Genomic DNA, 144,179 nt, shown 5'->3' with positions numbered 1-144,179 from the left:
TCCACAAGACGTCTTTGGTGTCTCAGGTCTGAGGACCCCTTACACAACCGTGACGTGAATCAACCTGATTGACCAGTTCGGTATAATACCATTCAGGGATTCGTACGGATCAATTCAGTGAACTCTTTCCACTAAAGATCAACCATTATCTATCCTTAGTGTCGCCACACTAATGGCTACGGGACCAGCCATACTCATCATATGAGTGAGGCTAGATAATGCTATTCTATCCGGATAAATCGATGTCCTTCTCGCGTATCCTTTGAATAGGAATGTTTAGAACACATGCTTAAAGACTAGTGATCTCCACATTACGATCTCATCATAATTCACTAAGTCCGATCATGTATTCATGGACTTCATTATACGCATCACATGTGCACTATAATGAATATGTTCTATTAATGAATATGGAACGAGATGTGGAATGTGTGATTGGCTTACCGGCCACATATATTTCCATCATTTTCTTCGATGGTTGGAGTATCATTCTCACTAGTAAGTAAGTGAGATATTTCTCTATGCTCCTCAGTACCTCTGGGTTTATAATAAAATGTTTTTTCATCAAATACTACATCCTTTGTAACCATACATGTGAGTAATAGGATGATATACTTTGTATCCCTTTTGAGTAACAGAATATCCAATAAAGACACACTTCAATCCTTTTGTAGACCATTTGTTCTGTTTATATGCATGGTTGTATACATATCCAACACATCCAAATGTCTTGACAGGTAAACCGATTTTCAGTTTCACATTTTGGTAGTGTGTTTCTAGTAATTCTAAAGGGCTTCTGAACTCTAAAACTCTAGAAGGAAGTCGATTTATGAGATGTGTGGCTATCATTACTGCAAAACCCCATAGGTTTTCAGGAACATTTCCATGTATAAGGAGAGTTCTCCCCTTATCAACAATATCTCCAAGTTTTCTCTCAAGCAGGCCATTTTGTTGTTGTGTGTAAGGACATGAAGTTTCATATCTTATTCCCTCAGATCTAAAAAATCCATTAGCTCATTGTTAAGGAAATCCTTGGCATTTTCAGTTATTAATCCTTGGAATGGATCGCCAAATTGTCTCTTGATAAGATTACACAGTCCTTTCAGATTCTGAGTGACTTCAGTTTTATGTTTGAGTAGAAATACCCAGCTATATCGACTATAATCATCTATACATACTAGGAAATACCTATGTCCTAGTATGTCTGGTTGAGGGGATGGTCCCCATACATCACGATGTATGTTTTGAAAAGGTTTGGTCATTCTGGTATCACTTGGAGGATAAGAAACCCTTTTGAACTTTCACAACTGACAAGATTCACAAATGATATGTTCCACCAAAATGTCCTTAAACAGGTGTGGATACATATGTTTCATAAGGTAAAAGGAAGGATGACCCATTCTTTGATGGATCTCCATAATAGAGGCTTGAGATGATATTGCTGCAACCTTGGATTCATCGCTTGTCAGGGTGCTAGGCGACTTCCAAGGTAGATAGAAGAGGCCTTGTTGCACCTTAGCTAGTCCAACCTTTCACCTGAGGTCTTTATGACATAGATAGGCATCCAAATTATCAAATAGTATAGTATATTCCCTCATTTTTGCAAGTTGTTGTACTGAAACTAGGCTTACAAATTATTTTGGGACATGTAGCACATTAGTTATTTTCCCAATGGGCTGAATGTTCATACTACCAATGCCAACTACTGGAAGTAGTGTGCCATCAGCAGTTTGAACATGCTTTCCAGGAGCAATCTTCTCATATGTTATAAAGATCTCTCTTCTATATTACATATGGTTTGTTGCTCCTGAGTCTAGGATCCAAGCCTTTTCTGGATTCCTAGTAAACAAAGTAATATGAGTAATATTTCCCTTTTACCAGTGTTGGCTATGGATGTTGACCCGATGACAGCACCACCAGAGATGATTGACTTCAAGGTCCGGAATTCTTGGATCATCTTCTGGAAGTCCTGGGTTGAAGGAAAATTTTCTGAATTGGTTGCTCCTTGTTGTGCTAGGTGGGCTCTGGCAATGTGTGGAGGCTTTCCATGAAGCTTCCAGCACTTATCTTTGGTATGGTCCTTCTTCTTGCAGTTGTTGCAGGCCAATCTTCCTTGTTTATTCTTTCAATTCCAGCAGGATTCTGAATTTTTGTAGCATATGCAGTATTCTCAACGGTGCTACGGGCTGCATTTAAGCAGCTTTCTTCCTGCATGACCTTGGACACTGCTTGGTCGAAAGTGGGCTCTTCCTCCCTGTTGTATAATTGACTCCTGATCATTTCAAACTCAAGTCTGAGCCCTTATAAAAACTGACACAGCCGATTTGTAGCTTCATGAGCTCTGGCAACTGGGTCTATAGACGATGGTCGACAGTGATCTAGCTCATTATGGATATCCCGTAGCTTGTTTGAGTAGGTCATGACATCCATATATCCTTGCTTGAGAGTGTATGCTTTTACAATAAGATCAATAATCTTCGTCTTATCCTCCTTTTTAGAATGAATTTGATGAATTGCTTCCCACAATGATTTTGCTGTTCCACACGTAGAGAATCTTGTTAATTGCTCAGATGCAATAGAATCTAACATCCATGCGAACAGAAAATCCTTTGTTATCCACTTTGGAAATTTTGGATGAGTTTCGCATGGAGGATCTTCTGAGAGATGATGAGTAAGCTTCCTGGGCTTCAAAACTGCCTGGATATTCCTCTCCCATAGTAGGAGATTATTTCCGTTGAAGATATTTCACTTGGCAATCACTGGAAATTGGGTAAGCCATCTATCAGCAAATAGAATTTGATGGCTTGAAGGTACCACTTGAGAAGAGACTTTTGCAGCTTCGTCTGCCATAAGCTAAAAATTTTCTGATGATATGAATTTCAGCTCCAACGATTTAGAAGAAGATCCTCCCGTGGGATGAACTTCTCCTTAGCAGCAATTTCGGAGCTTCAGCTTTCAACAGGCGATCACAAAGCCTGCTCTGGTACCATGTAGAATCTTCTAGTAGCTTGCAATGATGATAGAATGAGGAGAAGACAAGGAGAAGAACAATAAAACATGTATATCATTGACTTAAACTCCAAGTACATCTCATGATCCCTTTTATAGGGTAGTAACTAGCCCCTAATAACGGCTAATTATAATGGCTAGAAAACTAGCCGTTATAACTTACCCGATTTGATATTTCAAATCGGGTGATGGGCCATATGGACCCGATACTGATAATTAGGCTTTTATTTTAATCCCGATAGGTAATGCATTGTTTTATTGGGCTTTATTATGCCCGTACATTCAACAAAAACCAATGATAAAATCTCCTTGGTACAGATCAGATCCACACTTTCATGCTTCCCAGGTGAGGTGTGTTGAATTGTACATTGTTCAGCCTTAAGACATATCTACATGATCCCTCCACGTGGAATCTCCTCCATTTTGATTAGTCGCATTATCACTCCACTATCATCATTATGTTGTTCCAATCAGATAGGGAGTGAAGGGGACCCAAGGGGAGATGGGAGAAGAAGGTTGGGCACCTAAAGAGCTCTGTCCTAGGCAAATTTTGGTCAAGATATTCTCCTATTATACTTGACGGGAATTTTTCATAAAAATCCATAAAAATTTAAGCAAATCTTCAGACATATAAAAAACCATTGGTGTGTAACCATCTAGGCCTAGGTAGATAATCAATTACCTTTATTTCCATCCTAAATAATTATTTTTATCATAATATAGATTAATTAATCACATATTTATTTAATTGAATCAATCAGTTGAGTTTCCAATGATGGATATTATGTGGTCATCAAGTCAAATCACACCACCCTGTTTTATTTAAGTTCATTGAATAAAATATTATGTTCATTATAATAGCGTAATGTTTATAATGAAGTCTATGATATGTGTAATGACATAGTGAATTATGATGAGATCATGATATAGTGATCACTAGTCTTCAAGCATGTATTCTAAATATTCATACTCGACGGATAGTCGAGATAGACATCAAATTATCCGAATAGAATAGCACTAACTGATCTTATTTATACGATAAGTCTAGCCGATTTTATGACTATTATTTTGGCGACACTAAGGACATAAAGTGGGTGCTCTTTGGAGAAAGAGTTAAATGAATTGATCCGAATAATCCCTTAATGGTATTATACCTAAACGTCAATCAAGTTGATTCATGACATGGTTGTATAAGTGATACATTGACCTGAGACACCAAGGACATCTTGTGGATGGACGATTACATTTTTACTACAACTTACGAGCCTCTAATCATGGGATTTAAATAATCCATAGCTCCGATGTAGTAAGACTCTCACGTAGGTGATTGCGTGGTCAAGAAGGGGATCATCCGCCCTTAGTATAAGAGGAGATTGACTCAAGGAAGACGATGCAGCAAATTCCTGGCCAGGGTGGTGAGGATATTGTAGAAGGCATTCTCTAACGATCGATGTCACACATCAATACTAATCGAATGACCGTTTAGGGTTTGACGATCAACCATACCATTAGTCATTCGAGAGTCTCACGCGAATGATGTACTATACATATACAGTAAACGATGAAGGTAAAGGTTCAATGAGAGAGTTCAAACACTACTCAATATCTTCTAGAGTGCGAGGTGTAGCTTGGCACCCCATAAGCTTGAAACTTAACCTATCAATTGGGTTAAATTGATCCTTAGTTAGTTAATCTATATACTGATTTTGTTAATTAACAAGGTTGGTCAATAATTATTATTGGGCCACTAAAGTTTTTTAATTAACTATAATGATACATGGGACTAGAGGGTCACACGCATAACATCATAGGGGCATTGGTGAATATATTTTACTTTATGAAAATTTTGAGAAAAACTTAAGTAAAATATAAATAGGGGAAGGGGAACCCATTTTAAGCACCTTGGCCACACAGAATTGAGAGCCCCCAGCCACCTTTCTCCACTCTTATATATTCTCCACTCAACCAAGGACAGTGTCTTCATGGATAGAAGATCTTCAAGATTTTGAGGGAGAAATGAAGAAGAAGTGGAGATCCAAGAGCAACGTGATCGCGTGGATACTTCTCGGGAATAGGCATGTGAATGGCTACGGAACGGTCTCAGATTGAGGAAGTCAAGGGTAAAACAAGTTCTCCATTCTTGTTGTAAAAATCCATTTAGATTCGATAACATGTTTCCATATTCCTGGAAACCATGTTTTTCATGCCTGAACCAAGTCCTAAAACCCAACACTTACTTCATGAGTAAATGATTCAATGGTTTCTATTTTTGGTTTCTTACTTGTCTATACTTTTTTCTTAGCACCTACATATTTTCTTCAAAAATCATCAACATATGTCTCCAGATTTTCATAATCTATTAAGTGAAATTTGTAAGTTGATTCATAACTAGAGTCATCTGATGTTGATTTTCCCATATAGAACTCATTAGCATCTTCGGCTTCACTTCCTGAATCCTACACACTTAGTACAGGTTCTATGTCATCTTCACCCCATGTTGCTTGAAATGATTTTATATTCTTATCTCCAAACCTTCTCTGATGCAGTGCTTCAATCTTCCTCTTGTCCTTTCGTATTTCTTTCTTCTCCATTTCAGGACATTCAGATGCAAAGTTTTGTGCAACAAAATTCCTCAGACTGATTGAGAAAAAAAGTCACAAAAAGGGGATAAAATTCACCAAATTATTGTCTACACTTTTTTTGTATGACATGATATTTGAGGAATTTAATTGTTGTAGTATGATTTTATCTGCTACCCTCAGTCAAAATGTGACATTGAATAGAAGGAAGACTAAGTGGAGACATAGAAAAGGGTAGATGGGAAGGTATGCTGAAACATCAAAATAGATATAGAAAGATTAAATAGAGATTTTTTATAATACTTTTGATAATATGTAGGTATGTATTTTATGAAAATATTTTCAATTAATTTATCTCAACTTGACCTGTTAGGATTTACTTGATAATTCAAACTGCATGATAAAAATTATTATGGTTTCTATATACGCCATTTTCACTTATCACGTGTTTAGTTTTTTGAACATAACATTAGTTTTTTTAAAAGGATAGGTGGTGGACTTGGATGAGGTGACACATTATATAGCGTTGGGGGTTCAAGACGATAGAGCTGATCTACAAGTATTTTTTACTTTGTCGATGCATGTTGAAGTGCCCTATTACAAAGTGGTTTTACCTTTTGGGTAACAAATCCATTGTTAGGGGTTTTTAACATATCCAGGTTAGAATACCCTAAAATCAGGACTAAGGTACTAATCCTGTGTAAAAGGAAACAAATCATCCCTCTCATTTGTCTCATTAATTAGATTGGGTTAAACTTACAAATCATAGAAACATCTACTTAAATTCAATAAAAATCAAGAATACCTAAATCTACCACTGTTCATACTCTACAGAAAATAAAATATTATGAATCAGAACCTTCAAAATGTCTCTATTCAAAAGATTTTATTTGACCAGTTTAGAAACTCTATGAGATAAAAAAACCTTGACGACTAAAAACCTCTGAAAACATTTGGGATCACAGTTCCATACATATACAATGCATTGATCCCTTGTGAGCCAAGTTATAACTGGGAATGAGTTATTTATTTTATTTTTATACATTTAAATATAATTAGCACCATTTTGGTTTTTGTTACATTGTATGATATTATTTGACATGTTGGATTTTAATACAATTCGTTGATTGGAGTTTGAAGTGTTGGAATCCAAAAGAGAAAGATCATGAATTTGATCATACAACTGAATTGACGTCTATGTCTCAGGAGGTTTGGAATGCCAAATATTCTGATTCTTTAGCTTTTTTATATAATTACTGTTATTTGATGCCTCATTTATGAATTATCATATATGGTTAATATTAAGTCCAGACCAGAACAGGTCCCATGGTATTTAGACACTGCAACTTTGGTCTTAATCTCAGTCTGAACCTGTAGTGCCAAACAAGATTTGTATATGGAAAATTTTTAACCTCTTTCACTCTATACTTCTTCTCCTTTATTTTTCATTGGCATTCTCTCCTTGTTTCTCTCTCTTATGGCTTCCATTCGTTTCCCTCGCTCACCATCAAAAAACATTGTTGTCTTCAAGAAATTTTGAACAAGTCTCCATCTACTTTGTCTATTAGAAATTAAGAAGTAACCCTTGGCTCTGGATCTTGAATATAAACGACTTAATTTACTGGATGTCAAATCAGATACCTAGTGATTTATATTTAAAGAATATCAAGTGATTCTAAGATTTCACACTTAATGCCATCTACCATTGGAAATTCCAAAATTTTCAAACACTTTTCTAGAAATATCAACTTTAATGGAGACTCAAAACAATAAAAAATAAACTTTAATGCTAATAATGTTTTAACTAAAACCTAGTGATTCCAAGAAACCTGACACAAGAAGTTTTAATATCTTCTTCCATATTTCTAAAGACAACTCAAATTTAAGATTGTATGATATTTTTTATGGATGAAAAACTAAAATTTTCACCATATCATTTGAAAAACTCAATTTGTGATATGTTACTGGCTCTTCAGATAATACGCTTGCATTTCCCAACAAAAGGTAGTACTATATGTTTCACATGATATTTGTATTTTTTTGCTCTCAAAATTCTTCTTAATCCTATTCATTTATTTAAGATCACAAAATAATTAAGATAACTTATATTAATAAAAAATAAAAATTTTCTAATGTTCTGATTCATGGCGTCTTCACTGATTGATATTCAAAATTATATTTTTCATTATAGAGCACAGATAGCCTATTCTGTTGATAAAGTTGGCATATCTATTTGATAAAATTCTGCAAATTTAAACAATTTTTTTATGTATAGTAATAAATTGTAAAATAAATTCGATAAAATATGGTCAGGTTTCCTATAATTATACACCTGAATAAGAGTCATTTTATATACGATTTTTTCATGACTTAAATTCATTCAAACCTTTTCTAATTTAAAAAATTGAATATTAAATCCCCAACCACTTATTTTTATAATTATCATTTATCGGTTTTGGTTATGATATATTTTATATGTTTCAGAACTCATCTTAAATAATTTATCAAATTCATTATTTATTCATTTTATTATTAGTGGAGAACAGGATATTAATTTTTTATTATGCAAGGTATGAAAAATAAAATCACTAGTGACATTCAACGTGAGCACCAGGAAGGGCAAGAATGCCATCATCTTCTTGGAGGATTAAAACAAACAAGTTAGTCTTCATAAGAAATCCATGAGAATGTGAACTTAGAGAATTAACCTTTTATGGGGTTTTGGGAACCCCTGGATTCACTTTGACACATAGTTCTTAATAGTGCATTACAAATGCTTATTTTATAGGATTTACACTTAGACTTAGATGTGGACTTTGGCATTGGTACTGCCTACAATAGTATGGACTGCACAACAATTTTTTCTGGTACTGGATGAAACTAAAAAAACAGGTCAAAGTGAAATACCATTAATAAATTAGTTAATGGTAACATGAATAATCAGAAGAAGCATTATTCAATCCATTAAACATATGTATAAAGGAGTTAACTTGAAACATAATGAAACACCATTAATAAATTTTCCATTGTGATCGATAAGCTTATATGGAAACGACTTTATCATTAATGTACTGAAATAAAAAAATTGTGATTCAAATTGGGATTCTTTTTACTGAAATTTCTTGGGCATTAAGTTAGCCAGAGTTGAAAGTGATTCTTGTATTTCATGTTGTCTTTTGCAATATAGAACTTAAAGTGATTCATCAAGGCTGTTGGATAGTTTAAAAGAATATGGATGATGAATTTCATCAATGGTTTAGTTAATCCTACAGAATGTAATAAAAAAAATTGTTATAATATTAAGATTTTATTTAGAATACAATATAGTTATTCCAGTTATCTCATAATTTAACACTACATGATAATAAAATGATATAAAAATACAGAAATGAATGAAAATAAAATTTTGGGATCAATAAACAAACGATGCAAACTATTGAGGATACCTGGGGTTTATTCAGACTATATACATTTTTCTCAATCCCACTGATTTTTACGATGAGATTTATTTTTAAATTGGTGTCCTGATTAGATTTAATGATTATAAGATAACCGGACAGAAAAATACTAACAGTGATTTATTTTTTTTGAATTTGGAAAAAAAATATGGATACAATTAACCATTTTCCTTAAAATGAGAATCTTATTTTTTCGATAATTTATTTTTCCAAATCCAGTAAAAAAATATGATCGAAACATGAGAGTTTAAAGATCTCTTTTTAGGAACATATTCTTAATTGAAAATAGGCAACGGCAAATGTTATCCGTCGCGTCACTCGTCACGGTGACAGAACTGTGACACATTACGTGACAGTGACGGGGACGAAATATCTGTGACGGGTGACGTGACGGTGACGAAGGTCCTCCGATGGGTGACATGACAGGACAGACGTCACGTATGACGTTGGTGATGGATTTTTTAAAGCATTTGGAAAGGATAAAAAAAATTAAAAATTTTTCGTTAGAATAAAAGTACTTTTAAATACTGGAAAGATCATTAAGGTGTGATATTTCAATTACATAATTGAGATCTAATATTATTGGTTTTATTAAGTATATATTTTTCCCATGATATACAGTAGTGTTCGCCCAACCGATATCCGTCCGTCATCCGGTATCGGACAGCCGATATCTGATATCTGGGAAAAAATGGGACGGTGCCGGATATTGGATTCGGATATCGGTCGATATCTGTCTATAAGGGGTCAGACGGATATCGGTATCGGATACCGAAGGTGGAGGGACGAGGCAGATACCGGATGCCGGATATCGGTTTTCGATATCCGGATATCGGTACCGATATTGATAAGCTATCTATCTCACTCATTTACAATAAATGAAATATATTTTTATAAAAATATCGGTGTTGGATATTGAAAACTGATATCCACACCCGATATCCGATATCGTCATCCTTCCCCCTCAGACAGAGACGGATCTCGACATCGAGACGGATATCGGTATTGGATATCGGCACTATAGCAACCGATATCTGATACCGATATCCGATATCTGGATATTGGAATGAGCGGATACCTGAAAATTGCCTTTCCGGTATCGGGACGGGCGAACACTTATATATAGGGAGTATTATATAAGAGCCTATGTTGTATAAAAATTCCAAATTATGGAGAACGCTAAGTAAAGGGAATTTTTTTCTCTCCCTAGAATAATATGATTCATAGTGTGAAACATCTTTAATAAATTTAGTACTTTTAGATATTGAAAAGTTCATTAAGGTGTATTATTTTAATTACATAATTGAGAGGAAATATTATTGGTCATATTAGGTACAATTTTTTCTCGTGATATATAGGGAGTATTATATAAGAGCCTATGTTGTATAAAAATTCCAAATTATGGAGAAAGCTAATTGAAGCTCAATTTTCCCCCCCCTAGAATAATATGATTAGTAGTGTGCCACATCTTAATAAATTTAATACTTTTAAATACTCAGAAGTTCATTAAGGTGTATTATTTTTCATTACATAATTGAGAGGAATTATTAATGGTCATAGTAAGTAGAATTTTTTCCAGGATAAAAAATTTATAATATGGAAAAATTAACTTGAAGGGAATTGTTTTTCTTCTTAGAGAAATAGGATAAAAAGTGTGCCACATCCATACATTAAATTTCTATGTCTAACTATGTAGTTAAAAAATGAAAATTTACATCTAGAGAAATGGGACAATGAATTATTCAACAAAATATATTTTGAAAAAAAGATTGTAAAGTAATAAAGAAAGCATAATGTTGTCTACTGAAATAAGACCGATGTAGTATTATGAATGTTACAATTCTTTCTCCGTGGATGCCTCCGAGAATCATACAGTCCACACGTCTTATGCTTCTACTTGGGCACCTTCGAGAAGCTCCTGAAAAATCCCTTCTAACTGAAAGCCTTGATAATTCTGCAAAGGAATGAACTCGATGGGTAAATATCAAAAATATTATTTAACATAAAGCGTTGTGATATTTAGGGTTAGAATTATTACCTCATACTAGTCCTCATCTTTAGAAAAGCCCTTGTCATTATCACCATCACAAAGTTGAGCATTCTCGGGATGTAATCAACACTTCACAGTGACAAGGAGCTCAATGCCTTCAACAGTAAGGCGTTCCCTTTTGAATGTGATGACTGCACGTCCTACAGAGAACAAATGCTCTACTGGGACACTAGTCGCTCATACAGAAATAAACTGTTGAGCAAGGGTAGCTAGATGAGGGTAAGTCTCTTTGCCTATGCGAGCCCGCCATCCTAGCTCTGTCTCTGTGTCCTTCCTCTTTGTTGCTTGGAGATAAGTTTCCAATTCCTCTGTAGGAATGGGTACATGTCTCTCCTTTTCTCTAAGGGAGGGTACCCCATCGATGAGTTCAGTGGGCCAATCATCATCCTCATGGTCATTAGATGCTAGATCTTGGTCCCCATGACGATGGTCCATGGGGTGTCTGTAGGAAAAAAATTGTGCTATAATCTCCTTTGTCTTCTCTAGAGTCTTCATCACTACACCGCCTTGCCTGTACGCCTCAAGAATCAAGAGTTGATCAGTAGGAATGCCCATTTTCTTATCATAAATTCTAACGTGATTGAACTGCATATGCCTCCCGTATGTGTTTGTAGATCCATCTTTATGCATCTTCAACCCATTCCGTAATGGGTCAACTTTTTAGTTGCGATATAGTATGCACGCCCATATGCCCGACCCAACCTCCATAAAATATTTCACTGTGTCTGCATTCCCTTTACATCTGCTACAAGATGTCCCAACCAAAGGCAGAGGGGTTTCCTGAACATTGTTTGTCGATGGCTCTCCTCCCGAGTCAATGCGCAAGTCGCCACATGGGAATTACATTCAAGACTAGTTCATTGAGAAGAGATAAAATCTGCTCCGCTCATTCAGCTAAATTTGAAAATAATGCATTGAGCTAAATTCAGAAAAGAGATAAATTGAGCGAAAAAAATGCATTCATTCAAAGATATAACTAACAAAAGATAGAGAGAGTTTGAAATAAAACCAAGAGCAAGAACGGATGAAAGCGAGATATAATATAACTCACAAAGGTATTCAGGGATAGAGAGATAAACCAATATGGACTGGAGATGATGAGGACAGATAGAACCATTAGAAGAAAAAACAATGTTAGAACAAGTGCACGAGTAAAAGCCATTTAAAGATAGAACTAACTAGAGATTGAGAATGCCGAAACAGGATCCTAGAGCGAGAACAAAATAGATGAATATATAATATAAAGTTGAGAAGATGGCATTAGACAGAACAATAAAACAAACCAACATTCCGAAAATGAAATACATGATTAAAAATGTATTTTGAGAGCATCGAGAGTTAGAACTAACTACAGATATAGAAAACTCAAAGCAAAACTTAGAACGAGAAAGGATGAGAGAGGAAGAATCAAACTCATGGGATGCAAGGATGGAGAGATGAATGATATGGATTGGAGACGATGAAGAAAGATAGAACTTTCAGATTAAAAAAAAGAGATTAAACAATATTGCTGCAACATATGCATAAATTAACTGTGTCTAGATAGCATGCGAAGTTAGAGGTAACAAGAGATAAAGAGTTCTCAAAACAAAACTCAGAGTGACAGAAGAATGAGAGAGAAAGAGGAAGAGAGATGAAATGGTTATCGAGTGTAGGTAATGTGGACAGAGAGAACTTTCAGATTCAACAAAATTTCTAGAATAAACTCTTGAATAAAATGCATTAGAGGTATAACTAAGACCAGTCAGAGAAACTAGAAGGTGATGCCAAATACAAAGAGTGTAAAAATTAATCAGTTTTGGATTTTGAGGGCGAACGTACCACAATATTCATCCGAGAGCATATCACTACATTCATGTTAATTCAAAAGAAATAAGGAAATGTTTCACTATTTAATGCTTGAAAGAACATTTCTATCACATAGAAACAAAGATGAAATAGGAACCTGAAAAATGACAACCTAGAAACAAATATCCCACTTGATCTTTGACACGAACTTAACTCCTTGAAATCCTGCTATTTCTTCCTCAAATCCTTGCCTTTGACCGCTCTTTCTTTGCCAAATCCTTGACCTGAAAATTGTCTTGATTCGTTGAAATGACAGAAATGGCAAGGAACAGAAAGCAGAGAAAATTACCAACAGTTTACGTCATGTATTTTAGTCACCAGTGATAGTGACACTGTTCGGTGACGGGACGACGCGTGTGGTGACGCGTGACCAGAATGTGATGGAAATATTCAAATGGCTAGGATGTGTGACAGGACGGGGATGTGACGAACTACTCGTCACGTCCCCATCTGTCATCACTCGTCATCTGTCCCATCATGTCTGGGGCGTCACGCCCCGGATATGCCGTTCCCTAATTTAAAAGAATTCTAGCGTCTTTAGCGTTCTCAAATTTATCTCATTGAACATACTTATATGACATTTAATATCATGAATGCTAAGAAGAAACATTAATCTCATCTGAAAAATAAACCATATGAAAAATGTGCATGAGAGGTAAACAGTACATTATGTGCCCAATTAATTGATGATGAGACATGAATGAAGATGCACAACAGCTAATTTGACTGAATCAATCCGTAGCTAAAAATTAACATGAAATTTTATAATGCAAACCATGATATCATCCCTACACTACCTAAGAATTTTGATGACACTCAAAAGCTATTGTTCTTTCAAGGGAGTAATTTATTGAAGGTTATGTAATTTATTTCATTCATTTAAGCCAATATTTCATTAATATCATCGATTTAACGTCTATATTATAGCAAGGTCAAAAAACTGCACTTTTGACGGCTACTCGGCCTTCTTTTACAAAGTTTCAAAAACAAAGTGGCATTTTTAAGAATACCCGAAAGTGTTCTAGAAAAAAAATGATTGTATTATCTGATTTCAAACATCCGAGGATTGATACTAACAGTTCGTGGATTGGTCTAATCATTCATGGTGCTTTATATGTAGATCGTAGCTTTAAAAGTCGTCAAGAAAAGTGTTTCTGGAAGTTTATACTTCTTTGGAGTCAATCGCACTACGCATGACCTCGTCCGCCTCCGCTGGAATATACGGCACCATGCCTTACAGCTTCTTATCTGAGATACGGCAGTTTACTACACTCATTTGCACCGCTGCGTTAGAGATATACTTAATGAAGGACTGGTTACTGCTCAAGGAGAAATACTTGACCAGATCCTAAAAGAATGAATGTAAAAAATCAAACAAAAAAGATACCTGAAGCCATCATCGAATATTTGAGGCTTGAGGAAAGATGGAACGCAAGAACTTTGAAGAGAAACCTTGTGGTTGAATAGAAGTGAGCTCGACATCTCGAGCCACTAGATGCTCCAAGATAGAGTCTAACCATCATATCCGACCCGAGAACTTTTTTCGTATTTATAGGTAAGAGGTAAATTAATCCATTCGAGTCTAATTCGAAATAATCCCAGCATTTAATCGGAATTAACTTGGTCACTACCCACATATATCCCAACGCTCGTTTAATGGTTTTAATCACCGACTTAACCGAGCTACTTATCGGGATGAATGATCGAGATATGACTGACAAAAACTAATGAACGATGGGTTCAATCATCATATCCGACCCGATAACTTTCCATCTAGTTATGGGCAAGAGGATAATTAATCCATTCGAGTCTAATTCCAGATAATCCCATCATTTAACTTAATCAGTGCATAAATAAATCCCAAGACTCGTTTCATGGTTTTAATGAAGACTTAACCGAGTCACTAGGCGGGACGAATGATCGAGATATGATTTACAAAAACAAATGTATGTCCACTTTAGAAATGAAACCAAAAAAATACAGTCGAGGTGGCAGACAAGAGAAACCGGAATAATTCTCCCTCCTCCCAAGTTTTCTCCAACTACGAGTGGCCAAAGTCCCAGAGATGGAGGCCCGTAGCCCGACACCAAACGGCAACCCGCCTTTCATCTGCGGCGACAGCGGCAGCGGCGCCGCCCGTTCTCTCCCTGAAAGCATACAAAAACTCCCCCGTGACAGCGTCCCACACGCCCACCGCGCCATCGCTGCCGCAAACAACAGCGTATCCCCAGTTCATGGCCCCGGGCTGCGCGACCCGCCTCCTGCCCGTGTTAAACCGGCAGACCTCCTCCTGCGAGCGAGCCACGATCACCTTCCCCAGCCCCTCCTCATCAACGACCATGACTCGGCCTTCGCAAGCATCCACCGCCTCCACGGCGGCCCCCCGGCGGAACCCAATCTCCGCCACCGGCGCCTCCGGCCGGTCCAGCGCCACGACAAACATCCGCGACGCGGTGCACCCCACGACCGTGCCCGGGTCCGAGAACCGCACCCGCCCCACCGCGCCGGCCCTGTCCGTGAACATGTGCCAGCCCACGACCGCGTCCGGGTCCGTCAGCGAGCCGCCCACGTAAGCCAGCTCCCCCTCGCCGCCGCTCCAGACGCGGAGAGACCGCCCGGGAACGCCGGCGAAGAGCCCGACCCACCATCCCCCGCGCCCGGCGAAGTCCACCAGCGTGCCGTCCTCGACCGCGTTGCCTGTCCGCACCCGGCGCGCCGGCTCGTCGCGCAGGGCGGCTACGTGGATGTCCCCGTCCTGGGACGCGTACACGAGCCGGCCGGGGCGGTCGAAGAGAAGGCCGGAGATGGCGCGCGAGAAGCTGCCCAGAACGTCGCGGCTCGGGTTGGGGACGAAGGTGGCCGCTAGCTCGCGGGAGGCGAGGTCGAAGACGCGGACGGAGCCGTCGAGGAAGCCGGCCGCGAGGTGGCGGTCTGAGAGAGATAGTCTTCGGCAGGCTAGACTTTCGTCGAGGAGGAGGAGCGAGTGGGTGCAGAGCCGCCGGCGGAAGTTGCCGGCGAGGCGGTGGCAGTGCGCGAACTCCGCGCGCCACGTCGGGCGGCGCTGCCGCTCCCTCGACCAGACTCCCCGCGTTAGGTTTTGCCATAGGAGCTCCGACTGCGATATCGCCCTCCACGAGCTGCACACCTGCATGGCCGAATATCAGAATTATCGTTAAGAATTTTGCGGGAGTGAATAGGGGTGTTCTTGGGAAGCAAATAAATGAACCGTGACTTGCGATCTAAGTCTGCCACTGAACCGGAAGAACATCTAGAAGAAAGAGAAGGAAGAGATTGCGAATTTGCCGTTCGCGAGCATCGAGAAAGAGTGAATCTCTTAACCTTAGTTACAGTCAACTGCGTGTGTGGATCCCGTATCGTCTTTACGATTTTGCTGGGTCACCGTTATGTTAGCGGTCATGTTTTTTCAAGAAAGAGAAACAGAGAGAGGAGACGGAAATGCAGAGAAAGAGGGTAATTACGGAGAGTGGGAGAAAGAGAGAGAAAAAGATAATGAGAGAGAGAGATAGAAGTGAGCGAGAGACAGAGAGACACTGAGTGTGTGAGAAAGAGACAGAAAGAGGAAAAGAGAGAGGGGGAGGGAGCAAGAAAAAGACAGAGTGAAAAAGAGGGAGAGAGGGTGATAAAGAGACATAGACAGGGTGGCTGAGAAAAAAACTGAGAAAGAGGAGACAGAGCGAGAGTGAGTGGGAAAGAGACAGAAAGAGCGAGCAAGAGAGAGATAAGACTGTGTATGTGACAAAGAGCGCGTGTCTGCGTGTGTGTGAGAAAGAGAGAGAGAAATAATGATACAGAAGCGGGAAAGAGAAGGAGAGAGAGAGAGAAGAGAGAGTGAATGAGAGTGACAAAGAGAGAGTGAGATTCTGTGAGAGAAAGAGAGAGTGCGTGAGATCATGTGTAAAAGAGAGGGGGGAGAAAGTGTGTGAGAAGGAGATAGAGAGAGGGAAGGATAAATCGCGTGAGAGAGAGAGAGAGAGGAGAATAGATCGCGTGAGAGTGAGAGAGAGAGAGAGAGAGAAAGGGAGAGGCAATGAGCTAGCTGGAGGGGCCGAGGGGCCAGGCCCGCCCTCCACCTGCGTACCAAATGGTCTACATGACCAAGACAAAGAGAACGGCACGAGCATAAAAAATAAAAGACCATCGCAATCACGTGAGCAAATCGAATTATGTATAGTACCCATCTCTTGGAAGATCCCTAGAATAAGAGAGCAACGGCGGAATTTCCACAAACTCTTCTCGCCCGCAATCAGCAGGAAATGCCAACCCCTCGGGCTTCTGTTTCTTCCCAAGAACCCGCGTTACTGAAGCAGAGATTTTGGAAAACGACTTTGAACCGGCCGAAAATGTTGACGACGGAGAAGGGATTTTGGCAGACGGACCTGCAGCTAAGCTAGTCTATAACTCCATTACACCAACGAGCATTAAGAAAATATAAAACAAGATACCTGCTACTTGCAGCCTAGGCCTGGCGCAGCGCAGCCCGGAATTCAATTAAAAATATAGGAATGTGGGAGGGACAGCCACGATGAGATGGGAATTTGAAGAAAAGAGACAAAGACCCTTGGTGAGTAGTGGTCAGACGCAGTCCGAACTTTGCAGAATCCAACGGAAAGGATGGCCTATTCCGTGATAGGGTCGCCCTCTGCCAGCCCCCTAGAGATTAATAGATAGATAGAGAAAGGCAGATAAGCCCACCGCAGATCTGCTAAGAATGAGTCGAGTGGAGAGATGACCGAAAGAAGAGCGCAGGGCAGGGATGATAATGCCGGCAAGCCAGCAATTCAAGAGATTATCGGCAGAAGAGAAGAGATAAGTAACCGACTAAGGAACAGGGTCAAAAAGCTCTCGTTTTGCACCATCGGTTACTCGCGTATCATCATCAAATATTATCGTCATCACTACTACTATCATCGTTAGCGTTGGTCGGAGAACGAAGGGTTTGAGCGGAAGAAGGTAAGTTGTACCTGGAAAAGAGCGACGACGGCGGGCGCCGCGGAGAGCTTGCCGGAAGTTGTGGCGGCGGCCATGGCGACTTGCACCGCCAACGCCTCGAGGAAGGGTTCGGGCCAGGCGTCGTCGGCGGACCTCCGGCGCGACGAAGACGGCTCGCCGGCTCGGGCCGGGCCCGGACCCGCCGTCGACATGGGTTGCAGCCGTCTGGCGCAGTAAGGACGAGCCCGCCCGCGGCTTGGGAAGATCAAATCGGACGAGAATATAACCGAAGCGGAATGTTTTGGCGACGAGGGAGGCGTCATAAAGGCCCACTCTTCCGGCGCGCCTTAATTTTTTCTCCAGTTAATTTAATGAGGAAATACATTAGAATATTACCTCCTTCCTTGGGCTTCTTTAATCGAGTCCCATCTCTGTTCATCCTCCTTGCCAAGGCGCCTTCTTTACTGCTCCGTCCTCCTATTTTCCCTAATCGAGCTTCCACTCTTCCCCTTGTTAGAATCGAATGATAATAGGTCTAGAGAGAGATATGGATAGATGGATAGATGGATGGATGTTTGCATGCGGAGCAGGGGAGTTGCATGGATGAATGCTTCGATGGGCCATGCGCCGCAGCTCAAATATAATCTATCTACCCGCTGCGCTGCACGTGCCTGCGAATCCCCTTCCTTTATGGAAATCCCAGCGCTTATCTGCCTCATTCTCTCCCTCCATCATTGACCAACTCCCCTGCTGTGGGTAATATACATAAAAGAGCGAGAGAGAGAGAGAGAGAGAGAGAGAGAGAGAGAGAGAGAGAGAGAAAGTTAGCGCGTGCTGGGGAAACGGGGAAGACAAGAAGAGGCAAGAACAGGAAGGGGGGGGGGGAAGAGAAGAGTAAGTGGAGAGTACGGAATGCGTTGGGCAGGAACCAAAGGTAGTAACTTTTCTGGGTCTTCTTGGCCCTTATGAGGAGAATCCGAAGAGCAGGGCCAGATGAGAGCGGAGAATGAGCGGGGACAAGAAGAGGAAGAGAGAAGATGGCCCGCTGAGGAGCAGAGGGCGTAAGTCTCTGTGGCGGGTGGAAGCTCTGGCAGCTTTGGCATGTTCTCTCGACCAGTCCACTAGAGATCAAAAGAGCAAGTCCGCCAACAATGTGGTCTCTCTGTGTCTGTCTCCCTGTCTCTCTTTCTCTCCATTATGGCGCCTGACAAAGCCCCGCTTTGGACCTTCCTCTTACGGCTGGCAAATTGACCCGCCGGGAGTAAATGGAAACTCGCCACCCATTAAATTGCATTCCACTGCCCTCGTTTTCTAAACCATTTCTCTCACCATTTTATCTCATTCTCTATCCTCGAGCTCACAGAGTTCAGCTCCGCGGTCAAGAACGGTGCCTCAGTGAAAGTCTGATAACTGATTGACAGGAAGCTCCGGGATCCAAGCTCGAGAGGGAGATAGAGCCTGAGCTAGAGATTGTGATAGAGAGAAGAATTAGAGATAGTCATAGAGGTCGAGGATAGACAAAGAGATAGTCATAGAGGTAGAAGATAAACGTAGAGGTGGAGGATTGACAAGAGATAGAGATATGCAGAGTTAAAGGATGGACAAGAGATAGAGATAGGCCTAGAGGTATAGGATAGGCAAGAGATAAAGATAGGCGTAGAGTTAGAGGATAGACAAGAGATAGAGATAGGCATAGAGGTACAGGATAGGCAAGAGATATAGATAGGCGTAGAGTTAGAGGATAGACAAGAGATAGAGATAGGCATAGAGGTAGAGGATAGGCAAGAGATAGAGTTAGGTATAGAGTTAGAGGATAGACAAGAGATAGGCATAGAGGTATAAGATAGGCAAGAGATAGAGATAGAGTTAGAGGTATAGGATAGACAAGAGATAGAAATATGTAGAGAGGTAGAGAATAGACAAGAGATAGAGAAAGTGAAAGGAATGGAAGCATGCGGTCTTCGAGGGCCTGCAAGTGCGCAGAAGTTAATGGTAGGAGTGAGAGTCGCTTTGGAGAATACAATTTCCAGCTCACAATTTCTCTTCCAGCAGTCTGTAAATCTCGAAGGAACATAAATTCCGCGAAACTTACCGGATGACTATCAGCATATCGCCTCTAAGAAAAGCTAAGATTTCAGTACATAATTTTTCCGCAATATTTTGTCTATTTCCTCTTCATGAATGGGTAAATCTACTCTTGTCCGACTTTTTTCGTGTCAGGCTCGCAGACAAGAAGTTGATATGGATGAATTTAAGTTTCTGCGTTTATTAATGCATTTGCATTAGTGAAATCAACGCCATCGCAGCAGCAGACTACGTTCTAAGCAATCGTAACTTTCTTCATAGATTTCTTATCACCAAGTCTCTCCACATAAACTGTGGATCATTCGACTTCGGTCATCAAAGAGTGCCGATTAGTCAATTCGAACCTGCAGTCCTAGACCAAGAGCTTCTTAAGTTTTTATTTTTCCATAAGAACACAAACATGTTCTAGGAGTCAGAATGTTTGGAGTTAAATATGTCACCTGCTGCATGAGTCAACACATCTTTTAGACATAAGATTACAAATCGAAGATGAATAATACCCACTTCACTTATTCCTACGTGATCTTTGACGTTGAGATCACTCAACTCAATTGACTACCAAGTGAAAGCGGTCATATGGATTTTGGATGCATCATAGATGGCGTACTGACATGTTTTTATTACATAGTTTCATGATTTGAGTTAAAGAACCCTATTATCACAGAGTTTGTATTACCCAGTTTCATAATTTGAGTTAAATATCCCAATTATAATGTACTCTTTTATCTTTCACACGAAAAAAATTCCAATAGACAATAGTTTGGAACATTAGTAAGAAGGTCATACTGATTTTTTAGAATCTCTAATTGATAAATTTGTTATGAATTTTAAATTTTAAATACTCTTCTGAATTGAGTTAGGTTAAAAATATAAATGACCTCAATCTGCAGTAATATAAATTGAAGATATGCTGCAAAACTTGATGGTATGTGTGTGTGTGTGTACTGATGTTATACCATGATATTCCGTGAATGAATATTCCCTAGTATATGAACTTTCAAGCTAACCACCCTGTCATGTGAATTCCCTTTCACACAAGTCAAAATGCCTCAGATATTCGTAGCAATTGTATTTGATATGAGCATGATAACTATCTTCAATAGAGTAGTGATATATTTTTAAACATACAAGACTTGACATGATTCATGGTATCAGATGTGCATTTTGATGGGATTAATCCACGGATAAATAAAATACATGAAAAGGTAAATTTTCTTAAACTATAATAAGTGAATGTCTTTAAAATATTTTCAAGTCAATTGGTACACTAAAATTTATCTCATTACTGTGTGACATCTAATTCCATGAGGATTAGACCCTTACATTAACTATTTTGATTGAAAATAAAAATTTTGATAAATATAATGACAAGATCAGGGAATGAAACGGGGAGATGAGGTTTAAAGAATATATTATATGTGGGGAAAATATGGGTAGGAAAATATAGCATTGAGGAGAGAACGTAGGTAAAAATAATATAAGAATAACTACTTAAATAACATCAAGGAATGGAGTAAAATAAATAATATCAATAATAACTAAGGGATGAATAAGGTAACTAAATATTTATAGTTAATTAGGTAAAATACTAAAGATGTAAAACTTTGAATGAGAAATCAACCTAAGTTTATAAAATGGGAGAGACTCGAGAAAATTAATGTTTTTTCAAAGATGTCTGGAACTTCAAGAAATTGAAGGGTTTAAATTTAATGTTTTAGATGGTGAGAATTAATCAAACGCAGAAAGGAAAAATATTTAAATTATATCTAAATATTTGAGGTATATATTATGACTTTCAAGATTGAAGAAATATAAGCCTCTGTAAATATTTTTCAATGTCACGCATCTTTCAGCAGAACGGGGTTTGTCTTATTTCATGAAATCGTCTTGATAAATTCAGCCTTTAAATGCATATATGAATCTACATCTTGTGATATATCTTTACTCTGTCTAGAAAATTCTCTATACATAAATTATATACAAAATTAGTGAGAAAGATCAATTCATTGGGGAAAAAATCCCTCCATTTCTCTCTCTAAAATCACAAGAATATCATTGTTCATTTCTTGAGGTAAACTAGGAACCACCTCCATCACATGTTGGAAAATAGAATTACGTGAACTTAATTAGGCAATTGGTGACCAATGACATTCGCCCTAAATTAACTCCAACAATTTAAATAAAGATTAAGGCTCAGTGTATTTTATTAAAATGTCTATGTGTTTTGATGAATTTTTAAATTAGATTACACAAAGTCAACCCTTATTCATTTCTTTACATTAGTTCAGACATGTTGATCCCTAAAAGGAATTTTGCATATGAAGATAATGATAGACTCAAATTTATGGTTAAAATTATATCTTTATTTATTTGAATTTAATCAATAAAATTTATAAATCGAGAGATAATTCTAGATAGTGGATGAGTAAGGGTCGTCTCCTCAGGGAACGGATTTTAGGAGTTTGACTATCTCTACATAATGACTTGGATATGATGAGGAGTATGTATAGGGTAGGAGGTATGATGTGATGAAGACAAAGGGACGAGAGGGATGGTACTAGTTATTTAATAAATACACGACGGTGAATAGGAGAAGTAGGCGGGATGATGTAAATCGAATGAATGGAAATGAGGATGTAAGATAGGCAAAGACATAATGGGCAGATGAGAGGTGTAAAAGATGAGTAAGAAGGAAATGTGAGTGAATATGTGATTTAGGGTTTTGTGTAGTTTATAGATGATAGGGAAATGGGCATGATTGTGGCGATGTAGAGGATGTGTGATACTGATGATGGATGATGATAGATTGGAAAGGAGGTAATGTGATGTCCTAACGCAAGAACATAATGGTGAATTACAGTGTAATGCAAGAGACTAACCTTCTATCCCACAATTTGCTGTGATCAAGGCAACTTTCTGATGCAGATCAGCCTCCCCACTTTTACATTGATCTTCTCCAAGTTCTCAATACACCAAGAAAACATTGATGGATCAGCCTCAATCTCTTTCGATCAGCCTCTCTAGGAAGAACCAAGTTCAAAGATATTTTATTACAAATATCAAGGGTCATTTTATACATCCAACCATACATATGGATAGAGTAGAGATAGACACAGCTGCCCTCAAATTTCAGCTCAATTGGCCTTTCATACCGTTAGATTTTACAATTGGCCTTTCATACTGTCAGATTTTATTACAAGGATATTTCAGAATATAATATCAGAAAGATCTCTAAAAATACTTAAAATTCAAAACATCGTTATAAATCTTTCAGCACCGAGTTTATTGATAACAACATCATATATCCATAGGATTTTGAATCCTATTTGAAGAATTTACGCTGACAAAAACAATGTGCCCTAAAATTTTCATCGGTAATGAGCTTGCTCTGGAGATCATCATTTGACGATTTTTGCTGACCATTTTTGACTTTTTTAACATAAAAGTTATTGATAAAGAATATACAAGTAGTAAAAGATTATTCCTATAACTCACGTCAACAGTGAACTTACTCTGTACACCATCATTTAAAAAATTTTGAAAATCATTTTTGATCTGTTATCAAAATTTTAATTTGGTAATAGCTTTCAAAAAATACATATCATCTAGGAATTTTTTCCATTTAATACAAAATGGAAGAAGTTACTGGGGGAAAAGTAGAGAATTAAAAAATGGTAGAGAAAAGGAAAAAATCAAACAATCATCACAAAGTTAATTCCTGATCATTCTTCATGTTCTCCTGAATGTGTATATCTTATTCATGATTTTTTGTGCATTATTTTGAATGTTATAGACACGATGAGGAGTTAACATCCAGAAAGGAGGACTAAGATTCTAGATCTCTGCAAACCTTCAACTGGCTTTTAGTTTGATCATTAGAAGGCTTAAATATATATCAACATACAAGAGGAGATAGAAATAATAAGAAGAGAATATGGGAATCAGGAGAGAGGTAAAAGCAAGGTATATTGAACCATATTGTTATAAATATTCTTGGTTGAATGTGAGTATTTTGATTAATTAAATATAAAATATTAAGTGTATCTAGGTAGACTTTGGGGCTCCACTGGTTAAAGGCTTTCAGGGATGAAGACGATAAGGCTTTCCCATTATTTACTAACCGTAAGGGAATACCAAAACTATGAACTGTATCAACCTAACCACTGCCCATGCATTGAATCTACAACACAGGTTGTTCTTCTGATGGAATCTTAATGCACATTGAATCTTACTTTTAGATACAACATACTTTCTAAAGAAATTATTTAACAATATTTTTCCTCCTCTTCCTAACATCAATGATGCATCATCTCAAATCAATGAAGAGCATTTCCTCCCTACATAAAATTTGCATGGTACATAATGCATGCCAGATATGAGAAAGTAGAAGATAATTGTATTTTAATATCCCTTCAAAGTTCCATATCTCCACGTGTGGTCTGGTTAACTTGTCTTTGGCCTGTTAAAATAATGCCAAAAAAATACATTGATAGTGATATTTTGAAGTATAATTATACAAGATAAATAAAAATACAAGAAGAACAGAACGTAGATAGAATATAAGTTTCTCCTTAGAGAGTGGTGGCTTAATGTCATTATCCAGATCTTTTTAATGTTTAATAGGAGACTCCCAGTGCCAATATGACCATAGTTGCACAAGAAGTTTTAAAAATAGAGAAGTAAACTCAAGACAAACCAATTCAATCCTTCTAGAATCATGTTCATCTGGTAGAGAATAATTTCACAATATATGCCATTTTATTAAATATTTATTCTGATGCTTGAAGAGTCTACCTCAAGGTTTTCTCCTATAACTGCAACCTCATACATATTTGCCTTTGGTTGACATCAGAGCTCATCTATGGGGTGTATACCATCTCCTCCTATTTTGTTCTCACATTCCTTCATAAGATCATTCATAATCCTCTAAAAAAAATGTGTAATAAGAATAATATCACTGGCCTGAGTTTTATCACATGGATGAAATAATTATCCAATTTTCTTGGGAAATTTTCTTGATTACCAAGGGGTGATTGTGTGAGTGATTATTTATATCATACAAGGATTTATTACATTCATTCGCATCATCTCCACGACCATCCTTCTATAGTGGTTTTCCTCATATAGATTCAGGCCAAAATTTTTATCTTGCCTCATTCCCTTGGAGCTCATATTGCGACCTATGATATTGATTTAGCTTAATTTAATGTTAAATTCCATCTGCATGTATTAATAAAATAAATGACTCAATATTCCAAAAATGGTGAAACTCACGATGATTTAGGGAAATGTAGTAAATATCAAACTTCACTTCATGGAAAATAACTTTGATTAATCATATTAAAAGTAAATAAAAAATAGGAAATTGTACTTTCATGTGGTAAAAATAGAAATAGTATCATAAATAATGCATAAATGTGTGATATGAATGCATTGATTTCAATCAGTTATATAAAATTACGCACTTATTTATAAACTTGATTAGATAATGTAATTATCGGTAGATTTTTGTAGTGAAATAAATACTTTCGGTATTTCAGCAACATCTTATGATGATTTGATATTTTTATGACAGTAGTGATGTTCATAATTTAAAAGAAGAGTTGTGGCATGATGGGCAGCTTGTGTCATTTGACTTGTAGGTAGAAATTTTGATTTTATATATAAGAAAAAGGATGTTGGTTTTTATTTATAGGAAAAAATTAAGAGTGTGAAATGAAGTATTCTAGATTTCAAATTAAATCCTAAGTAGATGACTACATAATAATATAAATATATTTACGGAAGGAATTTGAAAAATAAGAAATGGCATAGTGTTTTTATAGAAGTTCACAATAATTTGTAATCATATCTTCATTACGCCATCCCTGAAACCAAATATCAATATATCAACCTATCACAAGTCAAGATTCTACAAGCCTAAGTCCATGGAATAAGGGAAACAAAACAAAACAATGATCAGATACAACCATTAACCTCAGATAATTTCGTTTTATTTTTTCCATGAATGCTTCCACAGATCATGGTGCATGTTCTACCTACTACAGTCGCCTAAATACATCCAGGATAGATCTCATTCAATATAAAAGTATGCTAAAAGGTTATCAGGACACGATTACACACATATTATCTAATTCTCTCCTTCTATTCAATATGAATTAAATTCAGTAAATAAATAAATTCAACATAAATAAATTAATTTCAATTTAAATCAGTTAATTTTAAAACTCATATCTCTTAGTTTTTAATAAAATTTTAATAATTCAATTCAGGATCAAATTCACCTTTTTATGGATGAAATTGAGAATACCTCCATCCAACCAAATAAATCAGTTGAAGATTAAGGTTTAGTGCATTTTAGTAAAATTTCTAAGCATGTGCTTTGATGAATTATACATATGAAGATAATTTATTTCATATGGTTAAGACTATGCTGCTCACACATGCCTTGGATGACTAACTTCATATATGTGATTTTTGTAACCCTCTGATCAACATGCCAAATCATCGTGTAAGGATGTGAGCTTTCTATGGTATGTTAATAACAAGGTCCTATAGTGGTGGTCAAATATTTATGTTTATCAGACACCATTTGGCCAGTAAAACATGATGCTCACACATACTTATCTACCTACATTAGATTCATATAATAGATTCAAGTATATTCAAGTTAAATTCATGTAGGAAATGCAAGGAATAGTTTTATATTTATAGTTCCAAAGTGAGTGGGAGAGTTATAACTGTACAAATTTTAAATTAAAGCAGTTATTCTGCCATATGTTTCTTTTTAATATTAATTGCATTTTGGTAAATGAAAATTAAAGACTTGGCCCTTTATTTTTCAGAGGCCATATTACAGATTTAGCCATAATATCAGATCAACCATCGTGAATAAGCAAGCATCATATTGCACCATTTAAATAAATTCTCAAGATGTTTTTCCAAAAATTTTACCACGATGTTGTTTTAAACATCGTCCCATATCCATACGATTACTTTACTGATTGTTTTTAAGCTTTTGTGAAAATAAAATTTATTTTAACATTTCTAAGTTTCTATGTCATCTAGAATCACCCTATTTGATGTGAGACCGAAGAAGTTGCATATGAATAAAGGATTACATGGTGAAATCATATAGAATCTTGTGGGATGATTTATGAGAGATTCATTCAAAGACTTCACCAAATCAACTTTGGTTTATAATGCAGGTTATCCCAAGTCCATGGATAGCTTATGCACATTTTGTGCATTATTTTGATATAAATTTACTGCTCCTAAAATGCTTATTGAACAATCTTATTAATTAATTGATGATCACTTTAACCCAATCGATACGTTAAGTTTCCATCCTCTTGGATTCCAAGCTACACCTCATGCTCTACGAGATACAAAGCAGTGTTTAAACTCAGTAATGGAACATTTTCAATCATCGGGTACAGTATATGCATAATCCTTTGTACACAGGAGACTCATGAATGACTTATGGTATGGTTAACCATCAAACCCTAATATGTCATTCATGTAGTACTGATGCGTAAATGGGGTTTTAAAGAAAATCTTCTCCACTATCTCCATTGAACTGGACAGGGAGTTAGTGCATCTTGTTCATCGAGTTAATATTCTCCTATACCATGGGAGAATGACCACATCTTCACCATTTAATCATCTTCGTTTACTTCTTCGCCACATGCTAGCATTTTTATTTTTTGACAGCTCCAAAGGTAATACACAAATTCTACTTGAAAAAAAATGATATTTAAAATTTTGAAAGGTTAACTGTTTCGATGGACATTTAAACCATAGACACTAATCATTCAAATAACATAGCTTGTGGTGGAGTACTAGGTTAACGACGAACTGAGTCATGAAAAATGGACTCAATAACCATGTCACCCATTATATATCATGTAAATGTTTAACTGTAACATTATTACTAAAGTATACATTTCTTCTACTTTGCCACACAATCCTCAACATCCATAGACCTATTAAATCTTCTTATATTCCCTAGAACATGAGAAATAGATGAATTCCTTTGAGATTTTTCAAGAAGTCAAAATAAAAACTTGATGAGTTAAAAAATATGGAATTGATAAGGTTAAGAAGATTGGAAAACATGAGGAATTGGGTCCAATGTTTTCTTTCCAGACATCAAGGACCCGTAATATTGGTGTGATAATTTTCTATAGAAAAAAATAATGTCTAGGTCATCTGGTCACCCTGTTGTCATGTCATGAATAAATATGTCAATGATGACATGTCATGACAAAAATGATGTCTAGGAATATCACCCGCAAGCAAACAAAGGTCATAATATAAAATTATTTATGTCTTGCACATGTTTTCCTAAACTTTATAGTACTAAATAAAGAAAATCTCCGCTTATGGACAGGGTCTGATCCTCTTATTTACTCCCCATCCCCTCTCTATTTCTCTCTCTTCTTCTCTCTCGCCGTGTGCCCTGTTGCTCGTCCCAAGACCCCCGCTCGTCAGTGTCTTCGTCGTTCATCTGGTATTTTTCGCGTAATCCATTTCGTATTTGTTGTTTCATCGTTCGGCAGATTCAACGAATTAATCTCTTCGCACAGTAGGGAAAAAGGGGGCATCTTGGGCTATTCTGCCCTGAGGAAATTGAAACCCATGTTCTTCTGTGTCCCATGGAACCTACCCTGAACCATACCACGGCCCCAGTTGAAGAGGAGGACGCGTGGGGTATGTGAACGTTACGCTTACTGCTTTGCTATACTCCGAGGTTGTGATTCATCATCGTGTATGGTAATGCATATTATGAAGTAATACTTCGTGTTTCGTCGGGTTTTTTTTTTTTTTTGGCTGAAACTCATCTGGCAATATTCGTAGAAGTTCAGTTAAATTTCTCTTTTCTGGTTTGCGTTTTCTTTCAGAAATCCTCCATTGAGTCATTAGTCGCGCTTAATCCCACCGGATTCGGTTGATTTATAAGTGGCGAGTCTTCATTTAGGCTACAATTGATGCTCTGCGACGCCCGGGAGCGGAGAATCTACAATGGATCATACACTTCTCCGTGATTTGCCAAATCATGTCACATTTTCCGTAATGAGATAGAAAATGATTAAGCGCGAGGTTGAGAATAGTGAAGAAAAATCAGATTCTTATGTCTCCGCTGTGGAAAGTTATTTTCCCAAGCGTCTCAGGGAAGGGGATAGAGAAGAAAAGGTCGTCCAAAACATACATATCGTGTTTAATATTGGAGCAGAAGAGTGAACAATCAAACCCATGAGCTTCCGATCTACGTTTTGTGATCTGATCTATTCAGAAGGTCGAGTCCGATCGATTGATCAATTTGACCAAAATTCAATCCGATTTTGATTGAAGTTCCTCAGCTGGTCCTTCACTCGACTCAGTCTTAAGTCCACTGACTGGGTTGATCTCAGAACCTTACTGCATCTTTATTTTAATGAGCTAAATGGCTCGATGGGAAAAAAAATCAGCTGGCTAAATGGGCTTATCAGATCTAGCAGGAAAACTCAATATATTAACTCAGCTGATCCAAGTTTTGATCTGTGGCCATCTTGGCTGATGAGATCAAATAACTCGGTTCAACTGATCTCAAAATAAGCCCGTCTGTCAACTGTTTTACTCTGCGATTCAGACCAGTTGTCGTGCGCTGTTCTGTTCTCTGTAATTTTTTTAAACATCTCATTGTATTTCACTTGCTTTCTACCTAATCATTTTCCCCTTCGTTGTCTATGAATATTGAATAGTTTGTTTTCTTTAAGGTATCACTTATGTAACTGCTGGTGATCTAATGAATGGTAGCCTTTTAAGTCTTCTGGAAAACAGATATGCGACGCATGTGTCGCCTAAGCAAGCCTGGCGTGTGTTGCGGTAAAACCTGAATCCTAATTGAATGTGACACGACACCATGGTAGGGGAAATAAAACCAGGGGTAGTTACGCGATTTTGGGGCTAAGTAGCTTATAGAAATTATTCTGTGGACGAATCGCAGCATTGGTTTGTGAATATCTCAGTGTTGAAATATTCATAATTTGATCCAATGTCCTGATAGTTCTTGGTAATCTCCTAGATGCATGTTTAGTGAAACTATGACTCGTTGGAATTCCAATGGGGATACTCAGATCAACTATAAACGTCAGGACAAACACTCAAGACATGGGGCAATACAAAAGAAAACTACTGACTACGTGCAATTGCTTTTATCGAGGAACATAGATATCAATGTTTTTTTACGACTTAGCTCCACTTAAACAGATGAAACCGTTGTACGAACATCAGTATCTGTCCATATTCTTTTTCTTCTTTAATTCTCCATGAAAGCTCGGAAGAGTGGAAGGAGGTTAGAGAAAGAATGATCGTGGACCAAAATAGACAATTATTTTTTTCATTCTTACAAAGTAAGTTATATTGGCTTTTATAGCCTCTTAAACAAAGGAAAATGACCGTTGGAGTCCAACGGTCATCTCATGACCGTGGGAGTCCAACGGTTACATTAGTGGTTGCTTATGGGCCCAATGGGCCTGTTGAACTAACACCCCCCCTCAAATTGGGTATAAATGTTGAACATGCCCAACTTGGACACCAATGCTTGAAAGTGCGGGCCAGGGAGGCCCCTGGTGAAGATGACAGCAACTTGCTCCAGAGTGGGGATGTAGTGGGGAACAATAAACCCATCATCGATGCTTTGCTTAATGTAGTGTCGTGCTACTCGGGCATGCTTGGTCCGTTCATGCTGGACTGGGTTCTTGGCCATGGCAATGGCCGATTTACTGTCGGAATAAAGATGTATCCCCGTCCCAGGGAATAGATGTAAGTCTTGTAAAATGTCTTTGAGCCACATGCCCTCACAAACTCCCTTCTTCAAGGCACGAAGTTCAGCCTCAGCACTTGAGAGGGAAACTTCTTTCTGTTTCTTACTGCGCCAGGTAACCAGGTTACCTCCAATAAAGCTGCAATAACCCGAGGTGGACCGACTGTCCTCAAACGAGCCAGCATAATCAGAATCGGTGTAGAGAACTACACTAGGTTCTCCTCCCTGCCGAAATAATAGGCCTTGCCCAATCGAGCCTTTAAGATAAGCAAGAATTCGATCTGCTGCTCCTTGATGTGACTCCCGGGGGTCACTCATAAACTGACTCAGTGAGTTAACAGAAAATGCGATATCCGGACGAGTATGGTTGAGATATAACAATCTTCCAATAAGTCTCTTAAAAGACGTCTTGTTCACCGGGGCATCTTTGTCATGCTGTTCAGCTTTCAGCTTGACGTTGATGTCGACATGAGTAGCAGCTGGACGACAGTCCAATTTACCTGTTTCCCGGTTGTGACAATATAATCCCAGTCTTAGAATATGCCACCTCGATTCCCAAGAAATAAGTAAGGAGGCCGAGTGCTTTAATATCAAATGAGCTAGTGAGATATGCTTCAAGACTTTGAATTGCACCCACATCATTTCCCATGATTATAATATCGTCGACGTATACAATAAGAATGACTACTTTCCCTTGAGAACTATGCTTGATGAATAAGGTATGGTCTCCTTCACTCTGAAAGAATCCGGCAGAAAGCATGGTTTTGGAAAATTTTCCAAATCAGGCACGAGGGGACTGCTTGAGACCATATAAGGACTTCTTGAGGTGACATACATCGCCCAAATTTTTACTTAAATAATACCCAGGAGGTGGTGACATATACACCTCTTCCAACTCCCCATGTAGGAAAGCATTCTTGACATCATATTGATACAACTTCCAATCAAATAAAGCTGCTAAAGCAATTAAGACTCGAATTGTATTTAACTTGGCAACATGGGCAAAAGTTTCATTATAATCAATACCATATGACTGAGTATATCCTCGGGCAACTAGGCGAGCCTTATATCTTGTAATGATATTTAATAGTAAAAACCCATCTGCTACCGACCAGCTTTGTTCCAGCTGGGAGGGGTCCCATTTCCCATGTACCATTTCTCTCAAGTGCTTCCATTTCCTCATCCATAACCTTCTTCCATTCGGTGGAAGACATGGCTTCTTTGACTGATTTTGGAACCGACACGGTCATTAGTGCTTGAATTATTCTATTATACTCAGGAGAAATCTGAGTATATGAAACATAGTTGCCAACTGGATACCGCTTTGTCTGTGTGCATGCCCGAACACCCTTGCTAACGGCAATAGACCAGCCATTGTTGCTGGGAATATCTTCATAAACTGTTTTGTCATTTCTTAGAATACTCTCTGAGACATCTGGCTGTTCCTCCTCCTGAATAGGGCTGAAAAACTGATCTGCAGTATGCTGTTGACCCATGTTGGATGGTACAGGGATTTCTTGACTCCCATTGTCGCCAAGCTCCTGAACCACGGAGTCAAGATTTCCATCCACCCTGCTCTCGGAATCATAAAACATCCTTGCCTCATCAAAGGAAGCGTCTGTTGTAATGTAGAGTCGCTTTGAGCTGGGATGATAACATCAGTATCCCTTTTGAGTAGACGAAGAACCCAGGAATAAACACTTTAGAGCCCTGGGATCCAACTTTCCTGCATGGTGAGCATGTACATATACAATACAACCAAATATCTTGGTTGGCAGATTAGTCCTTAGACATAAATGAGGAAATTCAGAAGACATAAGATCAATCGGGGCAGAAAAGTTCAAGGTTCTAGATGCAATGCGATTTATAAGATGTGTGGCCGTGGCGACTGCTTCACTCCAATATTGTTTGGGACAGTTTCCTTGAAATAGAAGGGCTCTGGTCGCAGACATGATATGGCCAATTTTCCTCTCAGCGAGACCATTCTGCTGAGGGGTGTTGTTGAACCGAGGCTCTCTCTCTCTCTCTCTCTTTCTCTCTCTCTCTCTCTCTTTCTCTTCTTTCACTTTATTTCTTTCTCCATTGTGAGTGGGCCACGTTCTATAAGTGGCCCACGTGGGAGTTCTTCTTTTTTATTCGAATTTCACTTAAGTAAAATCCCACGTGTGAGCCTTTAAGTGACTCACACGTGGGACCTTGTAATGGGGCCTCTTAAAAGGCCCCAAGCCCTAGCCGTCAAGAGAACACTTCTTTGTTTTTTGTTCTTTTTGTCTACAAGACTTTGTCTCAGGCGCCGCCCTTGGCTGGAGCTTCTCCTCTCCTCAACATCTCTCTATTTCTCCCAAACTAACAGGTGTTCACACACGAGGACTGATGCACAATTCCCTTATCTTCTAGATACGTTTTTACTTCTCCGGAAAAGTATTCTTTAGCATTATTGGTCCTCAGCATTCTGACCTTTTTGCCAAACTGAGTATTAATCATTTCGTAAAAGAGGGTAATGATTGATGAAACCTCAGATTTGAATTTCAGTAGATATACCCATGTATATCTAGTGAAATCATCCACAAACAGAATAAACCACCTGTGCTGGAAGAGCCCAGTGGTGGAACAAGGCCCCCATACATCACTATGAGCACAATCAAATGCAGTGGAAGATCGATGATTTGAGGCAGGAAAACTGGATCTTTTGTGTTTAGCAAATTGGCAAGACTCACAAATCAGATTGTCAATAATGATCCCCTTAAACAGATTGGGGTATACATGTTTCAAAAGAGGAAATGAAGGATGTCCTAGTCTCCGATGGAGGAGGATGACCCGTTCTTCACTCTGGGTGTTGTAGACCACCTTTTGGCTATCATCCTCCTCCAGGCCGTCTAGTAGAAGAAGTCCCCCTTCCCGTCTAACAGACGAAATCTTCTTCCCGGTGTCCTTTATGCACAAAAAACAGGAATCGGAGTCGAGGGTAAATCTCCATCCAGTATCAACAACTAACTGTGTTAGGGAAAGTAAATTTGCTTTTAATTCCGGTACGTGTAAAACATCCTTTAGTAGTACTCCTTTGATAAAAATGGTCCTTCAACTTTTAAAATCCCACCATTAGCAGTGAAAACCTTATGATCACTGGAAACTAAGTCATATGATTTAAAGAGGGATCTTTGGGGTGACATGTGATCTGTCGCTCCTGAATCCAAAATCCAAGACGATGCTATAGTGCTAATATTATTGGTAGTGAAGGCAAAGTGCTCACCTGATCTGGCAAATGATGTGGAGCTCATCTTTTGCAGTATTTTATTCATCTCAGATTGAATGAGCTTTTGAATTTCGCCCCCATCATTGCTCTTCTTGGTTGAGGGATCTCCCCCTTCACTTGCAACGCAGGCCTTTTTCTGGTCTCTGGGCACCCAGAGACCTTTCCGGATCTGCTCCTCCTTCCAGGCCAATTTCCTGCAGTCTTTTTTCAAGTGGCCTTCCTTCCTGCAATAGCCACAAACGAGTGGTTCTGGTGGATTACCTTCCTTTGGAGTTGCTTTAGAAGTCTGTGGAGGAGGCGCTGCAGGGCTTGGATTATTCCAAGGCTCGCCCCTTTTAGCTAGGTGAGCTACAGAGGCAGGAGTAGTGGATTCTTCATCCTTAAGTGTCAATTTTCTCCGACGTTCTGCTCCTTGCAGTTCGGAGATAGCTTCTGCTAGTGTTGGAAATCTTTCTCGATGTAGCAGTTGACTCCGTAAATTTTCATATTCTGAATTTAAACCCATCAGAAAGGTGAGTGTTCTGAACTTAACTTCTCGAAGATAGGATGGTAAATTCTTATCTCCAGTGGGCCAGAGGAGATCTAGTTCCCTCCAGATAGCCTTGAGCTTTGCTGAATATGAGGATATGGACATACTGCCTTGCTTCAGTGTCCTTTCTTGTTCCCGGAGGTCGAAAACGCGGAAGTCGCTGTGGGTTTCTGCACAGGATTTATTAATCTCTTCCCACAGATCCCGAACACAGTCTATAAGAAGGTAGTCGTCTCTTTGTTCTTCTTCCATATTTCGTATCATCCAGTTTACAATAAATGCCTCTTCCGACTCCCAAATATATAGTTTTCGATCATCTTCTGAAGGGGCATCCTCTGTTAGATGTTTGCCCAAATATGCAGCTTTGAGGGACCTTTGAGCAAGAGTAACCCATTTTTGCCCATGAATCCCATTATATTTCATGTCCAGATCGGGTAATATCACCCTGTTCTGGATTGTAGTATCCGCCTCTTTGGTAGTAGATATTGAGGTTTCTAATTCCCTTTCCAACATCTTGGATCGGGATTTACCTCCCTTAGAGTCATTAACAACTGGTGAACGAAGCTGGACGAAGAGAGAATTACCGGCTAGAGCAGTTGATGATTACTGCTAGAAGAAAACACATGCGCCGAATGGATACGGCCCGCAGAAAAGAAAAACCCGCCGAATGAATATGGCACTTAGCTGAAACAACAGTTTCTGTTGAATCTCTTCTTGAAGAAAGGAATGGTCGCCGAATGGATACAGCCCGCCAATAAGATACTTCCGTCGAGAAGAGGAATTCGCGAAATCGCAGAACTCGCGATCACGCGTTTCTTCAATACTTGCGATCGAGATCGCAGAAAGCCACCGAAGACAGTTCCACGGCCGGAATCGGAATGATTTCCGTTGAAGCCAAAAGAAATGATTGGGCAATCTTTAAATACTGACCGGAGTCAAAGTGATTTCCGCCGAAGAGCAGTTCCCGCCAGAGAATCGATTTCCGTAGGAAAAACGTCGGAGAAATTTCCGCGGAAGGACGATTTCCGCTGGAGAGCTTCCGAGTGATTTTTCGCGGCCCTTTAATCCTTCGAAACAACGATGTCTAGGATCTGCTCTGATACCATGAAAGCTCGGAAGAGTGGGAGGAGGTTAGAGAAAGAATGATCGTGGACCAAGATAGACAATTATTTTTTTCATTCTTACAAAGTAAGTTATATTGGCTTTTATAGCCTCTTAAACAAAGGAAAATGACCGTTGGAGTCCAACGGTCATCTCATGACCGTGGGAGTTCAACAGTCACATTAGTGGTTGCTTATGGGCCCAATGGGCCTGTTGAACTAACACTCCATTCTGCCATTCTCGCCTGTGGTTTGGTTTTTCCCTGTTCTTAGTGACTTAAAGTTAACCTGGCGAACCATTAATTTTCTTGCCATTCTTCAGATACCGATGGATTCGTGATCCCAAGTTTATCCATCGAAGATTACAAACCCGAGAGTAACAATGCTTCAGGAGTAGTGAACCCAAATCCTGCACACAAGGTATATTTTCTATATCTATGATGTTTCTAAGGCTGAAGCAGTTTCTCTCTCTCTCCTCCCTCTCTCTCTCTCTCTCTTCATATATATATCTCCCGCGCTCACCCTTTATACATCTGTCTATCTAAAATAGTGCTTGTCCAACCGATATCCAGTATTGGACAACCAACATCTGATATCCGTAAAAAGCTGGGACGGTGTCTGATGTTGGATATCGGATATCAGACGATATCAGTCCTTTAGGTGTAGACGGATATCGAAGACGGATATCGGAGGGGTAAGGACGATCCGGATATCGGATTTTGATATCCGGATATCGAAAACCAGTATCCGGATATCGATATCTTTATCGACAGAAAAAATAATACTCGTAGTCTCTGAAGGATGAGAACCAACTATGTAGCATCTACATCGAAAATTCAAGTCCTGTATACGTCATAAGTCCGATCCTTTGTAGTAACTACCCGTAATAACGAACTTGCAAAATGGATCTGTTTATCATAAAGAGATTCGTTGTTCCTGACCCTGCTTCATGATTTATGTACATCCAACGCCATATACTTTTGATACATTTTCAACCTTGTTTAATATATACAGCGCATGATTTCTACTTTCTTCCATATGGGATAACAGGATTCAGAGTTTACATTAAACTTCAAATCCTGTTATCCCATATGGAAGAAGGTAGAAATCGTGCGCTGTATATATTAAACAAGGTATAATATTTATTAAACTATATAATAACATATTAATAAAAATTCAGTATATTTTAAGCCGGTTAAATATGTAATATATTTAAGATGTTAATAACTCGTCCAATAAATAGAGCCCGAAATTTCTATTTTCTTCCATAAAGGATTCGTAGTTTCATGTTAAACTCAGAATCCTGCTGTTATCCCATCTGGGAGAAAAAAAAAGTTTGAGCTCTATACATTAAATGTGCCACTTAATAAATAAAAAGCTCCCAACTACCCTCTTCGGCATGATGATTCGTCTAACTGCTGCTTAACAATGATTAAATTATATTTTTATACAACCCTTCTAAGTTGGATATCGGAATCCGATATCCAACACCGACATCCGATATCGTCATCCTCCTCGTGAGACAGACGCGGATGATGACATTGAGACAGATATTGATATCAGATATCGGCGCTGTAGCAACCGATATCTGATATCGTTATCCGATATTTGGATATCGGGAAAAAATGGATACCAAAAATTTGATTTTTGGTATCAAGTACAGCATCCGTCCCGATACCGTAATCCGATACTGGTATCGAAACACTAATCTAAAAGTTTATCAAACTTACCGTGAAGTTTTTATCTATATATTCATTTACCTCTCTATGTATCTGCTAATCTGTTCTGTATCTTTGGTTCTCTCTCTCTCTCTCGATTAATTCCTCAATCTATCCATTCATCTATGAATATATTTATTTAAATTTCTCTATTTATCTATGTATTTACTCTGTAATACCCAATGTTTCTGTATTGGTTCTTGCAAGGCCCCCTCTGCCTCTCTTTCCATACATCTACCCATCTATGAATCCTTCAATCTAGCTATTGATCTATTAATCTATTCATCTACCAATTTTCCAATATATATATAAATAAATTTACCTCTATTCATCTATTCAGCATCTATGATCTTTCCAATATTCAATCTTATATCAATCTCTTCCCTAGAGTAATTGTTTGTGTTAGTGCATGCCCACTCTCTCTATATATATAAATCTAACTATCTATGAAACTACCTATCAGTTCATCATTCTACCATTATTCCATCTGTCTATCCACCTATCGATTTAACTACTCCAAATCTATCAATCTCATGTAATCTGGTTCTGATGACAGCCCATAAAAGAGGAGAAGATTTACTTGGGGCCGCACGGAGCGCGGCCGTTTGACGGGAAGCAACAGGATTTCCGCAGTAACAGTTTCACTCCCAGGAATAAGTCCAAGGAAGCCGACCGCAAGAGTGGCGGCGCCGCCGTGCCCAAAGGCGGCACCGCCATGCCGAAGGCTGCCCCCCGTGGCTGGGTTAACCCTCACTAAACAAACTCCCCTTTCATACAAAAAACATGGTGTTGTATGATATGTTGTATCAACTCATCGGATTATGGCTCTTTACAATATGCATCCATTCTCGCAACTTTGCCACGTGTCTCAATGCTTGCCATTGGATTTAGTCTCTTATCGGATGGGCACCTTAATCCAGCCGTTGGCGAATGCCACGGCGAGGATGATGAACGGCGTCGACATCCCGAATATGATGATGTATGGCAGCGGCGTCTTCATTGGATTCTCCCCTTCCCTCTCCCCAGCCGTCTGCCAGTACCTGCGCATCGTAATAATGATGATGATGATGATGAAGAACACAATAATAATGATGATTTTCTTTGTGATAAAAATGAAGATGATGAACACAGGTGTTCATGATCATCGTCATCATCATAATGATTCAGGAGAATAATGATGACAATGATCACAATAATAGTGATGATGAATAAAATAAAAGTGATGATCAATGATTAGGAGGAACATGACAGTAATTCTGATGATAGATGAATGATTATGATGATGACCATGATAATAATGATGACTTTAGTTATCATAATAATGAAGACGAATATAGAAGATGAATGCAGGCGAATTACAATGACACTGATAATAAAAATAATCATGATAATAATTATCATGATTGATGAATGATGATGATTTTTTTTTGAGAAAGATGAATGATGATGATGATGACCATAATAGTAATGATATGATCATGTCCCTGTTAATAATTATGATGATGATGGTTGATGAATGATCATGACCATAACAATAATTCTGATGATGATTGATGAATGACGATGATGATGCCCATAACAACAATTATGATGATGAAGGATGAAGATCATAATAACAGTAATAATGATGACAAATGACGAATGATCATGATGATGTTCATAGTAATAAATAACGATGATGAAGGATGACTGAGGATGAATGAAGATGGTCATAGTAACAATAATTATGATGATTAAGGATGATTGAGGATGAACGATGATGATCATAGTAACAATAATTATGATGATAAAGGATGTAGGATGAATGATGATGATCATAGTAACAACAATTATGATGATAAAGGATGTAGGATGAATGATGATGATCATAGTAACAATAATTATGATGATAAAGGATGTAGGATGAATGATGATGATCATAGTAACAATAATTATGATGATAAAGGATGTAGGATGAATGATGATGATCATAGTAACAATAATTATGATTATAAAGGATGAATGAAGATGATCATAGTGACAATAGTTATGATGATAAAGGATGAAGGATGAAGGATGAAGGATGAGGGATGAATGATGAATCATGAAGGATGATGATCATAGAAACAATAATTATGATGATGCAGGATGAAGGATGATGATCATAGTAACAATAATTATGATGATGAAGGATGAAGGATGATGATCATAGTAACAATAATTATGATGGTGAAGGATGAAGGATGATGATCATAGTAACAACAATTATGATGATAAAGGATGAAGGATGATGATCATAGTAACATTATGATGATAAAGGATGAAGGATGAAGGATGATGATCATAGTAACAATAATTATGATGGTGAAGGATGAAGGATGATGTAACAACAATTATGATGATAAAGGATAAAGGATGATGATCATAGTAACAACAATTATGATGATGAAGGATGAATGATGATGATCATAATGCTAATAATTATGATGATAAAGAATGAAGGGTGAAGGATGAGGGATGAATGATGAAGGACGATGATCATAGTAACAACAATTATGATGATGAAGGATGAATGATGATGATTATAATGATAATAATTATGATGATTAAGGATGAATGATGAATGATGAAGGATGATAATCATAGTAACAATTATTGTGATTATAAAGGATGAAGGATGATGATCATAGTAACAATAATTATGATTATAAAGGATGAATGATGATGATCATATTGACAATAATTATAATGATAAGGATAAAGAATGAATGATGAAGGATGACGATTAAAGTAACAACAATTATGATGATAAAGGATGAAAGATGAAGATCAAAATAACAATAATTATGATGATAAATGATAAAGGATGAATGATGATAATCATAGTAACAATAATTATGATTATAAAGGATGAAGAATGACGATCCAAGAAACAACAATAATGATGATAAAGGATGAAGGATGAAGATCAAAATAATAATTATGATGATAAAGGATAAAGGATGAACGACGAATGATGAAGGATGACGATCAAAGTAACAACAATTATGATGATGAACAATAATGATGAAGAATGACGAATGCTGAACGATGATCATCATCATAGAAATTATAACCACTACGAAGGACGACGGGGGAGGCGACTCACTGTTCGGGCTCCTGCTCGCGGGTGATGAACTTCTTCTTCGACGCCTTCTTCGCGTCGTCCCCGCCGCCGCCGCCGCCCAACTGCGCGCAGATCCGAACCGCCTTCCTCGCCGCCGGCCACGCGGCGGCGCCACGGCGACCGCCGCCGGCGACGGCGGCGCCAGAGACCGTCACCGCCGGCAAGGCCATCGTCATCGTCATCGTCATCCCCCAAAACTTTCTCTCAAACAGCTCGCCGAAGAGCAACTCTCCTCTTCTTCTACCCCTCCCCTCCGCAGCGGATAACGGAGATTAGCAACGGGTGGCTGTCCCCCCGATGGGCCTTATCCTCCTTAATGGGCCTACCCGGCCCATTAAGCCCATTTCACCCCTCCTAGATAAGGTTCTCCTTCTTCTTCTTCTTCTTCTTCTTCTTCTTCGCTGGAGCTGCTCCGAGGAAGAAGCTATGGCGGCAGCGGCAGCGGCTCCTTCTTCTTCTTCGTCGTCGTCGTCTTCTTCCGCGGGATTTAGCCATGAACGCAGGCGCCAAGCTTTCTCCTCCGTCTTCGTGAACGGCGTCTCCTCATTCGCGTGGAAGAACCGCGGCGAAGACTTGTTCCCCCGCCATGCCAGCATCTCAATCCAGGAACCCACCCCCAAGGGGAAAACCTCGGTCTGGATCAACCCGAACAACCCCCGAGCCTCCCGCCTCCGCAGCCAATCCTCGGAATCGCGATTCGCCCGCCTCTCCCAGCTCGCGGAAACCCTAGATTCCTCCCATCCCCTCCAATCCGAGGTCGAGGAAACCCTAGATTCCGCCATGGTCAAGCCCTCCGAGCAGGACGCGGTGATCCTTCTCAACCACATGACCAATCCGGAGACCGCCGTCCTCGCCCTGCGCTGGCTCCGGCGGAGAATCAAAGCTCGCAAGGACGTCGTCCTCTTCAATGTCGCGCTGAAGGTGACCAGGAAGGCGAAGAACTGGCCCGCCGCGGAGACTCTTCTCGGGGAGATGCTGGACTGCGGCGTGGCGCCCGACAACGTCACCTTCTCCACCGCGATCAGCTGCGCGCGGCTCTGCAATCTCCCCGAGAAGGCGGTCTTCTGGTTCGAGCGAATGCCGGAGTTCGACTGCGCCCCCGACGACGTCACCTACTCCGCCATGATCGACGCTTACGGCCGCTCGGGCGAGGTCGCCATGGCGATGAAGCTCTACGACCGCGCCAGAGAGGAGAAGCGCCGCCTCGACCCCGTCACCTTCTCCACAGTCATCAAAGTCTACAGCTCCACGAACAACTTCGATGGCGCGCTCAACGTCTACGAAGAGATGAAGGCCCTCGGGGTTAAGCCCAATCTCATCACCTTCAACACCCTGCTCGACGCCATGGGCAGAGCTTCCCGGCCATGGCAGGTCAAGACCATCTTCAGAGAGATGGAAAGCAGCGGTCTTTCCCCCAGCAGAGCCACCCACGCTGCTCTCCTCCGCGCCTACGCCCGCGCCCGCTACCCCGACGACGCCCTCAAAGTCTACCGCGAGATGAAGGACAAGAACCTCGAGATGACCGTCGTTCTCTGCAATACCCTCCTCGCTATGTGCGCTGATTTGGGGCTCGTCGAAGAAGCCCTGGAGATTTTCAAAGAGATGAAGAGCCCCGATAGCTGGACTTTCTCCTCCATGATCACCATCTACTCTTGCAGCGGAGGAGTTGCAGAGGCGGAGGCCTTGTTCGAGGAGATGATCTCTTCTGGGTTCGAGCCCAACATCTTCGTTCTCACCTCTCTCGTTCAGTGCTACGGCAAGGCCAAGAAGATAGACTCCGTGGGGGCGACTTTCGAGAGGATGCTGCAAATGGGTATCACCCCGGATGAGAGATTCTGCGGTTGTCTGCTGAATGTTCTTGCGGAGGCGCCGGAGGAGGAGAGAGCCAAAGTTCAGGCCTTTGTTGCCAGGGCCAGTACTTCTCTCGGGGGATTTGTGGAGAAGTTGATGGATAAGAAGGCCGGTGAGGAGGCTTTGAAGGCTCAAGCGGAGGAGCTGTTCTTGAGCGTGGGGAGGGAGGTGAACAAGGCTTACTGCAATTGCCTGATTGATCTTTGCTTGAAGGGTGGGAGAGTGGAGAGGGCGTGCTTGCTCTTGGATGTGGCGTTGAGGCTGGGGATTTATACTGGGCTTCAGGCTAAGTCTGCCACGCAGTGGTCGCTCAATGTGAGGAGTCTGTCTCTGGGAGCTGCCATGACTGCTCTGCGGGTGTGGATGAGTGATCTGTGGAAGGCGATGGAGGATGGGGAGGAGCTGCCTCCCTTGCTGGGGATTAACACTGGGCATGGGAAGCATCGGTATTCTGATAAAGGGTTGGCTTCAGCGTTTGATTCTGAGCTCAGGAAGCTGAGTGCGCCCTTCCATGAGGCCCCTGATAAGGTGGGATGGTTTCTGACTACCCGGGTTGCTGCCAAGGCTTGGTTAGAGTCCTTGAACTCCCCTGCCAGAGTTAAACTTTGAGGTTTTTCTTCTTTTTTTTTTTTTTCTCTTGGAGTGGTTACAGTCTCCGTGAATTATTGTTCTGGCGGTTGTGCATTGCTTTTATGCACGTTTTTGGCTGCTGGATTTTGTACTGGGAAGAGTGGGTTTTAGTTTACATCGTTATCTCCTCAGGTGGGTCTTTTCAAAGTGATTTTATATATTTTTGGTTCATTTTTTCACAATCATGGGGGTCCCCATGGAAGGTGAGATTAGGGAAGGACACGGTCTGACCGAAGTTCGGTCAGACCGGACCGAACCAAACCGGCGGTCAGCCTTTTTAGGGCTGACCGAACCTTGCGGTCCGGGTCCGGTTCGCACATCGAACCGGACCGAAGACCGTTACTCTCTCTCTCACCTGCTCCCTCTCCCCCTCTCTCCCTCCTTTCTTTCTCCCGTTCTCTCTCCCTCGCGCCTGCTCGTTATCTCTCTGTGTCCGTTGTCCTCTTTCCCTCTTGCCTGCGCGTTCTCTCTCTCTCTCTCTCTCCTTCTCTCGTTGTCTCTCCCTCTCTCCTGCTCGTCCTCTCTCACTCTCCTGTTCGTTCTCTCTCACTCTCCCGTGCGCTCTCTCTCCCTCTCTTTCTCTCCCTCTGTTCCGGTCTCACGCTCCCTCTCGTTCGCTCTCCTCCCTTTCTTTCGCCGTCTTTCCCGTTCTCACTCTCCCCCTCTCGTTTTCTTTCCGTGTATCCGGCTCCTTATCGCGTTCTCTCCCTCTCTTTCTCCCGCTCTCCCTCCTCTCCTCTCTTCTCTTCTCTTCTCTCTCTCTCTCTCCCCTGTTCCGGTCTTACTCTATCTCTCTCTCATTCGCTCCCTCTCCATTCCTCGTTCCCTCTTTCCACTGCTCCCGTTCTCACTCTCTCCCGCTCATTTTCTTTCCCTTTTTCCCTCTCTCTATCTCGTTCTCTCCCTTCTTTCTCACCTTCTCTCCCGATCTCCCTCTCCTCCTCTCTCTATCTCGTTCTCTCCCCCTCTCTCTCACCCTCTCCCTCTCCTCCTCTCTCTATCTCGTTCTCTCCCTCTCTCTCTCACCCTCTCTCCCTCTCCTCTCTCTCACTCTCTCACCCGCTCTCCCTCTCCTCCTGTCTCCTCTCTCTCTCACTCTTCACCCGCTCTCCCTCTCCTCCTGTCTCCCTCTCTCTCTCACTCTCTCACCCGTTCTTCCTCTCCTCCTGGCTCCCTCTCTCTCTCACCCCCTCTCCCGCTCTCCCTCTCCTCCTCTCTCCCTCTCCCCCTCTCTCCCTCTCTCCCTCTCCTCCTCTCTCCCTCTCTCTCTCAAGCCCTCTTGTTCTCTCTCCCGCTCTCTGTCACCCTATCTCCTGCTCTCACTCTCCGCCTCTCTCCCTATAGTCCTCTCTTTTGCTCTCCCTCTCTCCCTCTCTCATTCTCTCACACACACTCTCTCCCTCTCGCAATCTCTCTCTATTGAACTCCCTCCCTCTTGCCTGCTCCCTCTCCTTCTTCCCCCTCACTTCCCTCTCTGGTTCTCCCCCTCTAGATCCTCCTCTGTCCATCTCTCACTCTCTCCCTCTCTCCCTCTCGCACTCTCGCTCTCAGTCTCGCCCTCTCACTCTCTCACTCTCTCCCTATGGTATTCTCTCTACCTTTGCTCTCTCTCAGTATCACTCTCTCGCTATCATTCTCATTCTCATTCAACACTGCTTCAGCACTAGAGGTGACATTAGATGCAATGAGAAGACCAAGTCAACTTAACGTTGACTAGTCAACATGACCGACCGAAAACTGGATCAGACCGAGACCGAGACCGGACCAAACTTCAGGTCTAGGTTTAGGTTTTCGGTAGAACCGGACCGAGACCGGACCGTGTCCTTCCCTAGGTGAGATGGCTTCTGAATAATCTTACTAGGGTTCGCCCAACTGATTTCCGCCCAATATCCGACATCAGACAACCGATATCTGATATCGGGAAGCAAATTGGGACAGTGCCAGATATCGGATATTGGTTGATATCCATCTCTAAAGGGTAGACGGGTACCGGTGACGGATACCATAGATATAGGAACGCAACGGATATCGGATGCCGGATATCATTCATCGATATCCGGATATCAAAACTGATACCCGGATGGTAGATTTTTAACATATTTTAAGGTTTAAACTTGCTCCAGCCATCTTTAATGTAAATCCTTCTTATGACTTACGCGCGCCAACGAATGCTACTTCTGGCAAATATTAGAGATATGCCCCTTCGACTTAATATTGTCGAAATTTGTATAAGGGAACTTTACGAAAATAAAAGTTCATACATGAAGCCCACATAAACAATTATTTTGATCCTTAATTGAGCAACATATAACCTATAGTTTTTTATGGGGACTAACCGACTAAGGAATATGTAAAATATTAATCTCAAAATTTGAAAAGAAACTAGAAGCTTATTTGGTTCTTTCACATGGTTTATTGGTTTATATACTTAGTATTTATACTATTCAACTAAGTACAAATGTGAGTTATGTAAATTACTAATTGGGCAAGTGTAAATTTATAATGTTAGAAAAATCAAGAAATTTTGGGGAAAATGTTTCAAAAATTTTTACAAAATTGACCCCACTTTTTGTTCTTTAACATGAATTATATAACTTATATTTATATTAGTAAATTAAGTCCACAGTTGAAATATGTAAATTACTAATTCGGTAAGTGTAAATTTATAATGTTGGAAAATTCAAAATTTTTTAATGAAGATGTTGCATAATTTTTAACAAAATTATCCCCCACTTTTTGGTGCTTTAACATGGTTTATTTACCTAATATTTGTATTATTTAACTAAGTGCAAATTTGAAATATGTAATTTACTTATTTGGTTAAGTGTAACTTTTTTATGTTAAATTCAACAATTTTTTATGAAAATGATGCAAATTTTTTAACTAAATTATACCCCACTATCTGTTGCTTTAACATGGTTTATATACCTAATATTTATACCATTTAATTAACTGCAAGTTATAATGTTGCAAAATTCAACAATTTTTTAGGAAAATGATGCAAAAATTTTACCCCATACTCTCTGGTACTTTTACGTGGTTTATTTACCAAGTATTTATATTATTGAATTAAGTGCAAAAGAAATATGCAAGTTACGTATTTGGTTAAGTGTAATTTTTTATGTTGGATAATATAACAATTCTTTAGGAAAATGATGCAAAATTTTTAACTAAACTATACTCCACTTTCTGGTGCTTTAATATGGTTTATATACCTAATATTTATATTATTGAATTAAATGCAAATGTGAGTTACGTAAATTACTAATTGGGTAAGTGTAAATTTATAATGTTGGAAATTTCAACAATTATTTATGAAAATGTTGCATAATTTTTTCCAAAATTATCCCCCACTTTTTGGTGGTTTAACATGGTAAATTTACCTAATATTAATATTATTGAATTAAGTGCAAAGTTAAAAAATGTAAATTACTAATTGGGTGAGTGTAAATTTATGATATTAGAAAATTCAACATTTTTTATGAAAATGTTGCAAAAATTTAAATAAAATTATCCCCCACTCTTTGGTGCTTTAACATGGTTTATTTGCCTAATATATGTATTATTGAATTAAGTACAAAGTTAAAATATGTAAATTACTAATTGGGTAACTGTAAATTTATAATATTGGAAAATTCAACATTTTTTATGAAAATGTTGCATAATTTTTAACAAAATTATCCCCCACTTTTTGGTGGTTTACCATGGTGTATTTACCTAATGTTAATATTATTGAATTAAGTGCAAAATTAAAATATGTAAATTACTCATTGGGTAAGTGTAAATTTATAATATTGGAAAGTTCAACATTCTTTATGAAAATTTTGCAAAATTATTAACAAAATTATCCCCCACTCTTTGGTGCTTTAAGATGGTTTATGTACCTAATATTTATATTATTGAATTAAGTGAAAATTTGAGATATGTAGATTACTAATTGGGTAACTGCAAATTTATAATGTTGGAAAATTCAAAAATGTTTTATGAAAATGTTGCAAAATTTTAAATAAAATTATCCCCCACTCTTTGGTACTTTAACATGGTTTATTTACCAAGTATTTATATTATTGAATTAAGTGAAAAGTTGAAATATGTAAGTTACATATTTGGTTAAGTGTAATTTTTTATGTTGGAAAATTCAAAAATTCTTTAGGAAAATGATGCAAAATTTTTAACTAAATTATACCTCACTATCTGGTGCTTTAATATGGTTTATATACCTAATATTTATATTATTGAATTAAGTGCAAATGTGAGTTACGTAAATTACTAATTGGGTAAGTGTAAATTTAGAACGTTGGAAAATTCAACAACTTTTTATGAAAATGTATGAAAATTTTAACAAAACTGACCCCACTTTTTGGTTCTGTCACATGGTTTATATAACGGATATTTATATTAGTGGACTAGGTGCAAAGTTGAAATATGTAAATTACTTATTGGGGGTGTGTAAATTTATAATGTTGGAAAATTCAACATTTTTTATGAAAATTTTGCATAATTTTTAACAAAAGTATCCCCCACTATCTGGTGATTTAACATGGCTTATTGAATTAAGTGAAAATTTGAAACATGTAATTTACTTATTTGGTTAGGTGTAGTTTTTTTATGTTGGAAAATTCAACATTTTTTAAGAAAAATGATGCAAAATTTTTAACTAAATTATACCCGCTATATGGTGCTTTAACATGGTTTTTATACCCAATATTAATATTATTTAATTAGGTGCAAATTTAGAATATGTAATTTACTTATTTGGTTGTGTAGTTTTTTATGTTGGAAAATTCATCAATTTTTAGGAAAATGATGCAAATTTTTTCACTAAATTATACCCCACTATCTGGTGCTTTAACATGGTTTATATACCTAGTATTTATATTATTAAATTAAGTGCAAATTTGAGATATGTAAATACTAATTGGGAAAGGGTAAATTTATAATGCTGGAAAATTCAAAAATGTTTTTGAAAATGTTGCCAAATTTTTAACTAAATTATCCCCCACTCTTTGGTGATTTAATATGGTTTATATACCTAATATTTATATTATTGAATTAAGTGCAAAGTTTAAATATGTAAGTTACGTCTTTGGCTAAGTGTAACCTTTTTTGTTGGAAAATTCAAAATTTCTTTAGGAAAATGATGCAAAATTTAAACAAAATCATACCCCACTATTTGGTGATTTAACATGGTTTATATACCTAATATTTATATTATTGAATTAAGTGCAAATGTGGTTACGTAAATTACTAATTGGGTAAGTGTAAATTTATAATGTTGGAAAATGCAACAATTTTTTATAAAAATGTAGCATAATTTTTAACAAATGTATCCGCCACTTTTTGGTGCTTTAACATGGTTTATTTACCTAATCTTTATATTATTGAATTAAGTGCAAAGTTGAAAAATGTTGCTAACATTTTAACAAAATTATCCCCCACACTTTGGTGCTTGAAAATGTTTTATTTACCCAATATTAATATTATTTAATTAGGTGCAAATTCGAAATATGTAAGTTATTTATTTGGTTAAGTGTAATTTTTCATGTTGGAAAATGCATCAATTTTTTTGGAAAATGATGCAAACTTTTTAACTAAATTTCACCCCATCATCTGGTGCTTTAACATGGTTTACATACCTAATATTTATATTATTGAGTTAAGTGCAAATTTGAGATATGTAAATTACTAATTGGGTAACTGTAAATTTATAATGTTGGAAAATTCAAAAAACATTTATGAAAATGTTGCAAAAATTTAAATAAAATTATCCCCCACTCTTTGGTGCTTTAACATGGTTTATTTGCCTACTATATGTATTATTGAATTAAGTGCAAAGTTGAAATATGTAAGTTATGTCTTTGGCTAAGTGTAATTTTTTTATGTTGGAAAACTCAACAATTCTTTAGGAAAATGGTGCAAAGTTTTTATCTAAATTATACCTCACTATTTGGTGATTTAACATGGTTTGTATACCTAATATTTGTATTATTGAATTAAGTGCAAATTTGAGATATGTAAATTACTAATTGGCTAAGTGTAAATTTATAATCTTGGAAAATTGAAGAAATTTTTAGGAATATGTTTCAAAAATCTTAAGAAAATTGACGTCACTTTTTGGTTCTTTCACATGGTTTATATGACGAGTATTTATATTAGTGAACTAAGTGCAAAGTTGAAATATGTAAATTACTAATTGGGTAAGTGTAGATTTATAATGTTGGAAAATTGAAAAAAGTAATATAAAAATGGTTCATAATTTTTAACAAAATCATTCCCCACTATCTGGTGCTTTAACATGGTTTATTTACCCAATATTTATATTATTGAATTAAGTGCAAATTTGAAACATGTAATTTACTTATTTGGTTAGGTGTAATTTTTTAGGTTGGAAAATTCAATTTTTTTTAAGGAAAATGATGCAAAATTTTTAACTAAATTATACCCACTATATGGTGATTTAACATGGTTTTTATACCTTATATTTATATTATAGAATTAAGTGCAAATTTGAGATATGTAATTTACTAATTGGGTAAGTGTAAATTTATAGTGTTGGAAAATTCATCAATTTTTTAGGAAAATGATGCAAAATTTTTTAAAAAATTATCCCCCACTCTTTGGTGCTTTTATCCATCCGTATAAGATTATTAGTGTCATACCATTAACATTGGATATCTGCAATCAGTGTTTATCTCAAGCTCTATCAATGCAATCACCAAATGTTAAAATCCACACAAGAACTACTAGAAGCTTAACGAAGCCACAACTACCCAATATTTTGATTGGATCTACAACATCACTACTAGCGTGGTTGTGTCCCCTTATTTTAAGGTATGAATCCAAATGGTTTTCTCAAAAGCATTGTCATACTTTTTTCCTTATCATATACATGATAAGGATAAACTACACCAAGTATACCTACATTGGGAATAACATGGTTTTCAACATTGTCTAATTTTAAGGTTTGATTTTCAGACATGAATTGCTTCTCCGCAAATTATATACATCAGTCACTTTTGAAATTTTAAAAACCATTCAGTTCATGACTTAAGGGAAGAAATCAAATGTCTAGCATCACATCTTCCTTGACTCACTTCCGTAGGATGTGAGGATGCCTATCTTTGTGGCTTGAAGCCTGAGATCATGGATACATGATCTCATGGCATTGAAGAAACCATGTATCAATCAATACATGCTATTGGCTTTTATGGTCTTAATTGACATGAAACGTTAATGATTTGTAGTAGAAGACAAAAATCATAACAAACCATAAAAATTGATGGCTAAATCACCTTTGTGTGGATCAGATCCACAATTTATCAGTTTGTCTAGGTGAGGTGTGTTGATATGTTCATGTGTCCAGTCTCTAGATGTATCTACATTATCCTCGACACATTAAGTTTCCTCCTTTATCTTGATGAGCCACATTTGTGATCTGCCATTTTCATTCCACTGTTTCAATTAGGTTGGGAGTGGAGGGTACCCAAGGAGAGAAGGGAGAAGAAAGATGGTCATTTGAAGAGTTATGGCCATTGTTGAGTTTTTCTCAATGCTTTTTCTATTTGTACTTGACTAAAATATTTCATAAAACCCCAACATATTAACCATATCTTATAATGCACAAGATATCATTTGGCATTATCAGTCCAACTAATGACTCCAATGACCCAACAACCTTTTTTGCCAACTGAATTCATTGTCCATATCAACATATTGACTTATTAATCAAGCATTGATTAAATCCTATTGATTGGTTGAGTTTCCTATCTGTGATGTGCCAAGCTACACTTTATGCTCTAGAAGATACAAAGGGATGTAGTGACTCTCTCCTAAAACCTTTTAGTCATCAGCTACCTCGTACATATACTCATTCTCTTGATGCATCTAGGATGATTAGGTTATGCTCAACTATCAACCCCTAATAATTGGTAACGATGTGTTGGTAAATCATCAGAGAATGGTTCTCTGATATTTCACCACCTTGCCCAAGAACTTCATCACATCAACTTCCTTTACTTGCCTCTTATACCAAGGGCATAGGATCTCATCTTGATGACTTAATCACCATCATTAACTTTTTTCTGCATTCGAGCTAAAACATTTTGAAATTCCATGAATAGTAGCTCATAGGTCATAGTCAAAAGACAACCATCCATCCACATGAAGTCTTTTGTGTCCCATTATTAGGTACCACTTACACAATATTGATGTGAATCAACCTAATATAATGTTTTCTTATACCATTCAGGGATTCATATGGATCAATTTGGAAAACTCTTTCCCAAAAAGGTACCCATTATGCATCCTTAGTATCTCTAAACTGATGGATTTAGGATCACCCATACTTATCATATAAGTAAGGTTAGATAGTGATATTTTTCCTGATATTTTGAAGTCTTGAGTATCTTTTGAATAGGAATGTTTATAATACACTTTTAGAAACTAATGATCAATGTATTATGTTTCATCATGATGGACTAAGTCATTTCATATATTCAAGGACTTGATTATAAACATCACACGCTAATATTAATGAATGAACATGGTGAAATACATTTATTCCACAGAAACTTCCCAGGGCACATTCGTTGTTCCTGATGATAAAATACGCTTAGATTTTAAACCCATTATGGTAGGAGTGTGTGTGTGTGTGTCTGATTGAATCTACCCACTTGTTGTCAGGCATCTCCAAATATGAAAAAAACATGACCTATAAATGTGAGGGGGCTATACAAGAAGATGCCTGAGACATCCGACCGGAATGCCTCAACTAATCAAGTTAAATCCTACACATTCAACTTGAGTCAATTCCCGACAGGCAAAATAACTCACAACGAGAGTTTCATTATCCCAAAAAGAATTTTATCAATTTTTTCAGTAAATTTTATCTACCTTGATAACCCCTCGTCATCACTTCAAAAGGGATCTTGTACCTCAATTACCGGACATAAAGGAAATTAAAGCTAGCTATCAAAATCTATCAATAACATCAAGAACCTCAAAAGGAAGATGATCTATGTTTCAAATACAATAAAATTGGAAATGAAAATGATCGCCTTTTCAGATAACTTATACTAAGTAATATAAGTTAGAATATTCATAAATATAATTTAGTCAATTTAATTTACAACAAAGATAAATGGAAATTAATAAATTGTAAAATAATGCAACCATGACAATACAGTCGTAAGTCTTAATTTAATAAACTTCGAAAATTTTCAATTATAATGATGATTAATAAATCTAATATAAACACTACAAGGAATATTTTAATCATTTAATATAATATTTTATCAAGTGAAAGTACTACAAGGAATTTAACTCTTGGTAATTCCTAGAGCAGGAATGAACACTTATTCTTCTTTCTGATTAATGGCGACCATAGGAAGGGACTAGAGTTATCCATATATAGTTATTCCATAAATATTCATATATTGAAAATATAAACTAGACTTCAGTTTTATGTTTTTAATGTATAATTTGATAAACAGATATAAGATTTGATCTTTAAAATATTATTATACGATAAAAAAATTATGATGATACATGAGATACAACTGAGTTAAATATTTACCAAAACATGATTTCGAACTAAAATAATATCCCTTTCTTTGGATCTTATAAAAGTAAATAAATTCATTTAAAACTCATTTGAAATATTAAAAATAATTTGAAAATTTATTTTAATTGTATGATTAATTAAAATCCATGAATTTATAATTTCATATATAAATATTTTATCATTTAAATTATCATATTTATAAATAATATATTATATCCTCTCAAGCCAACCATACATTCACAAGTTATATTTCTTACTATATCTCCTCAATAAAAGTTTTTATATAATATACTAATTTAATTTATTTATAGATTTAATTAATTAATTAACTTATTAATTAGTTAATTTAATATTATAAAACTAAAATCCAAATTTTAGTATGATAACTTTCATTTGACAAACCAATCGCTATTTTCCAGATAAGATGTTTCTCTCTGTATCTATTGTATAAACACTTTTCAGTCTTCATTAAAATTTTCATGAATTAATCATTAAGCTCATCCATTAAATAATAAAGTTAAAATTCCCATTTACTTAGTACTTCAAGTTTAAATGACAAACTTATTATGATAAGTTCCCATTCAACGAACACCTCCATAAAATAAAAATTGGGCCGATTTATTAATTATAAATTTCTTGATAGCTATTTGAATTTATTGTATTCAAAGAGATAATGATAAAATTTATTTATTTATTTCTTTCTTTGGAATATGGAAATTTTGAAATTTTAATGTTTTTACAACTTTTACATTGTGAATCATAGAAGGATTTTGAAAATTTATTTGAATTTTCTATCCCTCTCTTAGAAAAATAATATTGGATTAGTATTTCATCTTCCATCATTTATCTTGTTGATGTATCCAGTAATTTTTGGCATTTATCTTATTTATATTAATTTTTCTATTCTCTTAAGGTTAGAAGTATATCAATATTTTATTTCGAAATTATCGTCTTTCGATGAAAGATAACTTTATCATAGTCCTTATGGTAGATGCTGAATTTGAGTTTAGCTATACTTTACTCTTTTCAGAATATTTGCTTTCTGTCTTCAATGGGCCATCTGCTTATCCCACCCTGTCCCGTATAGTTCTGCATCTTGTCCCTTGAGATGGGACTAAATGGCCTCTTGTCATGGTGGGGCTGTCATGTTTGGTGTCCCATCCTGATACAGTTTAGTTCCTCTTGCGTCTTATGTTTGGATGTGATTTTATTCAAGGGAAACGATGGATGGTGACAGATAGACGGATAAATTGTGGTTGTGGGATCTTCGGATGGATGTATGGTCGATAGATGTGTATGTCTACCATCCAATTGAGGGTACTTGGACGGAAAGGAGGAAAATGAGTGAATGATTAGTAGATATATGAGTGGATGGTAAATTAATAGGAGTATATGGATGGTGGATGGATGTGTATATTGATAATTGATGGTAGACAGACAGATGGAGGACACATGGATGGAGAGTGGCAAATGACTGAATGAATGATAGATGGATGGAGGGGTAAAAATATAGATGGGTGGATGATAGATTTGTGGATGTAGGGGTAAATAGATTGTGGATGGATGTGTATTTGGATGATTGATGACAGAGATACATGGATGGAAGGGTGGCAAATGAGTGAATTAATGGTAGATGGATGGTAAATATATGTAAGAAGGGATAAATACATGATTGTTATCATGGCTGAGCCAAAATACGCATATCTCAGGCTGTTATAATAGCAATATTATTGAATATGGATTTGTTATAATTGTTATAATATTGAATATGGATTTGTCCATTTGTTATAATAGCAAGTAGTCAAGGACAGTTTGGGACTGCAAAATGTATGATGAGATCTCAGGCTGGGACCATATAGTCACATAAATAAATAATTTATTTATGGGGGGACAAGGTCAAGGTGGTATGGCTTATGGCAACCAACGTGCGGTGCAGAATTACAAAATTATCCAGCCTGATTTCACTTGGATTAATCACATTTCTATATTGTTTGTTCTATTATACAATCAATTGCTGGGCTTATTACCGTCACTGTCAATGTCATCAGATATTTTGTTATATTATCGATGAGGGGTAAAAGGGTAATTTTCCCTAGTCTGACCCGGTACGCTGCACCCGGTTTCGGCCGCTGTCTTGTAACGTTGGTTGGTGGGCCCGGCAATGGACAAAAGCCCAACAAGATTGGAAAGAGAAGCCAATTCCAGTATAAATATCGCCTGGAATGGATTAACAACCCAACTCTTTCTTCTCTTCTTCTTCTTGTTCATGAGAGCAGCTGGCCAGCGGATTTTAGGGTTCGAGAAGGAATTTTTCCATGATTTTTGCTGAGATTTTGAACAAGAATGTCCAACTGCTGAGGTATGATTAATGTCGTCTCTTGGAAATTGGAATCAATTCACAACCCAGTTCCAGGCGTTCAGAGGATTTCTTCTTCTGCTGCTGAGGTATGCTTCTTCTCCACGAGAGCAACAGATCCGAGGATTTTAGGGTTCTTGAAGGAGTTTTTCCGCGATTTTTGATGATTGGTATTCAGGTTTTTGAACAAGAATGGACAACTGCTGAGGCCTATGTAGTGTCGTCGCTTGGAATCAATTCACAGCCCAACTCTTCTTCTTCGTCTTCTTCTTCATCTTCATGAGAGCAGAAGATCAGAGGATTTTAGGGTTCATGAAGGAGTTTTTCCGTGATTTTTGATGATGGGTATTCAGGTTTTTGAACAAGAACGGCCAACTGCTGAGGCCTGCTTAGAGTGTCGTCGCTTGGAATGAATTCACAGCCCAACTCTTCTTCTTCTTCTTCTTCTTCTTCACGGGAGCAAAAGATCAGAGGATTTTAGGGTTCGGGAATGAGTTTTTCAGTGATTTTTGATGATTGATATTGAGGTTTTTGAACAAGAAAGGCCAACTGCTGAGGTCTGCTTAGTGTCGTCGCTTGGAAACAATTAACAGCCCAACTCTTCTTCTTCACAAGAGCAAAAGATCAGAGGATTTTAGGGTTCTTGAAGGAGCTTTTCAGTGATTTTTGATGATTGGTATTCAGGTTTTTGAACAAGAACGGCCAACTGCTGCGGTCTGCTTAATGCCGTCGCTTGGAATCAACTAACAGCCCAACTCTTATTTTTCTTCTTCTTCTTATTCTTCTTCTTCTTCTTCTTCTTCTTCACGAGAGCAGCAGATCAGAGGATTTAAAGTTCCGGGAAAGAATTTCTCCATGATTTCTGCAGATGGGTATTAAAGTATTGAACAAGATATGCAGTTGATCCAGCCCTTCGGATGTTTGATAGCGGTAGAGAGGGAGACTTTCGCTGTGATCGCCTTCAGCGAGAACGCTCCCGAGATGCTCGAACTGACTTCTCTCGCCGTCCCAAGCATAGAACAACAAGAAATCCTCTCAATCGGCACCGACGGTCGCGCCATCTTCCACCCGCGTAGCGCCACCGCGCTTCAGAGAGCCGCTGCCGTCGACGATGTCAGTCTCCTCAATCCGATCTTAGTCCGCGGCAAGAACTCAAGCAAACCCTTCTACGCAGTTCTTCATCGGAACGATGCAGGATTGATGATCGAGCTGGAGCCCGTTCAGCCGTCCGATACGCCGGTGACCGCCGCTGGAGCTCTGAAATCATACAAACTAGCGGCGAAGGCCATCTCCAGGCTGCAATCCTTGCCAAGCGGAAACATATCTCTTCTTTACGACGTTATCGTAAGGGAAGTGAAAGAACTGACCGGCTACGACAGAGTGATGGCTTGCAAGTTCCACGAAGACGAACACTTGGAAGTCGTTTCAGAGTGCCAAAGATCAGACCTCAAATCCTTTCTCGGCCTTCATTACCCTGCAACTGATATCCCGCAAGCATCAAGATTCCTCCTCTTGAAGAACAAAGTAAGAATGATCTGCGATACTTCAGCAAAACCGGTTAGAATAATTCAAGATGAGAGCAGGCTGCCTCAGCCTCTTAGTCTATGTAGATCAACTCTGAGGGCCTGCCATGGTCAGTACCTGCAAAGCATGGGCGCCATAGCTTCCTTGGTCTTGTCCGTTGTGCTAAACGGTGAAGAGGAGCAGCAGTCTGGTAGTAAGCTCTGGGGTTTGGTGGTTTGTCAACATGGCAGCCCCAAATTCCTCTCTTTTCCCCTCAGGTACGCTTGTGAGCTTCTGATGCAGGTTTTCGCTGTCCAGTTGAGCAAGGAAGTGGAACTGGCAGCCCAAATTAAGGAGAAGCATGTATTAAAGATTCAGACTGTTCTCTGCGATATGCTTCTGAGGGATGCTCCTGTTGGGATCTTCTCACAGTCTCCTAATGTTATGGATCTGGTCAAGTGCGATGGAGCTGCGCTTTACTACCAAGAACAGTGCTGGCGGCTGGGAATTACACCCACTGAAGAACACATTAAGGATCTCTGTAAGTGGCTGGTGGGTTTTCATGGTGGTACTTCTGGGATGATCACTGACAGCCTCTCTGAAGCTGGGTTCCCTGGAGCTTCATTCTTGGGAGACGATGTCTGTGGGATGGCTGCTATTAGAATCACTAGCAAGGATTTCATTCTCTGGTTCAGAAGCCACGATGCAGATGAAGGTGGGTCTGGGAGTAGTAGATTGCGGTCTCCTCCTTTCTTGAAGGCTTTCTTGGAGGTGAACAAGAAGCGGAGTTCTCCGTGGGAGGACGTGGAGATGAACGCCATTCACTCTCTGCAGCTCATTGTGAGGAACTCATTGAAGGAGGAGGCTGAGGGTGAGGGAGGGAGCTTGATCTCACAGGGCGCCGGAGAGCTACGGACGGTGGCGATTGAGTTGATGCGCCTTATAGAGACGGCAGCGGCTCCGGTGGTGGCCGTTGATTCCTCAGGGAAGGTTAATGGGTGGAACGTCAAGGCAGAGGAGCTGACTGGAATTTCAATGGAGAAAGCCATCGGCGCGCCTCTGGTAAACTTTGTTGAGGAGGATTCTGTCCATGTTGTCAGAAAAATGCTCAGCTGGGCTCTCCAAGGTGGGTTTCTTCTCTTCTCTTGTACTATATCCAATTATCCATCATATTCCATCTTTTAGAAAAAACCATTTTCGTAATGTGAAAAAAAGCATAACCTTAGTCCTGTCTCATTCCATTTATTCAACTCTGTGCTTTCTTTAAGATTCACATTCATGGCAGATAAAGAAGAACGTAACGTTGAAGTGAAACTGAAGAACTTCAAGTCAACAGAAAATGCTGGGCCGATCATTCTGCGGGTGAATGTCTGCTGTGCCCATGATAGACAGGGGAACGTCATTGGCATCTGCTTAGTTGCTCAAGACATCACAGAGGAGAAACTGATTCTGGACAAGTATGCTCGGATCCAAGGAGATTATATCTCAGTAAACAGACACCCAAATACCCTCATCCCTCCAATTTTCATAGCCAACGAGTCGGGCATCTGCGTCGAGTGGAATGCACCCATGGAGAAGCTCACAGGCCTGAAAAGAAAAGATGCTGTGGATAAGATCCTAGCTGGGGAGGTCTTCACTGTTAAAAGCGTCGGTTGTCGAGTCAAAGACTGTGATACTTTGACAAGACTCAGAATCGTCTTCAATGGGTTGATGGCAGGGCGTGATGATTCTGAGAAGTTGCAGTTTGGGTTTTTCGACGCCAACGGTGGATGTGTTGAGGTTTTGCTTTCAGCCTCCAAAAGGGTCAACGCCGATGGAAAGGTTAATGGTGTGGTGTGCTTTCTACACACAGCGAGCTCAAAACTTCAGCGTGCTCTACTGCTGCAGAGTGTGTCCCGAGAAGAAGAGTGTAAAAAGAGGATGGCTTATGTCCGCAGGGAAGTTAGAAATCCTTTTCAGGGTCTGGTTTTTTTGCATAGCCTCATGGAAGCCACAAATTTAACTGAAAAACAAACGCGAGTGCTGAAGTCTGCGGCTTTGTGTATGGAACAATTGCAAAAGATCATTGATGAAGTGGACTTGGAGAGCATTGAGCAGTGGTATGGAATCTGCCTTCAAGAATTTCTCTTCTTCTATTGAAAATTCATGCTAAGATGAGATTATTCGCTTCTTTTTCATACAGCTACATGGAGATGAGTGACGATAAGTTCGACTTTGTGGAATCCTTGGAGGCTATCGTGAGCCAGGGAAAGCCTGAAAGCATCTTCAATAAAGTTCCTTTACTACTCGAAGCGCCGCTGGAAGCATGCCATATGAAACTTCATGGTGATAATTTGCGGTTTCAACAGACACTATCAGACTTTTTAGTGAATACCCTTCATTTCACTCCGCCATGCGAAGGGCCTGTCTTGCTTCGCATCACTCCAAGAATAGAAAGGATCGCAATGTCACTGCAAATCGCCAAATTTGAGTTCAGGTGAAACCTTTAGATTATATGATGTCATCTCAGTCTAACATGAAAGACACTGTTATTTTCTTCTAGTTCACCCTTCTGGGTATTCATTGTGCTTTTTTCAGGATCATTCATCCGGCTCCGGGGATCCCAGATGCGCTGATTAGAGAGATGTTTCAGCATAGAAGGGAACCATCTAGGGAGGGGTTGAGCCTGTACATCAGTCAGAAACTGGTGAAGATCATGGGCGGAACAGTGCAGTATCTAAGAGAGGCTACCACCTCCTCCTTCATCATCATCTTGGAGTTTCCTGTCGCTGAAATATGAACTAGCTTTTACCTCAATTTATGGGCCCAAAGCACGTTCAAGGACAAAGGCCCACTAATGGACTTTATGCGTAGAAAAAATCAGCTGCCATCATCACTACTCAATCCAGTTCATGGAATCAAGCTCAAAATGAATGCAGAGGCTAATCGAGGAACTCCAATCCTGAGGCAGAAGGAAGCAAACCATGGTCTTTGAGGTAGTGGTCGTTATAGAACTTGCTGAGATGCCTCATCCCACTATCACAAAGGATGGTGACAATGGTATGGCCTGGTCCCAGCTCTCTTGCCAGCCGCACGGCTCCAACGCAGTTCATGGCAGACGAACTTCCCAGAAACAAACCGTCCTTCCTCACAAGAAACCTGAAAAGCCCATCAAAACAGATCAGCCGCAAAGGTACACTTGACAGTCAGGGTTTAGTGTTTAGGGTTTAAGGTAATTTCATCATGATTGACCTGGACATATCCACTGCCTCTCTATCTGTGCCCCTGTAGGCGCCATCCAATGCAGCCAGCACGAAGTTGCGGGTCAGCCGGTTGATGCCAATGCCTTCGGTGACAGTGTCAAACGGGTTCTTCAGCCTGCTGCCCTCGGCCTCTTCTCTGGTATACATCACTCCTCTGGTCACCTTGTTGAACAGTCCTGACCCAGGAGGGTCGATCAAGAAACACTTAATTTCTGGATTTCTACCCTATAATCACCAGAACACGATGCCAAAAGCTTAAGAGAAGAATGATTTTCAGAACATTGATTCTGATAACACAGATGATTAAAGGAGAGACCTTGAGAAATCGTGAGACTCCTGCCACTGTGCCACCAGTGCCTGCTGCGGCGATGAAAGCGTGGACTTTACCCCCAGTCTGCTCCCATATTTCTGGACCTGTGGTCTCATAATGGGCCCGGAAATTCGCAAGGTTTTCAAACTGGTCAGCAAAGAAGCCACCCTTGCAATCGCTGCCAAAGAAAGAATGTTTTGATTCAGACGCCTCCACCGCCCTTCTTCTTGCAATGTTCACAAAGTGATCCTTGTGCGTGATGGAAACAGGCCTCACCCTCTCCACAGTTGACCCAAGAGCCTCCAGTATCTGGGACTAGAGATCACACGGCCAAGGTATCATCTTCATAAGTATACTCATCAAGGGCAGTTGTATTGATCAATAAAAGAACCCAGCGCTTAATCAAATGGATTTGATGTATGGGAGTCACTTTGAAAATATAAGTGACCATGGGCATTTAGTAGTTGATCAAGAGGAGAAGCCAGAATTTGTTCAAATGGATGAGGCATAAAAAAATATTCAAAGTCTGGTTACACTTCATGACTGTGATGACAGTGACCTTCGAGCTGTTGGTGGAGAAGACAGGCAAGGGTTTATTTTGATGGATGAGGTATAGAGAGTAATTTTGTAGGTATAAGACATCATGGGTAGTTAGCAGTTGATCAAGAATAGGAGACAGATTTTTCTCAAATGCAAGTGGGATAAAAATTGTACAAATTTGGGTTTATGAAGTCATAGAGAGACACTTCGTATATACGACGGGTAGATATTGATCGAGAAGAAGCCAGCGTTTATCCAAAAGGAAGAGGTGTATGAAACATGTTCACCTGTGGGTTTTACCATGGCATAGAGAGTCAGTTTGTAAATATAATGATCAGGGAAGTTAGTTGTAAATCAAGAGGAGAAGCCAGAACTTATTCAAATGGATGAAGTGTAGAAAAGCTATTCAAATTTGGGTTTACGATGACAAAGAGATAAATTTCATAGATACAAAGGTCATGTGCAGGTTGTTGTTGTTGATCGAGAAGAGAACCCATTGTTAATTCAAAGAGTTGAGGCGGCAGAAACTGAATAAATTAGGGTTTTGGACTGCATAAACCTTTTCAATGGCAGCATCATCTGGGATAACGACGTGGCACTTGCATCCATAAGCGGGAGCTACAGTGGCAATGCTGATTGCAGTGCTTCCTGCGCTGCCTTCCGTAACAATCCCTCCTTCCACAAGATCTCCAGATTCAATGGCCTAGATCAGAGGCAAACACCCAGAAAGAAGGATCAAATCAAATCAGAGAAAAACAAGCGAGTTTCTCCACGCGATCGAATCGGGTTTTAATTCAATCGAGAAGAAGCATCTCACCTCTTCGATGATCTTCACGGCCACCCGGTCCTTGATACTGCCCCCGGGGTTCAGAAACTCCGCTTTGCCGAGAATCTGGATCATAAAGAAGGAATTAAAGATTCGTTTTCAGCGAAAATGCGATCGGCGAGCGTACCTCGCAACCCGTGGCATCGGATAAGCTGTTGATTCTGATCAAAGGGGTGTTGCCCACTGCTTCGACGATTCCCCGGCGTGAAGGTCTGTTCTTTCGCTTGCTCGTCGCCCGCCGATGCTTTGATGCGATGGACAGAGCAAAGTAGGAGAAGAGAGCGATCGACAGCGCCGCCGCCGCCGATCGACAGAGCTGTAGCGGCGGCGCCAGCTTCCCTTGTAATTAGTAACTTGTAAGAACAACTGCACCAGTTAACTTTTTAAATACTTTCGACTTGTGTCACAAATCTTATACTTGTGAAGATTATAATCCTGCCTAGTTTTAAAAAAAAAAAAATTCTTGGCAAGCTGTTTTATCTTGTTCATTTGTTGTTATAAACTGTGTGAAAATAGATTTAGCATGTTTTGATTTAAATGGGGTATTCTTTGTTTGATGACTTTTGAGAAACCATCGTTACACTTTAATCTTGAATAAATTATTTAGTACTTGCTCTGTCTAGGGTTCTATATAATGCTGGTCATTGGTGATTCTTTCCACAAATTTAATCTTCTGCTAGCTCTTTAATGTTCCCAAAATCATCCTTAACTTAGTCGAATTTTAATTTTATAAGTTAAAAATCATACTTTAAAACGTCTATGTCAATAGACTTTACATAAAAAGGCATCTTATTGTGTAGCAGATAAGCTCTAGGTTTTTGTGAGTACCCTAAGAATACCCCGCTCTTCAGATAGAGAGGGAAACTACTATAGAAACAAAATCAGGACGTTTGGGTGTTTTGTTCTTTAAAAAGTTCATGTCAAGACTATTTGAATCTGAATCTAGGTAGCAGCTTGTTATGTATCAACTCATGTTCGCAGCTTCTTGTTATAATATTTATGGAAGGTTATCTTTGGGTAAGAGTGTTTTAAACATTTCACTAATAGACCATTTATCTCTCTTATCTACTTCATAAATGGAAGCGGAATTTTGATGAGAAGTTCTTTATCATCACAGAAGTCATGAAGGTTTTGTTCTCAGATTTTCCCTGATGATCTAAAATTGTGTAAAACTCATGATGAATTCTTTTTCCAAATCTTCTATCTTTTTTTTTCTTTTCCATGTCAAGAAACATAACTCATTTTCTGATTTAGCTACTGTTTGGAACAAGAAGTCAAAGTGAATCTTTCTTTCATCTACAAAGGGATACCAATTACCCTTATATCATCTACATAAATAATTTCTGCATTTGTAATACAAATATAGTTATTTTACAATCATCACAAAACTGACCATGGCTTGTAATATTCTGTCGTGATCCATCTGAATAAAAACAGATCAAACTAAAACCTTTTTGTCATTGATCACCATTATTATGCATTAACGGTTAAGTTGTAAATGGTTTTGAGTCTTTAGTTTCCTTAACATAGCTGTGAGTGAATATCCCCCCCTTCAGGGGTATTACTGTAAATCTCTCTCTCTCTCTTGTAGGGTTCTCTCCTCCTCTACATAAGAGAGGAACCCCCCACCCCTTCACGAATATACTTCAGATTATACGTTTCTCTTATTACACATGGTATCAGAGCCTCTAGGTCGTTCTTGACCTAGGTGGTGGAGCACCACCACCTCCCTCCTCCTCTCCGGCCCTCTGCTTGCCGGTGATCGTCGCCGACGCCCTCTGCACGCGTCGCCCTCTACCGCTCCGGCCGCCGCCCAACCTCCTCAAACCGCCGGCCGCCGCCCTGCACCCGACCGGCCGCCGCCCTGCATCCCGCCGGCCGCCCGCCTCCTCGCCAGACGGCCGCTTACCTTCCGCCGGCCGCCCTGCATCCCGCGCCGCCGCTTTTCAGCCGCCTGCATCCCGCCCGCCACCGCCGTCCGGCGCCCTGCATCGCGCCGATCGCCGCCGCCTTCGCCGGGGACGGCCGCTACCTTCTGCCGGCCGCCCTGCATCCAGCCGGCCGCCGCCCGTCCGGCCGCCCTGCATCCCGCCGGACGCCCTGCATCCAGCCGGCTGGCCACCCTGCATCCCGCCGGCCTAATCCGGCCGCCCGACCCTATCCGGACGCCGCCCTGCATCCGGCCGCCGCCCTGCATCCAGTACCGGGCTATTGTCGCGTCGACGCTCCCCTCCTCACCTACTTGCTGTCATGGAGCGTCTCGAGGGATCGTCGGCCTCCTCCTCGCTTCCGCCACTGATTCTGTATCCGGGTACATCTCTGGATCTCCCGATACCTTCCCACACTTTTATCACAAGACTCCAGGGCCCGACGACCCTACTTGATGGCACTAACTATGTCATGTGGTCCGCCGGGTTCCGTCGGTTCCTTGAGATCCATGGTCGGCTCTCCTTTCTCACCGACGACCCGCCCTCTCTAGAGGATCCCCGGTTTGCCACCTGGATCACTCAAGATCAGGCGGTCACCTCCTGGCTTCTGAAGATGGCTATTCCGACCATCGCCGAGCCGATGCAGCTCCTCTCTCCGTCCAAGGCCATTTGGGACGAATGGGCCCGTATGTACGGGTATCGCTCCAACATTGGTCGGACGGTGGAGATCGTTGAAGGGATGTTTCGCGCCCGCCAGGGTACTCGCTCTCTTCAGGAGTTCTATGCCACACTGCACTCTCTCCTCAACCAGCTTGAGATCTATCAGCCCTACACGCCAGATCTCACCGTGCAGCGTCGCTATTGCGAGGAGACAACAGTTGGACTATTTCTGGCAGGCATCGACCCCACCCTCGGCGCTCAGATTCGGGGCCCTATTCTGAGCTCGATCACTCTCCCGACGTTGGGTGAGGCCTTCTCCACCGCTCTGCAGGTTAGCTCTCCGGGGCCCGTCCCCACTCCCCTCTTGACCGACTCCACCGCCCTTTCCTCAGAGACCCGCCCTCGCGGGCGCGGCTCTGATAACGGTGGTCGCGGTCGGGAAAAGGGACGCGGGCGCGATGGCAAACTCTACCCCCCCTGCGTTCATTGCCAGAAGTTTGGCCATCGCTCTGACAAATGCTGGCAGAAGTTTGGTAAGCCAGACCAGGTTGCCCACTCCAGCACGACGGACTCCGCCTCGGCCTCGGACCTCCTCACTATCTCCCGGGAGGAATTAGCCCGCATGCTTGCCACTCGCGCTCCGACGGATACCTCGAGTACCTCGGGCTCCCATACTTCTCACCTTGCGTAGACCTCCACTTCAGGTACCGCTCTACTTGCATCTTCTTTGGGTCCCTGGATTATCGACTCGGGAGCCTCTGCACACATGTCAGGTACCTCCTCTCTCCTCTCTCAAATTGCCAGCCTTCCTCACCCTGAGACGGTCACCATTGCGGACGGTCGTGTTTGTCCCGTTCGGGGCAAAGGCCGTTCCCTACCGACCCCCTCCCTTCCCCTTTCGGATGTTCTCTACGTACCCAATTTTCCCGTTAACCTCCTCTCCATCTCCGCTATCACAAAATCCCTGTTTTGCTCCGTATCTTTTTTTCCTTACCACTGTACATTTCAGGACTTGCGGACGGGAAAGAGGATTGGTTTGGGACGTGAGACCGGCCGGGGTATCTACGAACTTGTCCCTGATCTCCCTCCGACTGGTTTCTGTTGTCTTCTCTCCCAGTCGGACACTTCTCTCCAATGGCATCGTCGTTTGGGCCATCCTGGTATTACCAAACTTCGACAGGCCCTTCCGTGGCTAACACTATCTCCTTTTGATTGTGAGTCTTGCCAGTTAGGCAAGCATTTTCGTTCTACTTATTCCCGTCGTGACTCTATTCTGTGTACGAAACCGTTTGATCTCGTACATTGTGATGTGTGGGGACCGTCTCGTGTCTCCTCCCCTTCCCACTTTCGCTACTACATCGTCCTCGTCGATGATTTTTCTCGCCTCTCATGGGTGTACCTTCTCCACGACCGCACTGACGTTCTGTCCTCTGTTCGTCAGTTCCTCCAAGAGATCTCCACTCAATACTCCTCTACCCCCAAAATTCTTTGCACGGATAATGCCTTGGAGTTTGTTCAGTCCGCCCTCCGAGATCTTTGCTCCTCCCGTGGCATTATCCACCAGACCACTTTCCCCTACACCTCCCAGCAGAACGGTGTCGCCGAGCGGAAACATCGTCATCTTCTGGATATGACACGCACCCTACTCATCGAGATGGGCGTCCCACACTATCTCTGGTCGGATGCCCTCCTCACCTCTGCCTATCTGCTTAACCGCTTACCTTCCTCTCCTCTGGGTGGTGAAGTCCCTCTCCGTCGCCTACACCCCGATCGTGAGCTATTTACACTGCCTCCTCGGACGTTTGGGTGCGTGGCCTTTGTCCATGACCACTCCCCAAATTTGTCCAAACTAGCTCCTCGCTCCCTCAAAGGCGTCTTCGTTGGCTACTCTCGTACTCAGAAAGGTTATCGTGTATACCTTCCTGATCAGCGCAGATACCTTGTATCGGCCGACGTAACCTTCTTTGAGACCACTCGCTACTTCACCACCACTTCGTCTGTGTCCACCTCTCCACCTACTTCGTTCACTCTGACACCCTCGTCTCCTTCTTCCGTTGCTCCTCCGCCTCTCTTGGACGTAATACTTGAGTCACCCTCCTCCACTTCTCCTCCTCGCTTGGGACCGCCTGCTCCGTCAGTACTTACCCAGGAGCCGGACTCCGTCGAGCCACCAGGCGGGTCCTCGCCCACGTCCGCAAGTTCGGCGCCCCTTGCATCGGCACCGATAGACCTACATCTCCCCATTGCTCTACGGAAAGGTACTCGCTCTTGTACCCTTCACCCTATCTCTACCTACGTACACTATGACCGTCTTCACCCCACCTATCGTGCCTTCGCCCTCTCCCTCACATCCGAGTCGATACCGAGGACCCATGTGGAGGCCCTGCGCAGTCTCCACTGGAAGGCGGCTATGGATGCGGAATATGCGGCCCTCACCGAGCGTCAGACTTGGATACTTGTTCCTCGTCTGCGCAATACGAATATCGTCACCTGCAGATGGATATTCACGGTGAAGTATCACGCCGATGGCACGGTTGATCGATACAAGGCCCGTCTCGTGGCACGCGGCTTCACCCAGACCTACGGCATCGACTACAAGGAGACGTTCTCTCCTGTGGTACGTTTGAACTCTATCAGAATTCTTCTCTCTATTGCGGTAAATCAGGGGTGGCCCCTCCATCAGTTGGATGTTTCCAACGCCTTTTTATACGGGGAGCTCACCGAGCGGGTGTTCATGGAGCAACCGCCCGGATATATCACTCCAGGCTCGGCTGGCAAGGTATGTCATCTACAACGTGCTTTGTACGGCCTCAAGAAAAGTCCACGTGCATGGTTTGCCAAGTTCAGCAAGCTTGTGCTTGCCTTGGGCCTCACCCCATGCACGGTGGACCCTACGGTGTTTCGTCGACACGGATCCACTGGCACGGTCATTCTTGCGGTCTACGTGGATGATATTTTACTTACGGGCAGTGATCATGAGGGACTTGCTCAAGTAAAACATTATCTCCATCAGCACCTGACCATCCGGGACTTGGGTACGCCCAAGTACTTTCTCGGCATAGAGTTTGCACATCAGCCGGGTAAGCTGATCCTGAATCAGCGAAAGTACGTCCTGGATATGTTGGAGGAAGCGGGGTTACTAGGGTGCAAACCTCGAAGTTCCCCGATCGACAACAAACCGTGCTTCTGGGATTCTACTTCTCCGCTACTTACTGATGTTGAGCCTTACCGACGCTTAGTTGGGAAGCTTATTTACCTCACTGTTACACGCCCTGACATTGCCTATCTAGTGGCACTACTCAGTCAGTTCATGCATGCTCCTCAGGACATACATTGGCACGCTGCCCTCCGCGTGCTTGCCTACTTGAAGCATGCCCCGGGCCGAGGGCTACTCTACCAGCGCCATGGCCATCTGCGCGTGGAGGCCTACTCGGATGCAGGTTTCGCTGGCGATCGGGGGGATCGGAAGTCCACTTCGGGCTTCTGCACCTTTGTTGGTGGAAACCTCGTTACGTGGCGGAGTTAGAAGCAGCGGGTCGTCTCCCTATCTAGTGCGGAAGCCGAGTACCGCGCCATGACGCACGCCTCTTCGGAGCTTCTATGGATACGCTCTCTCCTTCGCGAGCTTGATTTTCCTGTGCAGGAGGCTATGCCAATGTACTGTGACAATCAAGCCGCTATCTTCATCGCCAGCAATCCCACCTTTCATGAGCGGACGAAGCACATTGAGATCGACTGTCATGCGATTCGTGATCGTGTGCTCGCGGGACTCATCACTACTCCACAGGTGGGATTCTCAGACCAGTTGGCGGACATCTTCACCAAAGGACTGAGCACCACCTCCTATGACGTCATCTCTCGCAAGCTGGGCATGTTTGATATCTACGCTCCAGCTTGAGGGGGAGTGTGAGTGAATATCCCCCCCTTCAGGGGTATTACTGTAAATCTCTCTCTCTTGTAGGGTTCTCTCCTCCACTACATAAGAGAGGAACCCCCCACCACTTCACGAATATACTTCAGATTATACGTTTCTCTTATTACACAATAGCCTTCTATAGTATTAACTCATTTGTCTAGTGACGAAACAATATTAAGTATACTCGGGCCGAACATTTAATATCTCACTCGATCAAAAGTATTTTAATATTTAACTCTTGCTCTACCAACTTGCGATGAGCAGGGTTGTCTCTCAGGGACTAGGTATTAGACTTAATTTTGAGCCAAGATAAGAAGGTAATAATAAAATATTGATTGATTTATATAGAATAATTAATAATAAGACAGTGATCATATAACAATAAGATAGTGTCACGTGGTCAAATAATGTGATCAATGCTTGGGATAAGCATTGAGCAGTCTTCACTTGTGCAGCTTAAGTCTCTTTGGACAGCTTTACATTGCTTGGAGGTTTAGGAGAGAGGGTAGGGCTAGGACCTTAACATCAAAGGGACATTGTATTAGAATAATTAAGATTACAGTAGGATGATATGAGAGAAGACCACGGATGATAGCAAAGTAAGGAGATGGAATGTAACACGCGTCGTTGGGTAGTGGCGTTCCTGCGCTTAAGGCCTGCAGACCCTGTGCGCACATGCGGGCACCGCTGCAACATGCGTGCAACCCCCCTCCCCCCCCCACCCCCACCCCTTCGAGGACTGCGTGCATGTGGGTCTTGATGGAAATATATGTGGCCAGCAAGCCAATTACACATTCCACATCTCATTCGATGTTCATTCATTATAGTGCACTGTGATTCTTATAATGAAGTCCATGAGTACATGATCAGACTTAGTGAATTATGATATCGTAATACGGAGATCACTAATATTTAAGCATGTGTTCAAAACATTCTTATTTGAAGGATACGCGAGAAGGACATCGAAGTATCCGGATAGAATAGCACTATCTAGCCTCATTCATATGATGAGTATGGTCGGTCCTATAGCCATTAATGTGGAGACAATAAGGATAGATAGTGGGTGCTCTTTAGTGGAAAGAGTTCACTGAATTGATCCGTACGAATCCCTGAATGGTATTATACCAAACTGTCAATCAGGTCGATTTACGTCATGGTTGTGTAAGTGGTCCTTAGACTTGAGACACCAAAGATGTCTTGTGGACGGACGGTTGTACTTTGACTATGACCAATAAGTCTCTAATCATGGGATTCTAAACGGTCTTAGTTCAGGTACATCAAGAATTTCACGAAGACGATTGAGTGGTCAAGATGGGATCATCCACCCTCGGTATAAGAGGTAACAGCTCAAGGAAGAGGATGCAATGAAGTCCTTGGCCAAGGCAGTGAATTATCAGAGAAGAGTTCTTCGATGATTTCGAATGCATCAATACTAACTCAGATGACCGATTAGGGTTTGACAGTTGACCATACCCTAAGTCATCCAAGGAGCGTCAAGTGGGTGCGGGACTATACATACATGGTAACTGATGACGAACAGGTTCCATGAAGTGAGTAGATACACACTCCTTTGTATCTTCTAGAACACGAGGTGAAGCTTGGCACCTCACGTGTTGGAGACTCGACCTATCGATTGGGTTAAATCGATCTGACATTAATTAATCTCTATAATGATATATTTAATTAATTTAGAAGGACAATAAAGGTTATTGTGCCGTTGGGGTAATTAACTAGACTGATACATGGGCCTAGAGGGTCACACATAAATGGTCTTTTGGACGTCGGAAGATATACTAAGTTTTGGTGGTTTTTATGAAAAATGCGGAAGGCCCTGAACGAAATTCACCCAGGCCACAATTGTTCAGGGGTCTTTCTCCTTCTTCTCCCTTCTCCCCTCACACCCTCTTCATGCCCGATGCGATCGGGATGGTGCAACGACGACGATGGGGGTAGAACGGGGCTCGTCAACGAGAAGGAGGAGATCTGATGTGCAGATGATTGTGTGGATACATCTAGAGGCTGCACATTTGAGTAGCTCAACTCAACTCGCTCTAGGATCCAAGAAATCACGTATGCAATCCGTGTAAAGGCAGTTCGTTTCATGATTGTATTGATGTCACTCGATTTCCGTTCAAGTTTGTCGCTGTAGAATATTTTGATTTCTTCATCCATATCAAGGCCTCTAGAACCCAACAGGTCTATGCCCTCGGCGCAACTGCCAGTGGATTGTAACACATGCCTCGACGTCTAACCTCTACACCCCTTTGCTCGGTCTCAAGCTTGACGCTCCATGTGCCACCAATTCCTGCGTTGACACCTCTACCGCTTTGGTCTGCCTTGGCACCCTGTGTCGCACTTCCGCCTCGACACTCTTTGTGCCATGCCTTAATCTCCTAGCGGAATGTCTCCTGCCCCGTGTGTCGCAAGCATCGCTTACGGCTTGTGCGCCTGCACGCTCGCAGTGTCTGCGTCCTACGAGCACAACCTGTGTGTCTCGTGTGCGCACAATGTGTAGCGCCTATGCCCACACATCCTTGGCAGCCTGCGTGCAATGCCCATGGCATGCACACAATGCACATGGGCTATGCATGTGGCCTGCCCTGACCCACCGCACTTGTGCACTAGTGAGCACGAGCACCTAGATGGTGTTGGCTTTAAAGATTAGGGTCGGGCGTCAGCACATGTGGTGCATGCGGTGTCCACGCTATGAATTCAGTCTCCAATAATGAGGCCAAGCATGCGAGCATTTCCTCGATAGTTATCAAGCAGGCCTCCACGCACGAGTGACGCCTACTTTGGGGCCTTGTAAATAGTGATCATAGGCAAAAGATGGTAATGCTTCTAGACCTAATATAATAAGTGTACAACAATAAGACTGTAAGATAGGAGCGATACAAGATTATGTATATGTTAATATAGAAAAAAGAAGATAGGAGAATAATATGACATGACAATTAAAAATAATGTTTAATGGATGAGAGCAAAAAGTTAGTATGATATTAAGGACTTGTTTGTAAGAAAATGATAACATATGTAAAACATAGTAAGAAATAATTAGAAGATGAAAATATCGAGTTCTAAGGCTATGACTTACATGATACTATAATGATTCAGGCAGAGGGAAAAAAAAGAATCATAAAAACTTTCAAATTAATTGAAAACTCAGTCATTGAATCACATAGGTACATATTGAGTTTGTTATTTCTCAGTTCCTGAAGGAAGTTGTAGCAATCTTTTCAAGTGTCCACTCTCTAGATGTATCTATGAGATCTTTGAAATGTCTAATATCCTTGATCTCGATGATTTCGAATGCATCAATACTAACTCGGATGACCGATTAGGGTTTGACAGTTGACCATACCCTAAGTCATCCAAGGAGCGTCAAGTGGGTGCGGGACTATACATACATGGTAACTGATGACGAACAGGTTCCATGAAGTGAGTAGATACACACTCCTTTGTATCTTCTAGAACACGAGGTGAAGCTTGGCACCTCACGTGTTGGAGACTCGACCTATCGATTGGGTTAAATCGATCTGACATTAATTAATCTCTATAATGATATATTTAATTAATTTAGAAGGACAATAAAGGTTATTGTGCCGTTGGGGTAATTAACTAGACTGATACATGGGCCTAGAGGGTCACACATAAATGGTCCCTTGTGTCACACATAAATGGTATTGAGCCCCACTATTGATATATCATCATAATTTTCACCATTACAACCACATGGGGTAGAGGACACCCAATGACACAAGGGACAAGAAAGATATCAATTAGGGCACTGGGTTGATTTTTTTTCAACATTTTTCCAATTTATACTTAACCATAATTTTCCAAAAACCCTAAATTTAAAGTATATCTTCTGACACCCAAAATACCATTTGGCTATGACTCCCGAGGCCCATGTATCAGTCTAGTTAATGATTCTAATGGCCCACTAAATATTTTTATCCCACCAAATCCAAAGATCATAGGTCATAGTAAAAACACAGCCATCCATCCACATAATATCTTTGGTCTCTAAGGACCGTATGATTATGATTTCAATCAACATGACTGATAGTTTGGTATAATACCACTCAGAAACTCGTACGGATAAATTAAGTGAATCTTTTACTAAAGATCACCCAGTATATATCTCTGATGTCTCTTGTCTACGTGACCAGCCATATTCATCATATGAATAGAAATATGTAGTGTTACTACATATAGACACACACACACACACATATATCAATGTCCTTATCGAGTATCCTTTGAATACAAAGACTAGTAGTCTCTATTTTATGGTATCACCATAATTAACTTAGTCATATGTGATTAGCTTTCCGGCCACATATATTTTCACCAGGAAAGACAAAATAAGAGGATTGTGAAAACAAAATGAAATTTTAATATAGGATGCAAATAGTATGCTGATAATATTGATTTCTTTTGAATTCCATGAAAAATTTCTCCTGCACTAGATTTGGGCTTGTTGGAATGTAAAATTCGGGCCTTTTTTTAGAGCACGAGATCATATCAATTGAGGAAGAAAAAAATGATACTTGAATATTGGGAAAAATTGTACACTCAAATCCATGAAGAACGAATATTTTGAGTACTTGGGTTCATTTCACTCGGTCGGTGCTCAGTTTAAATATGAAGTTCCAAAATAAACAATCTAGGTATGTTGTGTATCGAAAACAAAATGAAATTTTAATATAGGATGCAAATAGTATGCTGAAAACAAAATCAATGCTGATAATGCTGATAATATTGATAGGATGCAAATAGGATGCAAATAGTCATTGGCACATCAGATGCTTCTCCACCTATTCTTGTTTGAGTTTTGAAGTAACTCTAATTCTCATGAAATGTAACATTGACTGATATAAACATTTTTCTTGATTCAGGATGAAAGCATCTATACATTTTTGGGTTGTGAGTAACCAAGAAACACACATTATAGAGCTCTGGACTGAATATGCACAAATCCAGTGCAGTCAAATACCCTAGAAGTCAAATCTATCTTCAACTTAATATGATATACCAAACTGTATCTTCACCGTATGAACACATGTTTCAATAATGTTTGAAAGATCAGACTTGGACTTCAATAGATACACCCACATCATCCGTGTACAATCTTTAATGAATATAATATACCACCTTGCTCTGGTCATAGCTATAGTAGACGATGCCCCCCATACATCACGATGAATAAGTGAGAATGGTGTTTTTCTTAGCTCACTTCTCCCCGTGAAAGATGCTCATTTATGTTTAGAAAACTGACCTGTATCACATACAAAATGAGAGAAGTTAAAAAATTTGAAAGCCATGAGAAACATAAATTTAAGAGTTGGAATGGATGTCCAAGATATAAATGCATTAACTTGAGTATGTCTACTTGTTTTTTGCACTCATGTCCCTGAGAAGCCAGGATAGATACACGAGCTCCATCACCAACGTCACCCACTTGTACTAGCCCATTATTCTCCTTAAAAGATGAAGTATTCAGGTTCTTTGCCTTGTTATAAACAAAACACCCATGCCAGAGTAAAATAAGGTCCAAAATATTTAACAAGATTCTGGGGCAAATAGGTTTGCTCAAAGGCCTCAAACATGAAGAGCATGCAGAATGACACCCAGATCACCAATCCTAACATCGCCTATCGTAGTGACCAATAACATTTTGCCGCCTGGAGAAAACATACTTCTATTCCCTTCATAAGGAGCATAATTGTGAAAATTACAATATTGTGGAGTCATATGATCTGTTTCCCTTGTATAAACAATCCAGTAAAATGAGATCTAAAGAAAATAAGAATTGTCTCACCAGCTGTGGCCATAGATGTGGATCTTATCATAGTCTTCAAGTTCTCAAATTCTTCACTCACTTTATCATACTCCTCAACCAATATAGTTCTTCCACCTCCTTTGTTTCTTTCCCAGATTTAGACTCAACTTCCTTGGTATCTGTGGCATGAGCTTATGCTGGTTTAGGATGTGGATTCATGATCCAAAATGTATCATTTCTATGGTTTAGTTTATTGCATTATGAGCACTGCAATAACCTTCCATGTCTTCCTCTGGGTTTTTCCAATTGTATCATCATGTCCTTTAGATGCCCCCTTGTACAGAGTTGTCTTGGCCATAAAACCTTCTCCAGAATCTCCGTTATTTTTATGTGGAACTAGTTTAAGGCGATTCTCTTCATAGAAAATTATTTGGATGGCTTCTTCAAGATTGGATACATGATCGCGATCGAGAACTTGGCTCCTTAACTTCTTGAATTCTTTGTTCAGTCCCATTAAGAAACTGAATGTACTATCTTCTAATGTTGAGGACCACTCTTTGGAGTCTTGCTCGGCCTAAAATGGTCAATTTCCAGCCATACAGTCTAGAGCTCCTCGACATATTCTGCAACAGGCATATCACCTGACCCAAGTGTGTTAGCCTTGGTCACAAGTTCAAAAATGCACCAGGTGTGACTCTGTTTCACATTGCTCTTACGGAGTTTTTCCAAATCTTCTTTGTAGTCTTCAGATAGTAATAGTTCAGAAAGTGATCACAGGTCATACTTTCCCTTCTTGAGGAACATCTCAACATACTCTCTCCAATCAGAAAGACTGAAGCCATTGAACTTGACTACATCAGGTACAGTTGTAAAGAAAACATGATTTATAGTCTCTCATCCAGCTCCATGCACCTTAATGATGACTCCTTGACTCGCCTCCTTTTTCATTTTGCATAGTCGGTATACTCTAAGTATCTGCCTTCTCAGACTTAGTATTAGGTACACAACGAACATGCAAGTAGACAAGGAAATCAATTCTGGGTTGGCCATTCAAAGGCAGACAATACCATGAACAGGTGGTGCATTTCCTTAACTCACATCCCAAGATCGTCAGTGCTCTCCATAGAATCTGACCTCTCTAGTAACCGAGAAGAGCTTCTGGTCTGTATGTTGAATATTATGCCACACCATTTTCTTCGTTGCAAGGTATGGTTGATTGCTTCCTCCACATTGGCTGACAAGAACATGAAAGATGAGGGGCACAAGAATATCTTAACAATATGACATTGAGACACACACTTTACACCTGAAACTCATACTATGCTAGATCTTCTTATCCTCAACAGGAGGATGACCAGGTAACAATGCTAGGAGTTTTCACACAAAACAAACTTACTTTAACCAAACGATCTGCCCCATCTTTTATGGGGTTACAATGTGGGTCCAATATAAGTGGGCCAAGTATAAAAACAAAAGAAGGGGTACAACCCAATAAATTAATAAAAAAATAACATGGTGATGAGGCAATCTATAATTGTTTGTCTTTTCTTTATTCCTTTTTAGTATTTCTCTGCATGTCTCTCCTCCTTTCTCCTTTTATCTTTTGTTCTCTTCAATTCTCTTCTCTCCACCCTCTATTTTTGTCTCCTTTCAATTATGGCCCATTTTCATCCCATTCCCGACTCTCACACCTCATTTTTCGTTCTCCTGCTAAAAATTAAAATATTCCACTTCACGTGGAAATCCTTCTTGTGGGGCTGACTTTACTTCATATATTGAGAGATTAAAAAGTAATCCATGAACTTGATAGAAAAATATAATTACCATTTGATGAAAAAAGGGTCTCATTTTAAAAGGATAACCCATGAACCGAGATGACTAATTTGTTTAGTACAATGCGATTATACAGATCATAGTGGTCAGCGAAGTTAGTAATCCATGTGTTGATTAGTGAATGACATGTCAAGGAGGCAATGGCTTGACATGATGGGACAGATGACAAGTTGTAATGGATGAGAGTGTGATGTGGATTTTGTCACATCTCCCATCCCGTCATGCATCCCAGGATTTTCAAAAATCTGGTCACGATTTTTTCACCCATTTCTAAAGCTTTCGTCGTGTCCACGTCATGTCACCAGACGATGTCCCCATCACCGAGGATGAAATGACATATCCATACTTAAATATTTTGATTTTTTACTTTAAACATTTTTGGTTCTCTCTCTCTCCCCTTCTCCCTCCCATTCTGCCTTTCTTGTACTCTCTCTCTGTGTCTCCCTCTGCCTCTCCCTTACTTGTACTCCCTCTCTCTCTCTCTGTCTCCCTCTCCCTCTTGATCTCCTCTATCTCTCTTACTCTCTCCTCCCCTCTTTCAGTTTATCTCTATCTATCTATATATGTCTGTATCTATCTCTGTCCATCTGTCTGTATGTCTGTTTCCCTCTCTTTTCTTCTCCCTCTCTTTCAGTCTCACCCCCTCTTTCAGGACTCTCTCTCTCTCCCTTAGACCCAAACCCCTCTCCCTCTTTTCTGCTTTCTCTCTCAGATCCTAACCTCTCTCCCTCTTTTGATTTCTCTCTCTCTCCCTCAGATCCTAACTCCTCTCTGTCTTTTGGTTTCTCTCTCTCTCTTCCGCAGATCCCAACCCCTCTCCCTCTTTTGCTTTCTTTCTTTCTCTCTCTCCCCCTCAGACCCTAACCCCTATCCCTCTTTTGCTCTCTCTCTCTCTCAAACCTCCTTTCTCTCTTTCAGACTCTCTCTCTCTCCCTCAGACCCCAACCCCTCTCCCTCTTTTGTGCTTTCTCTCTCTCTCTCCACCCCCTTCTCTCAGACTCCTCCCTCTTCAGCTCTCTCTCTCCTCTCTCTCTCTCTCTCTCTCTCTGTATCTCTCTTTTTATTCTAAATAGAACACAATTTTCTAATGTTTTCCTTTCCCCCTCTTTTTCATCATTCAAAATTGCATCATCGTCGTAATCCGTGACAGCCTTCCCATCACCTGTCCACGACCCTCCATCACCATCACATCACCTGTTGCGGATATTTTGTGATGTCATCTGTCATTATCAGGTCATCCGTCACAGATTCGTCACTATGGCAAATGACATAGCAGATAACGTTTGTTGTTACCTAGTGTTGATGAGTCCATGAAGCTACAAGAAATCAAGTTGATCCATACCATGATGCCTACTCCCAAAATAATAGATTTTATTGTTGGACTGTTTGTGGATTCATAATGTGTGTATATCTGGGTGTCACGCGGTCAAATACTGAGCTAGGGCAGTTGCTTGAATTTGGCGCGTGCCGGCCTCAATGCTTGGAGCAGAACACTGAGCAGCCTTGATTTCTTAAAGCGTAAATCTCTTGTAATAGCTTAAATTTGTATAGAAGGGGTTAGTGGAAAGGGTGGGGACGCAGCCCCGTCGAGAAATTGTCTCATTGCACTGATATCATAAGGGGTTACATCGTAGTCATGAACGTTATATTGGGGAAGACTAGAGATGATATCGAAGTAACGAAACGAGGCATCTTGCGCCTTGGTAGCATTGCCCTTGCGCCTTGAGGCATGTCGCTCTATGCACGAGCCCTCCAGCCCTGCCGCTACACATGTGCCCCGGGCGGGGTGCCGCGCGCCCGCGGGCGTGGCGATCACTCACGTCACCCCTGCCTTGACGATCACACACGCCATTGGGACCCGCGCTGAAACCTATTGCACGTAGACTGTGCGACGCCGCCGCATTCGACGCCTCAAGCCGTGCTCAGCGCGCCCGTCGCTACCTGCGGGGCGCCATGTGCCAATGCCATCTCGGCGCTCACTGTGCGCCAGTGCCTTAGTCTCATGGCGGAATATCTCCCGCCGCGCCCCGCACACGCGATGCCTGCACGGCCACACAACTTCGTGCGCTGTTCCGCGGCACGGCCACCTGGCCTGCGTGTCCTGCGCCCCCGCGCGATGCTTGGCACTCCCACGTGTGCGCTCTTGTCTGTCCACGCGCCCGACATGCACATGCCTCGTCTTATCCGTCCTGCCTAAGCGCGAACAGGCACACACACCATTTGAGGTATATCACCACTACGGGGGTGATGACCTAAAAGATGAGGTTGGGCATCACCACCTTTAGCGCGTTGTAGCACTAAATAAAACTAGGTCATTACATATCGTGAGTTTAACGCGAACACGCCCTCCCAATAAGCACGCAGGCCTTTCGGCTGGGAATGCCACCTAGTTAGAGGCCTAATACTGGGGGCAAGAGCACCCCAGATAGAACAAAGGAGAGAACCTTCTGTGTCCCTCAAGAGGATTCACCAATATAAAGATATGCAATTGCACATGGCAAAAGAGTAGATTATGTGACTTGGCCACATTATCTAACATCTGTGTGACACGAGGTAGTTACTCCCTATTCCATTCTGTTCCTAACTCCCTCTTTACGTTCCTACTTTTGTTGGAAGTTCCTTCTAGACATGGTCGTTATGTTCTATTCATTTTAAACGAACAAAAAATTCGCACAAAAGAACGACGCACGGCCTTGTTCTTTGTTCTGTTCTTTTTTTTTTCAAGAACGAACAAAATTCACACATTCGCACATTCGCACAAAACTAAAACAAAATTCGTACAAAGTGAACAAAAGAACCGCACACGAGTCTGTGCGATGTTCTGTTCGAATTTGTTTTTTTTCTATTCGGAAAACCGAACAGAACAAACAATTCGCACAAATTCACACAAAAAGAACAGAACGACCATGTCTAATTCCTTCTCTGTTTTTACACTTTTTAATTGTGATGCAACAGTAAAAAATGATGCATCTATATGCTTCTTTTAGGTTCAAAAGATAGAACATTTATGTTTGACCATTGATAAGTCAACCTCATCAGATCAAGACTAGACTGAACTGGCCCTCAATAGACTGAGATCATACCAACCTTTAGGGATATGATTAGGTCAGATGAGACTGAGACCATCATTCCATATTTGAAGCCAATCAAAGCAAAAAATAACAATTACAAGAGGAAAAAATAACAAAGTTATATGGAACTCAAAATAAATCATCATAGATAAAGGATTCTCTCACTGGTCAGCGTCGCCTAACTCTAGGTCGATGGATTCAAAGCTCCATCGGTAAGTATCCCTTCTGCAAGAAAATCATACCCAAGTGAAAGTCAGTAAACATTTTCAAACACAAGTGAACCAACAGCAGAAAAACTCACCCAAGGGCAATAATAACGAACCGAAAGGGATAACCTCCTTCACCCACGTCATCTTCTTCCTTTCTTTCCTTTACCAAGCTGCCCAGACTTGTATGCGTGCTCCTGTTCTTGGAGGAAAGCTCTGGCTTTTCCATACATCTCCGCCTTCTCTTCCTCTTCCAAGACTCTCTCCTTCTTCTTCACCTCGTGAAGGAAATAGTTGTCTTTTCGAAGCTCCCGAACAGCTCCCTTGGCTTCCTTCTTCAGAAGCTTCTTCAGTTTCTTCCTTTCCACTCGCTCTCTATCAGGATCGTAGTCCCTTCCCTTGGCAAAGCTGGAAAAACAAAAGCCCACAGTTATTAGTATAGATGCCATGAAAATGATACGAGTGTAAGAGAAGACATACTCCTCTTCGAATTTTGGGTTTAATAGTTTGATGGGAGCGGGCTTTTGCTTCCTCATTTGAAGGGGTAGTCTCAAAGTTTCGTGCTTTCCTGCTTTTTCTTCGATTAGATTGGAAACTCCCTCCATGTTTTCTCGCAGAGATTCTGGGATGTTGGGTTGTTGGACTATCTCATCTAACAATGAGCGTATCGGGATGAAAATCTCAGGGAATGAGGTTAAATTTTCATAGATCTTGACAAATCCCCGCAAGGTTTCAACCGTTGATAAAAGAATGCTAGCCCTGCAGTGATTATTAAAGTTAGTGAAAATATATTCATTATTGGAAAACAGCAGTATACTTGTGATCTTTACCTAAAATTATCCGATGAGAAGTATGGAGAGTCAGCTGGCAAGTTAATTATCATGAAAAAGTCGATCAGAGCCACAGATGAGTCTCGCTGACCTAGGAACAGCCAGGGCTTCAATGATTTGAAATCCGCAAAAAACACCTGTTGCAAGAAAGTTTACAGAATGAGCTAATGTATGAGGTAAACTTTAAAGAATTTGATCACTGTGGAACAGTGAGTAGCAAGTACTTTACCCCAGAAAGTGTTTTCGTAGCAGAAGTCAATAGGAGCCTAAGAAATGTCAAAACTTCTGGATAAAGCTTATTAGACTGTTTAGCGACCTGGAACCACCAAGTTTACCAAAAATGAGAATCAATGTCACAACACTTTCTCGATATATATCCAGGTAGCAACATGTATCGTAACAAAAATGGTAATGAAAGAATCTGAGATAACCGCACTTACAGATAGAAGCATTGAACATAGGAAAGATCCAATGGCTATATCTCGCTCCGTGGTTATGGGACAGCGCATCAAGTACTCACACATCAGCAAGGACGCAGGCGTCATCACCACGTGTCGAAAGTCCGAGCAGGGAAACGTCAACGACCACAAGCGGAATAAAAGTAGAGTTTTCAACGAAGGCCAGGCGCTTCCTTCTGGAGTGACAAGTAAACTTAATGTTTTGTAAAAAGAAACGCAAATGATAACTAAAAAAAGTTCTAGATTAGAACCTTCAGTTTGGAGAGTCTCACACAGCTGATTTCGCAAGCGCAGAAGCCGTTCTCTGGCGCAAATGGCAGCGAAATAGGGAGTTTCAGCACCCATTTCAACCAAGGGTTTGACCAGAAGATTAAGTAACTTTACATTAAGAGGACTTTTCGTAGTTTGCACAGCAAAATATTGCAGAAGGACGCCGTAAAAGACCTAAGACATTATAAAGGTCAATACAATTAAACAGTTTCTATCAAATTTGTTAAGAGTGTCGAGAACATACCTGCATTTTTCTTCTGTTTTCAGCAGAAAGCTTAATGGCATTGCAGATGCGGATACGATTAATTGCCTCGACTATTTCTGACTCCAGTCGATGATCAATCAATGAAGAGAGTTCAACGATATCTTTTGGTGCTTCAATAACAAAAGGAAGGGAGTACTCCTTGATCAATGATGGCTTTCTGGCGCTATCGCTTATCAATGAAGGATTGGATTCTATCTTCTCTGATGCTGGATTCTCAGCTTCTCCCTCATCATCAGAGCTAAGTTTGTTGTCATCACTCTGCTCCCAGTCCTTAACACAATGTTCATCTTCACTATCTTCATCCCTTTCATCATCATCACTGTCATCTTCATCACCATCATCATCATCTTCTTCTTCTTCTTGTTCTTCTTCTTCTGTTTCATTTTTGCCACTCTCATCGTCATTGACTTCATCGTTCATGCTTTTTTCAGCAATACATCGAACAATATCATCAACATGGCACGTTTTCTCAGCATGTTCATGGCCAGATATTAAAGAATCTCCAAGGTCGTCGCCTGACATGTGTTCAAATTTTCTTTTTGTCGTTTTAGGAGTATCATCATCTTCCCCAGATTCCTCATCATCTGAATCATCTTGACCGTTCATTCTTCTTTGACGTTCTTCCTATAACAAAAGAAACGGGGAGAATGAGCGTGACATCAAAGCTATATTTTTCATAAGTAACCCAGCAATTTGTTCATCAGACCTCCAATGATTCCAGTCTCTCTCTCTCCTCCTGAGCAATCTCCTCCGCTGACTTTTTCCTATCAGATGGACGAGCACGCTTATCCATTGGTAATTCTTTAACTAGCTTATCATACGCATCTTGTTGATCCTGGCACGAGAGAACGTTAAATTAGAGCTCAAAAACTCAAAAAGTATTAACAAAAGGCCAAAGTGCAAAAATATAAATGGCTTCTACAATACCTTAGTTAAAACTTTCTGATTTGAGCCAGAGTTCACATCTGTCAAACCTTTAATTGGCATCTGCTTTGAAGAGCCAACGCTTGATTGGTTCAAAGATAAGAAAGACTTGGATTTAAGTAATGATTCAAAATTTTTGTCCAGCTGTTCAGTCAGATGTTCGTCCACTTCCTTCTCGGATGCTTTCTGGGCCTGAAACATTTAAAAATACAGGACAAGCCCACTTTGGTAAACGAAATCAAGTTCGAGATGCAATGACTTCTACTTTAGGAAGGCAAAAGGAACCACTACCCTGCAAAAAAATGTCAAACCAATTATAGCCTCATGTAAATAAATATTCGCCAGAACAAAGGTGCTCACCTTGAAATACTTGCTCTTTGCAATTATCTCCTCCATAACCTCTTTTTTAGTTTTCCGTCTCTGAACATAAGAAGAGGAAAACAATATTATGCCATGACACAATAGTATTCGCAACAAAACTCATTGTAAGAAGGCCTAGACAAAGATAAAGATAACCAAAATAGGAGAGAAAGCCACGAAAATTGTTACAATAAAATATATAGAGATAGAGCTAAAGATAAAAAATGTGACATAAAATGTAAGTCCTAAGAAAAAACGCAAACAACTTTGTCTATTTTAAAATTTTAAAAACTGCAAATTTTACAGTAATATAATTTCCGCTATCAAATGAGATGGTTCAAAATTTCTAAATTAGGAAATGACGGTGGGTAATAAGAAGCATACATGAAAGAGCAGTGGTGCACATGACCCGCTACATAAAGTGAATTTTATTTGCTAGATTTTATTTTATTTTGTTTTTTTTCCATTAAGCGAGATGAATGCCACTGCATTGCATCTGGTTTCAAACTGATACCAAATGCCATATTGCTGAGGTAGAAGCACAACATCTTGTTTAAAGAAGAAAATTAGCACCCTTGCTACCAGCTATAGCGTTTAGCACAGTTGGTGAGCGACTGAATCGAACATGGTATCAGAGCCCAGGTCGCGAGTTCAAATCCCAGTGGGAACATCCCGCACTAGGCCAACTCCACTGGGGCGTAACAGTGTTGAGTAGGCCAGCGTCAGGTGCTAAAGTAGAGAGTGTTGGGAGTCAACACATCGCCTAAAAAGAATTAAAGAGGAGAAGTAGCGCCTTTGCTGATGGTTATAGCTTTTAGCATAATGGTAGGCGCTTAAGTCCAACAGCTGGTATCATTGCCAGGTGGTAGGTTCAAATCACAGAATCAACACACCGTACCTAGGGCAATAAAACAGGCCAGCAGCAGGCGTTGTGGGAGAGTATGGGCCATCCTGGACTCACTAAGAAGGGAAAGAAGACTAACTTGAGTGCCCTGCTAATACAGCTTGCGCGACACAGTCTAACATCCCCCTCCCCTCTGGGTGTGGATGTTAGCCTCATATGACCCCCCCCCCAAAACGTATCGAGAAGGAAAAGGGATGAGACTTTGGCATGATGGACGACGCCGAGGTGGATGAGGGCGGCAGAGTAGCGACAGAGTGCGCATCGCCATAGGGGAAGGGACCTGACAGAGGGGACGTCGTCAAGTGAGATAGTAGCTATCAAAGGGAAATACTAGATTGTAACTCATGTCCTGCCCTCCAACTAGGAGGGCTACATATTTAAGGGGAAATGCAAGACGAGAATGCCCCTTGTGAGCTTACTAGAGGGAATAGATCGTGACATAGACATGACCAGTTTGGACACTTTTTCTTTGAAGAAATACCCAGTGTGGACAGTAATGTCTGGAACCAGGGTCCTGGCAGGCTTTTAGGGAAGATGTCTGCCTTCTGCTCAGCTGAAGGAACAAAGACCAGACAGATAATACCACATCAATATTCTGGAGAATGTAACGATGATTAATGCTCATGTGTGCTTCGTCTGATCATGCTGAATTGGATTTCTGGCCATGGCAACAGCTGAGTGACTATCACAATACAATGTGGTACCATCACCCTTGTGCAGCTGAAGGTTCTCCAATAGGTGTTTGAGCCACCGACATTCAGAGATGCTACAATGCACAAGAGAGAGCCACCTCCTGCTTTTTGCTTCTCTGGGTGACAAGGTTTCCACCAAGAAATGCACAATAACCAAGGTAGATCTTTGGTCCACCAGTGATCCAGCCTAATCAGAGTCAGTGTAGGCCTCTAAAAACAGGCCTCCCTCCCGGGTGAAGAGAAGGCTTTGTCCAATGGTTTGATTCAAATATGTCAAATTCTATAAGCAGCCTGAATATGAACATCATAGGGTTCTATGAACGAATGAAGCTGTGTATTAATAGACATAAATGTAACAAAAGATAGGGTTTAACTCACATTTTCTCCTTGAAGCGAACCAGATTCTGAGAACTCGTGCATCCCTTGCAGAGGCAAGTGTCTTAATGTCGCAGGATCCCCTAAAAATATATGCGTAAAAGGAAATAAATGTATATTGGAAACAACTTCCTTCTCTTTGCAACGTCACTCAGAGTAATTATATCCGCAAGAAATAGAATAGTAAAATAATCCCAATCAGGAGAAGTACACAACTAGATCTCGATCAAAGATTTTATTTTGTTATTTCAATAAAAATATGGGAGATCTCACAAAACTGGCAACCCTTCCGCTCAATCTGAGATTTTACTAGTATCTATCTAGAAGATAACACACATGCCATAAGAGGGTTTTGAAAAAGAGGAAACATTTTGTGGACACTAGGAACTCTTCAGAGCTAGTATCTATCTGAGATCTTATTAGTAACTATCTGAGATTTTATTAGTGTCTATCTAGAAGATAACCCACATCCCATAAGAGGGTTGTGAAAAAGAGGAAACATCTTGTGGACACTAGGAACTCTTCCGAGCAATCTGATTGGCACAAGGATTAGGAGACAACCAAGTTGCAGGAAATATTGAACTGAAGATCAAAATCAAAATATTGAAAAGGGAAAACAGACAACAGCACTTAATTTCCGAGTGTTAGCATAATCATATAATCAAGGTTATAGGAGCGTACTCAGAGTTTGATTGTCATCTTCATCATCCAAAGGCACTTCATCCTGGAAATCATCAGCACCTAAAAAACGGCCTTCTTCCTGAGGTTGAGACACATCCTCGATGGCATCAAATGGATCATGTCGATTCGACTTTTTCAATTTTTGCTGAACACATAATTTTACAAGGACAAGGATCAGATTATGTCAAAGGTTCGTACATATCTGAAAGCAGAATTGTGCTTTGAAAATAGAAAATTTGTAGTTAAATGATCTTTCACAAAGAAAGTGAGCTAAAAAGTGCGTACAAAATTTCAATACCCCCGAAATAATTAAAAATACAGGGTGTATAATTCAAAACTATGAACACTAGGAGCTCTGGGATTACTTTCTCCCACGAGAGACGGAATCCGATGTATGAACTCTCAGGAACCCAGATAATCGTTGAACCTTTTGATCAATAATTAATTCTATGGAAGTGTTCTATTATAACAAAGCTCATGGATGTCTCGCATAAAATGGAATTTGAATTAATGACAAGTTAACATTGGAGGGGTAAGATAGAGCAGTTAAATATAAATATATTGTGGCTTATGTTATATCTTCAATTCAGCTTAAGAAAAGTCTATTACATATTTCAAGAAGAAAATTTTTAATATATTATTGATAATAACAAGGTAATTGTAAGTGAATGCTCTGCCAATGAAACATCCAGATATTAAGTCAAATCTAATCAAGAATCCTCCAAACAGGGCATCAATGTAAAGGAAATTATCTATAAGTAAAAAATCCTGCGAGTTTTATTTTTTTGTTAATAAAAATAATAACTCATAAATATCGTGCCACGAAATACAAAAAATGAGCAAAATAACTAGTTATTAACGTGACCAGTAATAGGGTTTGCCAAGCATGACGAGTTTGTCATCTTTAAACGACGATGAAGAGTTGTCCCTGTTATTGTCCAAGTTTATAACCAGAATGACATGGATCTAATCATCACTGTCAGTATCCTCGCCAGAGATGAACGATGATGACAATGATGATTCTTATTCAACTTCATCATCTGAAAGAGTAAAAAACCAGATAATGTCAAGGGACGATGGTGAGCTGTAATTATCATCCATCACCAATCCGTGGATGAAAGATGATGATGATAAACTCGTCATCTTCATCTTGATGAAAACTATTCATGCATGAAAACAATTAATCCATCAACAATGAGTAAACAGAAGGTGATTTATTTCTTAAAAAAAAGAGAATATGATGAAAACCCTATCAGTAACGGCAAACTCTATCAGTAAGCAATCAAATGATCTGTGTTCTTAGTAAACACAAAAACAATTAAACCATATTGGGGGCCCTGGGAGCAAGATAGTGTACATTTTGCGACTTTTGCAAGAAAGCTCAAAAGCCGACGGGAAGAAAGAGCTTCCAGGGTGGTTAGTCCAACATGAAAGATAAAAAACTGAAACAATAAGGGATTCCAAAGGAGTAAAGATGACAAAGTGTTTCATGGAATGATGACATGGTTTTAAACTTGGTTGAGGAAGAAGACCGTGCTTCCTTTCTAGAAAGAAAAATAAGTGTTACTCACTGCAGCGGCAGAGCTAACCCAGCCACCAGAGAGGCACACAGTGGATCTAAAAATTATGCTCAAGTTAAACACAATGGCGGGTCTGGTTTAAATACCAGTTACAACAAGAAGGGGTAGGCCAATAACCAATGAGTAAGAGCGCCCACGTAAGTACCAAAAAAAAAAACATACAGGTTCTGATATGGGCCCATGACTTGGTGGCACAATACCAGTTACGTAGCAAAACTACATTGGAAGCATTAGTGTCTAACAAGAAGATTACAGTTGTTAAAGAACTACCATTGCAGACAGAAATCTTATCTCATCATTGAGTTTCCATAAAATAAATGTGTTCTATTCGGGTCCAAGGTCCCCATTAATAGGTGTCTCTAATTGGTTGTCCTTATGAATCTAGGAGACAGGTAGCTTGGATCTTAGATGTCGATTTCATATCCAAAAACTAGCTAGTTGGTCTGACACAACTCAGAAGGTCAAGGTTTAACGTACGAAACATTACACATAGTAAAGTATAGGCTTAACTTCTTCAATTATTAGACATTTTTGTCGAATATTGTCGAAGTTATTAGATGAAACACATTCGGAGTATTTTTGTCGAATATTGTCCAAGTTATTGGATTGGTATTTTTGTCGAAGTAGTCCAAATTATTAGATGAACCACAACTTTTTTCTTTTACATAGGTTGGACTCGAAAGCAAGAGAATTAAAATGTATTTTCACTAAAAATGAATGAGAAAAAGAATGCTGAGTGAGTGGACTTTAGTCTTAATTTCTTGGCCATAAACTTTCAAGTGGAGCACGACAAACTAAGACAAGTGCGAATTTCCAAAATTTACCTGACGCTCGCGCTGGAGACGCAGAATGCCCTTCTCAAATTCACCAAGCGCATCGTCGGCTTCGCCAATTCGTTTATCAATGAATTTCGACGATTTACGGCTCTGCTCATAATCCTTCAAAAGCGTTTGCTTTCTCTGTCACCGCACCAAAATCACACACTTTAAAAGATTATACCCGCAATCATCACAATTCAAATGATTTCAAGAAATAACACCGGAAAAAGACACGCGACAAACGAAAATTCTAACAGTTACCTTCTCAACGGCCCGAGATCGCGCCAATGAAATGCGGCGGTCCTCGCTCTTTCTCTTCTTTCCGATGATTTCCAACTTCCTACGGGAGTATATGTTCTCGAAAGGATTTTCCAAAATTGGCTTGGCTGATTTCTGAGCTGCGGCGTCAGGAGCGGTCAGAAGACGCTTCGCGTTCTTCTTCTTCTTCTTCAACATCTTCCCCGCGGTCGGAATGGAGGATTTCGAGCCCCGGGAATTCGCTCTGCCCTTCACCATGACTCCTCAAGAACAGGAGAGAGAGAGGGTTTAGGGTTTTAGTAGAACAATATAATCGATTTTATTCTCTGAACCGTGCTCATTTTTATCGCTTCAATAATATTATAGTGCAGGGACGCGGACGGGACGGAATTTCGTCCCATGACGAATAAATCGTCCCACCCACGAGGTTGGACGAAAACCAGGACGGAAATTCGTCTCGAGATGAACGGATGGGATGGTTTTCGTTCACTCGGACGAAAAAACCAAAACTACACTAGTGCAGTGACGCAGACAGGATGGTTTTTTCGTCCCAGAGCAAAAAAAGCGTCCCGTCCGTGAGGTTGGGCGAAAACCGGGACGGAAATTTGTCCCTAGACTAATGGACGTGAAGGTTTTCGTCCACTCTGACAAAAAAACCATCCTGTCCAGAGGTCTGAGACGAAAAAACTGTCCCATTGTCGTCCCTGCACTGATTCCAGACTTCGGAGGGAATTATCTTTGTCCCGTCCCCGCCATCGTCCATGTCCCAGACGATCCGGAACTGTACTCTCGATGCCGACGAAGTTGTCAATTTTAAGCCTGTTTTGTGCAAAGTTCAGTGGGAAGAGTTATCTGGTTTAAGGTAATAAATTTAGTTCTTGAGAGAGTTGATAGTTTGACATTTTCTCAACTATGGTTAATGAGAATGGACATAAGAAAGTAGTCTCAAAAGGAAAAGATAAAAGTTGAATAGTTCTCATATCAAAGCACATTTTTGATAAAAATTATGACGAGTTAAGTTACATTGTTTGTGGCTTCTGATTTTATGACCTTAGCCATAATGATTATTCTAACAAATAATTCAAATTAATTCTAAATAAATAAATACCTCAGCCAGCACTTTGGCAGAACAAGGTAACAGTTGATGGTGGAGTTTATCGTTTTCATTAATGACGGAGATGGATGCTTGTCGACGAGTGTCAGAGTAGGATTGTGCAGTGTGTGATGACGAAAGCCTAGGCTATTAATGTTGATCGCCCAGGAAAAAAGCACAAAGATGTGAGTCCCAAAAAGAAAAATATCACATTAACTTCGTCTACACATGCTCAATTGTTGAGTGGTGTTTTCTTTTTATGAGTCTTGAATCTTAAGTGTTGTTTTCCTTAAATCTTTCATTTTTGGAATTTAAGGACAAAACCAAACGAGATTTTGAAATAGTTAATCACTTTGAAAATCATAATTAAGAACCAAACTAAAGGGTGCCATTTTTATTAGGATGAGGATCTATTATAGGTCCAAGATGTTGCTTGAAAAGAGGAGGTAAACACAGAACTGTCTTCATAATTTCATCTCAAAATATGGATCATTAGATATCTTCATTTGAAGTTAATCTAAGCCATCTGATTTTGTCTCATTTGATGTTATATTCATGTGGTGGTTTGTGAACATGGCACAAAATTTTCAGAAGACTAGAAAGAGTAAAACTAAGTCCTAAAAAAAAATGAAAATAAATTCAAAATCATTTTTAAGACTTTTAAAAAATTAGTTATTACAAGTTTAATGTCTGAAAAGTCCATAAAATATAAAAAATCAGAAAATCAGAACTTCATTTTAAAAATAAAATAAACACATAAAATTATTTGAATAAATCCGAAATTATATTTTCTGAATCATAATCTTTATGATTTAATTTCATAAAGTTCGATATATATACTATAAATGGGAAATTTCAAATTTTCATTAAAATTATACAAAATCCCTTTATATAGTTAAATAAATATAAGTTTTTATTTTATAATAATAATAATATTTCTATTTATTCCACAAATTCATGTTAAAATAATATAAATAATAGAAAATATGAAATTCATTCTAAAAAGGAAATAACTAATGTCACGACTTTATGATATTTTCAACGAAAATAAACACATATAGACATGAAATTCTATCAAATTTAGTATGGCATTTCTGATTATCTCCTTCTTCTAGATATCAATTAAGGTTTGGAAATATACTTATATTCATCCCTAGTAACAACTCTTTTCTGATTCCCACATCCCCTCACCCGCCACTTCATCATGGCTGTCACCCTCATCTCCACCTCCATCACCCCCCATTGCCACTACTTTTTTTCTCTTCCTCCCCCATTATCCCTTTCTTTTCTCCACTTACTCATAGACAACCCCATCTGCTCTCCCCAAGATATTGAGAGTGTAATCAATTTTTAATTGGAATATGTTTGTCATTTGTTAAAATTTAATTATAATCCCTCATTTTCTCTTCACTTTGGAATGTTTATGGGCAAGGTAAAATGGTCTTTGATTGAGATTGATGCATTAGGAAATCAGCAATCTATTCATTTGCATGTTTTAACTGCGCTAACCAAGGACTTCATTGCATCATATTCCCAAAGTATGTCACCTCCCTAACCATGCACAAAGATCTCATATTGACCATGCAATATTCTTCATATATTAATTATTATCTATTAGTTTTTACCTTTGTTTCCCACAAGTAGGGACCAGTAGGTCGTATTGATGACATAATTATCCATCAACATGATGTAATTGGTTCCTCGTGTATCAACACCACTAATACAGTCATATCATGAATCTACCTAGCTATATATTATCAATCTACCTAATAATTGTGATGTAACTACTCAATTGATATTTCGGTGTGATGAAATATAGGGTTTCATTGAAATATTTTTCCGAAGGGCAAAGAGAGCCTACTATTTATCAATCAATTATGAATATATTTTGCTTAAGAACAAGGTGAATCCCATTTATCTTTGAAAACCTAATTTCCCAACAAGAAGTTGCAAGGTTCCATTGTTTGTGTCTCCACAAATCTAAATCGATTATCCCTATCCCCTGAGATGTAGTAGAAGGTGATGCAGAGAGTAATGCTTATTATGTCTCTTTCAATCCAATCATGCATCTATTTCATTATTAATTTCATGGGATATTTATGATGAAGTCCTAAAATACATGCAATGACTTTGTAAAATATGATTGTATCATAATAAAATGATTACTATTATGTTGGCATCATAATAGTAATCATTTTATTATGTTTTCATCATATTCCTATTCCAGAAAAGCTTAAGAAATTAGGGAAATCAGATGTTGAAATGTTTTTTAAAAATACATAATTTTCTGGTCCTACTTATAAAATAGGTATGGATGATCTTGCGGCCATTGGTATAGAGACTAATGATGGATGTTGGGTGCTCTTTAAGGAAATAATTCATTGAATTAATATGTATGACTCCCTGAATGTTAGTATACCTAAAAGTCAATGAGGTTAATTCATGTCACTGCCGTATAAGTGGTATGTTGACTTGAGACACCAAACACATCTATGGATGGTTATTTTCTTTACCATGACTCAAAAATGTGTAATCATGGGATTCAAATTAATCCTAGATTGGATATAAAAAGTATATGAAGTTGAATGAGTGGTCAAAATGAGATCATCTACCCTCGTTCAGGATAAAAGTGAAGATTGAAGAAACAAGAAGATACATTAAATCCCAATGATCTTTGTTATGTATCATTACTAATTATAATGATAGATTAGGATTTCATGGTTAACCATACCCTAATCCATTCTGAAGTGTCACCTGGATGAATGATCCTACATAAATAGTCATTGATCATGGTTAAGGTTCCACGAGAGAGTTTAATCACCACTCTCTATCTTCAAAAACACAAGATGTACCTTGTCTCCCCCCCAAGATAAACCCAAAATGTGGTATTTTATGTGTAGTACCTTCAACTTTACAAGAATTTTCACCTCATGCACTAGATGGATCAAGCAATAAAAAAATTCATTTTAATTTAATTGTTACATAATTTACAAGTCCAAGTATGTCTTAGTAAAATATTTTTAACACAATTTTAATATTAATGAGATTAATGCTCCCTCTATCATATAAATCTATGCTTTTTCAAGGAGGAATTCATAGTTGAAGATAGAATATATTAAAGTTAAAAAATTATCTCTTAAGTGGGTAGCCAGGGCTGAGCCAGGGTGCAGCAGCCAATTCAGCCATAGGTAGCCGAACACATGGCGCTCAAGCCTACCCAAAGCCAGCTAGGGGTTCCGCCCGGCACAAGCCCCAGCAGTCCGACAAGGAACCCACCAAAGAGCCCATAGCAGAGCCCACAAGGACCCATGCACACAAGCGAGAAGAGAGTTTTTATTCAATTTGATCTATAATATCATACCCAATTTTGATAACATTACTTTTCTTATAATTTTCCAATATGGGATTAGATTTGCCATTGTAAGTTGCAGCTCCACATCGGGCCCCACCAAGACGCAACAAAGCAATCACAGCTTGACAGACCGAAATCATCGATAGCTTAATTGAATTCCATGATCATCTTTCACCATCACACCGCCTCCTTATGTCTGCATAATCTCATTTTACCATCATCATATTGTTGATGAAGATTATTATTTAAGGGAATTATTAACACAATGTTTTAATGTGTGTTTTGATGAATATTCAAAGTGATGCATGCCTCAATAAGGGATGTGATCGAAGCACAATAGGCCCTACGGCAGTCGTTAACTGATTGTATGTGAAGATAAAATAGGAGCCTTAACTGACCATAAGCTGAACGAGTCAAATCATGTATTTAGGACTTGTATTTTTTATGCCATGAAGATAAACAGTTTTTAAGACGGTTCAGGTATTTGTGTGACTTTGTCTTCCTTTGATTTGTTGAGTAACTTATTCAAAATCCTATTTACTACCTACGAGTATTTAAGGCTGAATTTAGTGATGATTTAATGAAAATGAATTACATGAAGATATTATTATCTAATGGCGATATCTTTATTTGAATGGTGTGAGTAAACATACCTAAAAGTTTAAGATTATTTTAAAACACAAATCACATGCATAATGGCTAGTTTTTGCTCTTAAGTCTTGAAAGGTGTTTTGAACTCGTGGCCAAATTTTAAATATAAAAAATAGAAATTAAAATGATAATTATTTTATATTGCTTGATCATAATCAATGCATATGACTGTTAGACTTTTGACAGATACCATTATGCCCTTTTGTATTTATAAGTCCACAAATATAGTTTTGAGCCCTAATTTCAAACTCCCTTCTCCTTGGCCTTTGAAAGTCGTGGAGCAATTTACAAGCAGTGTTTGAGAAATCTTTGAAGAGATCATTTGTTTCTAACATCAACCAAAGTCTATAGAACTTGGAATCATGTCTTTGGTGCAGGATATTTCAAGATTTGAAGGAAAGAAGGACTGCATCTGAACTTCGCACATCCTCGACCTTGTAATAGGTTTACAATATTTAGAAGAATTTTTGTACTGATTTTGAGCTTTTGCTCAACATATCAATTCTTGCTAACATCCATAAAAACCAAAAAACTTAGCATCACATCATTTGGTTGAGTTTGGAAAGAGTTTCAAGGGTTTAAATTCAGACATGGAGGGATTGGGCGATAAATTAAGTAAGTGGAAAGATTTATCTCTACATATTTATCTTCTTTGTTTTTGAACACTTTGTGTGAGATAACAGTTGTGAGAAATTGTGTTTCAAAATTGTTCCAGGTATAATCATCACATTCGGTAAAGGATTGAAAAAGATATCAGAATTTTAAGCATCAAAGGTTTAACGCGAATAAAGAATTTCATCCAAAGAAAAACATGGAGGAGAAAAGGACTGAAGAAAGAACGGCTGCACACAAGGAGGAATGACTGAAGGGTAGTCAATAGTAATATTTATGAATCTTTATCTCTGAATTATAAAATTTTGGCATAAAAGTATTCTTGTTGAAATACATAAAATTGGTCATTGTCTTGAACACTATTTAAATAGCCATCAATACTCAGTGCTGTTGAGGAGAAGAGATTATTCTGAAATACACTGTTATTGCTAGATCTTTGTGATCACTCAGGTTAAGGCTTTGGGGGCCAAGTTGAAGTAGATCAAGCAACAACATTCTGTGGAAGCCTTCAAGGGTTGAGGACGACAAAGCTTCATCGACTTTTTCTTTTTCTTAGTATCCTTGTTCAGCCCTATTTCCAAGAGATTTTCTTGGGGGGCATTCATAGAAACTTAGTAAGGGCACATCATCACCTCGGGATGAATTGCCCCAAACAGCATTAAGGATTAGCCTAAGCTGTCTAAAAAAAGAACTGTGTCTCCCATTTCCCTACCTCATTTCTTAGGTAGAAAAATTATAGGCTAATTAAAAATAAAAATGTAATTTAAATTAGAGAACCTAATTCATCTCCCTTGTTAGGTTATTCCTTGGCCACCTAAACTAACAGTTTACTTACTCATTATATTATTCGACATGTTTTCTACCCTACTCAAGTCACACCTCTCGTCATTCTATTTTCATTTATGTTTTTTGTTCATTTCAAGTTTGAATTATAATTATCTACGATCCGTGACTCGATAATACTATCTTTTTTAGTATCTTCTCATCATTTCACTTCATATAAAGAATCATCTCTTGCCATCATGATAATCACCATACTAAGAGTATTAAGTCTTTAATCATTGTTCAATGAGGAGACAATCCGTAGTCATCACTAGTTAAAAATTACTAAGTACTGGTTTATATATTTATTGGATAGTCTCAATTACTCACAATGAATCAAACCCAAATTGTGAAATCATCAAATCAAACAGACAAATCCAAGAAACAAAGTAAGCATAGGGTATTTTAATCCCCAAAAAGCTTTAATGATGCAATTATGGATTTAATCTACTCATCTAATAGTTTTTAATATCTATATAACTTAAAATTGATCCTAGATAAGTTCAAAATAAAACACTAACTTGGCTAACATAGAGGAACTGTTAGATATTGATTGTAATTCAAATTATTATTTCGATCCGTTGATACTTTCTCTACCTGATATTTCATACATGCATGAATTCTTAATTTTTGATACTCAAAGTGTTTTTATATATCTCAATTTTCCTACATGGTATATATTATTTTTTATTTCTCTAATCATGTACATTTCCAATGCCCTCAATATTTTTTTGGCCCATGATGACATAGATCAATCATTTCAAACATGTACCCCGTATAAGTGGCCATATATGTTCAATTGACATGACCGAAGTATGTGAAAATGATCGATAAATGCATGCTGAATCCAAGAATTCTTAATATCTACGATTTTATTGAAAAATTGGGTGGATTAGAGAATCATTATTACTTTACATGATTGAATAGAAAAATTATGCAATGTTTTTAATATTTCTTAGATGGCTCTGGGTGTTGAACAAGAGAGGGCTTTGAGGCCTAACAAGGGAATGCAATAGGGGCCAAACAAGGGAAAGTCTTGTGGGGCTAATAATAATGAAGCTTTGGCAGCCAATTAAGAGGGCGGCACATTGATCTTTCATGGAGGACCTAATGCTTGGATCATTATTGATGTATGATGTTTATAATGAAATTCATGAATATATGGAATGATGAGATCATAGACATTGTTATTGAAAGGATATTCAATAAATACATCGCATGTGATGATGATGGTTGATCTTATAACCATTTTGTGAAGACGGTTACTAGAGTGTATGAAATATATGGAATGATTAATTTCTCTTTAGAGAAAATATTTTCTGATCTGATATGTATTAATCTCTAAAAATTAAACCTCAATATAGTTAAGAACCATAGAAATTAATAAATTGATTCTACATCTGGTACCTAGATCTCAGACACTAAAGATATCTTGTGGATAGAAGGTTGTGTTTTGATGATGAGCTAGGAGTCCTTATCAAAAAATTCCAAACAGTGTTAAGTTAAATTTTAAGTCCACAAAGGTGATCCAGTTTTTCTATATAATCATGTAAATATATTTGGCTGGTAATCACACGTGAATTATTATGTTATTATATGCAATTTACATAATTTTAAGGACTAAAATAATATAAATGGTTGTTATCACTCTTGAAATGATTAATCTATTTTTAGAGTGGAATAATGATTTTTTATACTTAATATTATTTTTGAGAATTTTTATGAAGTGATATTATAAAAAAATAATTTTCTAATGTGGAATATATTTCAATGATTTTTTGCCATAATATGTATTCATTATAGTTTTAACTTAATATTTATTTTATAAATATTAATTATACGTGTATAGTCTTAAAATTGCACCTCATTACATGTCGCCATTTGACTTGATCAAATCGCAACCAATCAAGAGCGTTAGTAATGACTTGTCGTGCTTATCATTATGAAAAAGACTGAATTGCAATGCTATGATTCCCAATAATTATCGATGCCTCTTTCTTATTTTTTATTTGCAAGGGTGACATGGAACAATGTTAAAATACCATAGTTAAATATCTTTCCATCCATGTCGTCTCATCTTTAAATATAGACATGGATCTTTGTCAAATTCATCCTTTTGCTTCCTACACTTGTGGGCTGATTGAAAACTAATGAGTTTCGGAGATCTATCGAGCTTGTTACTTGTCTCTTGGATGCATAAGAGGATGAAATAAAGAAGAGGGTACCTGCACACATAAATCACTGTGATCCTAGTGGAATGTAAGTATCCTCACCTTACATTGGTTTCTTATATGTATTTACAACCATTTGACCATCTTGTTCTACCATCACATTACATCATTCTATCCTTCAATCATTTTTGCCCCTTAACATCGCCATATCTTCATCATCTCTCTCGTCTTTCCCCCTATACGTCTTGTTCATTTCATCAAGTTGCTCCCATTTAGTTAGCGATGAGTATTGTCTCCATGGGGAATGACAATTAAATATTTACTATTCTTAAAATAGTGATTAACAAGATGAGATGAGATACATATAAAATACAAGATCGAGAGATGACTAACTGTAAGTTGATAAAAGTGATGGTTATTTATAAAATTAATAATATTATAGTAGATATCAGATAGTGATCATAATGATATTACACAAACAAGTAAGAGTGAAATTAAGTGACATTAACGAGATAAGAAAGTATTTAACTTACATATAGTCATCTCTCAATCTTGTATTTTATGTGTATCTCATATCATCTTGTTAGTCATTATTTGAAGAATATTAAGTATTTTTTTGTCGTTCCTCATGGAGACAATACTCATCGCTAACTAAATTTACTAAAGTGAGTACAGGTTATATTTTTTTTAATACCAATGAGAAATTAAAACCCAAATTTTTTATTTTTTTCGCCAGGAAGCTACACACATTCCATGTCTTGCTCATTATTCATCAATATAATGTCTTCATTATGATTCTTATAATGAAGTCCATAAACACTTCACCTGACTCAATGAATTATGATGATATCATAACATATATATAGACCATGTGATCTGAATATTCTTATGTGAAGGATAGTCGAGAAGGACATTAAAGTATCTGGATCGAATAACATTATCTAGACTATAACCATCGATATGGAGACAGTGAGGATTGGTCGTAGGTGATCATTAGGAAAAAGAGATCATTCAAACGATATGTGTGACTCATTTAATGGTACTATAACAAATTGTCAAAAGTATTAATTTATTTCATAGTTGTGTTAGTGGTCCTTATCAAGATGGGATCTTATGCCCTCAGTATAAAAGGAGACAATTCATGGAAGAGATGCGATGAAGTCCTTGTCCGACATAGTTAAATATGAGAAAAGAGTTCCATGATGATTTTCCACGGCATTAGTACTAACTCTGATAACCGATTGGGTTTGAATGTAGACCCTTCCCTTAGTCAACCTAGGAGCATCAAGGGGATTAGGGGTATACGTAGACAATAACCAATGAGAGACAAGCTTAATGAGTGAGTCAATAAACTCTTTTTTATCTTCTAGAGCATGTGTTGTAGCTTGGCACTCCACAAGCTAGAAACTTGACTTATCGATTTGGTTAAATTAATTCATCATTAATTAATATAAATGACGATATTTTTAATTTTTCAGGGAGACCAAAAAACCTCTTTTGACAACTAGAGTCATTAGCTACACAGATACATGGGTCTAGAGTGTCACACACAAATGGTTTTTTAAAAGTTAAAAGATATACTTAAAGTTTGGGGGGATTTATGAAAAATACCCCCTTAAAATAAATTGGGGAAGGCGGTGAATTAAATTCACTAATGGTAGAAATTTTCAAGGTTTTTACCTTCTTCACCCTTCTCCTCATATCTCCTCTCCATTTTGTTGGGTTATAGAGGCCTTGATCCGGATGGACATGATGATTCCATGCAGTACAAGACTTTAACAAAAATCTCAACGACATCAACAAAAAAATAGAAATAAAACACCTCAGCGTGAATTGCATTCATGATTTCTTAGATCCTAGAGCGAGATGAGTCGAGTTGCTCATGTGCGCAGCCTCTAGACGTATCCATGATAAATCCAAAATGATAGTAATATATATGTGCAATTCTAGCTAATTTATCTACTTCTTTATCTTTATCTGGATATATTATCAACATTTATGTTAAGTTGTGAAAAATCATGAAATAAAATCACATTTTTCTAATTTTGAGTTAATTATTGTCATTTGTGGGACTAACCCCACTTAACTCAATGGGTTAAGTGGAATGAATCTAACTCTCTTCTTAGTTTATGTGGAAGATGCAGGAATTAGGTGAAATTTTCATGAATATAAGGGATAATTAAATGAAGTAGAAGATATTTGGCCCAAAGGAGCAGGCCCAACCATAACCCTAGGCCAAGAAAGGAGGCCCAAATGAAGACAACTGGCTCTAGTCTAAAGGCCCACTAAGGAAGCTCCACTTAGCCCACTATGAGAGGCATCTTGGGCCAAAGAAAGGAGGGCAAGGGGAAGGTCCAGTCATGATTATTTATGACCATTTAAGGTGCTTGGATGCTGATTTGGAGGACATCCTTGGATGTGTATCCAAACCAGAGAAGAAGATCCAGCCATTCAATCCATAAGACATCCAAGGATGGAGACTTAAAGATAGCACCTTTAATGCTAATAAGGGAAAGAAGTCTTGAACGTCCATGGGGTATTTAAAAGGTCTCTATGCAGATTGGAGGACCATAATGGACGTGGATCATGACCCAGAAAAGAAGATCTGGCCATCCATTGTATTAAAAATCCAATGGCTCTCATTTGCTCTCTCTCCCTATATAAACCCCTTCACCCTATTGTAATATTCATCTGGTGATTCAATCCAAAGTAATGTTTGGTGGCCTAAGTGAAATTGAGTCATAGATCCATTCACCTTAGTGAGTGCCAGGTTTAGAAAGAAGCATCCAGGGCTGAAGAAGCTGTTGGAAAGGATAAGAAGTCGCTTGGGCCTTGGAGGGAGTGACAAAGAGGTTACCTTCTTATTTCTCAATTTTAACTCTTATTTGTTTGTCTTTTGTATTTTTTTAGTCTTGGAGCGGCTAGCCAATATCCAGACGGTTCCAACGCATCCAACCAAGCTCCGAAATTCATTCTAGAACTCATTCTAGAGTGAAGTTAGTGCATGCCATTTTTTCTCTCTCCTCTGCCAAGCCACTTTCCCCATTTGGCATCCGAACTTAGGCAAATTTTGACTAAGTCCAGAGCACCAGTCTGTTTCCTTTCCTATTTTATTTTGGCTTTAAAATATTCCTTAAAATCCCAAAAATTAATTTTTCTTCCTACTAATATTTTTAGAAATATTTTAAATTTATTTCTTTATACTTTTATTAGTTATTATCTTCATAGGTAGTAAACCCACCTCTAAAATTCATAAAATATTATAAGTAAAGCACAAATTCATTAGGAAAAGCCCTTGCTCCCTGTGGATCGACCCTTGCTCTCCCTACGCTAGTAAGGTTATGATAAATTTTTGTTGTTTTAATTCGGATAAACTAACGACACTAATTAGTGAAGTTAAATCATCACTAATTACCTCTAAAATCTGAATTATCAATCCACGCGATCTATGGCACCTCAAATCTCCTCCTTCACCTTGGCAAGATTCGTTCAATCACTGTCATCATCATTACATTATCCCGATTGCATCAAAATGGACAAGAGCCATGGGAAAAGGGAGAAAAAGGGGAAGGCCCTTGAATAATTCTAACCTCGGTGAATATCTTTCAAAGCGTTATTTTATTTATATTAAGAGGATATTTTTTATAAAAATCTCCCAAACTTAATTATATTGTCCAAAGTCCAAAAGACCATTTGCGTATGACCCTCTAGGCCCATGTATTTGTCTAGTTAACAACTCTAGCGGATAAATAACTTTCATTTTTCTTAAAAATTAATTAAGTTGGATTGATTTAACCCAATCGATACGTTGAGTCTCTAACTCATGGGGTGCCATGCTAAACCTCGTGCTTTAGAAGATACGAAGAAGTGTGCATTGACTCACTTATGAAACTTGTACGTCATTGGTTATTGTGTACATATAGTCCCTCATCCACTTGATGCTCCAAGGTTGATTTAAGGTATGGTCAACTTTGAAACTTTAATCAGTCATCTGAGTTAGTACTGATGTGTTCAAAAATCATCAGAGAACTTTTCTCTGATATTTCACTACCTTGGTCAAGGACTTTATCACATTGTCTGTCTTGAGCTTTCACCTCTTATATTGGCAGTGGATGATCCCATCTTGACCACTTAATCCTCTTCATAAACTTCTTTATGCACCCGAACTAAGACTATTAAGAATCCTATGATTAGAGTCTCACATGTGATAGTCAACGTATAGTTGTACGTCCATAAGATCTCTTTGGTGCCTTAGGTCTAAGGAACACTTACACAACCATGATCTAAATCAACCTGATTAAAATTTTGGTATAATACCATTCGAAGATTCGTACCAATAAATTTGTCAACCCTTTTTATTAAATAGCACCCATTATCGATCCTTAGTATCTTCATTGTAATGGCTACGGGGTCAGCCATACCTTTCACAAGAGTGAGAATAAATAGTGTAATTCTATCTAGATACTTTGATGTCATTCTCGAGTATTCTTTGTGTATAAATATTTAAAACACATACTGAAAGACTAGTGATCTCCATATCACGATCTCATCATAATTCAATTAGTCATATTATGTATTTATGTACTTCATTATAAGCATCACATCTGCACTATAATGAATATGTTCTAATAATGAAAACAGAATGAGATATGGAATGTATGATTGGATTGCTAGACACATATATTTCCATCACATTCCTGATGCGATTGGGATAGCATAACGACAATGAAAGAGAGTAAATGGAGCTCATAAAGGTTAAGTAGGAGATTAGATGTGTTAAGGATCGTGTGGGCACATCTAGAAGCTACACACTTAAGTAGATGAACACATCTCACTTGAGGATCCTAGAAAACACCAATTCAAACTATTCCTAATTTACTTGATCAGTTTTTTATGTCATTTTGATTCTGTCATTAGTCTTCTACTTCAAGAATCATCTTGTTTCATCACGGTCAATGCCATGGAATTCAATAAAAAGTAGTGACATAATTTTTTTTGAATTGAGCGAGACAAATATTGTATGGATAAAAATGTGATTATACATTGGAAGGGTTAATGGATGTATTGTTTAATTAAGTTTTAGGTGTAGAAACTAGTGATAATAAGTTAGGTTTGAATGGATAAAGTAATAGAAAATGGGCCAATAGATGGAAAAATTGATGTCAAATGAAGGGAAAGTGGAGGAAATGAATTGGGATGATGGTGAAAATTTTGATCTATGTTCCTTAAGTTCTCATGATTGTTCATTTACCCTCCAATGCCTCTTACTAAACTTGGATAATTATATTTTTCTAGGATAAGGTACTTGTCTCGATAAGAAAAAAAGAGGAGCAAAGGATGAACACTTCCAAATACTTACATCAATCATGTTGAAGAACCAATATCTTGAAGAGCCTTGTCTTTCTAGCTAGCCAATAGAGCACATCAAGAAAGTGGGAATGAGATACTTGTACATTGTGCACGATATAAAATTCCTTTCTATTTTTTCATGTTTTCTCTCCTATAACCTCCCTCTTACAGAGAATCACTAATTTAAATGATGGGGCAATGTTCTCCACACCCCTCAAATTGCTCCTTTGACTTTGATGCCCAAAACCAATATTGCTTCAATTTGGTCCAATAGCCCTAATAAATTTCTATAAGGATTGTCCAGCTCATTCATCATAATCACATTTAATTTATATAAAATTGTACACTCACGTTACTGGAAGGTATTAATCGGTAATAAAACTTCCTGATATAGAATTCACTAAGGATTATTTAAAATGCCCAAAATATGCACAAAGTGATGTTTCTATGAATCCAGAAGTATTTAAAAATGTAGATATTAAGATCAGGACTTCAACAGTTAATTGCTTAAATTCATACAAATGGATATAATTATAGGCGCATCATCATGAGTATCATCACTTTGGATCCTTGATGCGAAACGCCGACGGCCAGGATCGAGCGGCGCGTTTCACGTCACAGGATAAGGTGATGATGTGGCCTGAATCAGAGTAAGAAATGATATGTAAATGAACAAGCAGTTAAGAATCAGGGGAATAAGAACGAGTACTATGACGGACACCAAGGGTGAGTGATCCGTGGATCAAACTCCCAATGACCTTTGGGATAACTAGACGTCTACGACGCGAGGGGCGTCTGACGGCCCTGTCTAGTTCGGAATTTAAGTGGCCAGAAGACAGTCCTTTTACCCCAAGAAAGTTCCTATTCTCGTCAATGGTGGCTCGTCCTATTCTGGCGACGCTCGACAAGTCGTGGCAGAGGACGCGATAGCGGGAGACAGCACTGTAGATGATAATAATACTGGATTAGGATGGAGAGGAGACGGGCTGACCTTTTACGGCACTTAATCCACAGCGTGTCAAGATGGGCGAGACGTTGGCCGGTCGGGAGGACTGGATTGGACTTGTTGGGTCGCGCTGAGTCACGGCACAACGCGGGGAGGGTCCGCGATGCGGGGCGAATCAGCTTGGCGGAACAGGTTGGCGGCACAGAGCGGATCCACGGGCAGTATCAGCGAGGTGGCGCGGGACGAGTCCGCGGCGCGGGACGAGACCGCGGCGCGGAATGAGGCTGGGGCGCGCGACCAGACCGTGGGGCGGCACGAGCCCGCGTCACGGGCGGGTCCGCGGCGCGGTGTGAGGCCACAGCACGGACAGGGCCGGGGACGGCGGCTCCGCGGCGCGGGGGGGGAGGTCGTGGTCGCGAGGCTAGGCGAGGCCGCGTGCGGGATCGTGCCGCGGCGCAGCGCGGGCAACGGGCGGAGCGGAGCTGCGACGGGGAGCGGCGAGCGCGGCGTTGTGGATTGCGACGGGGTCGGGGGTGGTCGTGGACGTGGTGTAGGTGGGGGAAATCAAGAAATGGTGGGTTAAGGGGCAAGAAGGTGGTGAAGGCAGAGGCGAGGGAGAAGGGTGGCGCAGGCGATCAAGAATTGGTGTGGGTGGATCAAGAATGGGGTTATGCGGTGAAGGGAGGAATCAAGAAGATGGTTGGGCGGTGATGGTGGAGATCAAGAAGGCAGGGAACAGGGCGAGGGGTTCAAGAACGAGGTAAGGAGGGCGGGGACGAGGTACGGGAGCCAAGAAACGTGGTAGAAGGTGGCCGGATGGAGGGATGAGAAGGTGAAAATGAGGAAGAGAGTCAAGAACCTTGGTGGGGTGGATTCTTGATGGGTCGCGGGTGGGTCTCCACGGCGGAGACAGGTTTCCCGATGCAGCGCTCGGCCGTGGTCGTCGTAAGATTCCGATGGCGTCCGGAGTGGTCTCGACGGGTGCCTTCTTCGTCTCTTGGCGGCAACAGCTTCTTGAATATCTATAACGTACCGGAGTGATCTCGACGGTACGGTTGAACACGTCACGCCCGGAGTGATCTCGACGTACAGGACGTGGGCTCTACTCTTCGGAGTGGTCTCGACGAAGAGATGGGGCTAGCCAAACCCCCTACGCTATGACTACGATAAGGGGAAGATTCTTGAAACAATTTCAATTCAAAAACTTCCAAATGTTCCTTGGGCATGCCCTCCCCTTATATAGGGAGGAGGTGCCAAGAGAGCGTGGGAGAAGATCGAACCGTCGTGAAACGTGGTTCGGTCTCTCCTTACAAATTCAAATACAATTCTAAAATATAAAATCAAAGACGAGGACGGGCCCTACGATAATGGCCCAATCCATAATTCGGAAAGAAATACAACATGATGATGAAAATAATAAAATGGTAAAGCCTTGCTTACCCGGAGTACTTAAACCCCGGATGACGGACGTCGACTCGAGCACCTCGGCGTGGCTGGTGGCGCGTCATCGTGGCATCCTCGGGTGGCGTCGTCGTCGCTGAGCCGCCATCTGCTGGATGGTCCTCCATCAATCCTCAAATGATGTTTTAAAGTTCATGGCAGAAGTTAAAGAGGAGGTTTTGTTTACTGAACATCAGTAACATGTCATAGAGTTTCCATACATTAATCCCTAGGTTCAATGGGTTTAATATTTATGAGTGGAGCAAACTTGTGGGGATGACTATTAAGGCGAGTTTCTAGATGTTTGTACGAGCAAAAAAAAAGATAAAGTAAGACTGTTGTGGTACAAGACTTGGCCATTATAGGAGGCTCTCATTAAATAATGAAATCTAGGAGTCAGGGCCCTAGTGATGAGAGAATTTTCTATTTTTAAGATTGTGAAGGAATTGTGGGGGATATCCACAATAAATGTGTAAAGAAGAATAATAATTAGACGTCCAATGACCTTAATGAAAAAACATTTTAAATCAAGCAAGGAGAATGCTTTGATATGATCTATGCTTGTCAACTGTAAGCTGTCTCAAGAAAAATGGACAAGTTTTGCGAAGTCTAGAATCCTCATTCTAAAAATGTAGGATATACCTTTAAGCGTAGATTTTTCATATTACTTATTAACTAGCCTTAACCTGGAATATCAAAATGTGCATATTCATATCCTCAACATATAGAACAATATCACATTGTAATGTGACAATGTGACCAACATAGAGATCTCACATAATTCAGTTCAACATGATAGCACCAAACATAATGAAATATATAAGAACTTCGTGATGGATAAAATATTGACAATAAAAATTGAACTTGTGTTTATGGGATCAAAATATCACACAAAAATACATATTCACGAGTGGATTTCATGATCCACATTTTGAGCATTTGTTCAACAAGTTGAACATGATTAACACCCTTTTCCGAGTTGGGGGGCAGTCAAACATAACTAATATTTATTAAATTTGTCTCATTTATGTAAATGGGTGATGTTGTATAAGTGGGTTATAGTTACTTCTTTTATTTTTGAAACATTTTGAATGGGCCACATGTGTACAAGTGGCCCATGTAACTTATTGGATGCTATTTCAAGTATCTCAGACAGAAGGTGGCTTTGACTTTTTGGTTTTTTCCCAAAAATCCTAGCCACAGAAGGAACCCTTTTCAGCACTAAAGAGATCAAGGAAAGACAACGGCTGACATTTTTTAAAAATTATGATTTGTTTGAATCTGAATATTTTCCAAAAAATATGATTTAATGAAACTTAAATCATAGTTAAAAGGTAGTATATCATAAGTACATCTACATCTGAAGTGATAGATCACACATGAAAAGTCAATGAAACTAATCAAATTGATGTCAAACTTGTTCCCATCTCAATTGATAACTCTTCTAGAGATGACTGTTCAATTCATTTGCTCAGGGCATTTTGATATATAGCCTTTAAATGATATAAAATCCAAATGGTGATGTCACCTACACATCCTTTTACACTAGAATTTCGTAAACAGTTATCCTTTTACAACCTATAAATATGAGCAAATAACGTCAACTGCATCTCATATTTAACCTATAAAATTTATCGAAAAACATTGTAGGATGTTGATATGGTTTTATGCTATTGAAAACTTAATATCACATTTTGATGCAGGACGGACATTGTCGACGTCGTGCGGCGGGAGCGTGCAGTCCGTTCGTCCCTCTCGGGGACGTTCATCTTGGGCGGCACGCCCGCCTTGTTGGTGGGTGTCCCTGAAAGATCTTGTCCTGGGGTCCTCAATTCGTTGGAGGGCCGAAGTAGACTCTATCTCCACGTGGTCTGCGCTCCACAGGTAGTCGTTAGGGCGTTGGTGGGCCCGACTACCGGTGGAAGGGGGGGTGTTCAGCCGGCCGGATGGTGAGGACGGCGGCGAACTAGCCGCTACATAAGACGGCCATAGGCGACGTCGTGTGGCGAGCGGCGATGGTCAGCAACAGTGGCGGCGGCGGCAGCCGAAGATGGTGGCGGCGACCGCCGGAGATGTCGATGACCGAAGGTGGGCAGCGGCCAAGATGGCGGCAGCGGCGGCAGCCGGATATAGCGGCGGCGGCGGCCGGAGATTGCCGGGATATTGAGCCGCGGTAGTGGGCCTCCTTCGGGGTAACAGACCACCGAGATGGTGGCGGTCCATTAGGTTAGGCCCGTAACGGGCATAGAGCTGTCGTGGCATCCTCGAGATGCGTGCATGGCGATTGGGCTTCCCGGAGAGTGGTTTGAGGCGCGAAGGCTGGCGGCTGGACTTCGCGGGGATTCGGAGGGCGGCGACGGCGCTTTGAGGCGCGAGATGCGGCACCGCGGGACGCGGGAGCCGGTTCATCGAGTGGGCCCCTTGGACCGGAATAGAGGCACCGACCCATAATGCTCCGGCCGAATGGGCGGAGTCGGCACGGCTGAGGACTGACCAGTGTGGGGCGCGGCGCGGCGGCGGCGTCGCGGCGCCTGCGACTTCGGTGCAGCGGCAACGTGCGCAGTTCCGACGGTTGCGGGTGGCTGCGGCGGCTGCGGGCCACTGCGGCCTTTGTGGGCTACCGCAGCCGATCCGGCGGCTGCGGGCGACCGCGGCCGCTGCGGGCGCTCCAGCGGCTGCAGGCTGCTGCGGCCGCTCCGGCGGCTGCAGGCGACTACGGCCGCTGCGGCCGACCGGGCGGCTGCGGGCGGTTGCGGCCGCCGCGGGCTGCTGCGGGCGCCGGCCGCTCGGCGGCTGCGGCGGTACTCGCGCGGCGGCGGTGTCAGCGGCTGCGGCCCCTGAGGCGGCGGCGCTGAGGCGGTGGCGGTCGCTGCGCGGCTGCGGCCGCTGCGGGCGGCTGCGGCCGCTGCGGGCGGCTGCGGCCGCTGTAATCGGCGGCGGCCGCTCGGTGGCTGCGGCCGCTACTTGCGGCGGCTGCAGGCGGCTGCGGGCGGCTGCGGCTGCTGCGGCCTGCTGCGGCCGCTCCGGCGGCTGCGGGCGGTTGCGGCCGCCGCGGGCTGCTGCGGGGCGGCGGCCGCTCGGCGGCTGCGGCCGGTACTCGCGGCGGCGGCCGGTGTCAGGCGGCTGCGGCCCCTGAGGGCGGCGGCGGCCGCTGAGGGCGGGGGCGGTCGCTGCGCGGCTGCGGCCGCTGCGGGCGGTTGCGGCCGCGTCGGGCTGCGGCCGCTTAGGGCGGCTGCGGCCGCTGCGGGCGGCTGCGGCCGCTTAGGGCGGCTGCGGGCGGCTGCGGCCGCTGCGGGCAGCTGCGGGCGGCTGCGGCCACTGTGGGCAGCTGCGGCCGCGTCGGGCTGCGGCCGCTGCGGGCGGCTGCGGCCGCGTCGGGCTGCGGCCGCTTCGGGCGGCTGCGGCCGTTGCGGGCGGCTGCGGCCGCTGCGGGCGGCGGCGGCCGCTCGGCGGCTGCGGCCGCTACTCGCGGCGGCGGCCCCTACTCGGGCGGCGGCTCCGCGATCCGGGCGGCGCTCCACCGACCTGGGACCCCGGCGGCGGCGGCCGCCTAGGGTTCCGTCGGCCTGTCCTGACGGAACGGGGGAGGGGCGGAACGGGACGGGTGGCCAAAGTCGGCCCCGTCCCGTCCGCCCTTCACTCTGTTACTCTCTTCTCTCAAAACGGGAACGGGATCTTTCTTTCCAAAAATTCAAAATTAGACTTGTTCTTACTCTTACCTTAGGGGTCCTATATATAGGCCCCTTGGGTTACAAAGGAAAAACCCTAAGCGAAAACAGGAAATTTTAACCTAGACTTAGAAAAAAAAAAATAACTAGATAACTTGAGGGCTACGCCATCACATTTGTTATTTAATATTTTACGCTAAAAACTATATTTATAATTTGATAAATGTTGACCTTGTAATACATTATATAATTGACATTTTCATTGCATCAGTCAAATAAACTCTAGTTAATTCTACACATGGCATAAGCCATACCAGTTTTCATATGTTAAGAATTCACATATTTGCATCGTTGACCGTACGATCAATAGATTACTCTTTGCGTGATAATGATGATGTTGAGTAGTGATTTCATTGATTCAACCTCAATTTTTTTTGTTTCTTAATTGTTGGATTTAATGAGATTGCGGGGGATGGATTCTCATGTTTGGTCTTGTGTTAAGTAGTGTTCATCCATGTTGATTGAGGGTTGACCAGACAATTTATGGCTTTATTCATTTTGAATATTATTAAAAAAACATGTATTTTCAAGAAAATGATTATACACACTCTTAGAGAATGACGTTAAAATGTGATATGAATATTAAATATTATTCATTTTGACAAGTAAAGTAATTTTTAGGGAGAGAAAAAAATTGCATGACTCTAGAAGATTATTAGCCACAATAAAAGCCAAACAAGAGTTCTTTAAAAAGATAGCACTCGCTTACAAATAATCGATGACATAATGGTACACAGTAGAACAAACTATTCATTTATAATTAAACTGACTCCAAAAAATCCCCCAAAATAATTTATTCATCTATCCACAGCTTACCTTTCCACCTCATCATGATTCCTCCCAAAATGTCTCTGTACACTACCTTTTAATTGGTATAATTACTGACCCATGTTTATCTCATGAGTGAAGACCTCTCAATGATAAAACTCGCAATAATTGATTTCCAAATGATTAAATCTGATTTCATTAAAAATATTCTCGCATTCTCATATTTAGTATAGTTCCATCAATCAAAAAATTCCACAGTCTATTCTCATAAATCTTATTCATTTTTTATCTAACAACACTGTATTCTGTTTCCTTAGATACATTGTACATAATAAAGTTTCATATTGGAAGCAACTTCAGTTTATTTTAGTTCAATAGATAAATTTAACCCCATGTCCCAAATTACCAATAAATGGGATGTTTCTAATATCTATTTTCCAAACTATCTAAAAAACTACCCTATTGGGATTGAAAATAGGGTTCTGCAGCTATCATCTGTCACATCACAGATCACGGTGACAACATCGTGTCAGATGACGTGATGGTGACAGAATTAGGGGCCTGTGACGGTGACGGTGACAGGGGGCATTGTATGGGGGACGTGACAAGACGGCCGTCGCAGATGATGGCCGTTACGAATTTTTAGTGATCTTTCGAAATCACCAAAAAACTAAAAAACCGTTAGATTTATACTTTCTGACGGCTGAGATTTTGCCTCGTGGTGTCAGTAAATCTATTTCTTGGCATTTTGGAGAAAAGTTCCTGCATTAATTCACAAGCAAAAGGACACCACTTAAAAATAATTGGAGATATGCCACTCTGATTCTCTCTCCTCCACAAGGGTTGTTCTTCTGGTGACAGAAACGTGACGGGACGCCGCAACAAGGGACGTGTGACGCTGTTGTCCTGGGTTTTTTCAAATGCTGTGGATGTGTGACGGGACGGTGACGCGACGGAACTTCCATCACGTCACCGTCCGTCACGGATCGTCATCCGTCCCGTCACGTCCGAGGCGTCCGTTCTCTAAGTGGAGTGATTCGAAAATTGGTATCTTTTATTTCACTTTTTCGAACCCTAATGGTGGAAATTGGAATAATGTCTAATATTTCTGCTTCAAGAACAGTATCGTGCCAACCTGGCTGATTCCTCCTCTCCGATCGCTAAACCCCGAAAAACCTCTGCAATCTCGATCCTCAGATCTTTGCAAGTAGGGGAAGAACAATGTCAAGCCTGGTACGATCCCGCCGTCTTCTCTCTCACACGTGCAAGCGCAGCGGCGATGTGCGGCGACTCTGCTCTCCGGCCGCCTCCGATGCCTCTGCAAAGCAGCAAAGCTCCTTGCCCAGCGCTGCTTCCATGGCGGATCAAGCTACTGCGTCCTCTGCCGAAGCTGCCTCTTCTGGAAGCGCTAACGTTGCGTCAAAGTCGCGAGCTTGGAGTTTTCTCAAGTTTGGGGTTGCTGCGACACTCACGGGGGCTGTTGGCGCTGCCTCTTATGCTACATATGGTAGTTTCTTCTTCGAAACCTTTTGTTCTCCTCGGTCTTGGGAATGAGAACTGCGGATGAAGGGTCGGATTTGGGGTATCCCATTGTGAAACCGTGGAGGGATTTCTTTTTTCTGTGGGTAGACATCCGATTTTTTTGATTCCGTGGAACACTCAGTCGTCTTATTTTTCTGGGATTTATTTGTTGGAATTCTCTTGTGGCCTAACTATGACGATCTTGAGCCTAAGAGAAAAAAAGTCAAATTTTTTGGAGATTTGTCATTTGAAACGATTACAATATTGTAGGAGATTTTTCCCCCTGATTAATTATTAAATCGGTTGCGCTTACCATATGTTTTCCAAAAAAGTTAAATATTTTTGTCATGTTGGTTTATCTTGGTCGTCGAATGCGATCTTTGGGGCTCGTAACTTCATGGTACTGGTTGGCTAATATTTGCTTTCATAAGGCAAACTCAGAACCACGCCAATAAAACTTATTTTTTATATTACGGGCCAATAAAGAGTTTTTTCCTTGATGGTCTCCTTTGTTAAATTTTCTGATTTTTTCACGAATCTTTTATCCTATTATACCCTATAACTTTTCATATTAATCATTCTACACTTCCTCTGGCTAAATTCGATTGAATCGTTCTAATTAAATCCCCCTTTTAAGTTCAGCCAGTTAATATCTTTACTTTATTAAATTTCTTTCGGTTGCCTATACTTACTGTCACCTAGTTGATTCTCAGACGCCTTTCTGGACTCATGCGAGATGAGTAGGAAGTTTTCGTGGATTAATTGTTATTCTAGTTCGAAAACCGTTATAATGATAGATTCGAGCTTTGAAACACATCCATAGCTATTTGTTGCGAACTTAAACTTGAGTCTAATTTTTTTATCTGAATCATTACTTCAATCCGGAAAAGTTTTATTCAATGGAATGCATGTGGTGCTTTAATCTCAAAGCCTCATAGTGATCAGGATCTGCATATGAGCTTCACCTTTCTTCAATATTTCTAGTCTATTGTGCCGTAGTTTTGGAAATAAATTGACCTTCTGCTTTACTTTTTGCTGTACTTCAATTGGGTAATGGTTTTGTTTCAGCTTATAGTTTGGATGAAGTGAACGCAAAAACTCGTGATTTTCGTTCCTCTAGCAGTTGGACTGTGGGTGATGATGCGCCGTCCACAGATGTAAGTTTTTCTTATTTTTCTAATTTTTGGGATAAAGATGTTTTTTTTTGGGACAAAGAACTATCCTGTGCTTTTAAATGACATATCTATTTATATTTTTCTTACTTGTATTTTGGTATTTTATTTGTTGTCCATTAAAAATATTATGATTACTAATGTTTTTTAAATCGTCAATTGGCCAACGGACAGAAGCTCCAGGCGTTGGTCTACTCTTTGATCATGAAGGGTAATAATTTAAACCTCCTGTGCTTGCTTTTTGTTTAATGCGGTATTTATCTACCCATTACTTTGCTTTTCATTTGAAGTAGCTTTTCCCCCTTCGTAGAATTGATCATACCTTTTTTACTTAGTATTTAAGAAAGTTTCTTCTCGTTGTACTGCGTTTTTAGCTGAATGTAGGGATACATTGCTGGCTACTGATGAATGAATCCTCTTCTTGGAAGAAAAAAAATTGAAATATATTTTCTTCATTTGTTTGAGACAGTTACATACGCAGGTGGCGTTTTCCTCGCAAATGAGAAACTTCTTCATTTGCGAGCAAGAAGCTTCTCATTTTATTTTAATATCCAGAACTAAAATTCATATTACTGCTCAGTCGGGTTATTATCATATGTAGTCTTTAAGTTTAGTGATCTCAGTTGGGATATGCAGAAGTACATACTCATTTTAGATCCGAATATTCACTTTCTTACATTATTTACTTCATCATTTGAGTCATCACGTGTGAAAACGACTTGATCTCTCTAGTACTGTCAATATTGTTCGTTTTCATAAAAGTGTGACCAGACTAAAGAATGGAAATATTTTTTTTAAAAGATAAAGAGTTGAAATATTAAGGACTCGGCGACCAATTCCAAGGTAACATTATACGCACTATATTCAATCTTTGGTAGCTAAATTACTAAAATATAACTTGACGTGAGGCTCACATCTGACATTAAAAAAGGCTCATTTATCCTGTTTATGAAGTGGCCTAAACGTGGAAGCCTAAGATATCTAAAACTTGGAAGCCTAAAATAAAAAAAGAAGCATCATCTATTTTTCTGTATGGAGCTAAAAAAGGAAATCATATAGGATTCATGCATTTTCCTGCTTTATTGGTTTGTTTTTTCTTGTATATTGAATGCCATTTGCAAGTGCATCTAGAGTAAAATAATTTGCGACTACGAAATGAATCATGCTTCTGCGGATCCGTGTTCTTTATCTTCTAAATTTCCTCCTTTTTGAAAAATCTGCAGTCCCTGTGAAGGCCATTGAGATTTACATGGATGTCAGAAAATCCATTGAAGAACAAATTCAGGTGTGGTACCTCTCTTGAATATGCAAATTTTATTCACGTTGAAAGCTATTTGAGATGCATCTTCCTTTGTCTCGATTTAATCCGTGTAATCTGTGTTTTTTAGGGTTTTGTGGAGCCATCCTCAGAGAAGCTACTTCCTGACTTGCATCCACAAGAACAGCATGTATTCACTCTCGTTTTAGACTTGAACGAGACCCTTGTTTACTCCGATTGGACGGTAATATTTTCTGTTTCAGAAATATGTTTATGTACCTCTTCTCCATTGCTTCTTGCTGCTGGGGTTTTCAGAAACATAATATATAATTTTCAACAGCTGACATCTGAGAAACCTTCTACTTGAGAAAATATTAAGTTATTACAAAATCTATCTTTGGCATCCAACTTTTATGACGCCAACCATGATCTCTGCTCACTCGTTATACAAAGAGAGTTGTGTACTTTAAATTTTGGTGAGAGTAGCCATTACGACCATGAAACAAAATATTTGTTGAAAATTGTATTTATTGCGTGATTTCTTGGGATTCTCTTGAAGAACCCTTTCCTCCTGGACGGCCTCTCATGGCTCAAGCCTGCCTTATAAGATAGGGAAAAATGCCTCAATTTTTCGTTCCATGAACAGCACCCGATAATGCTTTTGGGTTGCGAAAGGTTGGGTCCTAATGTACCTTGGATCTGATTGAAATCGGATCTTCTAAAGCTATAAATTGCATAATATTGGATATTTTCTAACTTAGTGACATACTAGAAAGAAATACCACTATGAAAAGATAAACAAGCGCATGCTGATACCCCTCTGCTGTTAAAGCTTCTCTCATGTTTGCTCTTCTTTTAAAACAGAGGGAGAGAGGCTGGAGGACTTTTAAGAGGCCAGGCGTGGATGCTTTTCTTGAGCACATGGCCAAATTTTACGAGGTCGTCATATATTCTGATCAGATGAGCATGGTAAATCTTTGCTTCGTTTGTATTCCAGACATGAAAAATCTAACCCCACTACGTGCATTCTGACCTACTATATTTTCATGACTAGTATGTTGATCCCATAGTGGAAAGGCTGGATCAGAAAGGTTATATTCGGTACAGACTGTCTAGAAATGCTACAAAATATAAAGATGGGAAGCATTACCGGGTAAGTACGGTTCTTGTTCCAATATTGGTTAATACTTTTCTCGGGGGCTTTAATTTCTTGAAGTTGTATAACTGATGCATGATAATTACGTCTTAATTTCTCAGTTATATAAATATTGTCGGAAAATTTCTTCAAAAACAAAGAATGTCGGTAATGCAGGATATACTTTATTTCAAGGTTGTCTCTTGGTTTTTGGACTATATTTTCTTTAGAGAGGTTATTTCATTCTCATCTTCGTGAAAACAAAGAGCTTTTGTGAAACTTTCTCTTAACTATGGTTTTAATTTTTCGTTTTCTTACGTATTTTGCTATACATGATCAACGATTTTAGGGATCAATTTTTTTCCATGCCTTGCGATGCCAAGTGATTTGATGTGCTTGTTTGAAAATATCTGGAGACAATGATTGAGAGGGCAATAGTGGTACTACTGAACTTGTTTGACCCTTTTAGTTTAATTCAAAAAAAACACAGCGGTTTCATGCCATTTAATGTTAATCATGCGCTAGGAGAACAATGAATTCTGTGCCATGAGTCTCTATATAGTGCCTAATGATTTGCAGTGACGCCATGACATGTTGATCAATTTTTAGCTGAAACCAAGGTAAGAAGAAGAAAACTTTGAAGTGTCATATTTGTGCTGTAATCTGACACACACCTGAGGATATATATGTGGGCAGCTTGAATGTCAATGTGGTCATCAACAGAGGGATAAAGAGGGAGATGGGGGATCGATCTAGGACGAGAGAGATTGATAAGAGAGTAGAACGGCTGAAGATCCTATGAAGAAGAGGTGACTTCTGGCCCGGGGGATCGTGAGATATAGAGATGACTGAGACACCTGGATGAAGGAGACTGATGGGTTTGCAGAAATCCTACTTCAATTCCAATGTCTACCGGATATGGGCCTCCCAAGGACATACAAAAAAATCCAGAAGTTCCTGAGAAATGAAGGGCTCAGAAACAAAAGAACATATCTGGTCAAACTAATTATGAATCAGTTTGACCACATATATTTTCATTGGTTTTCCCTGTGTGAGTTCTTCAGTTTCTTGATGCTTCAGTCTTATTATACTAGGCAACGACTTGGCCAAATCATAATGTCAAATCAACGTCCATCTGTTAAGACAATGATATGACAACACATATATATATTTTACGTCTTTGACCCCTCTTTCCTGTGTTGGAACTTAACAGGATCTATCAAAGCTAAACAGAGATCCCGCACACATTCTTTACGTGAGTGCTCATGCGCTAGAGAATAGCCTTCAGCGTGAAAATTGCGTGTTCATCAAGCCGTACAAGTGCGAGAACAACGATACAGAGCTCGTGGATCTCATTCCTTTCCTTGAATGTACGTGCACTTTTACCACATTCTTATTTTTTAGTATATTTATTTACTCAGACTGTAAACTCTATTATTCTGTTCTCAAACATTCCAGACGTGGCGCGTCATAGACCCACTGACATAAGACCCGTTCTGACATCATATGAAGGGCATGACATACCATCAGAATTCATCAAGCGATCAAAAGAATATCAGAAGTAACAATCCTCCGATTACTCCCTTTTTAATCTTTCTTTTATTTTCTAATTGGGTAGTAATGCCACTGTTGGGTTTAAATTTTCTACCAGGCGGATGCAAGAGCAGAAGCAACAGGGGCTATTCTGGCGGCGATAACATGGTCCATACTAATGGGCCTCCTACAGCGTGTTGTGTATTGATCCTCGAGAAACGTGTGCTTTGGGTAAAGAACAAGTTTATTCTCTTTCAATTTTTGCCATGATCAAATCCCCTTTCTTTTTCCTCAACCTGATCGCCAAGATTGGCACTTATGGTAGGGGCTGATTTTCGTCTAAAGAACATGTCTACAGAATATATTACAAATCGCCTATGAGTTCAATTGTTTGAAAGACTGGGTTTTATTTTATTTTAAAGCGCCAATGTTGGTACGTTGGATTATGTAAATTCTATACGAAGGCAGGTCTTACTTAAGAATGGTTAATGACCAAGTTTAGAGGAAACTGTCCGGAAGAATCTTAACTTAAATTGCTATTCGTGGCTGAATAGTTTACCTTCCCGAAATGGAACCAGTTGCCTGGTTCTTCAGAGGGCTTGAGGGGTTGACCATCCATTGTCGTATTCAATTGCTTTGAAATGATGTGTTTCTTTACTAAAGATGAAGGGCTCTGCTTATAAGTGTGATCAAAATACAGCAATTATGGCGTTGATTGGGTTTACATTTATCTATGGATTATTTCTTCATTTTGATTTAAAGCACCACTGGTTCGTTTGCTCTAGCTCTCTACATTTTTTTGTATGTAATATTGTAATTTTGCTTATTTTTTCAATCTGCTACTCTTATATGGCCCAAAAGCATTTCAGCTTCGTCGATCTAATCTACAATGTCTTCAATATATATTAGATGATGAAATCTTGAAGCGTTGTTTCAAATTACATCTTGACTTTAATGAATCTTTTTAAAAAGAAACAAAGTGTTCAATATCTGTTTAACTATAGCTTGAGGTAAAAGATTTAAACTAATTCAATTTTAACTTTATATACATCTACTGGATGCTCACTAACTACTGTCATTTGCAGCAGTAAATGACTAAAGTTCTCAAGAGTTTTTCGGATAGAAATCCGTTGAAGTGCTTGTTAAGCTCCAAGTAATTATTTAGTCTATTTTTTTAAAGATAGTAATTCCTTAGCCTTCTTGATGTGATCATGGTTGAAATACCACAATTTGCTTATTATTTTTGATGTGATTGACTTGCTTCTCTTTCCTACATGGAACTAGAATGATAAGCTCTAGGATTTTCTATGAGTCGACTAGGAAGTTTACTTAACTTCCTCTTAGTAAGAGTGGACCTTCACTCTGAAGATTTTTCTGCAGTTATTGGAGTTGCTAGTGCAATTCCTTAACTTTTTTGATAATACTGGAACCTCTGTAATATATGAATCATCACTGGAAAAAATATACTCAGTAAAAAATGACTTCACCCAGAAGTGGTGTTATGCATATACGATCGCTGACATGTATGAGTTTTCCAATTTTTCTTGAACGAAACTAGTTTACTAAAGTTTACGACAATTAGGATAAGTTTGAAAGTTTTTATTACTTTTCAGTATATTCGTCCACCTATTTTAAGTAGTTATCCCCCACCTTAAATTAAACTTCTATCAAAGAAATAGTTAATGTCACTAAAGGAACTCTTTAGATTATTTACGTTACTAGAATCATGAAGCAGTACACTTGTTTTTAAAATTTTTCATCACACTTCTGAAAATGCTCGAGTTAATGTGATTTCAGTAAGAACAACAAATGTCTGTTAAAAAAAGAAATGAAAACTAAAATATTTATATTATGTAAGATACTTTCATGACATGGAGAACATCTTTGTATTGATGAAGGCGTATACATCTTAGAGGAATCGTGGATGCGTCTGTCTAAAAAATATTAGAGTGCTGTAAAGTGGTGAACAGCTTTAGGAGATAGAGATAGAGAATTAACCCAATGATGCTGGGTATGAGAAATAGGGTGCAGATGTTTTAAAGTAAGCTTTGACGCTGGTTTAAACTTAAAGTGGAAGTATTAACTTTGCAAGAATTGCTGGTTCAGTAAGGATTTATAATATGATTCTACTATATGGACAACCTACATTAAAAGAATTATGTTTTTTTTGGATACGTGCATAGCTATTGTTATTAGTTTCTATACGTAGAGGTTGCTACTCCAATGCTGATAAGAAAATGATTAACATTCACTTATACTAGAAATATGTAAAAAACTATCATTCTTGGCTTACTATTCATGACATCCACGTTTGATGAGTAATGGAAAAGTTTTTTTGCAGTATAGGTGTGCAAGATCAGCTAAAAATATGGTATCGAATTGGATTTTGATTACACATCACCAGCCTCTTCTGGAAAATGTACATTGATATTAAACTTGTAACATATATACCCCTTTCTACATAATAGTTTTGATTCTTTCAAAGGCTAATAATGATATAATCTATAGCTCGTTTTTGTAGTGATGGTTGTTGTAGTCTAACATGAATCATGATTATATAATCTGCATTTGAAACTGATAACGCACAAATTCAGTGGTAAAATAATATAAATATGTGTTATCTGGGGGTATTAAAGTGATTTAAATGCATATTCTCATAAGGAATTATCATTTATCTGCATTAGAACCACTTATTGAGCACTAATCAAAATGAAGTTAATTTGGTGAGTATATGATTTTTCTGATTTTCTTTGGGTATTCTTCCAGGACTTTTTGTTATCAGAATATATTTATATATTTGTCAAAGGCTTATTTGGGTCAAAATATTTTAGATGATAGGTTTCAGCAGGAGATTGGGTGATTTTGGAGGGAAAAATTTGGAGAAAGAAGAGCCAAAACAAGCACAGAACTCGAGGAGGCGGAGGAGGGAGAAAATTGTAAAATGGGGAGACAGCCCACTTCGAACCCTCATATCTCGCAACTCCACCGTTGGATCACGCTCAAATTTTGATTGTGGGTTGTTCACTTTATCTACTTTCAATCCAAGGGTGGAAATTGCCAGAAACTCTAGAACTCTTGTAATGAAGGGACGACCAAGGGCAAAAGGGAAAGTGACTTTACCCTTTCACCCAAGGTATTTAAACCTTTTTTTCTTTTCTCTCCGTCCATTCTGGAGTCTTCCATCCACAGCTGAGCAGACAGAGGAGGAAGTTCTTGGATCAAACAAGGTTCTGAGTTCATTTCATTACATTTTCTGGTCTTGATTTCTAGATTGTATTCTTCTAAATCGCATTGGCTTGGGCGAAATGTTCTGGCCCTTTCTAGGAATCAAACCTGATTTTGCTTGAGATGAATATTGAGCTCTGAAAACAAAAATGAACTAAAAGTTAGATAGATTTCATTTCCTTGTTGTTTAAAAATTAGACAGCTCCTAAAAACTCTTGAGAAAATTGAATCAGCTCCTATATAGATTATCATTCCCACTTACATTATCTTAGTCCCTACTCTATTTATGATCTCTTGATCTTGATTTCAAGATCAAGAAGCCGAAATAGATATCTCACAAATACAATCCTAATTTGTTTTCCCCTTTCCTGAGGTTCTTGATCTTCCTGACAAGATCGAGAAATCCAGATAGGAATCACTCATCCTATTATCTCCTATATATTCCTCTCCCAAATTCAGCTCAAAAACCACTAATCAGATTGAACATCTCATTACCTACTAAGCCTCTTTTGAATGATCCCCGATATTCACACTATACATAGAAGTATTGGGGTAAATTTATAAATTGAATTGCATAATCTGAATTTTACAATGACAGTAATTAAGGCATCTTAATCACCCAAAAATTCAGTTTATCAGAAACTTGACAAAGAGGTATAATAATCTCACTAATGCGTTCTTCTCCCAACTTGAGAGTGTAATAGATTTTAGTTTCATACGCATTTTACACTGGAAATTAAATTCTTGTTCTCGTAAATGTAATAAAGAAATAATTTTTTATTTAATCATAAATTTGATGTTTACGTTTTGTGAGACTACCGAGGCATCATAGTACTGCGATGAACTTCCTTTAAATATCCAAAATTTAGTTTATAGCATGTAACCAAACTTTCTTAATCAATTTTAAAAGACTGTATTTCAACCATGTGATTTTATTAAGTATTAGTATAGAATATCAAATACTATTTTAAGGAAAAAGTATTCCTACTAGTTTAAATTATATTCTGTCCCATTTCCCAACAAAATTAGGCTTTATCATTTAATAATGAGTTAGAATCAGGTATTTTACTGTAAACTTCATGACATGTATTCATATGTCTTGTCTATATTCTAGGATTGAAAATTTTAAAAAATAAATTTAGAAAATAAATAATCCTTAATTTCATTGAGATTTTTCATTGTTTTGAAAAATTGTTTGATGCTAAATGGCTTCTGTTCATGCAGCTAGTTGGGCTGCCTCTGTCAGGACTATTATGTCTAGTTACTTACTATATTATCCAGTATTTTTGTCATCTTAGATCTAATTTAATTTTATTATTATTAATATTACCCACGTATAATTATACATGAACTAGACATTATATTAGAACTAGAGTTAGTGGCGTCAACTCGCAAGCCTCAATAAATGTAAATATTCTGTTTTCATACAGGCATGCGACATGAGCTGGATTATGGGTATACAGTGGGATTTAATTAAAGATTCGATGTCCAATATCGTTAAAGTCATCATCTACTGGTTTCTCAATCGGTACCAAGATTTCTCGCTGTAAACATATAATATTTCTTCATCCTGAGATTCTCCATTTGTGTAAAATGCCCGAATTTTTTCATCAAATTTATGTCAAACTGTCATTCATGCATTTTTAATGATATGCTGGTAACTTTCATGGGACACAGTAGTACTTTTGATTCATTATCGGGTTAAATATCGTTTACAAATACAGAAAGAGACACAAAATAGATGAGGAGAAACGCTTAAAAAAATAGAATAAATACGTGTGCCCTGTCAGAAGCAAACAACAACGTAAAACGAAGCAGATTTCCATCTCCCAAGGACACTATCGTTGGGAAATTTACTATAATTCACAGACAAATTCTTGGCGAGCGGTTGCATCAGGGAATATAAGCGTCGAGCTTGAAGGAGTGGAACTCTACTTCCTCGTTGGGGACCTTCTCAGAGACAATTATCTCAAAGATGGTAGTTGGGATCTTCTCGTAGTTCGGCTCACCGTGCCAAGAACACGCGATCAAAAGCTTGTAATACTTGCCATTGACCTCGGCTCTTATCAAATGCACGAAATGGTCGCCCTCACCCGTTCGAACATTATACTGTATGATAGATAATTTGCCAATGGCAGCGGCGTGTTTGTAATCCTCCACTCTTTTTATCGTTGTCCATCCCGTGGTAGGATAATCTGTTGTAGAATAAGCCTGAAACGTTATCGCCAAAAGAACGGCCACGAGAAGAATAATAGAGGGCAGGTGGAGCTTCATCGCGTTTTCTTCTACTGTAATCTTTGTTTTCCTTTGGAGTTTCTGTGACTTGTATGGAAGATGATTTTGCTCGTATTGTGTATATATAGAATTATAGAGTGTGGTGATTATTCTATACCGGGAGAGTCGCCTTAAGTTTAAGAAACGAAGGTAATGAAACCATGGAACCGTGACTTACGCGCCAACTAAATGCCAAGTTAATGCTCATGCGCGTGAACTTCTTGGAAGGCTTCCGAGAATCTTGAATCGGAACTGATGACCAGCGGGCCAGTCAGAGTCAGTGGCCGAATCCCAAAGTAATAGAAGTCTGCATGAAACGCTTCATGACTTCTGACGTAAATCTACACGTTGATCCGCATTCTGGTTTTTTTTAGGGAAAATACTACGATAGAGCATGAACTTTCGTTTTTGTCAGCCGGGCGGCATGAACTTTCATGCTAGTCTAAAAAATAGCATGGGCCAATAAGAAGACGCCACTTGGCGTCTTCTTTTTTGTCAGCCATGGTCAACTGCTGACGTGGTAGCCACCGTGGCAGCCAGGTGGACTCCACGGTGGCATCCACGTCTCCGGCCGCCGCCGACGCCGCCGCCCGTCTCCGTCCCCCACCGCCGCCCGTCTCCGTCCCCCACCGCCGCCCGTCTCCGTCCCCCGCCGCCGCCCGTCTCCGTCCGCCGACGCCGCCCGTCTCCGGCAGCCGACGCCGCCTGTCACCGCCACCGACGCTGCCCGTCTCCGTCCGTCGATGCCGCCCGTCTCCGGCTGCCGGCGGCAGCGCCCGGTCGTACCCGTCGCGTCGGCGGCGGGCGAGGTGGTGGCGGCCAGGAAGGGCGGGGCGGCTCCCTCCTCTCGCTGCGCCCCGCTCGCTCCCCCTTCCCTGCCGTGCGGCGCCTGCTCCCCCTTCCCGCGCGCGCCCCTGCAGCGGCGCCGCGGGGAAGGGGAAGCGGCGCAGCGAAAGGAGGAGCCGTCCGTCCTCCTCCCTGGCGCCACCACCCCGCCTCCGCCGCCCGGCGGGACGGGTACGACCGGCGTCGTCGGCAGCCGGAGACGGGCGGCATCGACGGACGGAGACGGGCAGCGTCGGTGGCGGTGACAGGCGGCGTCAGCTGCCGGAGACGGGCGGCGTCGGCGGCGGTCGGAGATGTGCATGCCACCGTGGAGTCCACCTGGCTGCCACGGTGGCTACCACGTCAGCAGTTGACCATGGCTGACAAAAAAAAGAAGACGCCAAGTGGCGTCTTCTTATTGGCCCATGCTATTTTTTAGACTAGCATGAAAGTTCATGCTGCCCGGCTGACAAAAACGAAAGTTCATGCTCTTTCCTAGTATTTGCCCTTTTTTTATTTATGAAAATAAATATTTTTTGATGAAAGTTCGATGGGTACTGGGGCGCCTCTGGCTCTTCTATCAACGCCTTACTCTTCCTTTTTCTACTGTTCATAGTGATATCTCCCTCTGGTTCTCCCATTTCGTTTTTACCCTTGTACCCACTTTGGATGATCTCTGGTTCAATTCTCGTCTACAAGTAGGATTTCTTGAAGTTGTGAGATCATCCTAGATGTGTCAGGGATCTCCTGAAGCCATGGTAAGATCTGCTATCCTTGTTTACATGAGGTAATGGAAGATTCTTTCAAGAGACAAGGCTTATATTTGAGACTCCATTTTATCTTAAACAATGTAGAATCATTTAACGAACTTGATTTTGTTCATTGATTAAAATAAAATATGAATGAGTTTATTTTCCAGAAATAAAAACAAGGGAATATTTTGAAGGGGTTTTACTTAAATTTCTCATATTTAACTGAATAGATCCTAGTCCAAACCTTAAAATTTGGGGAAAGATACCTATACCTTACATAACACTTTTTGAGGATTTAATAAGCCTCATTCAATAGGGTGACACATAAATGTGTATTAAACTGGATTCTTAGAAAATCCAACTCAATTTTTTTTGATGATTTAGTCGTTGTCCTCTAAGGGAGATGGACATGCTATCTTAGTATTGAAAAAAAATGAATTAAAATTACAATAAAGTCTCAGTCTACAATTCTTGTCAAATAAACAAAAAAATGATTTTATAACAAGTTAACCTGCCGAGATAAAGCCAATTTTTTGGGTGTTTCCTAAGAAAGCATGAATACTATTAAAAAAAACTATTTTTTACTATCAGTCATTTCTGTTAGTATGCAAAACTTTGGCCCATTAAGGCAGTCATATCTGTAAGTATAGTAATTATAATTATTGTATATATTTTAAAATTAAACTTAATAAATTGTTGAAAAATGGGAACTACGAGCCTAACAAATGTTAGGAAAGCTAAAAATAAGAAGAGACAGAGGGGCGATGGCTTGAATACATGTGACTTGTATCTTCATTTTCACTTGTATTAATAACTCAAAAGCCCTTTAAGATCCAACATAATGCATCTTCTTTTGAAAAATGAAACCTAAGTGTTTTGCACTAAGTGAATGATATAGTGATAATAAAGATCATTTATTTTAAAACTTTTATCATATGTATGAGTTTTCTTACTTTGCATTACAAGTCGTATATGAAGTGAAAGATGGATGCAATTGTATGAAATAACATATTATCATTTTAATGGATGATTATAAGGGATATAATCTTAAATAACTAAGTCCGCATTTTGTGGACAATTATTTTACTATAGAAAACTTATGATCACATACTGAAAGCACAAATCAGATATAAAAGTTGAATTGACAAAAAATAATTCATTTAAAAGATTGGATGATTTTATTTAATGCAAGTACATGTGAGAAACAAGCTAATTCCACATTCAACATCTAGTCCATTGTTCATTAGTACGGTGTATTCAATATAGTGCATGTGTGATGCTTATAATGAAGTTCATGAATTCATGATCTGACTTGGAAAGTTATGATGAAGTGATACTACATAGATCACTAGTATTTAAGCACGTATTCTAAATAGTCGTATTTGAAGGATACTCGAGAAGGACACCAAAGTATCCACAGAATTACACTATTTATTCTCAATCGTATGAAAGGTATGGCTGACCCCGTATCCATTAGTATGGAGACACTAAGGATTGGTTGTGTACTCTCTTTAACAAAAAGAGTTGACTGAACTAATCTGTATGAATTCATGAATGATGTTATACCAAACAGTCATCAGGTTTCTATTCATAGATATTATACCAAACAAAAAGAGTTGTGTAAGTAGTCCTTAGACTTGAAACACCTAAGACGTCTTGTGGATGAACGATTGTACTGTGCATATGGACAACATGTTTCTATTCATAGAATTCCAAACCATCTTGACTTAGGTGATACAAGAATTTCATGAAGAGGTTTGAGTGGTCAACATGAGATCATTCACTTTTGGTATTATGGGAAATAAATCTAGGAGAATATTTCTATGATGTTGGAGAACAGCTCAAGGTATAACATGATGAAGTCCTTGGTCAAGACAACATAATACTGGAGAATAGTTCTATTGATGTTTTCCAAACACATCAATAGTAACTTGGATGATCAATTAGGGTTTGACAGTTGACCATACCCTAAGTCACTCTAGGAGAGTCAATCAAATGAAGGACTATACATACTTGGTAACTAATGACATTCAGGTCCCAAGAGTAAGTAAATGCACTCCTTTGTATCTTCTAAAGCACAAGGAATAACTTGATAACCCATGGGCTGGACACATGACCTCTCGGCTGGGTAAGATCCATCATTAATTAATTAATCTATATGAGGATATATTTAGTTAATTTGGAAGGTCAATAAAGGTTATTAGGAAACCAAGTCTTTATTTAAACTGATACATGGTTATATAGGGTGACATGCAAATGGTATTTTGGATGTCAAAATATATACTTAAAATTCAGTAGGTTTATGGAAAATTCTCACTTAGTCTAAGAAGGAGAAGGCCTTTAACAAAATTCACTATGGGCAGAAGTTTTCAAGTACCCCACCCCTCTTTTCACTTCTCCCTTTTGCTCCTCTTGATTCCTGATGTGATTGGGATGCCATAATAACAATGAAGTAAACATGGAATTCATCAAGATGTAAACACAAATATGATGTGTGCGGTATTGGATGGCTATGTCTAGAGTCCATAAACTTGAGTGGCTCATCATGTCTCACTCGAGAAATTGAGAAATCACGGGTTTGATCTGTGTGTAGGTAATTTGATCAATAAGTTTTTGAATGTTGTTGATTTTTGGCCATCGTATTGTGTGGCTACTCGACTTAGTTTCAGCTAAAGAAAGGCAATTAATCCAGAAATCTCATTATCTATATAACGGGATGAAACATTTGACAATCTTTGGAACAATAAAATCATAGCATTTTGAGTCAGAATTTATGTGGGATGGTACCTAAAGTTGTTTCCAACGGTTTGATTTTCAGATTAAACCAAGTTTATGTGATTTAAGATGGGAAAGGCACAAAGGATTTAGTCAGTGTCGTCTAGGATTTACTGTAATTTTTTAATTATTTTTTGAGATCAATGTTACATAGATTGAAAAAGCAAATTTTGTGGGAATTATTTTGGGTTAGATTTTCCATAAAATTTTATATTTTGGAATTTATGAAATATAACTTTACATTTAGATGGTTATATTTAAAAAATAAATAATTATTTTCAGTAATTTTCATATCTTGTTTTTAGTGAAAAATAGGTAATTATCTTCTTATGTAAGAAAACATCAAACCAAAATCATATCCTTTAAACATAAAAGTGAAACATGAATCATAGGTCAACAATGATATCCATATCAAGTTGGATGGGAATAATCAGTGATATATCTATAATGAAATTCTTTAAAGGTATATAATCAAACTAGAGTTTGCTGTCTGATATCCTTCCGATATCCAATATAGGACAAGCGATATCTGATGCCCACATAAATTTGAGGCAGTTTCAGATACCAGATACTGGATATCAGACGGATATCAAATATGCATCCTATATCGAATATCAGGATGGATGTCCTAGACCTTTGTACATGGCAGATGCTGGTACTGGGTATCAAATCCAATATCTGCTATCGAAATCCAATATCCAGATATTGGATATTGAAATCCATAACTGAATTTTATTTTTGGATAATGATATCTGGTATCTGGATATCCGTTTACAAATGAGCACCTATTGCCCCATATGGAAAAAAAATGTTAGGTTAACCGTACTACAAATACCTTCGATCATTCCAATGTTGACAAAAAACTTGTGCGCTACTCATTTCAACTACCAAATATAATATGGGCTCAGATACAGAATAGCATGCAGGTGTGCTCTACCCATTTTTTAGGCCCAAGTACAGAATTATACATGAAATATTAATTGAGAACCATTAAGAAAATTAGAAAAATGCTTAGACAAACAATATATGGCACCCAATAGGTTAGTTATGGATCGTAAATTAGTTTTAATATATTTCAATTCATATGACATATTCGATATTGGGACATATTACGATATCGTATTTCTGTAATGTAACAATCGACATCTGATATCATCATCTGGTATCTGTATATCGGTATAGATAGTATGGTGTAGCCCATTTCTGAGATTTAGTTTAGCATGCATCCTTATATTGTCATCTGATATTGGGCTTGGAACAAGCGAACACTAGATCAAACCCTCACTCTACATCCTTTAAAATTTTGAAGTCTGCTCTGTCTCTTTGGGAAGTCTAAGTTTCATTCACTATCCATTAGATGCTTATGTATTTTTTATGGGAAGATAAATTTCTGAAGAAAAAGGGGATGATTCAGCATACCAAAAAATAACAAATTTTTCTTTTATATTTGTATTGGAGGCTGATTCACAAGAAATTAGGGTTAAAATGTTGTTTAAGCCTTCTGGTTTATGAAAGGAAATTTATAATTTTCCTTATGACAAGAAACGCTCGAATCCATAGGAGAAATATCGAATAAGTGAATTTTAGCATTAAATTAACATAAAAGAAGTGAAATTAAATTAAAATAAAATTCCTAATTAACCTGATTTATTTTTTTTAACAGAATACTTTTGAGAATAAATCTAATTTATACTTTATCTGTTTGATTTTGTTTGGTAAACAAAAATAAATTTAATGTAAATGTACTACCATTAATGTAATATACCAAATAAAAGTGAACATATAACCAACCACAAGCGATGTAAATTTCTCTTTTGTCTACTTCTATCTCTATAGGAAGAAACTAAAACACTCATTTCCTATTGAGTAATAGTATTTTAATATCATATATAGTAAAATAGTAATTAACTCTAATTTGAGTACTTTGCCACCGCTGTGGGAGTAGAGTGGAATGGATGAAAGAGATACCGTGCTGGTTCACGGCAAAGATGATGGTGCATACGCGTTGGTAGCGCTAGAGTGGTGGTGGCGATGATGATTTTAACATTGTCAAAGTGACGGAGATAGATGTGGATGTGGTGGACAAGTAACAGAGTTGGAGATGGATGCATGCAGGCAGTGCTGGAATTGGAGGTGGCATGTGTGATAGTGGAAACCTAGGTTATCGGTGATGATAATCTAGAAAAGGCTGAAGATGTGAGTTAGAAAAGACAAATAAGACACAAGCCTCTTCGTCGCATGCCCAGCAGACAAGTGGTGATTTTTGTTTGTGTGTATTAATATGAACACGACTCCTTTAATCCTTCCATCTTGGAGTACAATAATGGGCCCAACTGAGATTCTGAATGAGCAAATCACTCTGCCAATCATAAAAGGAACAAAATAGGCGGGTGCCATTTTTACAAGGATGGTGCATTCTAATGATAGATCCAAAATGTTGGATGGATAGAGCGGTAAAAGATGGTACTACCCTCAAAATTTCAGCCCAGAAACTCATTTTGAATCGTTAGATATCATCGTTTGAATTTGGAGAAATTTGAGCCACCTGATTTTCTCACTCCTCTGATTTGTGTGGCAGATAAACCAGAATTTGGGTTAATTAAGTCATTTAAGGCTAGGATTTACGAAAAAATATTTATAAAATTTTCCTTACTTAGAATAGGGTAAGGGCCAAATCCTGAAGGAGCAAATGTGAGAGAGTAAATTGCATTTAATATATATATTAGATAATTCTTATACTTGATTTATATTTTTATAGATTTTTAAGTATTTCTAAATAGGAAAATAATGAAAGAAATGAAAAATAGTCAAAACTATTATATATTTATTTTGGTTTAGATAATAATAATAAAATATTTTTGTAAGGAATTTTTAGGGATGTTTTAAGGGAAGAAATGAGATTTTAACGTTAAAGAGAACCTTTGATTACAATTTGCAGGTGGTGACACTCCATGCGGGTAGTAGACTGAAAATGATGTAACTTTTGCTACAAGATGCATTTTCAGTGTTGTTTGAAGCATCAAAAGGTTGAAGTCTAGACTATCCATTAGAATATAAAAATAGAAGAAGGTGAGAAAATTCAAATCAAACATTCTGGAGACCACCACGAACCTTGATGTCACTTCCCCAAGGGCTGGCTGATGTTTTTCTCCAAGAATATTGGTCACCCTTTAGCTCTCTCTCCAACACTATTGTAGAACAAGAGCGCACCAAATAAATCTGATGCACTAGGCCTCCAACAACAAGTTGGGAGCAGAAATCTAAGATGAGATACAAAAAGAGGAGAAGGGAATAAATAGAAGTGCCCTGACTCTCCCAGCCATTGGATTTAATTTCAAGGGATTGGAGGGCTAGATTTCTTGATTTCTAGCTTGGATCCACATTCCGTCCTTACGAGATTTGAAAACAGGCTTTCCAATTTTAAATTGTGGGTTAGTTCCACAATTCTTTCTTTTTGTTGACCTGGTCCTTTAGTAGGTTTGAACAGGGTTCTAGAATGGGCTTCTTGTGTATTAGGTGTCTTCTTAGTATCAATGATACAGCTTAGGTTTCTAGTTTCCTCCTTTTTGTATCTCAAATTCACCATCGTATTTACCTAAGTCCAAGTAGATGTAAGAAATCCACTTGATTCTAAGGAGTCAAGTGGGGTTAGTCTAAAAAATAAATAAACTATATCCACAAAGAGATGGGAAAAATAAAGCATAAATTTATATTTTTTTCTTTAATGGGGAATAATGCTATTGAAAATCTATAAAATATAAGGTAAAAAAGACTTACAAAAGCATAATTTTATTGATCAAATTTGATTTTACCAGTGGCAGATTGCTAGCGTGGCAAATATTTCTAGCAGAAAAAATCAATTCATTCATTAAAAATATTTAAATAAATTCAAATTTATATTTTATTACGTCTAAAATTATTTTCTTTATGATCTTATCTTCAGAAAATTCTAAAAAAATAGTATAAAATCCATAAAAATTGATATATAATTTTCAAAATAAAAAATTGCATAAATATTTCAAAAATCTAAATGGTTTAGTCTGGGACTCGATTAACCAGGCAGAAGGAGATATTCATTCAATGAAGGTTTTGAAAGTGCGACTCTAGGAGTGAGTTCACCAAGAGGATCGCCCTCCCAATTCGAAGTTTTTTCCTGGAAAGTTTCAACCTGATATCTTATTTATTAAAATTAATTCAGAAAGTTATATGAAAATATGGTTTGGTCCGTAATTTAATGGTTTAATCGGGGTCACGAGAAACCAGGCTAGGGAGATGTTAATTGCATGAAGGTTCGAAGGCGCGACTCTAGGGCGAGTTCACCGGAGGACGCCCTCCCAATTCGAAGTGCTTTCCTGGGAGTTTCAACCTGATATCTTATTTATTAAAATTAATTCATAAAGTTATATGAAAATATGTTTAAAAAAATATTTGAAACCCCTTATGAAAGTGAAATAAATCATTTTAATGACATGCAATTAAGATAATTTGAATGAAAATAAGAAATAGATTACGAGGCTTTGTAAATAGTGAAAATTCTATATTAATTGAATTTGGTGTTGTACATATGATATCAGTATAAAGGATTGCCAGAACATATAATACAGTGAGAAGATATTAAATGAGATCAGAAAAGTAAACATAAGGAAGAAAAGAGGTAGTGTTATGAAAATTTTGAAAATGAAAAATGAGTATACTTACTGTTAAAAGAATCTTCTTGTTATTACATAAAATTTTTCTTGTTGAAAAGAAGTTGAAGGCAAACACTTTGAGACCTGTTAAATCTACAGATATAAAATAAAAATATTATGAGATAGGTACATACCATCAAAGTGAAGACTTCAATATACATGATAAATGAGGTACACATAATTATTCTGTGATTTCAGAGTGTGATGTTTATTTTTATTATAATATATGAGCTTGAGTTATGATGGAGTTTATAGTTAGTTTAAAGAAAAATGTTTATGTCAAATATCCTAATAATTATTCGTGAAATATATTATGGAAAATATTTAATTTAGCTATTAAACTTACCAATGAAGGGTTTTAATATTATTATTATAAATTATTGGATTTAACATTTTTCATAATTTTAAAATTAAATGTTGGAAAAATTTAATCATAAAATACATGAAGAATAATATATTATCCTCATTAAGTGTCTTAGACTGATTATCATTTAATAAAAAATAAATTTGTTTGGGCTCTAGTGGAGTGGCTAGCATTAAACGAACAAAATTTTTACAGCGGAAAACATATAATGGAATTTTAACATTTCTTTAAAAATACGCTTCGAATTACCTGTGTGTAATTCAGATACTTAATTTATTTATCAGGAGAGGTGTTGAGCTGGTTATGTGTCCATATGTCATTCCACACTCTAGCATCAATATTATGTTCAACACTTAAATTCTCCTCTTTATTCTCAATGATCTCTGTTCTTACTGCGGCACCTGAGCTTAGACTATGTGGAATACCATGAATAGGAACTCATGGGTCATAGGAAAAGACCAACTGCCCATCCGTAAGACATGTTTGGTATCTCAGGTAGTGTTCGCCCATCCCGATACTGGTACGGATGCCAGTATTGGGACGAATGCTGTATCGGATACGAAAAGGCAATTTCGGTATCTGTTCTTTCGATATCCAGATATCAGATTTGGTATCGGATATCGGTTGCTATCGTGCCGATATCTGCTACCGATACACGTCTCGCTGTCGGCATCCGTCTCTGTCTAAGCGGGAAGGATGATGACATTGGATATCGGGTGTGGATATCAGTTTTGGATATCCACATCGAAGGATACTTAAAAATAATTTTAACTGATAAATAGTCATCGATTAGAATGGTTTAACGCATTAGATGCGAGTAACAGGAGAGCTTTCTGATTGATTATACATCTTGTTTAATATATACAGCCAAATATTATCAATTTTTTCCATATGGGATAACAGGATTCGGGTTTGGTGTTAAACTCTGAATCCTTTATCCCATATGGAAGAAAATAGAACTTTTCACTTCTATTTATTGGGCGCTGTGATAATATGTTAAATATAATTTTACCATTTAATGTATTGTCGGATTCATTTAATATATACAGAGAAAGATTACTAATTTCTTCCATGTGGGATAACGGATTCTGAGTTTTCATTCAACTTCGAATCCTACGATCCCATATGGAAGAAAATAAAAGTTTTGCACTCTATATATTAACTGAGGTTGAAAATAGAATAAAATCATCCGATGCCAATGTACGTAAGTCATAGAGTGATATGTAAATTGTATTTTTTACTGTCGATACCGTTTCCGATATCCGGATACCAGTTCCGATATCCGGATACTGGTTCCGATATCTGGATATCAAAAACTGATATCCGGCATCCGGTATCCGTCGCATCCCTCTACCTCCGGTATGCAGTTCTGATATCCGCCTACCCCTCAGATACAGATATCGTCCAATATCCGATATCGGATGACGGACGGATATCGGTTGGGCAAACCCTAGTGTCAGTTTTGAGGACCACTTACCCAACTATGATGCGAACCAACCTGATTGATATTCTGGTATGTAACCTTCGTGTTTCCACACTAATGACTATATTATTGGCCATACTCATCATATTATTGACACTGAATAGTGCTATTCTATTTTGATATTTTGATGTCCTTCTTGAGTACCTTTTCAATAGGAAAAATTAGATGATCTCATCATAATTCACAAAGTTGGATCACATATTCATGGAACATAATCTTTCTTCAAGTATGTGAAAAGTTGAACACACGAACTCATTACTGGGAGATGGACTTAACTCTGAATCAAATCTTCTCGTAGTTACTACATTGGCCTGTTTTCATCAACTCGTTACTCGAAAGATCGATTGATTTACCATTATGTATTTGGAAATAAGCTGTAGATATTTATTCATGTGAGGGAGTTTCCTCCGGGACCTCAAATTCCGATAACATCGATGTCAATACAAAGCAACATGGAAGAGGGGGTACGTCCGGATGACTGCTTCTGCGGAGGTTATGGCATTTAGCTATGGCCTGGTTCTGGAATATCACGCCATCATCCCCGTTTTGGCGATCCTCTCTCCCCTTGAAGCTTTTCCCTTTGCTTGTTCGCTACAGATCTGTTTATAGCTCGACAAGCAGAGTCCTGATATCGTGGGTTCTATTTTGGTTCTTAACCTGGAGATTGATTGGTTCATCGGCGTCTACTCTGCGTGGAACAAGAGAGTCTCCTTATGTAGCCTCTCTTTGTTCCAGCGTGTTTCTTCCTGTGGGCCGGTCTTTCTCTGATGAAAGGGCTTTCGTTCCCGAACATTGAACACACCTATCTTGGCGAATTGTAAATGACGTTTACTCCATATTTCGGCCACGTCAGTTGTTACGCCGATCGATTGGATATAACATTAGTTTACTGGGGTAGTTATTGAATACGTGCTCATATATTCTGTACGAGATTAGCAGATAGGATTTTATATAAGTTCAAATATATACGACTACACCTAAAGATAGGTAGGAGAACGGGCAAGAATTAATATATGTAGGGACTTAAGAGAAGCCAGGGTTAAACATGCCAATAGTCCGTTATAAATTAGTAAATATCTTATTTGTCAATAACAACCAGTAGTAACGTTTTCTCTTACGGGATGTAAAGAATTTTGATTAGGACGTCACACCCTCTCACAGCAAGGAAGAAGAAAAAAAGAAGAAAGAATGGAGAGATCAAAAGCACCAAGAAACTCTCGTGCTCTTCCCTTGTCAAAATTTTCCAGGAGGTTGGTCTTTTATTGAGGAAATAGGCTGGCTTGGTCTTGACCATTCCGATAAATAGCAGAAACAGGTGTAAAGGTCGACCCTGGCGTTGAGATGAAGAGATTGAGAAGACAGAAAGAAGAGGGACAAGAGAAGAGAGGGAGAGAAGAGAAACACGGGACAATAGGATGAGGATCTCTTCTTATTCCCACGATCTTTATCTTAACATTTGGTTCATATTTATATAGATGTATTGTACTAAAAGATAGAAAGTCATTATAGTATTACGGTTTGAGGATCGAACGGTCTAGACCGTTTGATCTGTTTTAATCATAGCCGTTATAACTAGTACAACGGCTATGGAGCGAACGATCTAGACCCTTCGCTCAGTTTAAATCATAGCCGTCATAACGACTGTGGATCGAACGGTTTAGACCGTTCGATCTGTTTTAAATCATAGCGCTTATAATTGATATCACGGCTATGTCTGATATAATATTAGCCGTCGAATAATCGTTCTATAATTTCTTCCCATCTATCTTTAATCCTATCTATCTTTGATCCTATCTATCTTTAATCCTAATCTTTTTTTAAACTTATATGCTTCCTATTTTGTCTAATCTCTAACAGGTATAGAATCTCTAACAAGTATAGAAAGCGTGCATCATTACTATCAAACCTTCATTAAGTTTCCTATTATGCTGATGGCGAGCTTCCTCCGTCTTCAACAGAAATATGGTTTTAAAAGAAAGAAAGAGAGAAAACGGACGCGCTTTCTTTTTTTTCTCCTATCAACTTACTCGCAACACTGGACTACCTTGTCTATGCGTCTTTCTCTCTCTGACTGTCTCTCTTCTCTCTGACTGTCTTGTCTCTTGTTTCTCTCTCTGACTCCCCCACTGATTGTCTTCTCTCTTGTTTCTCTCTCTGACTCCCTCTCTGACTGGCTTCTCTGTTGTTTCTCTCTCTGACTCCCTCTCTGACTGGATTCTCTCTTGTTTCTCTCTCTTCTCTCTATTTCTTTCTTCTTGAATTCTTCCCAAGTTGTTTCATGAATGAGGCCCAATAGAAAGGAGCGTCATGAAAACTCTAGCTCTCCCTTTCTATATATCTCGCAATCTCAATTTATACATCTCCTTCGATGCTGCTTGCATAGCTAACGATCCTCTTCTCTGTTGATCGAATTTCTGTAATAACTTTTTCCGCTACTATTTCTGCTTTTTATTCTCCCTCTGCGGCAATTATCTGAACATGCGGCTGTTTTGCAAAGCCAAGGAGGCGGCCCCATGGCGCCCATGACGAGGAGGGTTGTTCACAGCGTCGTCCACTTCTCTGCTGTCGGAGATTATTTTTCACATTTAGCGCAAGGTTAGGGCAATGGAAGGGAACGAGTAAAGAGACGATCTTCTGGTTGGCAGGGAGTAAAATGAAATTGAGAGAGAGAGAAGAAAGAAGAGCCCGTAAGATAAGACAAGTAATAAAGAAGCGGGGTCGAGAATCAGGAAAAATGGATTTGTATTAGATGCTAAATCATGTTTACCAGTGTCGTATATACATGGATTTAACGTCGCCTTAGTGCGGGAATTGGACGAATACATAATTATAATTTCCTCATCCTGAATATTGTAGGTTCCGGTTATTTGTTGGTCCCTTGATGTTCCATATGTTTCCATTATTTGAACATAACATCTCCGGTTTGGTCATGCGGGGCTGCCTGAGTGAGTGGGCCGAACACAGTTTTATATCACGAGAGAGTGGGAGCAGTTTGGTTCATTTATCTTAAGTTACGCGTCTGTTTTCCTGAACTTGACGGATCCATAGACAATTTCTTGGACGCCACTTGTTTACGGACTATAGCAAAATTGACTGATCGTTCAAAATAATGCCAGACTCGTATTCAATCCAACGTTTATCTGACGCGTGTATTAAAAACTGAAACCCTAGCGGATGCACGTGTAACAACCTTATACGTTGGATAGAGAAACATGAACGCGGAGACTGCTCGTTGGAATTGAATCCAGATTTCAAATAATAATTGGGACCCGTCCGTTTACGTTGACTGGTTTTCTGTTCGGCAGTTTACGTAACGTTACTGGAAGCATTTCAACGAGCAGCCGCTTTTGATCATTTACTTGACACAGAGTCGCGGCATTGGACCTATTTGACCGTTCTTCTATAATAAAATTTACGACTCGTTTTCCCAACTTTGAAGCACCTTACCGCGGACGGAGAGAACTAGACGGTGGATTGAGTATCATGCTTGAATGGGTGACCTTCCTCGAGAGGCTCCTATGTCCTCTCTATATATCATACGCGAAATGATCTTCGATACACAACTCACGAAAAAACACAAGCAAACACAGCCAGCGATATAAGAAAACGCGATGAGGCCCCACCTTCCCTCCATGCTTCTGCTCCTTGTCGTTCTTTCCGCGGTAACATTTCAGGCTTATTCTTCCGCAGGTTATCCAACCGCGGTATGGACTAGAATAAAAAAGCCAGAAGAATATCAACACGCCGTGGACCTCGCCAAATTTGCAATCGGATGGCATAACAAGCAGACAGATGGCCACCTCGAGCTTGTGGGTATTATTAGGGCATACGCCAGCGGCACTTATTATAAGATCGTGGTCTCCTGTTTAGGGCCACGGATCAGGGCTTCAAAGTACGAGACGTTTGTCCTCGAAAATGCGCCCAACAATGGTCGAGAGGTCATATACTTCCAGCCCATGGCTTGATTCCTCGATGCCATGGCGCGTCAAAAACATGCTTGCCTGTAATAATAAATTTCTTCTCACAAGTAAATTCTTTGAAGAACACCAAAACTGTTTAGTTTACACTTGGCTGCTTCTGTGAGGATACCCGTATTGGAGCGGATAACCGTTTATCGAATTTCTCATATAATGTCAGCCATCGCTTCTTCGCCGTATGGCCTTCCCGCTGGATCTGTTAACTCCCGTCCCCCCGATAACTCGTTCTGAATATTCTGCTTGATAAACCCGTTTCCTTAGATAGTTTGGCCCTGAATGGAAATCTGAAGCACTAAAGCACTACAGGTAAACAAAATGCAAGTGAATCCTCTCGATCTCTCTCTCTCTCTGGCTCATCTTTTTTTCTCCTTCGCCGCGCTGTCAGGTTATTGTTTTTCACCGTCGTCATTTAAAACTGAGAACTCCTCTTGTACCGTTGCACGTACGAAAATAAAAATTCTTGACCACGGGTTAACCAGGGGTTGACAGCAATTTTAGAAAGGCTATTTTTGAACCACAGTTAAGCCCCCATTATAAGTATAACTAGGGAGTGTTAAGCTCCTTACCCTCTCTCATTCTTTCTTGCTCCACAGTGTGAAGTCCACACGGCGGTGGTAATCGGCAGCGGCAGCAGCAACGATGCTGACGTTAGTATCTTTCTCGCGCACTGTCTTCCTCTCTTCCTCGCTGAATCTCGCTGTCTGCTCGGCTTCCTTGATCTCTGTTACGTTCCCCCCCCCTCTCTCTCTCTCTCTCTCTCTCTCTCTCCTTTTCTCTGTTTCGCTTATCCTGCCCTCCTTGTTGCCTCAATCTTTCTTTCACACTCTCTCTTTGGCCCCTCCTATCTCCCGCTCCATCCTCTTCTCTCTCAGTCTCGCTATTTTTTCTCTGTCTCGCTGTCTCCTCTTCGCTGTGGATCACTGCTTTCTATCTTGGTCCAGCTCTCTTCTTTTCTCGCTGGATAATTATTTTCCCTTGTTTATTTTTGTCACTAGTTTACATTCTTTGATTCGTCGCACAACTTAGCAAGTGTGTAGAGTAGGACTCAGGTATCCCCGATGACAATGAATTCATTCATTTGGAGATTTCTAGTGCTATTTTTACCAGTTCCTCAATCTTTCCTCTCCTCTTTCAATTCGCTCTTCTGTTTTTCCTTCTTGGCTCCTATTTTATTCCTTAAGTAAATGATTCATTTTATCTTTATTTTCAATCTTTCTTTATTTTCCTGATCCTCATTTATTAATTCCTAATTTATGGATTTCAATTTTGTTTCAGGGTTCTTGTTTTCTGGTTTCATCTGTACAATTCTGTTTCCTTTCTCAGTTTTCCTCATTCCTTCTTTTTCCGATCCTGCCACTTCTAATCCTTATTTTTAATTCGGCATTATTTTTACTTCACGGTCTTAGTTCTACATTCTTATCGGCCCTTGTTTAAGGCTTCAACAATAACTTCCTGAAATTTTTTCTTTGTAATTTTATTTTTTTAGTTCTCTTCACATCATCGATTCTATTGTATGCATCTTTCAATGTTATCCCTAAATTTAAGTCTACATCTAATTGGCTATTTCTCTTTTTCGCCAATAAATTAATATCATCGTACGGCTGGCTATTTGACATATCTACCAATCATGAACTTTATTTAATGTGCCAGCGGATATATGAGTAAATAAAAGCATATACATATAAAACTGCAGTACCTGAAAAAATTAGACACCGTACAGACGCAGAGAGAGCCGCTTGGAAGACGCCCACACCATGGATTGTATATTCCATTCGCGAGAGTGCAACTGGCTTAGGAAGGACGTGCATTTTAATTTTCTTGTGTATTGGTTTATAAAAATAGGTATCCTATTTGATATTTATATGTAGTCAGCAATCTCGTTGTAAAAGAATAATTTTTTATAGGTGTCACACCGACCTTCCTTCTCTGGTTTCTTTTACAGTAGCTCACGAGATTCAAGCGGCTAAAATGATAACTCTAGACACAGCATGACAGGTGGAAGTCAAGGAAGAAGATTCAAGTAAATGACTTATTTATTTCCATGATTCATGTCCTTTTTCGTAATTGTTGAAGGGTTGTATTTCTCACTTCTAGAAGTATACAAGCCATCTAGTGTGGGCCGCTGAAAACAAGTATAAGCCCAGCAACAGACCTCCTAGTAAAACAGCAAAACATTTAGACACACACTGGTAAATGACTTTATGCTCAGTCTGTAAGATGAGAGTTTTCGCTCTCTTCTCACGTAACTTTGGTGGTTACCTGATACAAACCTTGATCAAGATTCGTATCGGAAGGAGGTTGGAGGCGTGCGAGATAGACATTCCCGGGTAGGAGAGTCGAAATGGGAATGAAGGAGAGGTCAAACAGATGGGGACAGGGATCGACCTGGGGCGAGCCGCCTGATGACGAGGTGAGGGTTGACAATCGCGGGCGGGGATCACCGGAGACTAGAAGGGAACCGAATGCCAGGGTAGGGTTCAGATTGGAGGAGCCGGCTGAAGATCCGAGGAGGCGATCACGGGGTAGGGGATGGTGGGACGGTTAAGGGGATGAGACTGAGGCGAAGAAGATTGAGATAGTGAGCCAAGAGGCCAAACTTACCTTCATTCTTGACTGCCCTCCTCAATGGAGGCTACACCTATATAAGGAAAGCGAGCAATCTACCTAAACATGAAATTACTAAAATGCCCCTAGTGGGCTAAGTTCCTAAGATACCCTTTGGGGTAGAGGATGCCCCCTTCAATACTCCCCATCTGCTTTATCAATACTCCCCCTTCAAAACCAGCTTGTTCTCAAGCTGAGTGCGCTCGTGAGTCTTGAGGCCCGCTCGTGGTCGCTCTATGGTCTGCATGCGCAGTTGGCAGGAGGCTGGTTGGCAGCTCACCTGCGATGGAAGCACACTTGCCGTGTCGGTCCGCAAGGGTCGGCTGTTGGTCTGTGTGGCTTGCCCACGATCCATCTGCGGTCAGCCCGCAATCAGTCCTGGCTGGCCCGAGGTCTGTCAGCCGCAGTCCGTCTGCAGCTCGGCACGATCCTAGCGTGGTTGGCCCGCAGTCCGTCCTCGGTCGGCCTGGGGCTTCCCCGTGGCTGGCCTGCAATGAGTCCGCGGTTGGTTGCGGTTCGACCGTGGCTGGCCTATGGTGGTCGCTGCTGACCGCACCTAGTCCTGTGGCCTGTCCGTGTTGGGATGACAGTCAGTCCACGACTGGTCCGCGGTCTGTCGGCGGCCGATCCATGGCTGGCCCATGGATGGATCGCGGCTCCGCCGTGGTCCGTTTGTGGCTGGATTGTGGGCAGTCCATGATTGGCCTGTGGACGGTCCGCGGTGGGCGTGGTCTGACTATCGCTGGTCGCTGGTGGCAGCTGGCTGATGGCTGATGGCTGACTCGAGCACGGTCCGCGGCTGGCCTACACCCAGTCCAGAAATGGTCGTGGGCCGCGCGGCTGGTCGCTACCGTGGCGGGTCCGCGTCCGCGATCGGTCGGCTTCTGGACCCTGGCTGATCGTCTCACCGGATCTTCAACCGGCTCCCTTCCAATCCGATCCCTACCCCTGCCGTTCGATTCCCTTCTAGTCTCAGGCGATCCCCGTCCCCGTCCCCGCGATCGTCAACCCTTCACCGCATCATCAGGCGGCTCGTCCCGATCGACCCCATCCCCATCTGTTAAACCTCTCCCTTCATTCCCGTTTCAACTCTCCTACCTCGGAGCGTCTATCTCGCATCGCCCTCCAACCTCCTCCCGATACGAATCTAGATCAAGGTTTGTATCATTACCGTTCTTGGGTCACCGCCTAAAATAATTTTTCAAAACAAAAACAACTTTGTGCTCGCTACATTTCCTTGGAGGTAATGCATCAGAATGCCACTGTTTTTTAGATTCTGCTTACTGAACGAGAGCTAAAAAAGAATGCCACTTTCGCTTTTTGTCAGCCGGGCAGCATAAAATTTCATGCTAGTCTAAAAAATAGCATGGGCCAATAAGAAGCCGCCACTTGGCGTCTTCTTTGTCAGCCATGGTCAACTGCTGACATGGTAGCCACCGTGGCAGCCAGGTGGACTCCACGGTGGCATCCACATCTCCGGCCGCCGCCGACGCCGCCCATCTCCGTCCGCCGACGCCGCCGCCCGTCTCCGTCCCCCACCGCCGCCCGTCTCCGTCCCCCGCCGCCACCCGTCTCCGTCCGCCGCGCGCGCCGTCTCCGTCCGCCCGGCGCGCCGTCTCCGTCGCCAGCGCCGCCGTCTCCGGCAGCGCGCCGCCTGTCACCGCCACCAGCGCTGCCCGTCTCCGTCCGTCGATACGCCCGTCTCCGGCTGCCGGCAGCGCCGGTCGTACCCGTCGCGTCGGCGGCGGCGGAGGTGTGGCGGCCAGGAGGAGGAGGCGGAGGGCTCCTCCTTTCTCGCTGCGCCCCGCTCGCTCCTCTTCCCTGCCGTGCGGCGCCTGCTCCCCCTTCCCGCGCGCGCCGCCTCTGCTACCCCCTTCCCGCGCTCCGCCGCCCCTCCCCATTTCTGCTGCGCCACGCCTGCGCCCCCTTCCCGCCGCTCCGCCACCCCTCCCCATTCCCGCCGCTGCCCCGCCTGCTACCCCCTTCCCCGCTGCTCCCCCTTCCCCCCTTCCCGCCACTGCCGGGAATGGGAAGAAGCGGCAGCGGCGTGAAGGGGTAGTAGCGAGCCAGCGGCGAGGAATGGGGAGGTGTGGCGGAGAAGCGCGAGCGATGGTGCGATGGGAAGGAGAAGCGGCGGCGCGGCGAGGGAAAGCAGCGGCGAGAGCGAGCGGCGGTGGGGACGGAGGCGAGCGGCGGCGTCGGCGGACAGAGACGGGCGGCGTCGGCGGCGGCCGGAGATGTGGATGCCACCGTGGAGTCCACCTGGCTGCCACGGTGGCTACCACGTCAGCAGTTGACCATGGTGACAAAAAAAAGAAGACGCCAAGTGGCGTCTTCTTATTGGCCCATGCTATTTTTTAGACTAGCATGAAAGTTCATGATGCCCGGCTGACAAAAACGAAAGTTCATGCTCTTTCCTAGTATTTGCCCTTTTTTTATTTATGAAAATCAATATTTTTTGATGAAAGTTTGATGGGTACTGGGGCGCCTCTGGCTCTTCTATCAACGCCTTACTCTTCCTTTTTCTACTGTTCATAGTGATATCTCCCTCTGGTTCTCCCATTTCGTTTTTACCCTTGTACCCACTTTGGATGATCTCTGGTTCAATTCTCGTCTACAAGTAGGATTTCCTGAAGTTGTGAGATCATCCTAGATGTGTCAGGGATCTCCTGAAGCCACGGTAAGATCTGCTATCCTTGTTTACATGAGGTAATGGAAGATTCTTTCAAGAGACAAGGCTTATATTTGAGACTCCATTTTATCTTAAACAATGTAGAATCATTTAACGAACTTGATTTTGTTCATTGATTAAAATAAAATATGAATGAGTTTATTTTCCAGAAATAAAAACAAGGGAATATTTTGAAGGGGTTTTACTTAAATTTCTCATATTTAACTGAATAGATCCTAGTCCAAACCTTAAAATTTGGGGAAAGATACCTATACCTTACATAACACTTTTTGAGGATTTAATAAGCCTCATTCAATAGGGTGACACATAAATGTGTATTAAACTGGATTCTTAGAAAATCCAACTCAATTTTTTTTGATGATTTAGTCGTTGTCCTCTAAGGGAGATGGACATGCTATCTTAGTATTGAAAAAAAATGAATTAAAATTACAATAAAGTCTCAGTCTACAATTGTTGTCAAATAAACAAAAAAATGATTTTATAAAAAGTTAACCTGCTGAGATAAAGCCAATTTTTTGGGTGTTTCCTAAGAAAGCATGAATACTATTAAAAAAACTATTTTTTACTATCAGTCATTTCTGTTAGTATGCAAAACTTTGGCCCATTAAGGCAGTCATATCTGTAAGTATAGTAATTATAATTATTGTATATATTTTAAAATTAAACTTAATAAATTGTTGAAAAATGGGAACTACGAGCCTAACAAATGTTAGGAAAGCTAAAAATAAGAAGAGACAGAGGGGCGATGGCTTGAATACATGTGACTTGTATCTTCATTTTCACTTGTATTAATAACTCAAAAGCCCTTTAAGATCCAACATAATGCATCTTCTTTTGAAAAATGAAACCTAAGTGTTTTGCACTAAGTGAATGATATAGTGATAATAAAGATCATTTATTTTAAAACTTTTATCATATGTATGAGTTTTCTTACTTTGCATTACAAGTCGTATATGAAGTGAAAGATGGATGCAATTGTATGAAATAACATATTATCATTTTAATGGATGATTATAAGGGATATAATCTTAAATAACTAAGTCCGCATTTTGTGGACAATTATTTTACTATAGAAAACTTATGATCACATACTGAAAGCACAAATCAGATATAAAAGTTGAATTGACAAAAAATAATTCATTTAAAAGATTGGATGATTTTATTTAATGCAAGTACATGTGAGAAACAAGCTAATTCCACATTCAACATCTAGTCCATTGTTCATTAGTACGGTGTATTCAATATAGTGCATGTGTGATGCTTATAATGAAGTTCATGAATTCATGATCTGACTTGGAAAGTTATGATGAAGTGATACTACATAGATCACTAGTATTTAAGCACGTATTCTAAATAGTCGTATTTGAAGGATACTCGAGAAGGACACCAAAGTATCCACAGAATTACACTATTTATTCTCAATCGTATGAAAGGTATGGCTGACCCCGTATCCATTAGTATGGAGACACTAAGGATTGGTTGTGTACTCTCTTTAACAAAAAGAGTTGACTGAACTAATCTGTATGAATTCATGAATGATGTTATACCAAACAGTCATCAGGTTTCTATTCATAGATATTATACCAAACAAAAGAGTTGTGTAAGTAGTCCTTAGACTTGAAACACCTAAGACGTCTTGTGGATGAACGATTGTACTGTGCATATGGACAACATGTTTCTATTCATAGAATTCCAAACCATCTTGACTTAGGTGATACAAGAATTTCATGAAGAGGTTTGAGTGGTCAACATGAGATCATTCACTTTTGGTATTATGGGAAATAAATCTAGGAGAATATTTCTATGATGTTGGAGAACAGCTCAAGGTATAACATGATGAAGTCCTTGGTCAAGACAACATAATACTGGAGAATAGTTCTATTGATGTTTTCCAAACACATCAATAGTAACTTGATGATCAATTAGGGTTTGACAGTTGACCATACCTAAGTCACTCTAGGAGAGTCAATCAAATGAAGGACTATACATACTTGGTAACTAATGACATTCAGGTCCCAAGAGTAAGTAAATGCACTCCTTTGTATCTTCTAAAGCACAAGGAATAACTTGATAACCCATGGGCTGGACACATGACCTCTCGGCTGGGTAAGATCCATCATTAATTAATTAATCTATATGAGGATATATTTAGTTAATTTGGAAGGTCAATAAAGGTTATTAGGAAACCAAGTCTTTATTTAAACTGATACATGGTTATATAGGGTGACATGCAAATGGTATTTTGGATGTCAAAATATATACTTAAAATTCAGTAGGTTTATGGAAAATTCTCACTTAGTCTAAGAAGGAGAAGGCCTTTAACAAAATTCACTATGGGCAGAAGTTTTCAAGTACCCCACCCCTCTTTTCACTTCTCCCTTTTGCTCCTCTTGATTCCTGATGTGATTGGGATGCCATAATAACAATGAAGTAAACATGGAATTCATCAAGATGTAAACACAAATATGATGTGTGCGGTATTGGATGGCTATGTCTAGAGTCCATAAACTTGAGTGGCTCATCATGTCTCACTCGAGAAATTGAGAAATCACGGGTTTGATCTGTGTGTAGGTAATTTGATCAATAAGTTTTTGAATGTTGTTGATTTTTGGCCATCGTATTGTGTGGCTACTCGACTTAGTTTCAGCTAAAGAAAGGCAATTAATCCAGAAATCTCATTATCTATATAACGGGATGAAACATTTGACAATCTTTGGAACAATAAAATCATAGCATTTTGAGTCAGAATTTATGTGGGATGGTACCTAAAGTTGTTTCCAACGGTTTGATTTTCAGATTAAACCAAGTTTATGTGATTTAAGATGGGAAAGGCACAAAGGATTTAGTCAGTGTCGTCTAGGATTTACTGTAATTTTTTAATTATTTTTTGAGATCAATGTTACATAGATTGAAAAAGCAAATTTTGTAGGAATTATTTTGGGTTAGATTTTCCATAAAATTTTATATTTTTGGAATTTATGAAATATAACTTTACATTTAGATGGTTATATTTAAAAAATAAATAATTATTTTCAGTAATTTTCATATCTTGTTTTTAGTGAAAAATAGGTAATTATCTTCTTATGTAAGAAAACATCAAACCAAAATCATATCCTTTAAACATAAAAGTGAAACATGAATCATAGGTCAACAATGATATCCATATCAAGTTGGATGGGAATAATCAGTGATATATCTATAATGAAATTCTTTAAAAGGTATATAATCAAACTAGAGTTTGCTGTCTGATATCCTTCCGATATCCAATATAGGACAAGCGATATCTGATGCCCACATAAATTTGAGGCAGTTTCAGATACCAGATACTGGATATCAGACGGATATCAAATATGCATCCTATATCGAATATCAGGATGGATGTCCTAGACCTTTGTACATGGCAGATGCTGGTACTGGGTATCAAATCCAATATCTGCTATCGAAATCCAATATCCAGATATTGGATATTGAAATCCATAACTGAATTTTATTTTTTGGATAATGATATCTGGTATCTGGATATCCGTTTACAAATGAGCACCTATTGCCCCATATGGAAAAAAAATGTTAGGTTAACCGTACTACAAATACCTTCGATCATTCCAATGTTGACAAAAAACTTGTGCGCTACTCATTTCAACTACCAAATATAATATGGGCTCAGATACAGAATAGCATGCACGTGTGCTCTACCCATTTTTTAGGCCCAAGTACAGAATTATACATGAAATATTAATTGAGAACCATTAAGAAAATTAGAAAAATGCTTAGACAAACAATATATGGCACCCAATAGGTTAGTTA

General features: G+C 39.7%; 8 protein-coding genes and 2 long non-coding RNA genes across 12 annotated transcripts; 5 read left to right on the top strand and 5 right to left on the bottom strand.

Moving 5' to 3' along the window:
* Nucleotides 1-12,988: 12,988 nt before the first annotated feature.
* On the bottom strand, nucleotides 12,989-14,456 carry LOC144702677 (uncharacterized). The gene is made up of 3 exons (XR_013581330.1): nucleotides 14,332-14,456; nucleotides 14,113-14,228; nucleotides 12,989-13,168 (listed from the first exon to the last, which is right to left on the bottom strand). It is a non-coding gene; the product is annotated as an uncharacterized LOC144702677 (long non-coding RNA).
* Nucleotides 14,457-14,857: 401 nt separating this feature from the next.
* SAP (Transducin/WD40 repeat-like superfamily protein) lies at nucleotides 14,858-19,240 on the bottom strand. Of its 3 annotated transcripts, XR_013581175.1 has the most exons (4): nucleotides 17,927-19,240; nucleotides 17,408-17,615; nucleotides 17,140-17,341; nucleotides 15,958-16,089 (listed from the first exon to the last, which is right to left on the bottom strand). XR_013581175.1 is itself a non-coding variant. In XM_078573946.1 (3 exons), the coding sequence occupies exons 2-3, from the start codon at nucleotides 18,104-18,106 to the stop codon at nucleotides 14,986-14,988; spliced, it is 1,284 nt and encodes a 427-aa protein (XP_078430072.1). In that variant the 5' UTR covers nucleotides 18,107-18,149; nucleotides 18,291-19,216; the 3' UTR covers nucleotides 14,858-14,985. The 3 variants fall into 3 exon arrangements, 2 of the variants coding, with proteins under 2 accessions (XP_078430072.1, XP_078430071.1); XM_078573946.1 differs by lacking the exons at nucleotides 17,140-17,341; nucleotides 17,408-17,615 and having other exon boundaries at nucleotides 14,858-16,089; nucleotides 17,927-18,149; nucleotides 18,291-19,216; XM_078573945.1 differs by lacking the exons at nucleotides 17,140-17,341; nucleotides 17,408-17,615 and having other exon boundaries at nucleotides 14,858-16,089; nucleotides 17,927-19,216.
* Nucleotides 19,241-28,378: 9,138 nt separating this feature from the next.
* On the top strand, nucleotides 28,379-38,240 carry LOC144702073 (uncharacterized). The gene is made up of 4 exons (XM_078573942.1): nucleotides 28,379-28,491; nucleotides 28,571-28,691; nucleotides 35,991-36,088; nucleotides 37,943-38,240. The coding sequence occupies exons 2-4, from the start codon at nucleotides 28,637-28,639 to the stop codon at nucleotides 38,141-38,143; spliced, it is 354 nt and encodes a 117-aa protein (XP_078430068.1). The 5' UTR covers nucleotides 28,379-28,491; nucleotides 28,571-28,636; the 3' UTR covers nucleotides 38,144-38,240.
* LOC144702074 (uncharacterized) lies at nucleotides 38,141-40,763 on the bottom strand. Its single transcript, XM_078573943.1, has 2 exons — nucleotides 40,514-40,763; nucleotides 38,141-38,426 (listed from the first exon to the last, which is right to left on the bottom strand). The coding sequence occupies exons 1-2, from the start codon at nucleotides 40,717-40,719 to the stop codon at nucleotides 38,282-38,284; spliced, it is 351 nt and encodes a 116-aa protein (XP_078430069.1). The 5' UTR covers nucleotides 40,720-40,763; the 3' UTR covers nucleotides 38,141-38,281.
* Nucleotides 40,764-40,912: 149 nt separating this feature from the next.
* SVR7 (pentatricopeptide (PPR) repeat-containing protein) lies at nucleotides 40,913-43,139 on the top strand. Its single transcript, XM_078573941.1, has one exon. It carries the CDS (start codon nucleotides 40,958-40,960, stop codon nucleotides 42,989-42,991), a length of 2,034 nt encoding a protein of 677 aa, XP_078430067.1. The 5' UTR covers nucleotides 40,913-40,957; the 3' UTR covers nucleotides 42,992-43,139.
* Nucleotides 43,140-54,809: 11,670 nt separating this feature from the next.
* PHYC (phytochrome C) lies at nucleotides 54,810-61,823 on the top strand. The gene is made up of 6 exons (XM_078573940.1): nucleotides 54,810-55,019; nucleotides 55,109-57,559; nucleotides 57,719-58,532; nucleotides 58,616-58,909; nucleotides 59,011-59,605; nucleotides 59,704-61,823. The coding sequence occupies exons 2-5, from the start codon at nucleotides 55,825-55,827 to the stop codon at nucleotides 59,210-59,212; spliced, it is 3,045 nt and encodes a 1,014-aa protein (XP_078430066.1). The 5' UTR covers nucleotides 54,810-55,019; nucleotides 55,109-55,824; the 3' UTR covers nucleotides 59,213-59,605; nucleotides 59,704-61,823.
* Nucleotides 59,284-63,548, bottom strand: LOC144702536 (Pyridoxal-5'-phosphate-dependent enzyme family protein). Its single transcript, XM_078574585.1, has 7 exons — nucleotides 63,261-63,548; nucleotides 61,479-61,697; nucleotides 61,343-61,417; nucleotides 61,085-61,228; nucleotides 59,992-60,300; nucleotides 59,665-59,900; nucleotides 59,284-59,571 (listed from the first exon to the last, which is right to left on the bottom strand). Exons 1-7 carry the CDS (start codon nucleotides 63,546-63,548, stop codon nucleotides 59,355-59,357), a joined length of 1,488 nt encoding a protein of 495 aa, XP_078430711.1. The 3' UTR covers nucleotides 59,284-59,354.
* Nucleotides 63,549-78,574: 15,026 nt separating this feature from the next.
* LOC144702069 (nucleolar-like protein) lies at nucleotides 78,575-87,463 on the bottom strand. Its single transcript, XM_078573939.1, has 15 exons — nucleotides 87,169-87,463; nucleotides 86,914-87,048; nucleotides 84,510-84,654; nucleotides 83,832-83,911; nucleotides 81,858-81,917; nucleotides 81,501-81,689; nucleotides 81,280-81,408; nucleotides 80,553-81,197; nucleotides 80,290-80,482; nucleotides 80,021-80,214; nucleotides 79,810-79,896; nucleotides 79,581-79,717; nucleotides 79,231-79,509; nucleotides 78,846-79,158; nucleotides 78,575-78,769 (listed from the first exon to the last, which is right to left on the bottom strand). The coding sequence occupies exons 1-14, from the start codon at nucleotides 87,421-87,423 to the stop codon at nucleotides 78,894-78,896; spliced, it is 2,793 nt and encodes a 930-aa protein (XP_078430065.1). The 5' UTR covers nucleotides 87,424-87,463; the 3' UTR covers nucleotides 78,575-78,769; nucleotides 78,846-78,893.
* Nucleotides 87,464-109,202: 21,739 nt separating this feature from the next.
* TIM50 (Haloacid dehalogenase-like hydrolase (HAD) superfamily protein) lies at nucleotides 109,203-115,113 on the top strand. The gene is made up of 10 exons (XM_078573938.1): nucleotides 109,203-109,604; nucleotides 110,687-110,775; nucleotides 110,965-111,001; nucleotides 112,014-112,075; nucleotides 112,179-112,292; nucleotides 112,913-113,017; nucleotides 113,103-113,201; nucleotides 114,397-114,553; nucleotides 114,642-114,744; nucleotides 114,835-115,113. The coding sequence occupies exons 1-10, from the start codon at nucleotides 109,319-109,321 to the stop codon at nucleotides 114,878-114,880; spliced, it is 1,098 nt and encodes a 365-aa protein (XP_078430064.1). The 5' UTR covers nucleotides 109,203-109,318; the 3' UTR covers nucleotides 114,881-115,113.
* A 20,539-nt stretch (nucleotides 115,114-135,652) lies between these two features.
* Nucleotides 135,653-137,228, top strand: LOC144702646 (uncharacterized). The gene is made up of 3 exons (XR_013581308.1): nucleotides 135,653-135,726; nucleotides 136,800-136,921; nucleotides 137,022-137,228. It is a non-coding gene; the product is annotated as an uncharacterized LOC144702646 (long non-coding RNA).
* Nucleotides 137,229-144,179: the final 6,951 nt, after the last annotated feature.

The sequence above is a fragment of the Wolffia australiana genome, chromosome 4, assembly GCF_029677425.1.
Source record: "Wolffia australiana isolate 7733 chromosome 4, ASM2967742v1".
In the NCBI taxonomy this organism is placed as follows: Eukaryota; Viridiplantae; Streptophyta; class Magnoliopsida; order Alismatales; family Araceae; genus Wolffia; species Wolffia australiana.
Note: the sequence above shows the minus strand (reverse complement) of the source record. Positions and strands in the feature narration are given on the sequence as shown.

What these genes read in the sequence shown, in the direction of transcription:
- SAP (XM_078573945.1), bottom strand. Translation starts at nt 18,217, where the DNA reads ATGACGCCTCCCTCGTCGCCAAAACATTCCGCTTCGGTTATATTCTCG. An exon ending in CCGTCGTCGCTCTTTTCCAG is followed by an intron (nt 16,090 to 17,926) that starts GTACAACTTACC and finishes TCGGCCATGCAG; the next exon opens with GTGTGCAGCTCGTGGAGGGC.
- LOC144702073 (XM_078573942.1), top strand. Translation starts at nt 28,637, where the DNA reads ATGGAACCTACCCTGAACCATACCACGGCCCCAGTTGAAGAGGAGGAC. An exon ending in TGAAGAGGAGGACGCGTGGG is followed by an intron (nt 28,692 to 35,990) that starts GTATGTGAACGT and finishes GCCATTCTTCAG; the next exon opens with ATACCGATGGATTCGTGATC. An exon ending in ACCCAAATCCTGCACACAAG is followed by an intron (nt 36,089 to 37,942) that starts GTATATTTTCTA and finishes TTCTGATGACAG; the next exon opens with CCCATAAAAGAGGAGAAGAT.
- LOC144702074 (XM_078573943.1), bottom strand. Translation starts at nt 40,719, where the DNA reads ATGACGATGACGATGACGATGGCCTTGCCGGCGGTGACGGTCTCTGGC. An exon ending in CGCGAGCAGGAGCCCGAACA is followed by an intron (nt 38,427 to 40,513) that starts GTGAGTCGCCTC and finishes TACGATGCGCAG; the next exon opens with GTACTGGCAGACGGCTGGGG.
- SVR7 (XM_078573941.1), top strand. Translation starts at nt 40,958, where the DNA reads ATGGCGGCAGCGGCAGCGGCTCCTTCTTCTTCTTCGTCGTCGTCGTCT.
- PHYC (XM_078573940.1), top strand. Translation starts at nt 55,825, where the DNA reads ATGCAGTTGATCCAGCCCTTCGGATGTTTGATAGCGGTAGAGAGGGAG. An exon ending in TTGGAGAGCATTGAGCAGTG is followed by an intron (nt 58,533 to 58,615) that starts GTATGGAATCTG and finishes TTTTTCATACAG; the next exon opens with CTACATGGAGATGAGTGACG. An exon ending in ATCGCCAAATTTGAGTTCAG is followed by an intron (nt 58,910 to 59,010) that starts GTGAAACCTTTA and finishes TGCTTTTTTCAG; the next exon opens with GATCATTCATCCGGCTCCGG.
- LOC144702536 (XM_078574585.1), bottom strand. Translation starts at nt 63,548, where the DNA reads ATGCAGGGCGGCGGCCGGATGCAGGGCGGCGTCCGGATAGGGTCGGGC. An exon ending in CCGATGCCACGGGTTGCGAG is followed by an intron (nt 61,418 to 61,478) that starts GTACGCTCGCCG and finishes TTTATGATCCAG; the next exon opens with ATTCTCGGCAAAGCGGAGTT. An exon ending in GAGTCTCACGATTTCTCAAG is followed by an intron (nt 59,901 to 59,991) that starts GTCTCTCCTTTA and finishes TGGTGATTATAG; the next exon opens with GGTAGAAATCCAGAAATTAA.
- LOC144702069 (XM_078573939.1), bottom strand. Translation starts at nt 87,423, where the DNA reads ATGGTGAAGGGCAGAGCGAATTCCCGGGGCTCGAAATCCTCCATTCCG. An exon ending in GATCTCGGGCCGTTGAGAAG is followed by an intron (nt 87,049 to 87,168) that starts GTAACTGTTAGA and finishes GTGCGGTGACAG; the next exon opens with AGAAAGCAAACGCTTTTGAA. An exon ending in TATGTTCAATGCTTCTATCT is followed by an intron (nt 79,897 to 80,020) that starts GTAAGTGCGGTT and finishes TGGTGGTTCCAG; the next exon opens with GTCGCTAAACAGTCTAATAA.
- TIM50 (XM_078573938.1), top strand. Translation starts at nt 109,319, where the DNA reads ATGTCAAGCCTGGTACGATCCCGCCGTCTTCTCTCTCACACGTGCAAG. An exon ending in AAGATGGGAAGCATTACCGG is followed by an intron (nt 113,202 to 114,396) that starts GTAAGTACGGTT and finishes GGAACTTAACAG; the next exon opens with GATCTATCAAAGCTAAACAG. An exon ending in CGATCAAAAGAATATCAGAA is followed by an intron (nt 114,745 to 114,834) that starts GTAACAATCCTC and finishes ATTTTCTACCAG; the next exon opens with GCGGATGCAAGAGCAGAAGC.